Consider the following 143,464-nt stretch of genomic DNA (forward strand, 5'->3'; position numbering starts at 1 on the left):
GGAACTGGTCGTACCCCGAGTATAGATCACCGACCGAGTAAATCGACCTTCCGGCGAAGGTCTCCTCGAACTCGTCTATGGTCGGTCCGATTCCTGCGTTCTGAATGGTCACTCTGTTGACCGGCTGCAGGTCCTGAATGAAGCGCAATGTTCCGTTTTTCTTTGGTACGGTAAACCATCGGTTCGAGTATGGGGCACTCGACGGTTCGAGAATGCCCATATCTACTTTCTGCCTCAATAGCTCCATCAACTTCGGGATGTGAGCTCTCGGTACCGGAATCGGCTTGAGATTCCACGGCACATGCGGTACCGTGAATATCACCATCGGCTCCACGATCGTCGGGTCTACGCACCCGATCTCTTCCGGTGAGAATGCGAAGGCCTTTCCGTGCCTCCTGAGCATTCTCCGAAACCGGTCTTCCTCCGCCGGCAGTAGGAACCCGCCCCCACCGATCTTGAGCTCCCGGAGCGTCCCGTCGGTGAAGGTATGTCCTATGCAGTCCGGATCTCGTAAACTGGGGTCCGACGCAACCCCTCTGATCCGGGACTCACTGCCCTCCGGTAAGGGTGCCGCGACTGGCCTTACCTTCCGGTCCACAGTCTTGTACTTCGTGCTAACTCGGGCCATCCGATCCGACTCGAGCCCCTGACTGAAGTTCGCGATGACTTCGTACATCTCTTCGGAACATACCGGTATCGTCCGATCTTCGTTAAGGTCTTCTCCGGCTACCTTCCTCAGCATCCCCAGGGTATCGTCGAAGGAGACCGCCTCCACGGCTCCGCTGATTTCCTCGTCCGGGCCGAGAACTCCGCGCGATCGAAGTTGCACTTCCGCCGTTGCCTTTTCTCGGCCAACGATGCCGACTAGCATACACCCTCCGTTGTTGGAGAACCAAAATTTCCTACCTATCGTACAGGGTTTCTTCGGTTTCTGTTCTATCGTACAGCTGTGGGATCTTTCCCGAGTGTCTGGACTGTCTCGGCCCCACGCCTTGGCAGCCCTCTCTAAAAACCCTCCCGGTTCTCACCACCGAGGGATTCGCGGTTTCCCTCGTGGTTCGGTCGCACCGTCAGAAATTGGACCGAATGGCGCCCGTCCTGGCTTTTGACCCTCGCGTAGGCCGAACCGTTGTCTAGCACCTTGGTCTCCATTCGTGCCGCTGTGATGTATGGTTCCCCTAAAATGACCGGGTGCGAGGACGTCTCCTGTACGAAGAAGTGTTGGTCAATCTCGACGTCGCCGATCTTGACTCGCACATTCGAGCAGGCCCCGTGCAGTTCCTCGGTGGCGCGCGTCGCCGCCCGTATCTTCCACCCGTGCTTGGTGTTGATCAGCCACTTTCCCTTCTTATAGAAGTCCATGGACATCAGGTTTATTTCTGAACCGTGGTCCACCAATGCCACCACCGGTTCCTGAACATCTCCGATCTTCACCGGGGTCTCCGTGGTCGCTCGGGCCCAATGCGGCTTTGACTAGTGGCCCTCCGCCCACTCATCTTCCAGCGCCATGTCATCGATGTGCGTCGTCTGCACCTCCACCGATCTTTCCGGTTCCGTCTCCGTCGACAGCCTCTTCCGTTTCACCAGGTCCACAATGGAGTCGTGGAACTCCTTCTTGGCGATCCCTAGCATCTCCCGCAATGACAGCTCCACTTTGCTGTCGAGGATCCGTTCTTCTAGGACCTTTCGTAGGTCCGTAGTGTTGAGAAGCAAGCTCAACATGGTATGCGATGCTTATTGGGAAATAAGCTATAGTAGTTATTTAGCTACTTGTGAACATAAAGGAGAAACAGCTAATTAGCTACTGACAGCTAATTAGCTACTGACAGCTATTTAGCTACAGGCAGCTAATTAGCTGCATACGTAAGTAACTTATTACTTAGGTAGAAAGTAAGAGAGTAAGAAAATAGATGAAGATATACAGGAAGTAGAACTCTGAGAGAGAGATAGTGAGCATAGAGAGAAAGAACTCAGAGAGTGAGAGCAAGAGAGAGAAACAAAAAGAGAGCAAGTAGAGCTCCGCGTATAATGAAATAGAAGAAGTTTTTGGCTGCTACAGAGGTAAGTCTCCTTCCCCCTTCCCTTCTGTGTTTGAGCACTAAACGATCTAGCACACCACGATTCGCCGCGCACATAAGAAGAGCTCGAGTGCCTTCTTCACGTTTTCTTAACATGGTATCAGAGTGGAGTTGCTCATTAAGAAGAGTACAAAAGTGCATAGATCTGAGAAAGGTATTTCTCTGTTTGCTAATCTGCTACAGAGAGAAAGTTACTTGTTGAAGTAATCGTAGCAGAAACCCTTGTTTGGAAGAGATAATGGCTGCAGAGAATGCGGGCCAAATAGTTACAAAGAAACTAGATAAAAACAATTTCCCGGCGTGGAAATTTAGAATGACAAATTTCCTAATGGGGAAAGGATACTGGGATGACATTGAAGGAGACCTAGAAGAGGCTCCGGAGATCCCAGAAGAAAATGCCACAGCAGCACAGATTAAAGCATTCAAAGATTGGAATCAAGGGGCAAGGAAGGTAATGCATTGGCTCTCACTTAGCATCTCAGATTCGATGCTTGGGCACATACAGGATGCTATGCTCCCAAAAGAAGCTTGGGACAGTTTGGTAAAACTGTTTGCAGTAAACACAAAAGCTAGAAAGCTACAGTTGAAGACTGAGCTAAATACCTTAGAAAAAGGTAAGATGTCAATAAATGAGTATGCCTTGAAAATAAAGAGCATATGTGAATCACTTGCTTCTATCAATGTAAAGATAGAAGATGATGATAAGGTAGAAATATGCTTGAGAGGCTTGGGACCTCAATACAAAAGCTTTAAAACCTCTATGCTTACAAGGGATAGTATCCCAAGTTTCTCAGATCTGGTTTCAATGCTTGTAGTAGAAGAAAGGAATCAGATGGATGATGTAAATAAAGGAAATCTTGAGAATGAGGGGCAAGCCCTATATAATAGTGTTGGAAGAGGTCGAGGAAAAGGCCATGGAAGATTTGGCTCAGCAAGAACCCACAATAATGGTTATCAAGGAAGAGGACAACAAACCATTAGAGGAAGAAACAACAACAGAGGCAGGGGGAGCAACCAAGGTAGAGGTAAGCAAACATATGTAAATGATGATGGCTGTTGGTATTGTGGAAAACCAGGCCACACACAGGCTGAATGTTACAAGAAGCAAAATGATGAGCAAAGAGGAAAGAGACAGCAGAATAACTATGCCCAAACTAGTGAAGATTGTGAAAAAGATGGTGCATTTGTGGTACAACATGAGATAGCAGCAGTGGCTGAAAGCTCACAGAAATGTAATGAAGAGTTTACATGGTATGTAGACTCGGGGGCATCTAACCATATGACTGGACATGCAAACTGGTTTGAAAGGTTGAGAGAACCAGAGATTCCTGGCTATGTACAGACGGGTGATAATAGTACTCACCAAATAGAACATGTTGGAGATATTCCATTGTGGGAAGAAAAAGGAAAGACTAAGTATATGTTGAATGTAATGCATGTTCCAAATCTTGCTAAGAATCTGATTTCTGTTGGACAGATAGTAGAGCAAGGTATGCAAGTAAAGTTTAAGCAAAGTGGATGCTATATAGAAAAGAATGGGAAGCTCATTGCAAAAGGAAAACGACAAGGAAGAATGTTTATTTTGGATGTTGACATGCCTAGACAGATTTCAGCTATGTTTGCAAATGGAATGAGTGTAGTCTCAGATGTGGAAATGTGGCATAAAAGGATTGGCCACATAAGTATGCAAACCCTAAAGAATATGTTGAGAAAAGATGCAGTGGCTGGACTGCCAAAACTGAAAAATTGTGAAATGGGAAAGATATGTGAAGCATGTCAATATGGAAAGCAAAATAGGTTGCCATTCCCTCATGAAAGACATGTAAGTAAAAATTTGTTGGACTTGGTACATACGGATGTATGGGGACCAACTAAGAATGCATCTATCGGTGGTTGCAGATTTTATGTAACTTTTATTGATGATTTTTCCGTCCCCAGTCGATATCCGCCCTTCCTGGGGTTATCTTGCGAGCTGGACCCACCGGCATCGTTCCATCGCTGCCCGAATCGGGTCTCGTACCGTTGTGAGGGCCCGGCCGCTCCGGCTTTCCCCACTCGTTTGTCTTCTACCAGAGCCTCGTAGTTTCGGCAGGCGGCTTCTACGAAGCCCATCTTCTCCTCGACTGGGTCGCTCCACCCGGTTACTTCCCGGACCCGTCTCTCAGCGCGGTCCGTTTCATCTTTCCTCAGCCGTGCGCCGGCGAGGCCTTCCAGCATTGCCGACCAGAAACCGTCTTTGCTCTCCTTTCGGGCCTCGCTGCCCCCGACCCGAATACCGGCCGACGCCGAGTACTGGATGGCCTCCACGTGTCGGGCCGCTACCTCTTCCATGAGTCTCTTCATACCTCCTCGCCCGTCGTTTCGGTTCAGGGCCCTCCTGGTGTCGCCGGCGTGCATCCGGCCTTCCCACAGGTACACCACCCGGTTCCTCAACGCCTCTGCGAAATCGCCGTAGTCCTTCCGAATGTGGCCGACCTCGTCGCACCACATGCACCTGTTCCCCGCTGCCGGCCGTCGGTCACGAGCCGGTTCGCCGCCTTCCCTTCGAGTTTGGGCGATCTGGAGATCCTTTATGGCCCGCGTCAACTCCTCCAGCGTTGCTCCTCCGGACGAGCCATTGACCATGCCGGTCGAAGCCGGACCGGTTTCGAGCCATTCCCGGGTTTCTTCCCTTCGCACTTGCGGTGCCGGTTCAAGCCTCCTTGCTATGACAGAGCCCACACCGGCCGCCCCGTTGTCAGCCCATTCTCGCCGTTTGTCGAAACGGCCACAGACTCTCTTAACCGCAGCCCAGTCGGTTGTCAGCCCGTCTTCGGTTTCCAGCAAGGAGCCGACTTGATCCCTGTCCCGCTCGTCCACCGACTTGACGAACAGTAGGACCCGGCTCGTATCCAGAACGGTTCGGTCAAGCGCCGAAAGGCGCGCAAAGCGTTCTTCGAACTCCCGGAGGAGTGCCGACGCGTTTCTCCCCTTGCCGGGGGACTCCACCCATTCCATGAAGTCCAGTTTCGAAAAGCCGGAGCGCGTCGTCCAGCCCGTATTTCTCTAGGAGTCGGCCTTCGAACTCCTCCCAGGTACGGCTCTCCGCCCGTACCTCGAGCACCTCCGCATGGATGCTCGGCATCGCCACTCGAGGAAACCCGGCAAGACGCCTCTCATCCGGAATGTCCCGCATCAGCATTTCTGCCCCGTAGGACGCCAAATACTTCGTGGCATCCTTTCCGCTGAACCGGCCGATCGTACCGACGACCGCCTCAATGGCTCTGTTGAGGGCGTCGGTGCCCTCGCGTGCACTCAATATCCGATCCACGGCCGAAGCCATGGCCTCTGCAAGATCCGACCCTTTCATCTTCTGCTCTTCTACCGCCTCCTTCACGTCGGGTTCACCAAGATGTCGAGGTATTCCTCGCGGATGCGTGGAACGAGGCGGGACCTCGGGGGTTTTGTACCGAAGAGCAAGAGAGAAAGGAGAAGGGAAGAGACCCACTAGGTGCGACCGTAGATTCACAGGGACACGGCCCTTCGACACAAAGACGCGAGTGGGACAGCGACACACAGAGACACAAATGTATGTATCTATTAACAAAGACAAACAACAAGACACGAAGTCCGTTACAACCGAACAGGCCGGCGAACAGATGTCGACGCATGTTCGTAAACGCACAGAAAGAAAGGAGTAGGATGGAGGTGCTGCCGGAAGCACTCGGGCATTCCTCAGAGCAGCGCGAGCCTCCCGAAACCTGCATCGAAAGGAACTACAGAGTATGGAAGAGAGAGAAGCCTTCGGCCCGCAATCCGACAGCACTTCGTCCTCTCTGATTCCGCCATCCCATCCCCCTTCTCGTCTCCCTCCTTTTATAGGAAAGGAAGGAGCCGTTTCCCCTTTACTTCCTACCCACTAAATCTACCTGCCTAGGATCTTCTATGTACAACATTCGAGAAGAGCCGGTTCCTACGCTCCTGCGCACCGATTCCGCTTGTGGACAGTTTTCTTCACGACAACGTGGATGACTTATTTATCGGAGGAAAGGACCTCGCCGAGATCAACAAAGTTAAATCACTTCTCTCCGGCAAATTCAAAATGAAGGACCATCATGAACTTCATTACTTTTTAGGTATTGAAGTAATTCGGACACCAGTTGGGATCATGATCTCACAACGGCACTACATTCTCAACTTACTCTACAAGTTCGGAATGACAGAGTGCAAACCTGTGACTACCCCTCTTGAACGCAATCTCAAGATCAATGCCAGTTTTGGCACGACCACGAGTGACTCGACTTAGTATCGTCAACTGATCGGCAACCTAATCTACCTAACCATTACGCGACCCGACCTCAGTTATTCAATCGGTCTACTTACCAGTTTATGCTGAATCCGCGAAATCTTCATCTGGACTGCGCTAAGAGGATACTCTGATATGTCAGTACGACAATGGACTACGACATTATGTACAAGACAAATACGATCGTTCGACTCAAAGGGTACACAGACGCGGACTGGGCAGGATATAAAGTTGACAAGCGATCCACATCCGGATTCGTCTTCTCTCTTGGTAGTGGAGCAATCTCTTGGAATAGTAAGAAGCAGCTGACAGTCACACTGTCGAGCACGGAAGCCGAATACAGGGGCGCAACAGTCGCCGCATGCGAAGCCGTCTTGCTGTTCAACGCGTACTAAAGGATTTGGGCGTACCCATCAAGGATCCAATTCGTCTCTATTGCGACAACATGAGCAATATCTACCTGGCGTGGAATCCCGTATTCCACGCGTGGACTAAACATATCGAAGTGCATTACCACTTCATCTGCGAGCGCGTACAGGCCAGAGAGATCGATCTACAACATACCAGTACGCACCTCCAAGTTGCTAATATATTTACGAAGGCCTTAGGAGTCGACAAGCTCAGGCAATTTGCATCGGACCTTGGTCTCACGACATCTACATTGCCGAACTTGAGGGGGAATACAGGTACAGGTAACATGGAAGCAATACGCAACGATACGCAACACATACGCAATTGATCAAGTACGCGAGTACGCAACACAGCCAACTAGACAAGTCGAAGTACGAACCGAACAACCTTCTCGATAGATAGAAGTTGTGCTATGAGGGGCGTGTTGAGAGTCGAACACAACTTCTCTTAGATAGGTTTCACACTGGCTCATGGACATGTTGGGCTAGTTTTGTAAATAATAGAAAGGGCACTTGCCCTAGCTTAGTTGATATATAAACCAACGCATTGTAACTTAGTTGTTGTTGGATTTTTTATATTTTGATACAGTTTATCTATCTCTGTCGTAAGAGCTCTCACTCTCTCTCTCTCTCTCTCTATCTTGACACACACACACACACACTCATCGAAGGCAGCATACATGCCGGCCTGTGGCTTTTTCCACTTCGGCTTTGTAAATATATGTACAAATATATATTACTATATGTAAATATGTACATACATGCATTACATACTACATACATATTAGAATCGGCCATATATATTGACATACATATATACATAATAAATACATACATAACAATTACATATTAATATATACATACACATCCTTACAAACATATTTTATATATTACATATTACACACGTATATTATTATACACACAATTATATACAAATGCAAATATACAAACCAAACACACAAAAATAAATTATATATTATATATATACACATACATACACATATACACACATTCCATACAAACAATACAATACAATATGTACATACATACACACACAAACATAACACATGCATATCATATACATGCATATATACCTACATTCATATATCATACATGCATATATACCTATATCCATGAATATGTATATACATACATTACACCCGTTTATACTTGCATATTGACTAAACATAAATATATGTACAAATATATATTACCATATGTAAATATGTATGTATATACATGCATTACATATTGCATACAGATTAGAATCAACCATATATATTGACATACATATATACATAATACATACAATAAAATTACATATTACATATATACATACACAAATGCATATATACATACAAAACACACAAAAATAATTTATATATATATACACATACACATACATATTAATACCTAAGATTACATACTATATATATACAAATCTTCAAACTTACAAACAAGTTACATATATTACATATATATACACGTGCACACACATAAATAAATTAGATATTACATAGTATATAATCCATACCTCTTACACAATATACAAATTTACACATACATAAATTACATATATACATATGTACATACATATTCCACATATCACCATAGATTGAGCCATGCGTGATATTCTTGAGATTCGACATCCGTAATATTCGTGGTATTCGAGAATAGAAAATGGCCCTAAGAATATTATAAAACCATTCGTTTACATATACATATACACACATACATACATACACATACATATATACACACATACACAAACATATATATACATATACACACACATACATAGATACATATATACACATACATAGATACATATACACACACATACATAGATACATATACACACACATACATATATGTGTACACAGACATACATCAATAATTAATTAACTCATTAATATAATGATTAATTTACTATTAACTAATTAATTCACTTAAACATTAATTAATTTACAAATACATATCTTAATTCATTAACACATTAATTAATTCATTGGAAAATATTAGTTAATTAATTAATAATCAATTAATGCATTAATAATTAATTAATTAGGGCTTTGGCAAAACTTAGGGTTTCAGTGAAACTCTGAATTTGTAGTGGACAACAGGATGTAGGATTAGGTAGAGCATGAGAGGGAGTCGATGACGCAGGCCGAAAAGAAGAAATTTTGTCGAAATTAGGATTATGACAGAAATTAGGGTTTTCTGTCGAAACCCTAATTTCTGGCCGAGAACAGGATATAGAGGGAAGCGAGGGTGTAAGTAGCACGCAGAGGGAGTAGGGTGAGGCGTCTTTGCTTCCTGTTGGCCACTGTTCACTCGCTCGTAAATAAAACACAATTTTTTTATTTATTTTTTATTTTTATTTTCAAAAAAAAGAAGAAAACGAATATATTTACGTGTATTCGTATTCCTATTCGTATGGATTCGTGGGGCAGGCCCCACGAATGCGAATATTTCAATCTATGCATATCACCATATATATGTATAGATTATATTGAACCATACAAACCACAATACTTACATACACACACACATTAGATATGTATATGTATACTTACACATAAATAAATTAGATATTACATAGCATATAATCCATACCTATTACACAATATACAAATTTACACATACATACATTACATATATACATATATATGTAGATACATACATAGATATATTACATATGTACATACATATTCCACATATCACCATATATATAGATTATATCAGACCATACAAACCACAATACTTACATATACACACACACACACACACACACACACACACACATTAGATACATATATGTATACTTACACATACATTGGATATATACATGTATATTACGTACATATTACAAACATACATCCATATACAAGCCATATACATATGTACTAAACATGAAAATATCCCAAAAATATGCATCCATAAATACATTACATATATACACGTACATACATTCATACATTTATATACATATGACCATACACACACACACACACATACATATTATGCACATAGTACAAACACATTCATACTCATTGAATCATGTATAGTGACATATACATATATGCATACATATACATACATACATATTCCACATGTCACCATATATATACGTACATATGCCTACAATGTTATAAGTTTTACAAACATACATCCATACACATATATACATACATTACATACATTACATACATGCATACACATACATTACATATGTACATACATATCATCACAAACTACAATACATACAGATATACATACACATACATAAATATTATGAACAAACATCCACACACTCGTGTATGCATATATGCATACACTGTTACACATAAAAACATACGTACATTACATATTACATATATACACATATGTACATTCATACATGTACATACATACATTGCATATGCATATATTACCATCACACATTCATATACATTGAATCATGTACATTGTCATATATATGCACACACATACATACATTACATATGCATACACATATGTACATACATGGACATACCTATATTCATTTATATATTGCTACATATACATACATTAGAATCATGTACATTGTCATATGGATATATGCATACACATACATACATTACATATGGATATATGCATACACGACATACATTGCATATGGATATATGCATACACATATGTACATTCATACATGGACATACATATATTCATTTATACATTGATACACATACATACACATATATACGTCATATATATACATAGATATTATGCACATATTACAATCACACATCAATACACATTGAATCATGTACATTTGCATATGCATATATGCATACACATACATACATACATGACATATGCATATATGCATACACGTATGTACATTCGTACATGGACATACATATCGTCTTTTATACATTGCTACATGTACATACACGTATGCACATACATACATATATTAGATATATACACACATACACACATACACACATACATATATATACACACACACACACCTACATATAGTCTTTTATACATACACATACATTACATATGGATATATGCATATGCATATGTACATTTGTACATGGACATACATATATTCATTTATACATTGTTACATATACATACACATATATATTATGCACATATTACAATCACATCTCCATACACATTGAATCATGTACATTTGCATATGCATATATGCATACACATATGTACATGGACATACATATATAGTCTTTTATACATTGTTACATGTACATACACATACTTACATATTACAAACAAATATCCACTCACACATATAAATATACATACATTACATATTACATATGTACATTCATATATTCATTCATTCATGCAAGCATACATATTTTATGCATACATTACATATATATATAAATATATATATATATATTCATTCATTCATTTATACATGCATACATTCTGTGCACATACATACATAACATACATTCATACTAAACATAACATTCAAACATTTATCTTTTTTTAATTTAGATTTTTGCCGCCTCCTCCTTTGCTTCCTCCTCTTCTCTCCTCATTGCCACCGTCACCTCTTCTCCCCTTGTTGTTTCTGTCCTTGTTTTGCTGCCTTTGATCTCGTTTTGCCGCCTCCATTATTGTTTGGCCGCCGCCTCTATTCTCATTTTGCCGCCACCGCCGCCGCCACTCGCCTTGTCGTGCTGCTTTTGCTCACCATTATTCTCTGTCGGGGTTGCCACAACTACTCTACAAATATTTTACAGGTACACATAAGTACAAACATCATACATACATAAACCAACACATAAATTCTTAGACACACACACACACACGTGTACATACATACATACATACATAAACCAACACATAAATTCTTAGACACACACACACACACGTGTACATACATACATACATACATACATACATACATACATAAACACACACACACACATAACATATACAATCATACACACAAGCCATACATACATTACAATACAATATGTACATACATACACACATGCCCATATACACATATATACACTTACACACATACACATTTACACATACATACATACATACACACACACACACACACACACACATAACATATACAATCATACACACATGCCATACATACAATAAACAAAATTAATACATTACAATACAATATGTACATACATACACACACACACACACACACACACACACACACACACACACACACACACACACACACATAACATATACAATCATACACACATGCCATACATACAATAAACAAAATTAATACATTACAATACAATATGTACATACATACACACATACCTATATACACATATATACACTTACATACATACACATGGAATACAATACAATACATACACACACACGTGTAGAATATACATATACATATGGACACATATATATGTAGTATGGAACATACATACACACACACAAACATAACACACAACATACATGCTATACATACAATAAATGCAATTAAATACAATACAATATGTACATAATACACACATACCTATATACACATGCAATGCAATCCATACAATACCTATATACACATATAATGCATACATACATACACATATACACACATAACACGATATGTACATACACACACACACACACACACACACAAAATACAATAAAATAAAATAAAATACAATATGTACATACATACGCACATACCTATATACACATGCAATACAATCCATACAATACCTATATACACATATAACACATACATACATACATGATACACACATAACACAATATGTACACACACAAACATAACTCACAACACACATGCATACCACATACAAACATATATGATGTATGGAACATACATACACACGCACAAACATAACACACAACACACATGCATACCACATACAAACATATATGATGTATGGAACATACATACATACACACACACAAACATAACACACAACACACATGCATACCACATACAAACATATATGATGTATGGAACATACATACACACACACAAACATAACATACAACACACATGCATACCACATACAAACATACCACGTAACTTAATATTTATGCCTTTTATTTTAACAGGAAAAGGAGAAAAGAGTAGAAACCAAATATAAACCTACGGTATTGCAAATATATTTTTTGATTTCTTTAAGATATTATTTACTTCCATGTATATTGAGTTTTCTTGCCTTTGTTGTTACATGTTATAATACAGGTCCAACGTTGAAGATGGAAACGACATGAAATTTATAGCCTAAAATGAACTTCTTAGGGTTTTCTTTTTATATAGTTGGTCTTTATAAGGGCAACCTTTATTGTGATAAGTTTTTTAAGTAGACATTGCAATAACAAAATGATTTATTTTATTTCATTTTGATTTGGGTAAGAATGTGTGAATAGATGATGTCTTACATTTCAAATGGAAATATGAAGTAGGTTGCCATTTGTTTGATCAATGTGTTTGAGAAAAAATAATGTTATGGCTTCATATGAGTCTATCCATGAAACCAAACATAATGTTAATTTGTTAGTAATTTCATTATTGATATGCATTTTAGATTGTTCCATGTGTGCTTTTTGAGATATATATGTCAAGTTCAAGATTGTTTTATTGTAAATTACATTGTTTTTTATCACTCTATATTCTTCACACGTCTCAATAAACTAAAAACAAAAACTTATATGTGGCTTATATATGTTATACCTCTAGTGTTTTTGGGAAATGTTTCCTAATTGTGTGTGCATTACTTTATACTTTACACACTATGTTTTCAATCTATGTGGCACTTGATAAAGCATTTCTAAGAATTTGCATATGATGTCTAATGTTGATTCATAATTTTGCGAGTCATCAATTGTAAAGACGGTCATTGATCCTTTCTAAGAATAGAAACTATGTGTGCATGTATATTTTATATGTAAGGGTATTTAAAATGGGTGGTTATCAAAAAATATATTCGTAATAAGGGGTATTTTTATTAATCGTTTTTCTACACAAGGGTCACTAAAATAGTAAAAAACATACGTATAAGGGGTTTATAAATGATGTCATGAACGCACGTGATACAACCTTCTTATATATAGTGGACTCCCCGGGTGTTGATTATCCGGTTCTGTTGATCGTCGACGTACAACACAACACAATCGAATAGGTGTGATCAGACAAGCATACGCTCTGATACCATGTAAGGAAGAGTGGTTGTAATGCAGCGGAAGATGAGTGAGTGAGTGTGTGTGTGTCTCAAGATAGAGAGAGTGTGTGTGTGTGTGAGTGAGAGCTCTTACGACAGAGATAGATAAATTGTATCAAAGTATAAAACATCCAACAACAACTAAGTTACAATGTGTTGGTTTATATACGAACTAAGCTAGGGCAAGTGCCCTTTCTATTATTTACAAACCTAGCCCAACATGTCCATGAGCCAGTGGGAAACCTATCTAAGAGAAGTTGTGTTCGACTCTCAACAGTGAAAAGTATACCACATAGTTCTAGGGTTCTTCTTCTTCCCATTTCGGTTTAGGGTTAGGGTTTTGCTTAGGGTTTCCTTATTCATCTTCTTTACTTTACTTATCCGGTTAGGGTTTCTTGTAGTTGTTGGGTTTTGGCCTATGCCGCCATGGTTGTATTCGTTTGTGTTTTCTTAATATAACTTGTTAAGTATTTTGCCTCCATCTATTCTATTCTATATTTATGTGCTATTCTTCCTCTTCTCCTCTTGAGCTAAGCTTCCATTTCGTGTCTTATTCCTTCTCCTCTATTCCCTAGTCTAAGACCCACGTGGGCCCGCCTCGGATCCTACACATACTCGCGGAATACCGCAACACCGCCAAATTGTTTAAGTCGGGAGTTATAGATGTTATGAGAGGTGTGAGTCACAACAAACCTCTTATATTGAAATTTTGTGGTATTTGTCATTTTTTAACTCTTCACCCACCTTTGTAAGAGATACTCGTTTGAGCTATATCAAGATGATCTTCGTATTTACTACCCCTTAATGAGTGGTTACCTAAGTAAATGTTATAATTAGTGAGGTTAATTATCTATTATCATTGATGTATTTTTCATTAAGTATATGTTAAGTAGGTGTTAATTTATATTTCTTCTATATTCAATTGAGTCAAGATCTAATTGATACCTCTTAAACATATTTAACCACCCTAGTTCTTTCACCTAAATCACACTAGCCCTTCTTGTGATGCCGCATGTGCAGAGGGAGAAAAGCACAGAAAAGGGCAGAGATGTATACGTCTTGTATAAATTTATCATTTGCTTACTTGAGAGTTCACTTGCATACAAGATGGCTATATACCTCCAGTTGAGAGATCATATGCATACAAGATGGCTATATACCTCCAATTGAGAGCTTACTTGCATAATGATGGTTGTACATCCGATTGAGAGCTTACTTGACTAGTAAGCGCAACGGCCCTTTAATGTCAACCTTGTTGCTTCATTGAGACCATAGTACGTAAAATTCGTGTTCGTCTAGTATAACATTCGTTTCCTACGTTGGAAAACGAATGCCAATGTTATTCAAACATTCTTGTGTTTTGTTTTTGTTTTTCCCCCATTTTTTTAATGTTTTTTTTTCATTTTTAGGCTTATCTACCTCATAATAAATACTTAATCCAAAAGTATGGTATTTATCATTCTTTGAGGGTGTTTTTCTTTCACGAATGATTGAACCGTTCGCGAATGCGAATGCACGTATGGTTCATACTATGATTGAGACCACATGATTTGAATCCTTTTTCTTGAAATGATGATAGAGCGAAATGAAGAAGATATGTTGGCACAGAGATTAATTAAATTGTGGAATGAATTATACATAAAATAATGCTTTTAATGAAATCAATCATCATCCTAGGACAAGGCCTTTATAAACATTAAACCAAAAGCCTATGCACATGCACCTTTATAAATCGTTTGAATCAAATCATTATACATGGGACATTTGCGGAATGCCCCCTAGGTGACTAACTCAGAAACTCGAAATCCCAAACAATTATCACACACAAAGAGTGCCTTCTTCATCTAGCAGCAACACGATGTATAGCGCCACTTATTAGGCCACTTCCGTCGATGTCAGATGAAACGTAAGGGTTAACGTCACCAGAATACAGAGCATTTTGGTGGTTGTCCGGAGTGGGGGTTTCTTCCGACCTGACCATGTAATCTGGGCAATGTGTCATCCTCCATATGGCTTCGAGCGCCCAAACCACTTCGGATATTGACGGGCGAGAATCTGCGTTGTCTTTGCAACAAGAGAGCGCCAAGTCGATGAGTGGCTTCAGACACTCTGCTGGATAGGATCCCATCCTTTTGTCCACAATCGACAGTATCATGCCGGATTCATAAGCTACATTCACCTGCATTATTTATATATCCCAGTCTTAATACATGTTCATGTTTTGATGTGGTGCATTGCATCGTACAAGAATCATTTCAACAATGCCATCTGACAATATTGTTAGATTCCTTGCAGTATTTTTGAAATTACTTGGAGTGCATTGCATCTTAACAAGGATCTTAAGATCTTGTCAACCGTGCCACATAGATTTGTAGTGCATAGTATCTTTGGATGTCTTTGCATGCTAATAATCATCTCAACCATATTGTATATTTCATTACTTATTTGAGAATTGTATGTCACCTCTCTCACAAGATTTTTCCCCTGAGATATGGATTGCATGCCAGTTATGAGTTCAAGCAAAACAACACCGAAACTGTACACGTCACTCTTGTCTGTGAGCTTATGCGTTAAAAAGTACTCCGGATCAACGTATCCCTGGAAACAGACAACATAGCAAACAAACACAACATGTAATCATCATACGAAACAGGTTTTAAAATGCTGAGATCTTATTATGGCTTCTCATATTGAAAAACTCTTATGTAACTGTAAATTTACAACTAAATTTTAATGTGTGATTTAAGAGTAAAAAATTGTATGTACCGGGGTTCCCTTCACCACAGTTGAAACGTGACCACCGGCATCACCTTCTATATCAGATATTGGTGCAAGTTTTGAAAGCCCAAAATCAGCAACTTTGGCTCTCCACTTTGCATCAAGCAAGATGTTGGTTGCCTTGATGTCACGATGGAAAATTGGTGGGTTGGCTTCAGTATGAAGGTATAAAATGCCCCTTGCAGAACCTAATGCTATCTGCATTCGTGTCGCAAAGTCAAGGGGGCAGCTCAATCCAGCTGAAAATACAAGTTTAACAATCAACTATTAAGGCTGGGACCAAATGTATTAAAAATATCTGTAAAATCATCATTAAGAAGTGATACATTAATATGTATCACGAGAAAGTGTAACGTAACATCATCACACAAAGTAGTATATTGCATCATTATTAAAAGTAGCATGTCAACATTACATTCACTTGATTTGAGTACTCACAATTTAGATGTTCTCTCAGGGTTCCATTCGGCATGAACTCGTAAACTAACATTTGCTCCCCTGCATCATCACAATATCCAAGCAGTGATACAAGACTGCGGTGATGTACTCGGGATAACAACTCAATCTCAGTATAGAACTCCTTTTCTCCCTGAAGTGAACCCTCTTGAGCACGTTTTATTGCAACCTCTAAGCCATCAGGTAAAACACCTTTGTAGACTTTCCCGTATCCACCTTTCCCGATTTGCATCGAACTGTCAAAGTTTTTTGTGGCATTGGCCACTTCTTGAAAGGAGAAATACTTGACTCCTGCTATTTTAATGTGCTCATTGCGCCGCCGGACTGCACGAATGTCAGCAAAAACACGGATGGATTTGTATGCATCTAGATACTACTGATTTTTCTTTTGCAAATCAGTTATTGTAGCCAATGCTATGTGTTGCGTATCACTCAATACAATGCATGCATTTTCTTCCTTGTTTATAAACCACATACATAGTTAACTTCATGTGTTTATATGCTTCTTTCTTGCTTCACATATACACTTTAAGGGCATAATATATCTAGTTTGTGTTTTTATATGCATCTAATTGTAAAGGATGAAATACCTGCTAAGGGCCCAGCATATCGCCTCATACGTTTGTTGAAGAGAAGCATAAGGAAAAAAACAACAATGGCTGTGAAAACCGTTGCTCCGATGACAATTCCAGCTATCTTTCCACCATTCAGACCATTACGTGATGGATCTGGCAGAGCTGGCAGAGCTGGCGGAGGTGGCGGAGGTGGCGGAGGTGGCGAAGAGACTAGAATAGAACCACTAGAGTCAGATCACCCGATTCAATATATATATTGTACAATATTGTATGATAAGGTAAAAACTTGTGGTTAAAATTTTTTAGCTTACACATACAGTAGATGTGCCGACTTACTGTTATAAGGGCTCCCAATCACGAAAGAAATGACTTCATACGGGCCAAATGTATTGTTATCGGGGATGTTCCATCTTACAAATGTGCTGTACAGATGTTCAACTTCTGATTGATTAAACTTGCTTGTATTGATTGTTGGAAATAGTTTGATGTCCATCGTGAGACGTGGCCCTGTTTGCCAAGAATAGGAAGAAACATTTACTTGGTAGTCGGATAAATTCAAGCCCGATGACAAGTAATGTCGAAATCCTTCTGCATACGGAGAAAATGTTGCAAATCCAGGACTCTTTAATCGGTATGCTACTCGAAGTGGATAAGAACATTGACATGTGCCGAGGACATAGAGGCCATAAACAAGCTCCTGGTTATTCGCCGTGTCGCAAGTTTCACTTGTGCATGAGGGACGCGATGAAATATTTGGTGTTGGGAGAGTATCATTAGCATCTGTGCCATTGAATTCGTTACAGGGGGATTTTGCCGAAGGATCATTGCATACTGGGTTTCCATATAACCTGCAAACGTTTATTGTATGACTCATTTCTTCAAGACATTTTAACCGACCATGTCAGATAGAAGGCTTGACAAGTAAATAGATAAAAGCCTCATAAATGAACCTACACCCCATTATAGATGTGATACAAGATAGACCATTTGTACTTAGATATTTGCTATATATGTTTCAGAGGAAACTAACTACAAGGTATAAAATATGTGATTGAGAGAGAGAGAGAGAGAGAGAGAGAGAGAGATTCATATTATTAGAAAGCTAACCATAGGTCTCTGTTTCTCTGGTCTCACAAATATATACGCAAACACAAATTAATACACCAATATCCATACCTAGTGTGGGTAACGAATACATAAATCCTAAAAAAAATACTTATCTATCTATATTTTCATTAATGAATAAATGAATACAAAAATACATTGAAAAACGAAAAATATAAAGAAATGTTTGGCTTACTCAAATCAGAGTTTAACAAAGGAATGTGTTTCATATAAAACCCTAATTTAACAAATGAGGTATTGTCCTTACGGAATGATTCAGTATTATAAAATTGCAGAAGAAAAAACTGAAGAAAGTTTTATGTTATTCTTGTAAAGCACATTTCTGACTTTTTAGAAATCTCAACTTCCGAAGAAGTTCGTGCATTGGAGAGTTCTCCATTGATTCGATAAAAACGTTTTGTTAGCATTGCACCTTATGTTTCACACAAGAATATACAGACATTTTTTGCACTTCCATCTTAAGACAAGGGCTCCTTATTATTACCTTATTGTGATGTTGCTTACAAGAGCTCCTTCAGTGTATCCGGTGATGTTGTTGTTTATAATGTCTCTGCAATTCACATGATTTATAAGCTTACCCCTAAAATCCGTACCTTGGCGGTACAAAGGCAATGTTGGGACATTTGAAGGAATTATCTTTAAACAGATGGAGTTGTCTTACATTATTAACACTGAGTCTACTCTTTGAAATGCATTGTGGCTAATCTGATTCCCAGAGAAATTTCCATCAAGAGAATTGTCGCGCAAAATCCTTTTGACATTGATCACAAAAAAAACATTTGTTAAATTCGAAATCTGGATTCACCTTGATCTCTATATTACTGGGATAAGGGAATCGTGCCACTTACAGGAAATCCAAACTCGTTAGTTTATAATAAGATTCTGGTATCTCACCACTCAATTGGTTGTACGACAAATCACTATCACACACATTCAAGACGGTAAGAACATATACTTCATAAAACCATGCGTAGATATCTATATACATGTATGACTTGTATTCAACCGAAAATTGTGTTTGAATACATGTATGCATGCATGGACACATGGACGAAGGCATACATGTGTATATGTAGGAATGACTTATGCATGCATGTAGTTATGCAGGAATGACGGATGCATGGATGTACATAGGAATGCTCCCATGATGGATGGATGCATGTATGTAGATGTGTTGGCACGATGGATGGATGTATGTGCGTTGAAAGTTAGGACTTGGTTTAATCAATGAAGAATTATAGTCAGAATACTTATGCCGCTCACATTGTTGTGATAGTGTTCGACCCATCTGGAAGTGATGGAAGTTGGCCGGTCAGTTTATTGTGACTTAGATCCCTTGTGAACAAATTAGACAAAGAGCCACTGATCATTGATTCTTTTGAAATCTTGCTGAAAATGCATAATAGAATTTTATATTTTGGAATGTGAACTTACAAGTATCCCAATGAAGTCAGTTTTTCTAGGCTAGGGATGCTACCGGTTAGGTTACAATTCCTCAAACTCCTGATGATCACAAAATCAGAATTAAGATAAATACACTACAAAACAATATGCATACACATGTATAAGATATATGCTCAAACAACAATCAGGCATCAAACGTGATCATTGACTTCATGATTACTATTTAGTTTTTAAGACATTTTTCTTTTGTTACTCATATTGCCGAGAGTTAGCACATGAATCTTTCTATCAATATAGCATGTCGAGAAGAATGTGTGGCAGAACATGGTATACCATATCAATACCAAACTGTGACAGCACATCTTTATGATTGTAGTCATGATTATGAAATTGGAAAGGAGATTGGAGAGGAGTGCATTCGCACCTTCATCAAATGTGCATAAAAGCAGAACATGCATTGTATATGTGAAATACATGATGCTTACAATTTTGTAAAATTGCTTGAGAAGTTTGAAAAACTAGCTGGAATGCTGCCACTAAATTTATTGTTGTCAAGTTGCCTGTAATCATGGAAAACTTCATAGATTTAATATAAGAACTAACTAGCAGTCCCTTGAATTAACAGAAAATGAGTTATGCATTTCTTACACAATTAGTAGGGTAGAGATATTTGAGATGTCCGATGGAATTTCTCCAGTTAATGCATTGTTATCTAACAAGCTGACACATCAGAAAACAAAGAGAGTCGAAGACCCATCCAAACATAAGGAAGGGCTTGTTTAAGTGACAAAGAAAACAATTACTATTTGTCTACATTATAAAAGAGGCATTCTTCTTACAGATGGACTAGGTTTTGTAGCCTTCCTAGCTCACGGGGAATCGAGCCATTCAATGAGTTATTGTTCATATGGCTGCGACATGAATTCATCACCACATAGTCATTACATGCAAGTTCCAAAACATGATTAGCATATGATCAAATATCTAGGCAATGTACTTACAAATGCCAAACGTCGTCAAGGTATTGGAATGTAGTTGGTATAGTACCAGATATATTGTTCTGGTCTATCTGAAGTCGATATAGTTCTGATAAATTTCCCAATTCAGGGGGCAGGACTCCACTCAATTTGTTACCATTGAGAAGCCTGTATTTTTATTCATGCTTGCAACAATATTAATACCATATCATTTCTAGGGAAAAACTCCGAAATACCCCCCTGAATGTTTGAACATTATTTACTTTTGCTTCTAGGTGTTTGGTGAAAATCTTTCGCCTAAAACCAAGTTTGTTGTAAACTTGATAGGTCAGTGATTCCACTATCACGGTGAAGAAAGTTTTTTTGGATCTTAAAAATGGCGATCATTTTGTAAGACTGGTATGGCCAAAATGAAATAGCGTTTTATCGTATTTTAATTCCCATATCTAATCAATGGTACTTAAGGGAAAAAGAAAACGATTTCATATCATTGTGTATGTTCGTCAATCAGATTTTTGATGTGCTTTCTCCGAACAGTTAGATACTCACAGTGAATTAAGATTACTTAATAATCCTATTTCGGGAGGAATTGAACCGGTGATGTTGTTCCACATAACATTTCTGCATGGCACAAGGGTAAGTCGAAAATTAGTTACCCAAATTATGCTACCGTATAAAAGTTATTCTTACTGCCCCCAATGATTCATTCATTCTGTTGTTATGTAGAACAACTCATTAGCTTATAATGACACAAAATGATTCACTTCTTAGCATGTCATTACACAATATGATGTATTCTGCATGTCACTCTACAAAATGATTAACACATCACAAAATAATTGCACTTACAAAATGACCAATTGTGTCAAGTTCCCTAAATCCGGTGCCAGAGTTCCAGTAAAATTCATATTAAGCAAGCGGCTAAAATCATGAAACAAACAAACAAATCCATCATCAACTAGTGTTATTGACCAATCCATTCTTGCGAAATTATAATGAAATTTCTTGTAACCAAAGAAAATCTAGTGTTACCACTAATAGTCAATCACACTTTACAAATTATAGTTATGAATCAACAAAATCCATGTGAAATGGTCATGACTTACAGCTCTGTGACATGTTGTGTGCCATTGATGGTGATTTCACATTTAACCCCTATCCAAGCACCGTCTCCACATGGGTCATTCCCCACCCAGTTCTCTAATCTGTTGAAAGGGTCGATAAGCTCGCGTTTTATGGCACGAAGTGCTACAACTGTGCCATGAGTAACAAACAACACATACATATTATATATATCACTAACAAATCTTATGCAAATCCACTGCGCTGTGAGCTACTTAACAAATTAACAATCGCCATGGAATCATTTATTAGTGCCATGCATGTACGTTAGTTATACCTCGGAAATCTAGGATCATGTAGTAAACTTATTTACATATCAAATTTTCATTAGACATATAAGCTTGATCCATACAATCGTGGAATCATGTATAGCGATTTACTTGCATATAAACAGAACCATGTAGTGACTTACTAAGCAAGCATTAAACATAGCATATTACTAAAACTCATGATATAATCTATCAGTAATTATATATGCAATCCACTACATTTATTTGTATTGGGAACACATCATATAAAGAGAACAACTATTTATGACAATCCATCCACCTTAGATACAAAGTTTTTTAACATTTCATTTGTATTGTTTTGTAGCATATACTAATAATGCTTATAATTGAATTAAGAAGTGAAACAGATTCCAATTCTTAGATAGTATCTTATATATAAATAGGTCTTTGTTTTAACTTTAGAAAAATATCCTTTTTAGAGCAATGAGATTGGTGTCTCTCAGACTTGAAAATGCATCTTTCCTCACTGGTTTCATAGCATTATAGTAAAGTATGCTTATAAGCGCGTGAATGAATGGAACATACTGATGATCTTATACTCATTTCGTCTCTATATAATGGATTAAGAAAATGAAGAACAGGAATAGCGCAAGTTTGAATACGGAAATATGTTGTAGTTATATGTAGAGACCTTCTACTGGATCAGAGATGGCAGCAGATTTCTGTGGCAGGGAGCAGAGGACCATGAGAAGGAAGCAAAAGCAGGGGGCATGGGTTAGGTGCTTCCATGGATTCAGCAGTGTCGAGAAAGCCATGGCTAGTATGCTACCAATGCTGGCAAAAATCAAAGAGAGGGATGAGAAAGGGGCAGATTCAAATGGAAGTGCACTAAATAATGACAGGGGATGGTGTGGGCCACTAATTTAATTCAAAAACATTCAAACACCAATTCAAAAAACATTCCCCTCTAAACGTCTGAATCCTCTTCTTCTTCGATTATAATTATAATTATTCTGATGATGATGATAATGATGATGATGATGTAAAGGTGTCCGTCTTTGTCTTTGTGACATCCATGTCCGTCAAATACTCGTCTTTCTGTTTCAAGAGTGGTTTAATCCTGCAGTTGATTATGTGCAAAGAACAGCACAATAATGCATATATATATATATATATATATTTGGATTGATCCTTCGGCAACCAGGCATTGTCAACCATACAATAATCAGAATGAGAAAGAAATTTTATCAGTCTATGAGAAAGAGAAGATCCTCCAAAAGCATCATCAACAACATTACAAATATTAATTAGAGAGAGAGACAGAGAGCATGTTCTTAATAAATCATCTTTGACAAAATCTGATCTCCAGTTTTTCTGGAGACTTTTATGTAAAATGTATTCTATAGATTTTTGGTAATGTCTTTAATATAATCAGGAAGCATTAAGTCGCAATTACTTCTCATAGCATGAAATTTGCTATTTGTTTTGTTATGTTTTGTTGTGTTTAGGTCAATGATAATCCTCACATGAGCCTAGGCCCTACATACACACATCCACATTAATGGAGGTTAACGAACATGTGGGTGCTAGGACTTAACAGACTTTTCATTCTACATTTACTAAATTTCATTCTATATAAAATCTAAGCACACATGCTCTGCAAAAAGGTATGCTATATGTATTGATTAATCATGGTTTGCCAATATATAAAATCTAAGTACACCTCTTTTCCAAATCTTTTGCTTTCATTCAGTGACTACACCATGCATGAGACTGAGACTGACAGGTTTCCTTGGCCTTGGGCTCTGACTATATCATGGAAACCACTTCTGTTTTGTGGGCAGTAAAGTGTCATGTGGCCTAATAATCAATAGTAATATATACAACTCTTAAGAGACATAGATGTAAAACAAATCAGATTTTGCATTTCACTTCATATCAATAATTGTGAGCAAAAATGCAAGCTCCTCTTTAGAACTTAACCTATCTGTACATCTTTCATGTATAGCCCTAGGGTGTTTCTTAATACTAATGTAGTCTCTTTTCGTGGACAAAAGAGGTTGAAGGTTCTATGGACATGGCCATGGTATCTCAATCTTCAAGTAGTAGATGTTTTTTTTCCTTTCTTTTCTAATCTTTTCTTTTCTTCTCCCTTTGGACTAAGTAAGCCATGGTATCTCAATCTTCAAGTAGTAGTTGTTTTATTTCCTTTCTTTTCTAATCTTTTCTTTTCTTCTCCCTTTGGACTAAGTAAGCCATGGTATCTCAATCTTCAAGTAGTAGTTGTTTTTTTTCCTTTCTTTTCTTCTCCCTTTGGACTAACTAAGCTAAGTCATCGTGTTGTTTTCTAATCTTCTAAGTAGTTGTTTTCTCCCTTCGGTCTTTTTCTTTCTTTTGCTAAGTCAATCGTGCTCCAAGTTGACACCCATGGGCCATCATGCACACATTAGGATTAACTAAGCTATTTTGGTCAAGCACTTCACTCACAATAGCGTGCATGTGGCCCACAACTTCCCTAGTTCCAAGCCGAGATCGCCATAACAACCTCACGAATGTGGACTTTTTACAAGAGAACATAAAAGAGGCATTTTCATTATATTAATTCAAAATAATATTGTTGAATAATTTTACATGTTGAGATGATAGTGACGTACATGTTTCTTTTTTCAATACGTATACTACTAGGGAAAACCTCAATGCTATGTGAAAACACACAAAATTGACGGGAACTGCACGCTCCCTATACACAACGCTCGGCCACAACCGAGCTTAGAATCATACACAGAAAACGGGAAATAATGAACGACACGAAGAAGAGACGAGTACGCAGGATGTTTACGTGGAAAACCCAAACTAAGGGAAAAACCACGGCAGCCCACAGGCTGCAAACTATCACTATGTTAGTATGTACAACAGTGAGTTCACGGAGGCAACGACCTCGTGCTCACGATCCTCGCCACAGGCGGCGGTTACAACAGAGGCAACGACCTCTTTATCTCTCTCTCTCTCTCTGTACACAGTTACGCGCTCTCTCTCTCCTTGCACCAACAAGAATGACAACAACTACTAAAAGTTTTCCCTAAGTCATATTTATACTAATATGACTTTTCGGCTATTTACAAATATAGCCATGATGGACTCTCAGAAACATATTTACGAATATGTCTCTTCATCCGGTTCTCACTGGGTCTGTACCATCCGGCTCTCCGTAGCCGGGTACTCCTCATCGGTCTTCACCGGGTCTGTACCATTCAGCTCTCCGTAGCCGGGTACTCCTCATCTGGTCTTCACCCGGTATGTACCATCCAGCTCTCCGTAGCCGGGTACTCCTCATCCGGTCTTCACCGGGTCTGTACCATCCGGCTCTCCGTAGCCGGGTACTCCTCATCCGGTCTTCACCGGGTCTGTACCATCCGGCTCTCCGTAGTCGGGTACTCCTCATCCGGTTTCGGCCTCGACCTAGTTTGTTCATCGGCACTGTTCTTCTCCCTTCCCATCCGGAGGGACCTGTCTCCCAACAAACTCCCCCTTCACTCTGGCATGGGGTGTCTTACCAGTCCGATCCTCTTCCGGCATGCATCCAGCTTGTCGGGTATCAACACTTTGGTCAGCATATCTGACCCGTTCTTAGTCGTGTGGATCTTCGTCGGCGCGAACTCCTGGTCATCTACTCTTTCCCAGATCCACTGATACCTTCGCTGGATATGCTTTGTCCGGGAATGGTAGGCCGCATTCTTAGCAAGGTGGATGGCACTTTGACTGTCGCAATAGAGCCGGTATTCATCTTGCCGGATACCGAGCTCTCCGATGAAGTCCTTCATCCATAATATTTCCTTGCTGGCTTCCACAGCCGCCATGTACTCCGCCTCCGTAGTTGACAATGCAACCGTCTTCTGCAGCCTCAACTGCCACGAAACAGCTCCCCCTGCATATGTCATTACATACCCGGATGTAGACCGGTTGGTATCCACATCAACCGACATGTCTGAATCGGTGAAACCGTCAAGTTGAGGTTTTCCGGAGCCGAATCGGAGAGACATATTTGAAGTACCCTTCAAATAACGGAGTATCCATTTGACCGCGTTCCAGTGCTCCTTGCCGGGATTGCTCATAAACCGGCTCACCACTCCGACTGCGTATCCTATATCCGGTCGGGTACACACCATTACGTACATTAAGCTCCCGACGGCAGAGGCATATGGAATCTTCATCATATCCGCCTTCTCTGCTTTCGTCTTCGGGCTTTGCTTACCGGATAACATGCAGTTTGCCGGAAGTGTCGATCTGACCGGTTTCGTATCTGACATGTTGAACCGGTGAAGCACCTTTGTCACGTACTTCTCCTGTGACAGCCATAATTGCTTCGCTGACCGGTTCCGGATAATATGCATCCCTAGCATCTGTCTTGCCGGACCCAAGTCTTTCATTGAGAAGGTCCGGTTGAGGGCCTTCTTCAGCATCCGTATTTTGACTTGGTCCCGTCCGACGATCAACATATCATCCACGTACAGGAGTATCAGGAAGTCGCCTCCTTCGAACTTCTTCACAAACACGCAATGATTGGCTTGCGTCTTGTGGTACCCTTGATCAGTCATGAAGGAGTCAAACTTTCGGTACCATTGTCAGGGAGCCTACTTCAGTCCGTACAGGCTCTTCTTCAATCGGCAAACCAAGTGCTCCTTACCTTTCTCCACGAATCCTTCCGGTTGCTGCATGTAGATCTCCTCTTCGAGGTCACCGTGAAGGAATGTCGTCTTCACGTCTAGCTGCTCTACCTCGAGGTCCATGCTTGCCGCTATACTCAGCACCGTCCAAATGGAGGTCATCTTAACTACCGGGGAAAATATCTCGTCGAAGTCCACGCCCTTCTTCTGTTGGAACCCCTTCACCACGATCCTGGCTTTGTATCTCGGGGGGTTGCCAGCATCTCCCGGTTTCAACTTGTAGACCCACTTATTTCGGAGTGCCCGCTTTCCTTTCGGCAACTCCACCAATTCGTACGTATGGTTCTCATGCAGGGAATCCATCTTGTCCTACACGGCACTTAACCATTTTCGGCTGTGGGTGTCATCCTTTGCTTCTTCGAAGCTTTCTGGCTCCCCCTCATCGGTTAACAGCACATGCTCTGCATCCGGAAATCTCCGGGGGGGCCTTCCCTCTCTGAGAGGATATCTCTGTCTCTAGGCTTCGGTATCCGACTCCTCTATTTGCTCTTCATCCGAATCTGATTCGGGGTCTTGACCGGTTCCGATTTCAGCTTCCTCTACTTCTTCTTCTGCCGGTTCGATATCCTCACCGTAACCGGCTGGCTCCTCGAGTGCTAACCGGTCTCTTGCCGGTTGGGTTTGTTCATTGTAGAGTCTATCCTTACCGGTCGACTCAGAGTTCATTATCTTCTTCTCCGACTCCCAGTCGGCAAGCGTCTTGTCCTCCATGAAGATAATATCTCGGCTCCGAAATACCTTCTTGTAACCGAGGAATATGCATGGTCGGGTCTTTGGATCTAACTTTCCTCTCTGGTCCTTAGCTACATGCACGTACGCAAGACACCCGAACACCTTCAAATGCCGGTAGGATACTTCCTTACCGGTCCATACTCTCTGTGGCGTGTCTCCGTCCAAGGGTATTGAGGGTGATCTATTTATCACATATGTCGCCGTCGACAATGCCTCAGCCCAAAACTTCTTGGGTAGTTTTCCATGCGCTAGCATACTCCGGACCCTCTCCATTATGGTCTGGTTCATCCTCTCGGCTAGTCCGTTTAGTTCCGGCGTCTTCGGTACGGTAAATTTGAGACGGATTCGCTTCGAGCGGCAGTACTCCTCGAACTGCCCCCAGTATTCTCCTCCGTTATCTGCTCGAACCGCCTTCAGCTTCCGGCCGGTTTCTCTTTCCACTCTCGCGTGGAGCTCTTTGAAGACGGATAGCACCTGATCCTTCATCTTCAACGGTGTGGCCCACAGCTTCCGGCTGTGGTCATCTATGAATGTCACGAAGTACTGCGCTCCGGCATGTGACTTTGTGTCTACTTGACACACATCCGTATGCACCAACTCCAATGGTGCATTACGTCTCATCGGTGGCCTTGGTCGGAAGGAGGTCCGGTTTTGCTTACCAGCCAGACAATCAGTGCACTTCTCCAAGTGCACGTTCTTCACTGAAATGAGGTTGTCGTCTGCATGCCTCTTCATCCCCTTCTCGCTCATATGACACATCCTCTTGTGCCACAGCTCACCGGCAGTGTCAGATGCCACTTTCACTTTTTCCGGACATAATCGGGCATTCATCAGGTACAATGTGTTGACCTTTTGGGTCCGAGCCACAATCAGGCTCCCTTTGCTGAACTTCGTGACACCGTTCCGGATGTTACCCGTGTAGCCTTCATCATCTAGCCGACCGGCTGATATCAGGTTCAGACGAACCTCCGGCACGTGTCAGACATCCTTCAGCAGCAACTTGCATCCGGTTGGTGTTGTCAGCCACACGTCTCATATGCCGACAATTCGGCATGTACCTTCATTCCCCATTCGGACACAGCCGTGATCACCGGCTAAGTAGGATGAGAAGCATTTCCGGTCCGGGGTAAGGTGGAACGACGCTCCGGAGTCTACCACCCAGGTCATCTTGTCGCCGGCAAGGTTTATCTCACTCTCCTTAGTGATGAGCATCAACTCTTCTTCACTTGCCGCGATTGCCAGTCCGGCCCCTTCCGGTCTTTGTTGTTCCGGTCCGGGGTCCGCTTCGAATCGGTACCGTCGGTCTCCTTATCTTTTCGGAAATGCCAACAGTTCTTTTGGAAGTGTCCCGGCTTGCCGCAATAGAAGTAAGTAGGCCTCCCCCCTTCACTTTGACCGTGTCCCCGACTTCTCCCGGTTCTGGGGACTACAGTTTCTATGTCTTCCGCGTTCCGATTCGGTAAGGAGCGCTTTGGAGTCGGAGCTCGTATCTTTATCTTTCCGACGCGCCTCCTCATCTAGCAAGCTCGACTTTACTCTTGCTAGGGATAACCGCTTTCCTTCCGGCCCGGCGTTGCCCAAAGTGACAACCAACGTCTCCCAGCTATCCGGGAGGGAACCGAGCAGGAGTAGTGCTAGTACCTCGTCGGCGAGAGGTACTTCCAATGAAGTTGCCTGGTGGATCACCCCCTGGAAGGCATTCATGTGCTCCGCCATGCTGGAGCCATCTTGGCACCGGAGTCTTACTAGCTTCCGGAATACTGAAACCTGATTAACAGCATTTTTGTTCTCAAACATAATGTCGATCTTCTCCCAGAGCTCAAGAGCCTTGCTCTCTTCATTGAAGTTGTTGTATAGGCTCATGTCGATGAAGCACCATATGTACGCCGTTGTCTTCATGTGCATCACCTCCCATATTGTGGCGTCGATCTTGTCCGGTCTCTTGTCCCCGAACTGAACCGATAACCAAAGATCTTTAACCACGAGCATGTCCCTGATCTTCGACTTCCACACTGAATAGTTGGAGCCAGTGAGCTTGAACATGCCGCCAAACAATTCGTCCATTTTCTGTGTCGTCTCGCTCTGATACCACTTGACGGGAACTGCATGCTCCCTATACGCAACGCTCGGCCACAACCGAGCTTAGAATCATACACAAAAAACGGGAAATAATGAACGACACGAAGAAGAGACGAGTACGCAGGATGTTTACGTGGAATACCCAAACTAAGGGAAAAACCACGACAGCCCACAGGCTGCAAACTATCACTATGTTAGTATGTACAACAGTGAGTTCACAGAGGCAACCACCTCTTTCTCTCTCTCTCTCTCTCTCTCTGTACACAGTTACACGCTCTCTCTCTCTCCTTGCACCAACAAGAATGACAACAACTACTAAAAGTTTGCCCTAAGTCATATTTATACTAATATGACTTTTCGGCTATTTACAAATATAGCCATGATGGACTCTCAGAAACATATTTACGAATATGTCTCTTCATCCAGTTCTCACCGGGTCTGTACCATCCGGCTCTCCGTAGCCAGGTACTCCTCATCCGGTTCTCACCGGGTCTGTACCATCCGGCTCTCCGTAGTTGGGTACTCCTCATCCGGTCTTCACCGGGTCTGTACCATCCAGCTCTCCGTAGCCGGGTACTCCTCATACGTTCTTCACCGGGTATGTACCATCCGGCTCTCCGTAGCCGGGTACTCCTCATCCGGTCTTCACTGGGTCTGTACCATCCGGCTCTCCGTAGCCGGGTACTCATCATCCGGTTTCGGCCTCGGCCTAGTTTGTTCATCGGCACTGTTCTTCTCCCTTCCCATCCGGAGGGACCTGTCTCCCAACAATTTCCTTTCTTTTCTTCTCCCTTTGGACTAACTAAGCTAAGTCATCGTGTTGTTTTCTAACCTTCTAAGTAGTTGTTTTCTCCCTTCGGTCTTTTTCTTTCTTTTGCTAAGTCAATCGTGCTCCAAGTTGACACCCATGGGCCATCATGCACACATTAGGATTAACTAAGCTATTTTGGTCAAGCACTTCACTCACAACAGTGTGCATGTGGCCCACAACTTCCCTAGTTCCAAGCCGAGATTGCCATAACAACCTCAGGAATGTGGACTTTTTACAAGAGAACATAAAAGAGGCATTTTCATTATATTAATTCAAAATAATATTGTTGAATAATTTTACATGTTGAGATGATAGTGATGTACATGTTTCTTTTTTCAATACGTATAATACTAGGGAAAACCTCAATGCTATGTGAAAACACACAAAATAACAATAGACACTAATGTACTTTGAAGCACTCAAAAAGTTTGAAGTGGGATGTCCGGAAGTCGTAGATAATCTTGTAGAGATTGTTGAGGGATTGTTTGATGAAGTTAACCTTTTGTTGGTTGTTTTCATTGAAGATCTTACTGTTTACTATTGGACCATCCAAGTGGTCCAAAGTGACCAAATTTTGGCCCATCCATAATCTTCAAGTCTATAAAGCAACAATACTATCCCTTAATTCTTCAATTCAACAAAGCAACAATATAATCCTTTATCATTCGATCAATTTTCTTCCATTAGGATTCCAAAAGTGACAAGGTGATCAACGGTGCTTTGATGTTTTCATTCTCTTTAGTATGTGCACTTAAATTTACTTCCATTATACATCCACATAACTTTTCCATAAGAGCTCTAGACATGACATAAGATAGAGCTTTATTGGTGGTTATCACATACATGGCACTCACCCAATGTATGTGACGATGTTGTCTAGTGTTTGACACATAACAATGTCACCTTCCATTTCGTATGAAAGCTTTTCTCTAAAATTTCAATAGCTAATGGTGGGTAAATTATATTTGGTGGCAAATTTAAAACATCCACAAATTTCATTTGGAGCACATGTTTCTCCATCATTATTGAGGATCCCATGCACAAATTCCTTACATGGAATACCTTACCCGCCTTTATTTATTAACTAATTTTACAACAGCTTAGAGGGTTTTAGATTGCCATTAACTCTTCACTATTTGTTAGGACCATAAGGGCTTTTTGTAGTATCACCTTGTTTTAAAATATATTGATGCTTTACTTTTGGGGGGGAATATACAGCCATTATTGTTTGCCAGTTGCTTACATGATTTATATCCTCCCCTTTTATGTAAAGATCTTCTCCAATTTGTATTCCAATTGTTGCATTTTGTGCAATGAAAATGTTGATGGCATTGAAACCTCCTTGGGAGGACAAAAACATAATCCATCTCACCCAAAAGTATGGAGAATATGTATCTGCATGAGAGACAACGCTTGATGGGTCCAACTTGGAAAAGTTGTGTAAGATTGGTGGATGCAATGGGAAGCACTACCCAACAACTATGAAAGCTTGTATATTGACTGATCAATAAGAGAGCTAAAACAACAATCCACCTTCATTGACGGTTTGTGTAAAGGTGGCCGAGTTGAGGGAGGATACTCAAAAAGTGTAAGAAAGACACCAATTGGTGCCCAAAAGTCTTGAAAGTTTACCTTACACAAAGCATTATAAGTTTGTGCATTGCTCCCTTTTATCCTTCTTAACTTCTTGCTTTCATGTTCCTTGCCCGTCTCTACAGAAATTCATCTCAATGTCTTATAAACTTCACCCCCATTGTCTCATGACAACACCATTTTGAACCATCATGTTCACATTCAATACGTGTCTCTTTTTAAACAATGTGTGACAAACCATTGATATTGATTCTTGTTTGTTATCCTCTTGTTCTAATGCTCCTATTATCATCCGTCCATGTCCTTATATCCTCTCATATTTACAGCATCCTTTGTTGTACATTAATCACAACCATCTTTACCCTGATATTCTCTAATATTACCATACATCCATCATTGTCATTTGTAAAGAGTTGAATGGGAATCATATGAAGATTTTCTTCTGATGTCGATTCTGGGGCGAAATTCATAAGCAGATGAATTAATGATAACAAAATGCGCTACTTGTAAGCAGCAACAGTTAAATCAACTGATTGTCATGTGAAACCATATGAATGTTTCAACCGCTCAACCAATGGATCCGGATTGTCATGCATTGTTACTCTCATAGTTTCAATCTTTTTTACCTCATCTTGCATGCCAGCAGCTCTATAAATACTAGCCATAAGAACATAACTCGCTGCAAGATTAATATCCCCTTGCATTAGTATTTTCTCAAAAGCCAACCTCCCAAGCTTAACATTTCCCCATTTTCTACAAGCGTTCAGAAGTGCAAGCCAAACAACTGACCCGCCACCAGAAGAAGATGGCATCGCCTGAATCACTGACAATGCCTTGTCAAAGCAACCTGCATGTCCAAAAATAGTCACCATGCAAGAATGGTGCTCTAAATTTGGTGCAATTCCATATTTTTTGCTCATATTCTCATAATATATTTGGGCTTCCTCCAAATTTCCTGATTGATTACATGCATTCAGCACACATAGAAAGGTTACCTCATCAGGAGAAAGGCCCTCCTGCTGCATACGTGTAAACATATCACGCACTTGTCGAAAATCCCCCTCTCGAGCATACCCTGATATCAATGCACACCAAGAGACTACACCTCGAACAGGAAGTTCTTCGAGCACTTGTTGAGCTTTCACAAATGCACCACATTTAGCATACATATCTACTAAGATATTGTTGAGCACTATGTTTCTCTCCAATAATCCACCATTGATGATCTCCTCATGAATTTGTTTGCCCTTGTCAATAGCTCCTATGCTCCCACAAGCCTTCAAGATGCAAGCAAATGTGACCTCATCTGGTGGAAGGCCCTCCCTCTGCATCTGCAAAACACAGTTCAATGCTTCATGGCTTTGCCCCACCTGAATATACCCTGCAATTAGTGCATTCCAAGAGACTATGTCTCGGACATGGAGATCTTCTAGCACTTTTTGAGCTTTTGCAAGATCACAACATTTGGCATACATATCAACCAATGCGGTGCCGAGCACGATATTTTTCTTCAGCAGGTCCCGCTCAATGATCTCATCATGAATTTGTTTGCCTTTGTTAATAGATCCTGTATTCCCACAAGCCTTCAAAGCACAGCAAAATGTAACTTCATTTGGTGAAAGGCCCTCCCTTTGCATCTGCGCAAAACAATCGAGTGCTTCATGATCTTGCCCCTGTTGGGTATATCCAGTAATTAACACATTCCACGATACAGTATCTCTAACATGAAGTTCTTCAAGGACTTGTTGTGCTTTTGCAAGAACACCACATTTGGCATACATATCTACCAGCACAGTGGTAAGAGCAAGATCTTTCTCCAACAAGCCCTTATCAACAATCTCGGCATGGATTCGTTCTGCTTTGCCAAGAGCTTCTATGCTGCTACATGCCTTCAAACTGCAAATGAAGGTTACCCTGTTTGGAGAGAGCCCCTCCTTCTGCATATGCTCGAAGCAGTTGAGTGCTTCATGACCTCGGTCGTGTTGGACATACCCGGAAATCAACACATTCCATGATACCACATTTCTAACGGGAAGTTCATCAAGCACGTGCTGAGCCTTTGCAAACATACCACATTTGGCATACATATCCACCAAAGCATTGCCAAGCACAGCATTTGTGTTCAGCAAACCCCTTCTAGCAATCTCGTCATGGATTTGTTCACCCTTGTCAATAGCGCATATGCTTCCGCATGCCTTCAAGAGAGAAATAAACGTGACCTCATTCGGGGAGAGGCCCTCCTTTCGCATCTCTTGGAAACAATCAAGTGCTTCTTGGCCATGCTCATATTGCACATGCCTTGCAATCAAGGCATTCCAAGTGACCTCATTTCGCATGGGAAGCTCTTCAAGGACCTCTTTAGCTCTGGCGAGCAAGCCACATCTAGCATACATATCGACCAAAGCAGTGCCGAGCGCGATATTCTTAGCTAGCAAGCCTCGGTGAACAACCTGATTGTGGATTTGTTTGCCCTTAGTGATGGCACCAATGCTCCCACAAGCTTTGAGGGTGCAAATGAGGGTGACATGATTCGGAGAGATGCTCTCCGTTTGCATTCTCGCGAAGCAGTGGAGCGCCTCGTGGCCGTGCCCCAATTGTGCATATCCTGAGATAAGGGCCGACCACGGAACCACACCTCGGAAACTAAGGCTTTCCAGCACTCGATGGCCTCTCTCGACATCGCCACATTGGGCATAGGCACTGATGAGGGATGTGGCGACGTAGAGGCTCTTGTGGATCCATCCCTCCTTGAGGAGGACATCGTTGTGTAGTCTCGCAGCTTGGTACAAGTCCTTCTTCTTGGCACAGCCTCTAAGGAATTCCACGAGTGTGAATTCCTGCAGCTTCTGGTTCTGCATCGGCTCATGACACCGTGTCTGTGAGGATGAGCATGTGCTGCTGCGAGAACAAAAGAGTTTGTGTCTGCATCTCGGTAGGCGAAGAACAGAGGCAGAGACAGGGGAGTGGCCATGGCAGGCATATACATACATACATACATACATACATACATACATATTATGTACATACATACATACATAACCTCTTTGTCTTTCTTCAGAGTGTGTGTAAGGTTTTCAGAAATTTCATTTGGAATGCCCCTGAGTTTTCCTCTGTCTCCATCATTGCCCCTGACATTTTTCCTCTCATCTTCCTCCCGGACAACCCATGGGGCGGACAAAACCAAATAGACACTCCAACGACAAAGACATATATTAACCTATTTTAAGGAGGCCGAAACAATGGCCTATACAACCAAACAAGAAAAAGCACGGAAAACGAGTGGATTGGATACCTAGCCATGTAACAATTGCTCTAAGTAATAGTTCCTGCGTGTACTGGCGATGAATCCTCTGTATAATCATTGCTCAAGTAGCTCGATTCATGGCTCTATTCGGAGCTATCCAGAGGCATTCAAGGAATTCGGCAAAACCTCGGGGGCATATAGGAAAATAAAGAAATATTTGAGGTCATTCGAGGAAATATAGGAAAAGGACATTATGGATACCTCGGAAATTGTTTAAAGATGTTGATGATTGTATTACCTTATTAATTACCCTTTGATGACATCTCCAAACTCTATTTCATAAATTGAACCCTTCTTTCATCTCTATAATATCTCTAAACCAAAACCAAAAGTTTACAAGTTGTGATTGACAGTTATCCATATTCATCAAAATTGTATCAAAATGATTATTGTAATATGCATTTACCGAAAACTCACTCTCCCTATCATTTTGCAACGGGAAAAAGTCTAACTCGTCGAAAATTTGCTTTCATTGAGAGTTGAACTCAAGACCTCCCGCTTACTAAACGGGTGCTCTAACCAACTGAGCTATGAAAGCTGCTGTTTGTGTAATTTATAATCATTAATATATAGACTTTTTATATCATTAAATAAGGAGAAGGCATTATACATGTGTTCTTATTCAACCACCATGCTTGTTTTCATCTATATCTAGACATTATTAATAATATGATGCACCTAAAATTGGGTGCAATCTTGCTTATAAATTTGTTTTAGCACATGGATGGTCAATGTGAATATGGGAGATAATTATATCGATGTTGATGCAATATATCAATACATATGGGCATTTCAGAGACCGTTTTGCCAATGGCATTGGTTTATTCAAAAAGGGAACTTGAATGCCTTTGATTTATGGATAAGTTAACGTGTGGTAAAGGGACCACTTTGATTCTTTCTATTGATGGTTCCCAAGGGATAATCACACTCATTATTTATATCTTGCATGTATCATTTCAAAAAGGGTTTGGAATGTCATGGGAATTTTGTTGATCTATTAAAAGGAATATTGCTCACTCATTTCTAATTGGAAAACATATCCACATTTGCTTTGATCATGAGTGCCTTTTGATTTTGTCAAAAAGGTTTCCGTTATCATCTCGATTGAATCATCCCTCAGCCAAAACCCATACATATGTCCCAATCCCTTGGGTCCCTAATTTAGTACATTACTTACCAATATTGGATAAAGAATAAAATATACAACCAACTTAATTTCTTTTTACATTGGCATACTTTCTCTCCCCCCTTGTTAAGACACTTTCCAATTTCATTTTTACTTTGATCCAAACAATGACTGTAGTTGAGAGGTTTGTGATGTAGACCAAAACGAATAGATCAACTTCAGAAAAGAATCTAATCAATCCTTTAGGTTTAGAGAACTTTAGACATATATGAGGAATACTTAAGAGGAAAAGAGAGAGTGAAGTCTAACATAAGAAGTTCTCTCAACAAGAAATCTCAAGAGAACATAGTTGTGTGATGAATAGGCGACAAATTCACCCACGGAAAAATTGAGAGTTGGTTAGAGCTATGTTTAGATATAAAAACACATTGCACACTAAAGGACAATGTGAAGTGGCATTAGCTTTCTATATCTACTTGTGATAGCTTTCAAAGTTCATCCCCACATCTATCCTTTGCATTATGATTCCTTTGTCATGTTTTGATTGGAAAAAAGGAGTTCCTCTAATTGGGGTTACTATTATGTTGTAAAATGTAATCTCATATCCATATTGTAAATAATTTGTTAATTACTTAATTAGCATTACCCTTAGCTCTACTTCATCCAATATTAGCTTTATAATTCCTTTATTTAAAATGATGGATAAAAGAAACAACCTCACACTTTCTCAATTTGGTTGAGTGCATGAAGCTTGCCAAAACTATCAACTTTTAAGTTTGTAGCTATATTCGCACAATAAAGTTGATTGTGGAGAGGGTGACAATGTCAATAGTAATGTAATAAAGCAAAATTTGGTGGTGTTCCAAAGCTCTCTATAATTAAATTTTTATGTTGATTAATTGTATCACACTAGAGATTGTACAAATTTGTTTTCCTTAAAAGTAATTTTCCTTTGTCAATGTCTTTCGAACATTGGAATACCATACACGTTCATCATCGTGTTCTCCTTTTTCCTTTCTTTTCCGAGAAAAGAAAATAAGAACAGTAAAGGAACATCTTAATGAAAACAAAAAAATTTATCTTGTTTAATATTCATTGTCCTACATCAAAAAGCAAGAGATTATCAACATTGCATCCATTTGAGTAAAGCCCAAAATATCCACATTCCAGAATAAAAGGGTTGAAAAAGCCAATAGAGAGAATATTTGTGATTTGCTAGCTCTAGGAATTAGCACTACAAACATTGTGATTAGTAAAGCAATCAAAGTTATTTGCATTGAGATTAGGATGAATGAGAAATTTAGGATTAAATATCACGATATCAAGATGCTAATTAGCATGAGCTTTGTGGTAATTGCATTCATTCCCCCTAAAGAATACTTGGCTTTGACAAGGGATAATTTGCAAAACATGAAACTATGATTTTAAGCTGCTTCAATAAAAAGAGAAATAGGGGTTTTATGATGCAAGCTCAAACTTCTGGATTATCCCAATCTTATTGATCATCAAATGCGCGAACTCGGAATTACATCTGACAACTTGCAATGATATAGCTGTCATTGGATGGTAACACAATAGTTGAGAAGTCGAAAGTATTTAGTACATCGTTCAAGAGTAAATCGAGCTTTGGAGAGTAAAACGTTCTTTGGAGAAACTTCGCTGCTAAGTTGAGACTTTGGTTTTAAAATTTTGCAAAAAAGGAAAGAAAGAAAGAAAGAAACAGAAGCTAAATTTGCTACAACCATTAAAAAAGGGATTCCTGGATAGTATTTAGTAGCTAGTTATATCAAGTAAAGTGCACACACATCCTACACAAATCATGTGATGTAGGGATGTTAATAAGGAAGGTCTTTCATGTCTCAAGTGGCTTCTTCAACACATCCTAGTTATGGAAGGTCTTTCATGTCTCTTACACAAATGGCTTCTCCAACACCTTTCACTTCCAGTAGCTCTTGTTCTTGAGTGCTCACCTTGATGCCATCCTTCATCTCCTCCTCATCATCATCGGGCGAAGGATTGACGACGGCATTCTTGTACGTGTACCAGTTCGAAACAACCAAGAAATAGAGGAGATTGATGCCGATGAGTCCAGCCACAATGTAGTAGTATCGGTCGAGTCGAGCCTTGTTCAGGTTGTCATCCAACCAGCTCACTTTTCCATCTCTCGCGCTAAGCTTCTGCACACCGGTGAGTACGATAGCACTAACATACACACCTATTCCACTAATGGCAGAATTGATGGACCCAGCTGTGCTTCTCATGCCCTCCGGAACTTGATCGTAGAAAAACTCGGCTTGCCCCACGCCCGTAAAAGCTTCCCCGACACCCATCAAACACAATTGTGGAATCAACCAGAACACTGACATTGGCACTACGGCTCCCGGCTTCCCGATAAGACCATTTTTCACCGCGATCCTTCTCCTCTGAGCTTCCACTATCCCTGATAATACCATCGCGGCAATCCCCATGCTATACCCAAGTCCTAACCTTTGCAAGAATGTTATGCCCCTCTCTGTTCCAGTCACTTTCCTCGCATATGGAAGAACCACTTTGTCATAGAATGGAAGCACTATCATGATTGTGAGCATCGGGAACACTCCTGTTGAGGCGGCCGGAATTTTAAACGACCCAAACATGTGTCGGTCCATGGTGTTGGCTTGCAAAACTGAGAAGCCCGTTTGTTGTGAGACGGCCAGAGCATGTAGCATACAAGCTATCATAATAGGCAACACTCTTATTATGATCTTAAGTTGTTCCACTTGGTGTATTGTACAAAGCCTCCATGGCCTCAGCAGGTTCCCATCAGTTCCAAGATCACCATTCTTTACTATGGCTGCCTTGTCGAAGGCACTGAAATGTCAGAAAATAAAAATTAAAAAACAGAATTCAAGGAACACATTAGCGAGGGCATAGGATTGCTGAACTATGTTATCTAAAAGGTAATAATTTAGACGACTCACAGAAACTGATGAGTGTGAAGATACTTCTCTTCGCCGACATGTTTGTAAGGTTCGAGTTTAGGATCATACAAAGAGGTCGGTTGCTCAGGGAGTGACATCTTTCTTTTATAAAATGCAGCAGTGCATACCCTTGCTAATTCCTTCAGCGGACTTCCTAACGGGGTTTCGTATCGATACAAAGGAGTTCCTAGAACAAAGAAGACTATGGAGATGGCAGCCGCAATCGTGGGGATGCCGAATCCCATAGCCCAACTAACACTCTGTTGTACATACACAACAACGGTGGCAGCGAGGAGAACCGAGAGGTAAATCCCAAAGAAGTACCAGTTAGAGTAGCTTTGGAAGGATTTCTTTCCCTCCACAGTATCTTGCTTGAATTGATCTGCTCCGAAGGGGTATGCGGAGGGCCGTATGCCGCCAGAAGCTATAGCAATGAGTGCGAATGCAGAGTAGAGGAAAAGCAGCTGGTTCATAGTCGGGTGTGCACACTGTGATGCAGTCTTGGTTGAAGAACCAGGGGGGCATGCAGCTGGCCTCAAGGAAGAAACTGCTGCTGTTAGCACCAGAAATAACATGCCCTGCATGTGATGACACCAGGAATCAATCAATCACATTACATATTCTTTCAGTACATACATATGAGTGTATGTGCCATGTGTGTTAGTGCAAAAAGTGGTCAATGCCATAAAACTTGTGCCAGAATACAGTAAGAATAGTGGGAATTACCATCAAATTTATGAAGGAGGAGATAAGTAAGGTGACATAGCGTCCGAGATACGCATCTGCGATATAGCCTCCGATGATAGGGGTCAGGTAGCAAGTCCCACTGCTAATGGTGAGGATGTTAAGAGCTACAACCTGGTCTAGATGGAACTCCTCTGTGAGGTACAAGATCATACTGAAGAGGAGGCCAATGGCACCTAGCTTATCACATACCTCATTGCCTGTACTCAAGCCACCAAAAATCATGAATCTTTTTCCTTTGAAGCTAAACTGGAGCTTCTGTTATGACATTTACATACCTCCATATACAACCCAATATACATACAACAGGAGGACCAGAATGAATATATGCATATATGTACATGTATGGATGGTTTACCTAAAATGAATGGCATGGTTTTCCATCCTCCTGGATTCTTGGTCTTCCCTTTCAGCTGGCAAATTGCTGCTTTGAATCGAGCCCTCATTGCTGTTGTCGATAACTTGCTTTCTTTGATCATGGTGGTGTTTCTCTTGAAAAAACATTCACTCTTCCTACCTTCTGTGTCACCCATTGATGCTATGTTTCTAGATTTGCCTGTGGAATTGACACTGGCACAGAGTAGTGTAGAAGCAGAGTATTTCACTAACACTTTCAACAGATCGTTGAATACATACATACATGCATACATATACACATACACACATACAATACATACACACATACAATACATACATACATACATACATAAAAGGGTCAATGCGGTGGTAGGCTCGGCTCTCACTCATGTTTTAGTAGTAAGAATGAATTGTATGAACTAAAGGAAGTGTGATGCAATTCACGGTGGCCCCTAACCATCGGCAACAGTTCAATTTGAACCAAACCAAACCTCGGAATCGAGGCTTAATGGCTTAACGGTTTAATTGGGTCGGGTTTTTTTAAAACGGTTGTTCAGTTTCAACAGTTAGAAACCGCGGTTTAAATAATTTAATGGTTTTTATTTTTTATTTTTTATTTTATTTATTAAATTTTATTTTTAAACAATCTTTTCATTTGCAGGCCTTATCCTAAGATTTTAGGACAATCCTTAAATTTTTGAAAATTTAAAATAATGAAATATTTTAAATTTTAAATTTTGAATTTTGACCTAAGTTGAAACCGAAACTGCAGTTTTAACAGGTTCGTGTTCAGTTCAGGTCTCAAAAAATTTTTAACAATTCAGTTTTGACCCTCTCGAACTGAACTGATCCGTTGCCGATTGGTAATGGCCCCTTGAAAACAAAAGAAAACAAAAAATAGGCGAAGTTTGTCTCAAAAGACAATGATAGTGTTGAGCTTGAGGAGATCAAAGGCAAAACATATCCATAGGGGAAGAACCTCCAAAGAGGCTTGAAAGAGATTTCTAGCTAGAGATTTGCTTACTCTTGGGTAGGCCACTCCTTGGGTCTAGCATGTTATCAATTGCTACATTTTGATGTGGCATGGAAATTTGAATTGGGGTTTTGATCCCACCCAGTCCATAAGAAGTCTTGCTCTATGACATCATAACTTCCTAATTCAAAATTGTGCAATATGAAGTTCCTTTTGGGGAATCTAATCTGACATGGTGATTCGTGAATAACAGTAGTCAGTCCTTGCATTCTCAAGGGATATGGTTTACCTATCCTTGTCATTCGTATCAAAATTTCACTTTCTAACATAAAATTGTCGATGATGCTTCTAAACAATAGTGACAATAATAATGAATAGTCATCTCCAGCTCTTCATTTATAAGTCCACATTAAGTGGGGCACCCTCGACTAACCTCTTTGTATTGTCTATTGACTCTCAAAGATTACATGGAATGGGATAATATAATTTGGCATATACCTTATTTCTTGGAGCACCATCCACTATTTAGAATTTAATTTATATCTATATATATATATAGAGAGAGAGAGAGAGAGAGAGAGAGAGAAAGAGAGGATAATGAAACATGTGTTATAGTGTACTTGTGTTAATTAATTGTATATATCATTGTCTAATAGTCTATTTGTTTACACTTGGAATAATTATTGCTTCTCAACCCTTGAATGATTTACAACTCCCCAATAACAAGAAATGTCAAGTCTCCAAATTTCAGATCCAACATCATTGAAGTGTTTAGATGCCACAAGTGTCCAACACCAAGATCAAATATAAATTTGAGGTGTTATGGTAGTCTGAGGTTATAAATAGTTATATGCACACTCAATGTATTTAAATATATTAAATATATTTCATAGATAGAATTTCAGGGTTGTAATGAATCCATATGTTAAGGTTGGTATATTAGTATCCAAGAAAAGGGAAGTGAGGATTTCATATTCAATTATGGAGAAACTAGTGTTCATCCTCAAACAAGAGTCACCATGAATTTGTGGCTTTGTAAAATGCTTCGCCAATGCAACTTCTAGCTAAGTCCAATCAAAGCTTCACGGCCAACAAACATTTTGTGGTATTGCACTTTATTGTCTGCACATATGGGTAAAGTTGTAACATTCATTGTTGTTTCAAAGCGCGAAATACATGACAAAGTATTTGTACTTTAAAGAAAATTTTCTTCCAATCAATTAGATATGATTATGTACGAGTCCTACGTGACACATTGCAATGTTTATCTAGAAGTTTTTTCTTTTGTCTAGACATAGCTCCTTACATTGTTTTTTACATTCATTATGGGAACCTGGAACATGTCTCTACTTATATTTGTATACAATACACATGCAAAAAGTTGCATTCAGTTCACAACAAAATTTACGCAACTTGCCAAACTGCTATTTCACAACGTCGACAGTTCTTGACCTATTCAGAAAAGCAAAATCATGTGAGAACTTTTTTGCTCAAATAGATTATTTTTTGTCATGGAGTTTTTCTTTGCATCTACAAATGTTGAAGTTTATGTTTTCTTCTCAAGTGGCATTTGTCAATCCTTGTTTTCTATCATTTAACATAGCTCGTGAAGGTTGATATCTCACGTTGAAGATTGGGAAACTAAATCGACAATCTTTAACACATAGGTAGAAAGAATAAAAAGTTCTAAGATTACTTTTTACTTGGAGGAGAACCAACAACATATAATTCACAAAAAAAGTCTACTTTGGGGGTACATTCGGGCCACATTTATCTTGCAAAGACACATTGGGAACTTTAACTTTGTTCACACACACAACCCTTTCGATGGTAGAGTGACAATGCACACACATGAACAAATTCAAGGGCCATGCAACCATGTGATACAACTTATGGACCAAAAAATGTTTGGGATTCTTCCTTAGTAAATTTTAGGGGCATATATCAGCCATATTGGAGTATATGACATACAATATCAAGGGCCAAGGAACATTGGTAGCCCATGCAATTCAAGGACCAAACATGTTTATAGACTTTCTTTCATCTCCCCCATATATATATGTGTGTGTGTGTGTATATGTATGTATATGTATGTATGTATGTATACCCTAGGCCCCACAACTAGAAGAAAAGCTCAAATAGAGCAAGTACAACAAGGCAAACAAAACCTCATTGAAAAGGGATTGTACTTTGGAGAGAGGTGAAGAGCCAAGGCACAAATTGAGAAGAGTCGTGCTATCATTGGGATGCATACGAGGGTTGAGTTAGAACTCCTCGAGGGCACAATATGAATATAGTACATTCAAGGGATGAGGCGAGAGGCATATGGTGTTGGGATATTGGGTCAATATATCGGGGGCCCTCTCATTTGTCTTACCTTGGGTTTTGTTGGTCGGACAAACCCGGTAGAACTAGAGAGTGCCGGGCCTTCCTGAGATATAGCCATAGCCATAGCTATATGTATATAGCTCTCCATGTGGCTTCACATGGGGAAGGAGAAGGAGAAGGAGAAGGACAGGTCAGAGGAGATCACTTCAATTCTGGGATTACTCAAAGGTTTCACCAAAAGGAAGGATGTCCATGGAGGCTCAGCACTACATGCCCATGTCCTCAGAACAGGGTTGATTGAGAAGAGCCCTCACATTGCCTCTTCTTTGATAAGCTTCTATGCCAAATGTGGTGCCCTTGCCAAAGCTCAGCAAGTGCTCCAGGACCTTCCTGTTCGGGATGTCGTTTGTTGGTCCGTGCTGATCGCAGGATATGCCCAACACGGTCGAGGCCACGATGCATTGAGATGTTTTGAGCGCATGCAAACACAGGGCATTCCTCCTGATGCGATCACCTTTACATGCATCTTGAAAGCTTGTGCTAGCATAGGGGCCGTAGACAAGGGCAGACAAATCCATGATGAGATTGCCAATAAGGGTTTGTTGCAAAAGAATATTGTGCTTGGCACTGCATTGGTGGATATGTACGCCAAATGTGGGGTGCTGGAGAAAGCTCAGCAAGTTTTGGAAGCACTTCCTGCTAGAAATGTGGTCTCTTGGTCCGCACTTATTTCGGGCTATGTTCAACATGGACAATGTAATGAAGCACTCGATTGCTTCAGACAGATGCAAAAGGAGGGTGTCTCTCCTAATGAGTTCACCTTTGCTTGCATCTTGAAAGCTTGTGGTAGCGTAAGAGCTATTGGATTGGGTGAACAAATTCACGACAAGATTGTCAGCCGGGGCTTCCTTAAGAAAAATATTGTGCTTGGCACCGCTTTGGTTGACATGTATGCGAAATGTGGGGAGCTAGCAAAGGCACAACTTGTTCTCGAATATCTCCCAGTTCGTGATACAGTCTCTTGGAATGCACTCATTTCAGGATGTGCTCAACTGGAGCAAGGTGCTGAGATACTTGATTTCTTTTCACAAATGCAAAGGGAAGGCCTCTCTCCTGATGAGGTCACCTTTATTTGCATTCTCAAGGCATGTGGCATTGTAAAAGATATCGATAAGGGAAATCAAATTCATAATGAAATCATTAGTGGGTGTTTTTTGGATAAAAGTATTTTGCTTGCTAGTGCCTTGGTGGATATGTATGCCAAATGTGGTGTTCTGGAGAAAGCGCAACAGGTGCTTGAAGAGCTTCCTGTTCGAGATACAATAGTGTGGAATACATTAATTTCAGGTTATGTCCAGCATGATCTAGGCTGTGAAGCATTGAATTGTTATGTACATATGCAAAGAGAGAGTCTCTCTCCAGATGAAATTACCTTTGTATGCATTTTGAAGTCATGTGGCAGCATAGGAGCTATTGACAAGGGCAAACAAATTCACAATGAAATTGCTAGTGGGGGGTTCTTGCGAAACAATATTATGCTCGGAACTGCGTTGGTAGACATGTACGCTAAATGTGGAGTATTTGCAAAAGCAGCACAAGTGCTCAAAGAGCTTCCGATTCAAGATACAATCTCCTGGAATGCATTAATTACAGGGTATAGTCAAGAGGGGGAGTTTCAAGAAGTATTGGAATGCTTTCAACAGATGCAGCAGGATGGTGTCTCTCCTAATGAAGTAACCTTCTTGTGTGTTTTGAATGCATGTGCTCGCACTGGGAATTTGGATGAGGCCAAAATGTACTATGAGAGTATGAGCACAGAGTATGGTATTACACCGAAGTTGGAACACCATGCTTGCATGGTGGTGGTCTTTGGATGTTTGGGGCAGTTTGACAAGGCCATGTCTGTGATCAAGGCAATGCCATCTTCGGATGATCCCTCACTTTGGCTGGCATTATTGAATGCATGCAGAAAATGGGGAAATTTAGAGGTTGGAAAGCTGGCTTTTGATCAGACAATACAATTGGACAAAAATCTTGCTGCAGCGTATGTTCTTATGGCTAATATGTATGCAGTTACTGGTATGAAAAAGACGAAAAATGGTTGAAGGTGTTATGAGTTTTCTAATTATCGTGTCATGAGATATGAGCTGTTAGCATGATGCAGTGACTCAAAGCTAAGATCTATCCCAGAGCATGCAAAAAATGAGAAGGGAAGGATGATCATGTGAGGGCTGATGCTTAAAGTGAAGACAGGTTAATGTTGGTGATAATGTGGAAAATTATCCATACAGCTGATGCTCACATGGGAAGCACCACTCTTTTAGAAATTGGCCGTGAAACCAACAGCCTAACAATTAATTGATAAGCACCAAGTACAATACATGAGCCAATTGATGACCACAGTATAAATCCACCTGTCCAATTAACCAAAATTTGAGGAAAACGATGCACATCCTATGGTAACAAAAGATACTTTGTGAACCAAATCTTGATTGCACCGCGATCCTCCTCATTGTCCGACCTACCACTAAGGAAGAAGGATTCACCCAAATGTTCCATTGGGTCAATTTCCCCTTGGACCAATTGAACAACATCTAAGTATAGATGGCCATATCGATGATGCACCCAACAGAACTGAACCAAGAACTCAATATTCTGGGATATCAAGTGAAAGACACTCTCACTCATTTGGACCGTTTTGATAGGAAAACCAAATTGCAACACTCTTAGAAGGAATTTATAACCTCAAATATGTTTGTGGCATACATTATTTTTAAATATTTGAGGTTACAATTTGACGAGATTCATTTCAACATAGGTGTCACCATTGTTTTTGGGGTCTGACGTACTTTTTTCCCACCTAATTAATTTAAATATTTACTTTGATTAGGGGATGGGTTCAGGTAAAAGGTGAGGGAGGTGGCAGGCTAATTTAAGGGAGGATTCTATTTACTTTCAATGTACTCATGCTTTTAACCCATTTATAGCAGAATTATTTCTCCATTTTAATGGATCACATTGCACTATATAGAGTTTTGGCTTATAAGTATTTTATATGTCTAGTCGCTTCCCTTGGAGCTTGTCACAAGTAAAGTATTTGCCATACTCGTTAATAACTGCTCAATTAAACTGAAATTTTGCACACATATGCTTGTTTGGTCTTGTGATTTTCTTAACGTTCTTTGGTGAAAGACCAAAGAAGCATGATCATTGAGATAAAGATATTCCTCATCAATTACTCAAGTATACTCCGAGTTCTTTATAACATTGATCTTATGATTGATGAATGATAGGAATTCTAAATACTTTTCTTTTAGCTTTCTCCCTTATATTTCTTAATACTTTTCTCATAGTGTCTTAATTGCACTCATTAGTCATCAATGGTCTATATCATTAGTGCTGATTTGTTTTACAATCTCTGCCCTAGGTACATGTTAAGTTGCCTATTGCCCATTTACAATGTGTTAAATATTCAATGAGGTCTTAAAGCTGAAAAAGGTCATCGTAACTCAATGAACGCTTAAGATTGAAAAAGGTCATCATAAATAATTCATATATATGCTGCAGAGGGAATAATGCACACTGGCATCATATCATAACAAAGGAATGGGCAACAATGATGAATTAAAAGCTGGCATTGGGTACAAGTGAATATGCAAAAGAAGGTTCAAACCAAAGACCTCTCAAACACTTAAAAAGAACATCCCCTGTTTTTTTTTTTCCCTCCATGGCCAAATTTCAAGGGTTCGAGAAGTTGTGGATTTTTTCAGTGTTGTCCTTTCCTGTTTTTTTTCCTGCATGGCCAAAAGGGAAGGACAACACTGCAATTGAAAGAAGGAGATGGATATAAGCATATGTAAGTGGAAACAATGCTCACCCCTTTTGGAGTTACTCAAGGGTTGTGCCAAGAAGAAGGATCTCTGTAAAGGGTCTAAGCTACATGCCCACATTCTGAACAGGGGACTGCATAAAAAGAACCCTTATGTGGCCAGCAGTTTGATTAACATGTATGCTAAATGTGGTGTCCTGGAAAACGCTCAGCAAGTGCTCGAAGAACTTCCGACTCGGGATGTTGTCTCTTGGTCTGCGTTGATTGCAGGGTATGCCCATCACAGTCGAGGTCATGATGCATTGAATTGCTTTTCTCGGATGCAACGGGAAGGCATCTCTCCAAATGCAATCACATTCATTTCCATTCTTAAGGCCTGTGGTAGCATAGGGGATATTGAGAAGGGCAAGCAGATTCATGATGAGATTGTGAATAAGGGATTGCTGAACAAAAACATTGTGCTTGCCAATGCCTTAGTGGACATGTATGCCAAATGTGGTCTTGTTGCAAAAGCACAAGATGTGTTCGATGATCTTCCCACCCGAAATGTGGTCACTTGGAACACAGTTATTGCAGGGTATACTCAGCATGAGCAACCTCATAAGGCACTCGACTATTTTATTCGTATGCAGCGAGAGGGTTTCTCCCCAAGTGTGGCTACCTATGCTAGCGTCCTCAAGGTGTGTGGCAACATTGGAGCCATAGACAAGGGCATACAGATTCATGATGAGATTATTGGGAAGGGATTATTGAATCACAATATTGCTCTCGGGAATGCGTTGGTTAATATGTATGCCAAATGCGGGTTTCTTTCAAGAGCCCACAAAGTACATGAAGAACTTGCAAACCGAGATGTTGTCTCTTGGAATGCATTAATCACAGGGTACAATCAAGAGGGGAAAGGCCATGAAGCACTTGGCTGTTTTGAAGGGATGGAAAGAGAGGGTATCTCTCCAAATGATGTCACCTTCATTTGCATTCTTAAAGCTTGTGGCTGCATACAAGCGATTGAAAAGGGTGAACAAATTCATGATGAGATTGTCAACAGGGGTTTGCTGGAGAAAAATATTATGATTGGCAATGCCTTGACGGACATGTATGTGAAATGTGGTGCACTTGGAAAAGCACAACAAGTGCTTCACATGCTTCCTGTTCGAGACATAGTTACTTGGTCCACACTAATTTCAGGGTACACCCAAGAGGGTCGAGCTCATGAAGCACTTAACTGTTTTATACAAATGCAAAAGGATGGTCTCTCTCCCAATGAGGTCACCTTCATTAGTGTTCTCAAGGCTTGTGGCAGCATAGGAGCTATTGATAAAGGCAAACATATTCACAAGGAGATTGTTGGTAGGGGTTTGTTAAAGGAAAATATGATGCTCGGAAATGCATTGGTTGATATGTATGTGAAATGTGGTGAGCTTGCGAGAGCGCAACAAGTGGTAGAGGAGCTTGATGTCCGTAGTGTAGTCTCTTGGAACACATTGATTGCAGGGTATACCCAAGAGGAGCAAGGTCACAAAGCACTGGCATGTTTTGCATTGATGCAAAGGGAGGGCCTCGCTCCAAATGAGGTTACATTCACTTGCATCTTAAATGCATGTGGCAGCATAGGAGCTATTGATAAAGGAAAGCAAATCCACAATCTTATTGTGGGTGGGAAGTTGATGGACGATAACATTGTGCTTGGTACCGCTTTGATGGATATGTATGCAAAATGTGGTGTACTTGCCAAAGCACAACAAGTCCTTGAAGAGCTTCCCTTTCGGAATGTTGTCTCTTGGAGTGCACTTATTGCGGGGTACGCTCTAGAGGGGCGTTGTCACCAAGCAATAGATTGCTTCGAGCAGATGGAAAGAGAAGGTCTCTCTCCAAACGAGATAACCTTTCTATGTCTTCTGAATGCGTTTAGCCACTCCGGGAAATCGGATGAGGCTCAAATGTATTATGAGAATATGAAGAAAACATATGGGATCACACCTAAGTTAGAGCACGATACTTGCATGGTGCTCACTTTTGGATTCTCAGGGCAATTCGACAAGGCAATGTCTGTTATTTCGACAATGCAATCTTCTTCCGAGGACGCGTCCCTCTGGCTTGCTTTGCTAAGTACTTGTCGAAAATGGGGAAATGTGAAGCTTGGGAGGTTGGCATTTGATCAGGCAATCCAACTCAACAATCAACTTGCGGCATCATACACCCTTATGGCTGATATATATGGAGCTGCTGGATTATTAGAGGATGCACAAAAGGTTGAAGCCATGAGAGTAAAGAGTGTAGTGGCAAGAAATGCTTGCTGGGGTTAATAATGTAAGTCAAATCTTTGTTGGGTTTCTATGCTTGCCCATGCTTTGAGTGTAAATGTGAAGCGATTTCTTTGAAAGAAGAATTGTCTCGATGATGGATGTGCAAGGGTACAAACATCTCATCATCAGGTGCCAAGATATACGGGAAACACACAAAACATACTCCCTACTGTTTTCCGACTATTTCTGTCGGAAAAAATGAAAAAAATGCCAGAACACATCAGGGGTATTTGGCTAATGTCACTGCCTGGGAAATATATACGGGTGAAACAAAAACGAAATGTATTGAAATATAAGGACGTTGGGAATGGGATTTTAACTTATTAATATAGCAATTTCATATACCTTCAAGCATGTCTGGATGGTGTAGTTGGTTATCACGCTAGTCTCACACACTAGAGGTCTCCGGTTCGAGTCCGGGTTCAGACATACAATTGTACTTTTAGTTTTTAGATGTGTTGTTTTGTTTATCTAATAAATAAATAGCATTGTCGATTCTAATAACCCTCATTTTTTTAAAAGAAGAATCTGAACTAAGTCAATCAAGCTACATAATATGTAATGGTTCTAATCCTTTCCTCTCAAGTAAGCCAACTTACCCCAAATTATTTATTTATTTTCCCTAACATGTATGCATGTACAACTTGCCAAAATTTGCTTAGATTGTTTGTCACAAAATTTAATATGTGCATCAACATCATATCATAGATTCCATTCTATAATACATATATGTACGCCGCCCACCTTCACACCATAATGCTCTTGAACATGAAATAATCACTTTGTTATTCGTCGTCCCCTTCCATCTTTATCACATTAAATCATGGAATCAAGCATCATTCCAATATGGTAGCATTTGCAATCAGTATTATGGCGTGTTACAATGTTCCATGAACTATATATCTAGCTTTCTTGAAACATCTTGGAATTATGCATGTTATTATAATATATCGATGTGCCAAAGCACTAGTTGTTGGTCATACCGATTTTAATTATTACTTACATGTTGGTGTTATCTTTGTTACGTTGTAGAACGGTGCATACATAAACATAGTGGGTTCAATAGCTCACGTATGTGTCGATCCTTATCTTTTATTCAACGTGGGAATGAAATTTGGATGTAATTAGCATGCAAATCACCTTTTTTGAGGCTCCATCCTATGTTATAGCTCATTATGAAGTGGGTAAGATTGATATAGCTAGAAATGTGCTTAAGATTGAGATCCTCTAGGTATATGACTCAAAGTTTAGATCACCAACAAAACCAGACCCTTGAGGAAACTTGGGACGAACATCTAAAATATTTAGGAAGAACGTAAACATTATAATGTATTGAACAAAGTTACTTCATGAGATTCAAGGTTTTCGAAACGTTTGTCTCGTTATATTCGCATTGTACATTATTGCGAACGAAAATTTAGTGAATCATCCAAATCAACAAATGTTGTTGAATTAAGTTTATGGAATTGATTAATTTGGAGTACACTTTTTATTGCTTTGATTGAAATACCTCGGGAGTATGTAATTAACTTGACTTGTAACAAATTTTTGTTTTTGATGGTCTATACCTAAAGTCATAGTTAAAATTTTGAGTTTTAGCACATAAATTAGTTCGACTAATCAAAGATGTTTATGGTGCAAAAGAAAACGATCAGAATAAAGTAGAAATTTGAAAGATAGATGGTCTTCGAATGTGACCGAAACAAGAAAATTTCATCATTTGATCCCGTAAGTTAGGAAAAACTTAAAAAGGGGGTTAGCTAAATTAAGTTGCACTTTACGATTGGTTTGAACAGCAGCTATCAAGCACATACAAGATTTTCAAAGGGCCAAGATCGTGTTGGTTAAAGCTCAGTAGATGGTGCTGATGCTGATGATTTGTACATAAGGACGGTAGCAATAATGATTATAACAATTCTGTTTTACAGATGTTGATCATTAAAAGTCTGTAAATATTATATTGCCATCGTTAATCAATCGAACGTAACCTGAAATCTTTTGACAAGAAATCTTAAGTGAACTTACCTAACATGATTGATTGTGGGGCTATCTAATTTTTTGTGATTTCTATCATTGATTGATTTGTTTATTTTGCATCTTCGGTTGCTTGTTCTGAGGCTCCCTGCAGGCGAGCCTCATTATGAGGGTTACCCCTGTTATAAATAAGTACATCAAAAGCCAATGAAATAAAGCCCAGTGCATCTATTCGAATAATTTTAAATGGGGAAGTTAGGGGATGGAAAGAGCCTATATCAGCACTGATTATGGCCACATCTCAACACTTGGATATTTAAAAGCCTGATGTAATTGTATGGACGATGTTGCTGCCTTGGTTGAGCTACTCAAAGCTTGTGCCAAGAAGAAGGACCTCTGTCATGGGTCCAGGCTACATGCCCACATTCTCAATAGAGGATTGCATCACAACAACCCATATGTGTCCAGCAGTTTGATTAACATGTATGCCAAATGCGGTGCCCTCACAAAAGCTCAGCAAGTGCTTGAATGTCTTCCCACTCGAGATGTCTTCTCTTGGTCTGCGATGATCACGGGGTATGCCCAGCACGGTCGTGATCTTGATGCATTGAATTGCTTCTCTAGGATGCAAAGAGAAGGCATCTCTCCAAACAGAGTTACTTTCATGTCCATCTTGAAGGCTTGTGGCAGCGTAGGGGCTATTGACAAGGGCAAACAAATTCATGATGAGATCGTCAAATGCGGCTTGCTTGACAAAAGCATCATGCTTGGCACTGCTTTGGTGGATATGTATGCCAAATGTGGCTTGCTCACAAAGGCACAGCATGTGCTTCAAGATCTTCCTGTCAGGAACACTTTCGTTTGGTCGGCATTACTTACAGGTTATACTCAAGAGGGACGAGGTCATGAGGCACTGATCTGTTTTGACGAGATGCAAAAGGAGGGTCATTCCCCCGATTGGGTCACATTCACTTCTGTTGTGAAAGCTTGTGGTAGCATAGGAGCCATTGATAAGGGCAAACACATTCATGATGAGATTGTCAGAAGAGGTTTGTTGACGAAAAATACTGTGCTTGGCAATGCTTTGGTGGATATGTATGCCAAATGTGGTGTGATTGCAAAGGCACAACAAGTGCTTGAAGACCTTCCTATCCGGAATGTCATCTCCTGGTCTACACTTATTGCAGGGTACACCCAAGTGGGGCAAGCTGAAAAAGCACTTGATTGTTTAGACAGGATGCAGAGGGAGGGCCTCTCTCCAAATAATGTTACCTTTATTTGCATTCTAAAGGCCTGTGGTGGCATAGGATCTATTGAGAAGGGAGAACAAATTCACAATCAGATTGTCAGCATGGGTTTGCTGGATAAGAATATTATGCTCGGAAATGCCTTGATAAATATGTATGCCAAATGTGGTGCTCTAGAAAAAGCTGAGGAAGTTCTTGAGAAACTTCCAGTTCGAGATGTAGTCTCTTGGAATGCACTAATTGCAGGATATGTGCAACAGAAACAAGGCCAGAAAGCACTCAATTGTTTTTTGTGGATGCAAAGGGAGGGCCTCTCACCAACAGAGATCACATTCGTTTGCATCTTGAAGACCTGTGGTAGCCTTGAGGCTGTTGATAAAGGACAGCAAGTTCACAATGATGTTATTAATAGGGGTATGTTAGAGAAGAATGCCGTACTTGGTAATGCTTTGGTGGATATGTATGTGAAATGTGGTTTTCTTGAAAAAGCCCAAGGAGTGCTTGATAACCTCCAAGTTCGGAATGTGGTGACTTGGAATGCACTAATTGTCGGGTATGCCCAACATGAGCAAGGTGAACAAGCATTAAACTGTTTTGCGGAGATGCAAAGGGAAGGCCTCATTCCCGATGAAATCACCTTCACCAGCATCTTGAAGTCTTGTGGCAGCCTAGGAGCCATTGACAAGGGGAAACTAATTCATGATGAGATTTTGCGTAGGGGCTTGATTAAGGAAAATATTGTGCTTAGCACTGCTTTGGTGGATATGTATGCAAAATGTGGTCTGTTTGAACAAGCACAACAAATGCTTGAAGACCTTCATGTTCAAGACATGGTCTCTTGGAGTGCATTACTTGCAGGGTATGCCCAAGAGGGGCAAGGCCACGAAGCACTAAACTGTTTTGTGCAGATGCAAAAGGAGGGATTTGCTCCAAATGAGGTCACCTTTTCTAGCATCTTGAAGGCATGTGGAAGCATTGGAGCCATTGATAAAGGCAAACAAATTCACAATGACATCATTAATCAGGGATTATTGGACAAGAACACCCTGCTTAGTGTTTCCTTGGTGGATATGTACGTGAAATGTGGTGCGATTGCAATGGCGAGGGATGTGCTTGACAAGCTTCCTGTGCGTGATACAATATCTTGGTCGGCACTTATAGCTGGATATGCTCAAAAGGGGAATTTTAGTGAAGCGCTTAATTGTTTTGAACAAATGGAGCAAGAGGGTCTCTCTCCGAATGAAATAACCTTTCTCTGTGTGCTAACTGCATGTCTTCACTCCGGGAAATTAAATGAGGCACAAATGTATTATGAGAATATAGTTACAAAATATGGAATGACACCAACATTAGAGCACCATACCTGCATGGTGGTAGTATTTGGATTATCAGGACATTTTGACAAGGTAATTTCTGTGATTAAGACAGTACCATCTACTGATGTTCCATCAGCTTGGCTTACATTATTGTCTTTCTGTAGAAAATGGGGAAATGTAGAACTGGCCAGATTAGCTTTTGATCAGATAATACAAATGGATAGTAAAACTTCAGCAGCTTATGTCCTTATGGCAAATGTTTTCGCAGATATAGGCATACAAGAGGATGCAGAAAAGGTGCGAGCTATGGGGAATGAACTCTCTCTTCTTTGTGAGGAACCATTTAAGTTGATGCAGGAAGAAGGATGAACCATTATCCTGAATGTGTGAAACACATGTCTCAAATGTTGGAAGGCATCATGCGAAATTGACCATTGCATGTGATCTCATTAAGTACATCATTGTGAGTAATATTTGAGTCTACAAGAAATAGATGAATGCCATTGCAGTTGAACATTTTTGAAGATGAAAGATACAGTTGGTACTACATGACTGAACTTCTGGAAGCTTTTTTATTCACAAAAATGAGATACAAAATGCTACTATCAAATTCACATCCCCAATCTTGAGAGATAATTGTTGCAGTTGCCAACAATTAATTACAAAACACTGAATGCAGTCCTAATATGGAAAATTGAACAACGAATAGTTGTTTCTTGCTTTTGCCATTCAAACATAAGAAATGGTTTAGGAAAGCAGAGGGATAGAGTTTTGAAACAGAGGGAACAATGCCCTGTTTTTGAGATATCACTGAAAGTCCATCTTTTCAGGTAAATCTTTCTGTGGAAAAAAATAATCTACTTAATGCCTGAATGTGCCTGCCTGCCTACAAGTTTCCATATGGTCATGGAATGGAAATGGCCAAAATTTCTCAAATTCACTTGCATAACATCTCAGCTCGGTTTTACTAAGGGATTCTTCAGTCACTAATACATTACAGAATATGTTCTGGATGCAACCAAAATGGCTCAGAATCCATTTCTTAAATGGTGAATGCATCTTAAAGATCAAGATATTGGAAGTGATTGATCCAATGAAAATTAAGCGAGACACAAGATCATGACGTGGGTTAGTGGGATGTGGGTCCAACGTCCTCTTGTTTTCTGTGGACGATCATGTCCTCCCTTGATTCCAACTTTATTACCCATCATTCAGATATTCTAAGGGCAGTGTTTACACATGGCTCAGAGATTTCTGCAGGCATCTCTAACGTGTGGACAAGCATTTTGCGGACAGATATTCCTGCAGATTTCTCTTCGGTCTGGTGGGGTTTTTAATGAGATGGAGTCATATCAGATTTATGGTTGTTCATGGTGACAAATTTTGACTTCACTTTTCACATCATGTGGATGCCACAGGAAGAAGATGTTTCTGTGGACTCATGTTTGGATGGTTGATCTGGATGTTACTGATCAAAACATTTTAATGGCATGCTACTGTGGATTTGGGAGGGTAGACTACTTTTTGCCATTTGGAATAGGATTCATGACAGTGGGTATGGCCATCTGATCCACATCAAGGTGCTCTTGTTTCTTACTTTGCCTGGATTGTAATACGCTTTGGTTACATGCTGAAACTACAGCATTAGTTACATGCTGGAATTTTTTCAAGTTTTCTTAAGTCATTTTTGGTCGTATATTTAGTGTCTAACCTGAGTGTACTCTCTGATTGCAAAAGCAGGACTGCCCGTGTGTACGTACTTGGACATGACCTCGTTTGTGGTTGATGTGATAAACATGCACCAAATTGTCAGGTTCACTGCTTGTGAGTTTCCGTGCATGCCACATGGTCAGCCTTTTACTATGCCATGCTGAGTTTTACACCAGTTATCTCCCTTGGAAACAGTACTTTGGTTTCTGTTCAAGCTGGGGATCCATTTACTCTATGAGGACATTTCTCGGATCCCATTTTTATACTGAGGTTTCTGGGATTTTAGGGATAACACTGGGATACAATCATCTGGACATTGGATGTTTCACATGATGTACACTTGAAATGATGCAGAGGATCAACTATATGGTTTAGGGCTTTAACAATCTGCCTCTTCTTCTTTCACCCATTGGAAAGTTATGACAATATTTATACGAAAGCCAATTTTTGTGACCTTAATAATTCTGGAACTTCTGGAAACTTCAAGAGGATTCAGACATCTCTCATGTCCGTGACACTGTTGATCCATATGCCCATGATGACGAATGGGAAATATCTCCTTTGCAAATTATTTCAATTTAACGAGCAATTTAAAGTCATGTGGCTTCCCTCATATACACTTGTGACTTAACTTTTAGAAACAAATATTGTTTTTACAAACACATGGCTAGCCGTTTTCAAGGGAAGAATACCCTCAAGCTTCAAGCAATTATATCGCTCAGTGGATACTGACTGCAGCTTGCTTCTCAAATTTATATGACCAATTATACCCAAAGCAGCTCATGCATTAGGAGCAAGCAGAAAACCCTAGATTTGAACTTGTTGCCATTTGAGTTTCACAAACGGCTCTTGGAATGGGCCTTAGATTGGAATAAAATACATGAGCTTTCAAAGACTGAATATTGCTTAGATAAGCCTTCGATGCTCTAACATTAGGAATGAAATATTTAGGTTACAAACACACTTTTTCTCCATGGAATGATCAAATAATCAGGGTACATATGCGTGGATCCTGGGCATATAAACCTGTTGAAAACTGTTAACCTTATGATGAGTAAATGTTGCATGCACAGTAAATCACTTGACAATGTCCTGCATCATCCCCCCAGGTTCACTTATGTTTCACTGCTATGCATTTAAAGAAAGTAGCTAAAACAAGGAAGATATACCGGATGTATGGTACAGGTTCCCTCATGTTCACTGCTATGCATTTCAAGGCAGTAGCTAAAACAAGGAACACATAACGGATGTATGCTATTCACAATACATGACATGAACTCTCCATCGAAATTTGCAATATCATCTCATCAAAAGGAGAATTTCCCCTTTGCACATTTCAACATATATTCCTGTTGGGATGATACAAGTGAATACTTCTGCTTGCATTGGTTTTCACTCTTTCTTTCCAACTTTCTTCTGGTTTTGGTTTTCACTCTCATGGCTTCAATATTTTCTGCGTCTTCTTGCATACCAGCAGCTGCATAGATATTAGACATCAGCATATAAGCTGCAGCGAGATTATTATTGATCCGCATTGCCTCATCAAAAGCTAACCTCCCAAGCTTCACATTTGCCCATTTTCTACAAGCACCCAATAGTGCAAGCCAAAGTTTTGGATCATTAGACAATGGTATTGTCCTAATCAGTGACATTGCCTTGTCAAAGTTACCTGTGCATCCAAAACCAACGACCATGCAAGTTTGGTGCTCTAACTTTGGAGTGATCCCATATTGTGTGCTCATAATATCATAATATGATTGCACTTCATTTAACTTACCTGAATGAGTACATGCATTCAGTGCTGATAGGAAAGATATTGCATCTGGAGAGAAACCCTCACTTTGCATGCCTTCAAAGCAGTTAAGAGCTTCATGAACTTGCCCCTCCTGAGCATATCCTGTAATTAGTGCAGACCAAGAGACTATGTCTCTAACAGAAAGTTCCTTGAGTACTTGTTGAGCTTCTGTAAGCGCACCACATTTGGCATACATATCCACCAAAGTAGTGCCAAGTATAATATTCTTCTGTAAGAAGCCTCCATTGAAAATGACATCATGAATTTCTTTGCCTTTGTGGATAGCTCCAACACTACTGCACGCCTTAAGGATGCAAATGAAGGTAACCTCGTTTGGAGAGAGACCCTCCCTTTGCATCTGCTCAAAACAGGTGAGTGCATCTTGTCCTTGCTCATGTTGGGCATACCCAGCAATTAACGAGTTCCAGGAGACAACATCTCGAAGTGGAAGTTCTTCAAGTACTTGTCGTGCTACTGCAAGAACACCCCGTTTGGCATACATATCTACTAAGACGTTACCCAGCATTACGTTTTTCTCCAAAAATCCTCTATTCACAATTTCTTCATGAATTTGTTTTCCCATCCTAATAGTTCCTCCAGACGCACAAGCTTTCAAAACACACATTAAGGTGACCCAATCAGGATAAAATCCTTCCCTCTTCATCCGTTTGAAGCAATGTAATGCTTCATGGCCTTGTGCTTCTTGGACATATCCTGCAATCAATGCTGACCAAGATACCTTATCTCGAATATGCAGTTCTTCAAGTACTTCCTGAGCTTTTGCAAGGGCACCAGATTTGGCATACATGTCTATTAAAGCATTGCCAAGAATTACACTTTTCTCCAGTAAGCCCCTATTCACAATCTCATCATGAATATGTTTGCCCTTGTCAAGGTCTCTTGCCTTAGCAAAGAGTTTTACAATGCAAGTGAATGTCACCTCATTTGGACATATACCCTCACTTTGCATTTGTGCAAAGCAGCTCAGTGCTTCATGACCTTGCCCATCTTGGGTGTATCCTGAAATTAGAGCATTCCAAGTCACTACATTTCGGTTATGAAGTTGTTTGAGGACTTGGTCAGCTTTTTTAAATTCACCACATTTTGCATACATATCCACCAAAGTATTGCCAAGCACAATATTCCTGTCCAACAATCCCCTTTGGACAATCTCTTCATGAATTCGTATACCCTGATCAATAGCTTTGATGCTACCACAAGCTTTTAGAACCAAAATGAACGTGACATCATTTGGAGAGAAACCATCCCTTTGCATACGTAGAAAACAATTGAGAGCTTCATCACCTTGACCCTCTTGGACATATGCTGCAATTAGCGTAGACCAAGAGACCACATCCCGAACATGAAGATTCTCAAACACTTGACGTGATTGTGTAAGCATGCCGAATTTGGCATACATATCTACCAAAGCATTCCCAAGCACAACATTTTTCTTCAAAAATCCACTATTAACAATTTCATCGTGAAGTTTTTTGCCCTGATTGATGGCCTTCACGTTGCCACATGCCTTTAGCATGCAAGTAAAGGTGACCTCATCTGGAGAGAACCCATCTCTTTGCATATTTTTGAAAACATTCAGAGCTTCATAGCCATGTCCTTGTTTGGCATAGCCAGAAATGAGAGCATTCCAAGATACCAAATCTCGGGCAGGAAGCTCTTCAAGCACTTGCTGAGCTTTTACTAATAATCCACATTTGGCATACATATCCACCAAAGCATTGCCAAGCACAATATTTTTCTTCAACAAGCTCCTATCGATGATTTCCTCATGAATTTGTTTGCCCTTATCTATGGCACCAGTGGTGCCACATGCCTTCAAGATGCATACAAAGGTGACCTCATTTGGAGAGACGTCTTCCCTTCGCATTTGTTCAAAACAATTCAATGCTTCACGACCCCCCTCATGTTGGGTATATCGCATAATTAATGCATTCCAACACGCAACATTCCGAAAGGGAAGCTCTTGGAGCACTTTATGTGCTTTTCCAATGAAACCACATTTTGCATACATTTTCACCAATGCAGTGCCAAGCATGACATTTCTCTCTAACAAACCCATATGGATAACCTCATTGTGAATCTGTTTTCCCTTGTTCAAAGCTGCCATGTTACCACAAGACTTGAGGACACAAGAGAATGTGACTTCATTTGGAGAGATGCCTTCTCTTTGCATGTGTTCAAAACAGTTCAATGCTTCGTTGTCTTGACCTTCCTGGACATATCCTGCAATCAATGTGGACCAAGAGACCACATCTCGAACTGAAAGGTCTTGAAGCACTTGCTCAGCTTCCTTAATTGCACCGCATTTGGCATACATGTTGATCAAACTGCTGGCAACATAAGAGTTCTTTTGATGCAATCCCCTGTTCAGAATATGGGCGTGTAGCCTAGACCCTTTACAGAGATCCTTCTTCTTGGCACAAGTCTTGAGTAGCTCAACCAAGGCAACAGCATCCTGCTCACAACTTCCAATGCTAATCACATTGTTATGTCTTCCATTTCTTCTTTGCTCTTGTGTTGCCATGGTTCCTTGTGAATTGACACAAATTTCTATTGAAGTTGCTACTAGCTAGACACTTCACGGTGCTCGGGGTCTTGTTTTCAGGGTGTGTTACGAAGTAACGGCATTCCATCTTTCTAACAATAAGCTTCATACCCTCCGATGAAAAAAAGTAGGGCCTTCACACTATATTTGGTAGAAAAAGTTAGCCTCAATGACCGAAGCATATTGCTTCACATGGTTTGGGAGAATTCAACATTTGCAGATTCTTGAAGGTGGCAAATTGTTCCTAGTAAAATCGATTGGTATGTATTCTGGAATTGGTCCATGCACTTTAGAGTCGATGGTTGTACTTTGTACATACCGTGGTTTGGCACAACTTTGTATGATGAAAAAGGGAAGGGGCAATTAGTATTTGTGTTGTCTTGCAAAAGAGAGAACGGTACATTTAGTAGAAGGGGTATGCTTGTGTGGGTTGGGGCGAGGATTTCTCAAATGCTATTAGATGGATATTGCAATGCTAACCATAATATTACCTCCATATATTTTTTCAGGGAGCAATTATATATATGCATGCTGCTCAAGACATTTGTCGTAATGCACTACTCGTGCAACAAAGGGAAGTTTGTTTGTTTCATCTTTGTACTATTGCTAAACAAAGGGTAGCTTGGGCAATATCTTGTATTTCTTATGATTTTAGAATACTAGGGCGTATCTTTGGGGAAAAAAGGTAAAAAACAAAGGGTAGCTTGGATATAGTTTCTCATGCGCATGAAAGAAATTATTTGTCTTTTGTAACCTCAACAAGTATATGTGTTCAAACTAAAATAAATCAACGTCAAGATTTATAGAGGGGCAAACACGATAGATTGGTGTGTGATGTAATAGTTTATTAGGAAATCCCATTGAGAAATTCAACAACTTAAGTAGAGGTATAAACATTTATAACCTTGTATCAAGACTTATAAAAGGGCAAACACAATATGGAGATAGATGGTGCATGATGTAATAGTTGGGAAGTCCCTTTGACAAATCCACAACTAACGCTAAATTTGGTCATGATTAACCTTGAATAGCAAAAACGAAGAGAAATGGAACTATGAATTCCCCTTTAATTATTTTAGGAGCTTAAATGTTTATCAAAATACGATCCTTTTTTTCACCAACATTTCAAACTAAGTTGTCTAAACAATACCAATGAATAAAACCATCAATTCATTGATTAGATGAATCTTATTACAATTTCCAATAACTACAAAAAATGAAATAAGACTCTTTCTACATGTAATTCTGGTCCAACCAAGAACATCATCCTTCTGCCAAGTATGCATATTTCTATGTACATATCAATGTTAACAAGACAAACTAACTTTTACCGTTGAAGAGGAGTAAGCTATGGCTACTTGGTCATAGCCAACAAATATTGTTGAGTAAGCGCAACTACAACCACTCGACGGCCAAGTATCCCCGGATATGAGATAAAGTCTAATAATGTGCATGTACTCGTGCTAGGAATTAGGGACATTTAGGATTGGGAAAGAGAGGAGGAAACACTTGGGTTTCTTCCACTTATAAGTTTTGGGCAAAGACAATGACTATTAAAGTGGGCTATCATTATGTATGAAGTATAATAGACTCATCAACGCACGAGGCTTCTTAAGAGTCGTACCAATGACTCACTTGTGTATCTTCTCATTTACCCAAGCCCATAAAAGACAAGAATATTGTCAACATTATGATCAATTCCTAAATCCATCCTCTTCATATGGCAAAAAGTCTCAATATTTCTAGAAACAAAATCTACTAAATCAAAACCAAAACAAATTCATGACATGTTCTCTTATTTTTAACCATCAGCCCTAAAGTGTTTAGGTCGGCCATTTGCATTCAGGCGATCACATGAATGTTCATTTAGCTTGAAGAGAGAATCATGTGCTTGCGTAGGTTTCAAGAGCCTAATCTCTTTTCATCATTTATGGGATAGAGACATCATGTTCCTATGTTTGTAAGCTAACAACGCCTTTTGAATGAACTTGAGTGTTTGCTCCAACATCTAATTTCTCATAAGTATGGACTCATGTTTATAAGACAATCACATAGGGTAGCTCAAGATGTTATTATATTGTAAGAAACTCAGATCAACATTGTCAAACACACGTCTCTATAGCCTTCTTCCAAATCCTCCAACTCACCACGATCTTACCACATTGCTAGTCACACCCAAGTTTCTATGGACATATGCAGGCCCATAATTATGCAAATCGCAAGAGATTCAATCCAAAGGTCCACATTCTTACATTGGACATTATCAACAACTTGCTTCCATACGAGCTTCTTCGATTACACGACGATTGTGCTGGAACCTGTGTATAGTGAAGGGGGCAGGGGATTTTGGACGGATCGAAGTGTCCGGTCGCAGTGCGGTGGGACAACGGGAGGCTATCGGAATTGCGTGTAGATATGAAGGTGTTGGGCAGAGCCGATGTTTGGAGACAATGGTCCATAGCTGGGCTTGGGGTTGGGTTTGCTAGACAATACAGAGAGAGATTGATTAATGACTCATGACTCAGGGATTTGTGAATTAATTGTGTAGAGAGAAAGAAAGAGGAGAACTATGGGAGGGGGGGCAGAGGTAGAGACAGAGACAGAGACAGAGACAGAGACAGAGGATGAGAGAGACAGAGAGGGACCTGGCCATGGCCATGGCTATGGCTTTCGGCCTCGCCTCCTCTTCCAGGACCAGGTGCAGGAGTACTTCTGCTCAGTGTTTGGACCTCAGCATTTCAACCATATCTCTCAAGCTCTTACGTTAGTGCTCTGCTCTGTTCTCTTACTGTTTTTATTTTTTATTTTGCGGCTTCTTCTTGACTTCAAGAAACTTTAAATAGCGCATGTCATCAGAAGGATATAATGAATGCGTATGCATTTTAGAGTTTACCGCCCCTGATGACGGTCTGTTTATAACTTGTCGTTTTCAGACGCCCATCCAGATATGCATGCATCAGGGTGAACACTCTTCAGACATCAAGGAAAGAGATCGTCAATAAGCTTTCTCGCATATTGGACAAGCATTACATTGGTAAATTGACAAGAATCTGTCTGTGTTTATGAATATTTGTGGTATATATATTTATATTGTCTCTTTAATAAGGCTAGCTAGCTGAATCCATTCTTGATTATGTATCGGTAGGTTGTAGGGATCAACCAATTAACGGTTCTGGTTCTGTCCAGCTAGACAACGATAATGAAACGGATTTATGCCTTGAGCATCCTCTTTTGAAGAGTGCCATCCTAGTCAGAGGTGATGGCCCGCATGAAATATGTTATTCTGGATCCTTGAAGGAAGTGGTAGTGAGTCGCAAGTGTGCAGAAGCCGTTCTACGTGGAGCCAATGTATGTTAAAACGCTTCAGTTCTCTCATGGTTGCTTTTATAAGATCTCCTGGTTCGTTTCAACAAATGTACTTTAAGTGAGTTGTAAGAACAGAAAAATAGCAGACTTGATTGGTCATAGCAATACGTGGAGATGTTACATGATGCTATGAATCTTGTAGCTACACCCAGCCCAAGGGAATTGCCCCTAGGTTTCCAGCGAAGTGGACTTCCTAGGTATGATTATCTATGCTATGGATGTTTGTAATCAGTGACAAGTAGGATGAGCCGTAAATTGGTTTTAGGTGCATAGATACACAAGCAGGGATCAATGTTAGCACATGTCCCCTGCTCGGGTTTTATTCTACTAGCACCTTGGATCCACTGTAATGAGAACTCTCATTCTGGGCCCTGTCCGTATATGTTGTTCTCTACGTCTAACTAATTGCAGAGTGTGGATTGTAATAATACCACAATCTACATAGTTATGACACAGGAATAATATTGAACTCCAGTACATGAACGTTACTTCTCAAATCACGCATATCTACAGTACAAATCACAAAAGAAGTGGGAACCTCGTAGCTGACCCTTTGCATTAAATTGTTTTCTGTAATGAAGGTCAGAACTTTTATAGGTGAAGCGTTGTCCATCACAAAAGAGAAGAGTACATATTGCTAGATTGACTGAAATCTGCCAGATTCTGTTCAGTTTTTTTTACTGATTTTGTCCACTTGTCAAACCTGGCAGCTATTTTGGTAGGGGCTGTTCTGGAGGTCTTTGCCAGTATTAGTTGTAACCTTATCGTGATTTTGAGAGCAAATTTTCTGATTTTGTGCGTGGTCACATCCCTTCTGAAACTAACCCCAACAAATCTCTAGCTCCGATGCAACCATGAACGTAAGTCGGGCAAACCTCCCGACTAGTCACCATTGAACACTCTCCTGTCCTAGGGCCAATGTCCAAGGACAAGGTATAACATCTGTAAGGCCGTGTCCTATATCACCTAACCTCAGCCCCCTTATCATAAACTTACGAATTCTCTTCGACACCTCTAGCTAGTGGTGGCATTCATACCCCAAAAGGAGGCTTGAGCTTCCTTTTTCTAGTTATGGCCACAAGTGCCAGGTCAACCCTGGTCAACGTGAACACTGAAGACCCATCCTGATTATGTTCATAGGTCAGGTTGCCCACTTCTCTACGACGTGGCATAATATTGTGGCACAGTGGTTTCTTATGCATGACTCGTCTCAGGCCAGCTTGAAACTTAATGTGCTGTTAAGAGGAGGCTTAGATGAAAAAGAAAAAGGGAGGATTCAGCAGTGAGGGGGTTACTTGGTTGACACAGTCAAACATGAGAAGAGATTATAGAATTTTGTGATTTTTTTGTTTGCATAGGTTTTTGTACCTGGTGTGCTAGCATGTAGTAGCCATGTGGAGCAAGGGGATATTGTTGCAGTCTCTGTGGCTATGGAACATTTGGATGCAAACAATGATTGGGTGGTTGGTGTTACGCGCGGCACTGTACTGCATTCTGAACATGGAAGGGCACGTAAGGCTGATCTTGTATTTTTTATTTCATCACTTCCAATAAATTGTTGTATAAGTTCTTGCCAACTTGACTGGCTGAAGACCGCCTGTCTGTGATCTATAAGAGAGTACATGATTCTATTTAGAGCTGAATCTGGCTGAGAAACCCTTGTCAAAATTACCATGTTATTTTGATTTCCACAGACATATTGAAGCCTATCTTATGATAGTACCATAGTGTTATTATATTCATGAGCTATTCATTACATCTGTCAATCCTGCTACCTCATGATTATATCATCTAACAATATTCTTGTAAATGCATTGCACAGAAATGAATGATGTAGATAGAAGAAATTGCTATATTGGTAAAGGAAAAGCAATGCTCTCTCGAACCAGCATATTCAGAGACATTCAAGGTGTGGCAGTGGAAATGGTTGATCGTGTATACAGGCTACCTCCCTTGCATGGTATGTTTTGTGCTGTTATCCAACATTTCCTCTGGGAAAATAAAAGATTTATAGCAGTACATGCTATGCCCAGTGTTTTCTCCGGGAAAGTGTCATTGAAGTAATGTAGTCAAAATAATAGAACCCATAAAAAGATACAGCGATGTGACTGATCAAGGTCTAGGAGCCAAAACTCACAACTCTAGAGGAAATGCAGACCAAGAGATATGAAGATTTATTATAAACATTTAGCTAGGTACATAGCAAGCCACCACGAGTCTTGAAAACAATGGATCCCTGGAACATGTTGGATGTGGTTCCTGCATTCACTTTCTGTAGTTCACATAGGGTATTACTTGATGCTTCTTCAATAAACATGGCAATACATTAGAAAAGTGAACATTGACCATTATAGGCTACTGCAAATCTTGTATCTAGAATATAAGTTTCACATAGTAGAATGATTTTTGTTAAATTGATGTGAGCTACATTGTGCTCTGCTTCATGGGCTATTTGTTTTACAAGGAATTGACCTCTCTTCGTTTGCTTACTGCAACCTTCTGTGTTCAGATAGGTCAATGTTTGCCTTGGGTCAACTGAGAAATATGGCGTGTCTTAATATTTTATATTTGTGGAAGCTTAATGGGCACTTTTTTGGATGAAAAATAAACAATGAATGCATATAGAAGTGTTCCCATATTTTATATTTGTGGAAATTTAAAGGGCATTCATGTGTGATGGACAGTCAAAAAAGCATGTGTACGTACATTGCAGAATATTGAAATTGTCTAGATGTGATTTGGCTGTTCACAAAATTCTAATTTCTTTAGAATAAATTATCAGACACTACATCTCAACTGATACTGATTTTGCTTCTTGGAGATGGAATTACAGGGGTCTTGAAGGGTGACATATTTTTACAGAACCTTCCCAGTATAGTTGCAGCTACAGTTCTTGGTAATGAATTTCATTTAGCTGTTTGTTGATTATTTTCTTTGTTGTAAGGTTCTGTCTTTAGTGCACAAATTGTCTTTCAGCAGAGGGAACTAATCTAAAAACAGCAATAGATAGTGGGTTGTGGGACATCAATCTTGGCTGCAGCTCTGAAAAGAATGTAGATGATGCAATTACAAAATGAAAATCTTGTTGTCTGTCATGCAGAATATACTAATGTAATGCACATATTTAGGAAAGTTTGTCTTGTAGCTCACAACTTCTCAGAAGATTCTTTGTATCTCCATATCCTTTCTCCTTAATTTATAAAATTCACCAGTTCTGATTCTTTTTAAATGAAGAGAAATTGTCAACTGTGGTATTATACCCACAGGCGATAGTAATGTTTGAACTGTAAAATCCTCAGTGCCTGCATTCTGAGCTTATGTTTTCTCTGTCACTTGAATTGTACCTTTTCTTTTGCATACAAAAGTGAAATTGTCCGGTCCTGCCCATAAATCTCTTGAGATAGGTGATTAGTGGTTTTTCAAATGTTAATACAGATGCAAGACCAGGAGAGCATATTCTTGATATGTGTGCTGCACCAGGAGGCAAAACTACGGCAATTGCGATTCTTATGGAGGATAAGGGGACGATAATTGCAACTGACAGATCACATAACAAGGTAACATGATTCAGTGTCTAAATTTCCTTGTAGTATTCTGTTTGTTTGTATAACGTTTTATCTGCTATTTCTTATTATGTGTCTTTTGCTTCTTGGAAATACAGGTTATGGATATAGTAAGGTTAGCAGAAGAGATGAAATTGACATCAATTAAGGCATTCAAACTGGATGCTTTAAAGGCTGTGCAGAAAGGAACTGATAACTTCTCAACAACGAAATCTAGTTCAAGTGACGTGATGTTGAAGCTTAGGCCAGATGCAAATGCACAGGAAAATTCTGTAGTGGATCCTATTTCTCGTGAACAACGTGATCCTAAACAGCAGGTTTCAATTTTCAGATGCAGTGGGTGAAGATACCACTGTTTTTTTTATTGCAGCAGTTACCGCCAGTAATCCAACCCATGCATGGGACAAAAGTTTTTTATACAGTGTTTTTTCTTCACAGAATAATGAAAATAAAGTACTGCACTATGAAAGTAAGGTAAAAGTGAGGAAAGAGGCAAGAAGATTAAGGAATGGAGTAGAAAAGGTACAAGATTCAAGCCATGGACAAATAAAAGGGTTTTCTCCACACAGCTTTGACAGAGTGCTGTTAGATCCCCCATGTTCTGCATTAGGTCTACGGCCTCGTCTTTTTGCTGGAGAGGTCTTAATACATATAAACAATTTGCAGATTACTTTCTATCTCGGTGCTATTTACTTTATGATGAAGTGGACAGTGCTGTTTGTGTAGGAAACAATAGAAAATTTGAGACGGCATTCAGTTTATCAGAAACGATTGCTTGACCAAGCTGTGCAACTTTGTCGACCGGGGGGAGTCATTGTGTACTCAACGTGAGTAACTTTTTTATCTTTCAAACTGGATATATTCTTAATTATTTTTTAAAATAATTGACATTACATTAGGGACACATGATATGAAGCAAATAGCTATTTGATGTCTTCTATGAAGTTGTTAATCATTTTCATTTTGGCATGACGTCCATCACAGTTAATTTTTCGAGGTAATGCTGTAAGGTTACTGAGCCCCCCATATGCGTATTGTGCACAATAGCATTATCTTTTATCTAGCATGACCGTTGATGATGCTGATTCTCGCTGTGTAGTTCATCTACATATTTTGAGCTGGAGATGAGTATTTGTTTCAGGATAAATTGTGCTGATAATCTGTTTTAAAAAGTAAGTTGCTATAACATCTGTTAAGAATGTTACTTAGTGGAGCCAGATGTATTTGTTGTCATTATACTTTTTACACCCTCTAATTGTCTATAGAGCGTGGTTGTTTTCTGTTCCAGCTTCACCCTAAGACCATAGTTTAATGATGTGTATTTTGATAAAATAATGTGTTTTAAAGTCATGAAAGACTTGCACGTATCACATGTCTTCATGATAAGGATGGTCCATCAGGCCATTGCATCATACATGATATGCCACTATTTCAATGCTTAATTAAGGAAAAGTTAGGCTTCTTCTCTTAGCAGATTCTGCACACAACACATTTGTTGATATTCATGAAGGCTCCTTATAAAGGCCAAGATATGGTCGTTGGGCTAACTAGCTGTTGGGCTGACAATCTCAAATGATGTATTCAAGTATGTAGGGCCTCTCTGTGTCATTGATGAAGAAACAAAGTACATGGTTATGAGTGAATTTCTAGGACTGTCCCTTGGGTTATGGCATCCCATTCCGTGACCCATATGAACCTTGCTTGTACAGGGAGTCCAAAGAAAAAGAAATCATGGTTCTTGACAATTATCCTAATGTGTATGCTGGTTGCGAATAGCATATGACTTGAAAAAGACGTTGCAAATAACTATGATTGAGTTTTGTTGTTGCCACTTGGAAGTCCATTACAGCTGAAATATCAATGCATATTGTATTTATTTAGGTGCACAATCAACCCTGGAGAAAATGAAGCTGTTGTTCGATATGCTTTGGATACATACAGTTGTCTGTCGCTCATAGATCAGGTATGGTGACATTTATCTAATCTATTCTTGTGCGGCTTGTGCAGCATTGGAGGTTGTCATATATATATGAGTAAATATACAGATATATAAGTTTATCTATCTTAACTTTTGAAAGCTGGATATTTTCAAGTGGTTTTCTGTTTTAACTATCATTACTTTGACTTTTGAAATGCAGAACCCCAAGCTAGGTGGGCCTGGTCTTACTGGTGGTCTAGATGATGGAGTATCATACAAGTAATGTTATGAACCGTGACATTTTATGTTACTTATTTAACAAGTCTTGTGTTGATGCTGTACAATACATTGTTTCTCTCCCATACATCAATGGTCACTTTTAACATTCATTCTTGCAATGCACACTAAACTTTTAGCCCACTAAAAGTTGCTTTCTAATGATACATCATGGTATACCTCTATTAAACTATGTACTGCAGGGAATGGCTTCGGGAAGAAGAAAAATACTTTGTACAGAGGTTTGATCCGTCAGGACCTCTGGATACAATTGGTTTCTTTATTGCCAAGTTCAAAGTGGCAGAAAGCAAACCTGAGCTGATCTAATTACAGCTTTCTTACACATGTAACAAGTGTTTTGCTGAAACAATCTCATGAGCTTGGGAACTAAAATTTGGTGACAAACCCTAGTGTTTGCCTGTATTTGATGCGAAGACCATAAAAGAATCAAAGAACTTCAGGGGCTTCTGAAATCTATTCCTGCTGACTGCCTATTTAATTTCATCGTGGGACAAATGCCAAGATGAATAACAATAAAGTCAATGACGTAACTTCTAAAATGAAGAAAGCATTAGATTTTGCCTGAATTCCTCATGTGTCGGCAGATGTAACAAGGGTTTCTCATCTTATATCATGTGCCTAACCACCAAATTTTGGTGCATTAATGACTTTACGGAGTACATGTAAACTTTGCACAAAAGTGTGTTGTATGTGTTGGATATGATCTGGAGTAGCAATTGGCGAAACTCGGCTTAATGGATTAATGCCTTAAACGGTTCGTTTCATTTTTGTTCAGGTTCAAGATTTTCCAACGGTTCAAACGGTTTGAAACCGTGGAGTTCCTAATAGAACATGTTGGAATGTCTTCACAATTTTTCACTACTTGTCATCTCAAATAAGTTATTGCCAACTTTATCATCATTCTGAATGCATCCTTTCCCTTTTCTGAGTCCATATCATCAAATGTGATATATGCAAGCATAGCCTCAATGTATTAAAAAAAGAGATGGTGTCAAAGGATAACCATAATGGGAGCAAAAATGAAGCTCAAATGAAGGGTGATGAAGGGTGTTTTTGAAAGCTAATGCAGTTAATTCTATATCTGAAATACTGCAATGTATACTTTATCTTTTATTATCTTACAAGGTTGATGCTCTTTGATTTGAGTAGGGTGTTTTTGAAAGCTAATGCAGTTAATTCTATATCTGAAATACTGCAATGTATACTTTATCTTTTATTATCTTACAAGGTTGATGCTCTTTGATTTGAGTAGGGTGTTTTTGAAAGCTAATGCAGTTAATTCTATATCTGAAATACTGCAATGTATACTTCATCTTTTATTATATTATAAGGTTGATGCTCTTTGATTTGAGTCAATTGCAGTGCATAAGTTCCCATTCCAGTAAATTATAATAAAACATTAAATTGTTCATGTATCTCACATGGTTGAGCCAGGCTTGTTTGTGTTCACCATTTTGCTTGCTTGGTCTTGATCCAAACCAAATCATAGAGAGTTTGTTTTTCCAATCCCTTGGCCATCCTCTTTGCTAGGTGAAGAGCTAGATTCATCAGTTCCAAGATGTCATAGTTGCTCCATCCAAGTTTGGATGTCTCAGTTTCTTAAGAAAATTGTCATAGATTTTTCCCACTTTGATTCGTCGTTATTGCCTCCATTTTCTTGGAGCTTGCACCATGCAGGGGTTTTGACTTCACCCCTATCTCTAGTTCCGAGATTGATTGTTCACCATAGGATTAAAAGTAGTGTGCATACCCTTATTGCGACCCTTTCATCAGGACGATGGATGTACCTCCCTCACCAAGTCTTATTGTAAAGCCCAATTCTAGGTTTTTGATAAATTGGAGAGAGAAATTAATGGCAAATATTTTACAAACTCTTTAAACTATTACCTAAAAACGTTTCTAAATTGAATCTATGTTACAAATTTTTCTAAAAGATCAACCAATTCACCACAATATATACATTTAGAGAGCTTGCATTTTTCATTGCGAGTTCATTGGAAGTTAGTTTACTTCATTGGAATTTGGCAATACTAGCTAATTACATGATCGATAATGGAGCAATAATGGGATTTCCGTTTGTAATGATCGTAGTGAGTTTTGCTAGAATTATGCTTATTTTAATTCATGTTGTGATTAGAACTGATTTTATTAGCACTTCAAGGCAAAAGAAAATCAATCTTGGCTACTTCTATAAGTATCATAACATATCCAAAAAAGTGTCAAGTTCTTATTTTCACTAGTTTTGTTTTACCAAGTGTATAAGGTAATAGTTTAAGGTCAAAAACCTAAAAACCAATCTAAACCCCTATTGCAAGGGGGGCATGAGGTTTGCCTTTTATTCTTTGTAATGTTGCAACTACAAGTATCACATGTCTCCTACATCAAAATAGATAACCAATGAATGCCATTTTAACACTCTTCTTTTCATTTCTTATAAAGTTTTATCATTATTGCATTCACACTGGCTTGGAGGAATTGTCTTCTTTTCCCCCTACATCCTACTTCTGTATGTAGAAAAAAAGAGGAAAGACATTAAGGAGGCCACTCCCAATTATTGAAATGGAGACACAAATTTTACATCAAACCCACCGTAGCAAAATAGTCGAAGATTTGATGTTTTGTTTTTTTACATACATGGGTTATCTTGCTATACTAGGATCTTCCCATGACTCCATGTGGGTTCATTAAATGTGCTCCTAAACCAATAACACTCATTGCAGTTTTTTGACACCTTCATAAATTATGTACCTGCATTCTTTCAAGTCGAAGTTTTCTTTATAGTTGTCACAATCCATTGTTAATTGGGATTACAATTTTTATGATGTCAAATATTTATTTTGAAATTGAAAGAAGAGGGCTAATAAAGTCTCACTCACATAGGAAAATGAACTATCATAATTTATCTATATGCCTTGGCACATACAAACGCTTGCATGGTTTCAAATGGTGAATTAAGGTACCACAGAGTGGACATAATTGGTGTGAAGTTACACATAGTGATAGGTGGAGCATCAAAGCTTGTGAAACCGATGCTCGCCTTTTGCTCAATCTTTGCTTTTTGTGAATGGCAAGCAAAATAAACATGAAACCCTATCATTTGTCTCGTTTTGTTTAAATTGTCTTCCCTTTTTCAATACACATAAAGTCTAAGAATTAAACCACTAAAAAAAGTAGTTGATGCTTTCATTCTCACAAACAAATAATGTTCTTGAACCCATTTACAATTGGGTGATAAAAAATGGGTCTACTCTAGATATTATATGAAATATTACATATGATTTCAAGACTACCTTGGTTGACAAACAATTACACTTCGTTTATTTAAATGATTCAATGAAGTGTCGTGAAGCTTGAAATCTGTCTTCCCATGATGACCTATTGTAACACATCACATGCTCATAATGCTTCCATTCCTTTATTGGCCATTGGATATCATGACGTTGTGTACTCCCACCCTAAAAAAGGATTAGGGGTAATAACTTATAAGATTAGTAACATTTTCCAACACGCATCAACACCATGCCAAAAGTTGTCATATATTACATCAACATGCTATCTTGGCATAATACATCGATATTTCCTTTGACTCGTGTGGTATTGCATGAAGCTTAAACATGACATCTACAAAAATATTCAATCACAATATCATTCTCAAGACCTCTTAAAGCGTTTGTTTTTAGATTTTTACTCTCATGAAATATACAGTATGGTTACGTTGTCAATGACTAGATGAGTTTGATGATTAGCGTCTAATGTGATTTGAAGATGCAAGCCAACTCTAGCTCCATTATTTTCCATGAGCTTATCTAGACATTCAACCTTCATGGTCAGCCCATATAAGCACCATGTGACAAGACCTTGGATTGTGCTAACGAAGTGGTGCCATTTATGAGTATCATTGACGAAACATCTTTTACAAATCAGGCTTGGGTATTAAGTTTGATAGGTTGAAGATCAACATTAAGCTTTGTATTCTCCTTGGGAAGTGGCACGATCTCCTCGAGTAGCAAAAAGTAGCTAAGTATGGCTTTATCTAGCATGGACGAAGAGTATAGTGCTAACAATCGCCAATATGAAGTTGTATGGCCCAACTAGATCCTCAAAAGTTTCAATATTGTCATTGATGACCCAACACAAATTTCACCTTGCAAAAGTTTTATAATTTCATCTTTATACTTCCTTTCTTATTAACCAAATTATCTATGTTCACACTTTGGAGGGTATAAAAGTTTATAGATATTACCTTTATACCCATTACGATGTTAAGCTCCCTCTCCCTCTCCCTCTCCCTCTCCCTCTCTCTCTCTACACACACACACACACACATTGCCCTACTTCCATAAAGAATCTTGAGTGTATCCCCAAGTCTTGTCCAAGCAATTAGAGTGAGTTTATAGTTTTCTTTAGTAGTTAGTTTACGTAAGTAGATTAACACTCACCTTTGTCCATCTTGCAAACAAATGGGTAGACGATGGTAAAATATTGAAAGATGTTACATTTTGTGTAACATTCGACACTCAAAAGGCATATTGGTATAGTAGTTCTCCTTGTTGGTGACTTTCGGAAGGGTGACTGAAGATCAACCAGATATTTAGAAGGCTTGGTGACAAGGGATATGCTTGGAAGAAAATGGGATTCACTTGATATTGCACATGTATCTATTGTACTCAATGCTCATACATTCTATATTTAATATAATTACTATTAGCAAACAAGGATGGCTAGTGTTTGACAACCTATTATTACACTTACAACATACCTTCTAAAATTTCTCGTCTTGTACATAGAGACACTCACATCACATCCAATAAGTGACTGTTGGGATCCAATTTGACATTGTTGTTAGATATGTGGGACATTCAAAAGATGAAGGATACAATCATGCATCTCAAAACATTTGATGGACAGACCATCCCCTAAAAAACCATAAAATAAATCTTAGAAGCATGTCAAAAGACCAAAGGGAGAGACAAAAAGGTTCCCTCTATCGAATAAACATAGGACCACCAAATGGAATCGCCAATATCTCACGTCCTCTCCATGATTTACGGAGAATACTATTGAGCAAGTAGTAGGTACAATGAGCTTGCTACAATACAATGCCATTTTACTTTATATCATCATATTAAGTGGGACGAAATTGAATATATCAACAATGTGGATAATCATACCATCACTACACACACACATAAGAGATACAACATTTATGTTATGGCCAATATTAGTTGGAAAATGTAGACAATGGGGTGTACCAAACTACCCAAAGTTACTTAAAATGTCTCACTTTGGTCTAGAGCATAGGTCAAGGATGAGTAACATATGTATCCTTTACTTCTTAAACACATATATATGCTCTCTGTATAGAATATGAGCGACCATAAGAAAATATGTGAGCCTCATGTAGCTCACTCTCTACACCAACAAAGGAGATCTTTTGGACACTCTTGGGGTTATAGAATCATGGGGACCTATCCTATGGTTTTTCCGTTTGAGGACATCAAAATAGCCATTGTCATCATTATCTCCATAGCTACTTGGATGTGTTTTGGAATGACTGAGATGATCAAACTTTACCGCAAGAGTGGATTCGTCAGGAAATTTCCAATAATTCCTAGCTTGGATATTGTTTGCTAAATTCCGCAAATTGATTTCAAACTAAATTTCAAATTTGTTGCACGTAAATTCTAATAAGAAAATTCTCGAATTCAATTCTAATTTTTTTAATGTAAATGTCAAAGATATATGCATGACACTACTCTGGCGCCTTCACTATCGACGTATCAATCATTCAATGTTCCACCATAAAAAAATAAAAAATCATCCAACGGTCTAGATCTCATTTATCTAAGGCATAATGACATGTGTTTGAATATGTAGCATGCAATGCGTTTTAAATGGTTTTCCTTCCGCATAAAAAGTGTTTACCATGATGAATAGAGTTGAGGAAAATCCCATTTTTCTAAGAAGTAGAAGGATTTGGGGCTAGGAAGATTTTTGTTAGCTGACGCAACGTCTTTTCCATATTTTACATGAACAAAGCTTTATGTAAATGCTTCCATACTAAAAGAATTGGTGAGGCTAATGCCAACTTACTTTCTAGACATTTGGTCGAAAGAAGCCTTGCCAACTTACTCCCTAGACACTCATGGTGCATGAATGATATAGGGACATTTCAAAGACCAAAGATATCAACATTGTCACTCCAACTCGATAACAGAAAGACCAAAGAAAAGTTCTAGGGGTTGTTAAATGCTTGTCAGCGTATCATGAAGATTGACATAGATTGTTTTACTATTGTACTTGAGTGCATTGAATAGTTTAATTGAACTTAATAAAACAAAGAAGTGAATCATCAATGCAAGTGTTGTACTCTGTTAAAGACAATAATAATGCACGGTCAATTGGATTGTCCAATGTCAACGGTGCGATTCATGCAACCGCAAGGGAAGTGGGAGTCTGGGAGGGGAGGGGAGGGGGCCCACAATACACGCTTTCTTGTGAGCTATAAGATTTGTGTGTCACGATTCTAGAGAGTGGAATGTGTAACCGAAAAAATGGGCGAACGAGCACGTGGTTAGGATTGGAATTGAGTTGCTATCAATGAGGATTGTGAAGGCAAGGACAAAAGGATGGTACTAGAAAAAGATCGCTCGCAATGGCAAGAGGACAGGGTCTAAGTGACTCTACTAGAAAAAAGATCGTTCGCCATGCCATGGGGGGCAAGAGGACAAGGTCGGAGTTACTCTACTAGAAGAAGAAAAGAAGATCGTAGCAAAACCGACAAGAATCGAGAGAGTGGCTGCTAGTAAAGAAAAAAGAAAGAAGATTTGTCGGTCACGGCCCCGACCGGGAACCGGAAACCGAAGATTGTCACCGTCCGGTCCCGGTCCCGGTCCCGGAAGCCAGAAAGAGAGAGAGAGAGAGAGAGAAAGAGAGAGAGAAGCAGCCCTTAACTGTTGAGTAGCAGGGGTTAGGTAGGAGGGTACAGTGCTGCTTTTGCTGCTTCTGTTGAAAAGGTTATTATGGTTATGGTGATGGTGATGGTGGTCAATGTCTAGTAAACATACACACACACATATGTACATATATATATATACCCTCTTCTTCTTCTTCTTCTTCTTCACTGAGAATTGATTGATCTTCTTCTTCTTCACTGAATATGGATTGATCTTCTTCTTCTTCTTCAGTGAATGGATTGATCTTCTTCTTCTTCTTCACTGAGAATTGATTGATATTCTTCTTCTTCTTCAGTGAATGGATTGATCTTCTTCTTCTTCTTCACTGAGAATTGATTGATCTTTTTATTCTTGAATCTTCTTCTTCTTCTTCTTCTTCTTCTTCACTGAGAATTGATTGATCTTTTTATTCTTGAATCTTCTTCTTCTTCACTGAGAATTGATTGACCTTTCTATTCTTGAATCTTCTTCTTCTTCTTCTTTTTCACTGAATTGTTTGATCTTCTTCTTCACTGAGAATTGAGTAATCTTCTTCTTCTTCTTCTTCTTCTTCACTGGATTGATTCATCTTCTCCCACACAGTCCAGAGGAAAGCTCCCTGTCTCTCCTCTCCCCCCCTTCCCCACCATTACCATCTTCAGAAACTCAATCAATCATGCGAGTCCACCAATCCTCCTTCCATGACTTCTTCCTCAACCTCAAACCTGCCCTGCTCGCCCACGCCCACGCCTTCCCAAGCCATGGCACTGTGGATCTCCATTCCCTCTCATTCATGCAGCTCCTTGCGATCTCTGCTACCTCCTTCCTGGCCATGTATTTGGCGTGGCTCTTGATCACAAGGGGGCGGCTATGGCGGGGGGGGCGTCATCTGCAGGTTTACTTGGTGGACCACGCATGCTTCAGGCCCCCAACGCGATGGCGGATCTCGTATGGAGCTTTCCTGGAGCATTCTGCTCTCAATGGAATGAGCGAGAAGACGCGAGAGTTCCAGAAGAAGATCATCCAGCACTCTGGACTGTCGGAGCTCACATCCCTGCCGCCGTCCTACCACTTCATACCCTGCAGGAAAGGCATGGCCTACTCGCGAGACGAGTCGCGCACAGTCTTCTTCTCCATGCTGGACGACCTCTTCCGCAGGACCTCTGTGTCCCCCTCCCAGATCGGAATCCTCGTCGTTAACTGCTGCCTCTTCTACCCTTCTCCATCCCTCTCCGCCATGGTCGTCAATCGCTACCGGATGCGAGCAGGCATCAAGTCCTTCAATCTCTCAGGCATGGGCTGCGCTGCGTCGCTCCTGGCGCTGGACATGGCGAAGCACCTCTTGTCTGTGAGCAAGGAGACGTACGCCCTGATCGTGAGCTCTGAGAACATGTCGGGCAGGGATTACCTGGGCAGCAAGAGGTCCATGCTCATCGCCAACTGCCTCTTCCGCACAGGCGGCGCAGCCATCCTCCTGTCCAACAGATCCGCCGACAGGCGGCGTGCAAAGTACAGGCTCCTGCACACCGTGCGTGCCAATACGGCCGCCGATGACAGGTCCTTCTTCTGCATAACGCATGGGGAAGACGAATCGGGGCAGATCGGGGTGTCTCTGTCCAAGGAGCTCATGTCAGTGGCGGCTGATGCCTTGACCAGGAACATGACTGCCATGGCGCCCATGGTGCTGCCCATGTCTGAGATGGCCAAGTATGCCTTCAATTACGTGGCCCGGAATGCTTTCAAGGCACAGTGGAAGCCATACACCCCTGATTTCAAGAAGGCGTTCCATCACTTCTGCATCCATGCAGGGGGCAAAGCTGTGATCCAAGAGCTGGAGAAGAATCTCATGCTGTCCAAGCAGATGACAGAAGCCTCCACCATGACACTGTACAGGTTCGGGAACACATCCTCCACCTCCGTGTGGTATGAGATGGCCTACCTGGAAGCAATGCAGAGGGTGAAGAAGGGGGATAGGCTATGGCAGGTGGGGCTGGGCTCAGGGTTCAAGTGTTTCAGTGCTGTGTGGGAGTCCGCATGGGACAGCAAATGCACAGCCTCTAACCCGTGGCGAGATGAAGATGGCCATCTAGCAGCCTTCTATCCTGCACAGGGTTTTCCTGACTGTGTGGAGATTGACTAAGAAAGCTTTCACCATCACCCTCACCATCATCATCTGATTAGAGATACTGTTGATGATGCCTTAACTGTGTGGAGATCGACTAAGAAGTCTTTCACCATCACCATTATCATCTGATTAGAGATACTGATGATGATGCCTTAACTGTGTGGAGATTGACTAAGAAGTCTTTCACCATCACCATCATCATCTGATTAGAGATACTGATGATGATGATGATGATGATGATGCCCTGACTGTGTGGAGATTGACTAAGAAGTCTTTCACCAACATCATCTGATTAGAGATACTGATGGTGATCAATCTTTTAACCCATTAATTGTGTAGGCAAGTACTGAATTGGTTTATTATCAATGTTTACTCTCTTCCTAGCATATCATGCAATCCAGACAATTTGATGTATTCATTGAGGTCTAGACAGGACAATATGCCCTCAAGCTATGTATGCCAATGTCGAGTATTACATGTACCATGAAAGCACATAGTCTAAAGCATGTCTATCAACTTCATAAAATATTCTTCGAAAAATTATGCCACAGAATTCTTTGGAGTGGAGTCTCTAACTTGATACTCGAATTTGTGTGATAAAATATTATTTTGCATGGTTACCAAGCCAAGATTCCATTCCGCTCCCAATTAACAATCTCCAACGGTTCGGTTTGAGAGTGTCAAAACCAAACCGTTTAAAAATTTTGAAACTTGAACCAAACAAGACCGGACCACGAAACCATTAAAACCATGGTTTCATGGTTTAGTTTTGGTTTTCAACTTCGGTCAAAATTCAATTTTTTAATTTTCATTATTTTAAAATTTTAAAGATTTTCTTAATATGTGAGAATAAGGCTTGAAAATGAAAAGATTGTTTTAAAACAATTTTTAAAAAGTTTTAAAAAATAAAAAGCCACTAAACCGTTTAAAAAAACCTAGACCAAACCTCGCTTACATAAGAACAAGAAATATTGAATCAAGCTACTATGTTGAATATGAGACCATTTCTATGCTACAATAATTGGCAAAAAAGTGCCAAAAGAGAGGTACCAAATGTATCCCATGTATAGTGCAATTACATGAAATTAACAATTATCTGAGATATAAAATAACCTACATATCATCAACGTTTGATGCATTATCTATATAACAGGCTCAGCAATGCTCTTTGAGTACTGCCTCACGCAATATATCCTCCCTCCATCGAGTTTCATTCAATGTGAAATTTCAAACACATGTTGAAATGTTGTAGAACTATCTATAACAGTGCTTTGACCTTGGAACGGGCAAAATATAGCATGTGGACTGTTGTTGCATTACCACAGGAACCATCTTCACAACACAATTTTGATCTTGTCAGAATACAATTGTTGATATCCATATATTTCTCATTTGTAGCGTTTGAAGATTTTCCATGAGGTGCAAATTTGCCAAACCTCTACAATATCAATCTATACAAGCTGAATGATATCAGGAAGATAAGGCTATAAGTAATGCAGCTTTTGAAAAGATTAATCAAAATACAGCCATGTCTTTTTCCAATACACCACTATTAGGCCATTTAGAAGCATCCTGTTCACCATACATGCAAAGTCCCTATCTATGTCCCACTAGATATGACTTTCGGTATACCAAAGCCTGAGGAAAACAGCCTGTTCTTCCATACGTTGACTGTAGCTGAGAGAGAGGTTCCATCTCCGGATGCTTGGCGATCTTGACTGTATTTGTTTTCGTCACGATAATTAATTTCAAAATTTTGACATCCAGACAGAATTTTCTGTGATGGAAAAAAAGTAATCAAAAAGGGATTAAGTGAATTAAATAAAAGAGTCTATGATATATTATCTCTTTTTTATGTTCCAACTGGTGGTTTATCTAAATAATATCTCAATAAATGATTGATCTACAGCATGATTCTTAAATAGTACCGGAGAAGATTCATTGAGCAGTGTAGGCTTTTCTCGTTTTCTAACTGTCTTATTTATAGCAGATCGTGAAATGAGTTGTTTTCTCTTAAGATCAGTGTGACGTCTTATTGCATCCCCACCCTTTCGATGTGGACGCGAGCCAGAGTTCTGTGTAAACATTATAATATAAAATGGAAAGCTGTAAATCAAATGCATACTTGTTGGATTATAAATATAGGCCGTCCTCTGTGTGTGTGTGTGTGTGTGTGTGTGTGTGTAATCCAGCATACTTAATGTATAGATGCAAAGTAGCAGTTTACCCTCACCATCACACATTTAGCTTCAGCTGGGGGGATATTTGTCTTGTCTGAAAGAACTCTACTCTTTTGAGTCTTCATGGCATTGGATACCTGAGAAACTGATTTGTTACAGCCCAACCAATTGAGAGATAAATGTTTCTTGAAAGGATAGTTAAACATCACAGTTTCAAGACTATTTTCGACAACTTACATGCTCAGACACTTCTTGGACTTCCATGGTTTTGGATTTTGCATGTTCTGTTAGATCTACATTAGCAATATTTCTTTGGGAAACAGTGCTTTTACCGTGCCGAACCTGTTCAAATAAAAGGACTTCTTTATATTAAAGATTTTGGTGATCCAGATGGATTGTTTTATTTTTTCAATACTCTCGCCATTCAAAGAACTCGTGCCTTGGGAGACATTGCATTTGTGGTAGTTGCAACAGCTTCCAGCTCAGCAGTCAGGTTGCGAGTTGCTGCATCTTTGGGTTTTTCTGGTTTCTGCTTCCACGAGTGTTTCATGTCAATAGTACGGCAAAGAGTTGAGAACAGACACTCTTCTAATTCATAAGATTTTGGCATCAAATCGTCAACCAAACATACCCTTGCTTTTTTCTTACCTGTTTGTCTTTGAGTTGCCCTTCCAAATCAGCATACAGCATCTTTAGGTTTTCATTTTCACGACGAAGCTCATCCATTAGTTTCCTTGATTTTTTCAATTCTTCTTCCTTCTCCACCAAAGCATTTGTCATCTCAGAAGTGCTTAGCTTCACTCCTTGAATTTCCTGTGAAACTTCAGGCTAAAAAATAAACTATTCATCAGATATCTTACCACAGAGGAATTAACACATTAATTAAACATTCACATAGATAAGATACAGACCATATTTAGCTCAAATCTACAACCTTAGTTTCACATACATTCATAGAGGAATTAACACATAAATTAAACATTCACATACATTTTCTAGCACACATGGCAATCACATAAAGGTATCAAAAAAACAGATTGATGATGGTATTGCATGATGCATGTACCTACCTTTTCATTAAGCATTCCATTTTCGTTAATCTTTCTTGAATCAAACCTGGGTTCATCAATCTCAACATTTCCTCCCTGGTTAAGTTGAAGCAATTCTTTTCGAAGTTTGCACAGCTCTTCCTCTGCAGTTTGGACATTGATACGCAAAACAGTAGCTTCAACTGTCTTCTCATCATGTGCTCTCTGCAATTCCTCAACTCTCAACTGAAGTCTTTGCAAATTTGCTTCAGCAGCATTCAAGTCTCGTTTTGACAAAGAAATGCGAGTGCTATAATCATCCTCCATCCGCTTGAATTGATCCCAAACAAAATTCTTTTCTCTCATAAGAGCAGAAACTTCTTGCTTCCACATCAAGCAAATATTGGATTGTTCACTTCTCAAAGATTGAACTTCTATCTCATGCTTTTTTTGTTGTTCATCACAAAGCCATTGATTATAATATGATGATCTTTTCTTTTGAACAGCCTCTGTCTGTGCTTTCATGTTATGATTTGTATAAGACTCATATAATTGTATCTGTATTATTCATATCAATTGTATTGAAGAAAGAATTGCAACATGAGATGGATATTTCCAGCGTACCTCCCCCTCTGTGAGTTGGGAAGTAAGGATTTGCAATCTTGAGGACAATATGTCTACTTCATCCACCGCTCCATCTAAATTAGAAAAACACCAAAGATCAAGTTACCAATAAATTGGCATCTTTAATTATATGAATAATTTAGTGGAGTCACGAGAAGTAGTGCTTTACAAATCAAGAAAGCTTTAAAATGACTTGACAGATATAATAGTAAAGAAACAGAAAGCTCTTTTTCCAGAAATTCCAGAAATAATTGATGCTATCAAAGCCAATATCTATATCAGAATGCAAAAAATATATAGTAAATTAAGAGAGAATGGCTTCTGACCATTTTTGTGTTCATTATATTCTTGCATAGCCTATCATGTTTCTTCTTATGTATGAATCAACACATATGGAAGGAATTCTCAAAGGCATGACTGTATCATATGATACAACTATCTCTGACAATATATTTAATGAGATTAATGTAATTGTGATAGTGACATATCTGTTCTAGTGATGCATCCTCTTAGAAACATATGAACTTGATCATTCCTCTGTTATATAACCTGAGTATTAAGTGTTGACAGCATACTAAATGAACGCTAATTTGTTGTCATGATTACATTATGAGGTCACCATGTATTATAGTTTATCATTCATGTTGTAGCATGATGTTTGGATCTATGGACCACGGCCAGGTTTAGTTTGAAATCCTACCATGATCCTTTACATCTGTCTTGACAACATCAACATTAACATACTCACATTACAGATATATATCATTAACATTGAAACCATGGAGAATGAACAATAATTAGCACTGATGCCTGAGAACCACTAACCAAGTCTGAGCTTGAAGCACAGCGATTTCTGTTGTTCAGAAGTGGTGGCGAATTTGAGGTGTGCAATCTCATACTCTTGAGCACTGCTTTTGCCTTCATAGTCTCTTTTCATCTACAGAAAGAAGAAAGCAAGGAAGGGAAATGATCCTTTTTTTCCCAAGGGAGAGAAATTTAATAACAGAGCTCGCAAGAGGTGTTTACCTGAGTCAGGGCGTCTTGGAGTTTCTCTTTCTCAATTCGCCACAACTCCTGCTGTATGGAAAGCTTCTCTTTCAATATCTCTTTCTCTTCCAGCAGAATATCTACCTTCTCCAATGCTGCAGCCTCGCTCTTCTTTGACTCTAACAGATCTATGACTGCCATCTCCAACCATTTCTGCACACATATTCCAGCATCATCAACACAAGAAAGAATGTGGGGAATTCCCGCATGATGACTCTCTGCTATTGTAACAGTAGATTGTTTCTTTGTATTGAAGGCATTGGCGTGGATTCATCCATCCAAATGCATTGAAAAATGTCAGTACTGATACAGAGAAAGGCATGAAAGAAATGTATGGTAGTGGTTGTAATAACATGATATGTGCACGATGTATGTATGTCTATGTATCCATGGGCAGATGACCAAAATTTTCAGAAAAAGAGAAATCAGTTTGAAAGTAAGGAGAAGGGGAGAGAGATGTGTGTGTTACCTGAGGATGTTCTCTGTGAAGCTGATCACCATCGCCCATAGCCTTCTCTTTCAGAAGAACAAAATTACTCTGTTCTTTCTCCCTCTTTATTTCTGATATTTGATTTTGAATGGTATAGTTTTATAAGCAAAAGGAAGAAGAAAAATACTCTGTATAGTGCTTTCTCCCTCTTGATTTCTGATATTTGATTTTGAATGCTATATTTTTTATAAGCTGAAGGAAGGGCATGCTAAAATAAATACCATTCATTCATTAGAGCCTTTGCTTTGGCATGGGGATTCAAAGAACCCACCCATGGCCCATGGCCTGGCTGGCCCATCATCATACGGTCACTCTAAGCATCTTGAAAACTTGTGTTTTTTATCACGTGTCCCGCTATTTTGCTTGGTTCGAGAAATTCACAAACAAATACAAAACGTCTTCTATCTGGATCCGTTCAAGGGATAGCGGCACCACACAATAACATGTCCATAGCAACATCTCTCAATCTTTCTTGAAACTTCCACACATGCTAACATTGGTCTGATTTCATATAGCACTTCTATATCGCCACTATCGTGGTCATTATTATCCTATGACACATCCTAGCCTCAAGCAAGCGTATTCGTATACTACCTATGCAACATGTCCTAACAACTAACTTAGCGCATTTAGATAGTTACATATGTAAGGGCTATATTCTCAACATGTGTGGCTATTTCATGTGCAAAAGAAAATTCTACAATCAATTGGGAGAGTGAGAAATGTTGAGGTGATAGTTCCCAGTGTGAAACCTCTTTAACCTAGCAAGCATGACAACCTTGGGTGATACCATGCGCATCCTTATGAAGCAAATAACATAGGGCAAACGATTGTGGCTTTGTCATGAACCTTTTAGAGCTGATTTTCACCTTCATTGAGTTGAGTTTACATTTTTTTTAAACCCTACACTTCTTATAATAGTTGTACACTTGCTCAGAATTCAAATGCATAGTTATCAAATTTCATAATATGGTTTACCTTTTCATCAGTCAACTTGTCATAAAGAATTAAGTGGTGATATTTATTAACAAGCAATGTTACGATCTCATAATAGAGATTTAATTTGTCAATGTATAAATAGAATTAGCAACTAGAATTTTGTTGATCTGACGAATCGCACGTAGAGAAGCTAAGAAGATCCAACAATTGTAATGTACTAGAACAGCAGTTTAGTTGGAATACTATGTACACAATCCATAAGCGATGATTTTAATTTTGGTACATAGGTTAGTTTGGTATTCCAAACAAACCATGAGATAGGAACAGCTGCAGGTATAGGGTTTAGGGTTGAGATTTAATTATTACTACAATCTTTTATAATTTTATATTCCTTTGCAAACTTGGAGCCGTTCAAAAAAATAAAGAGTCCTTTTGAAGAGCTTGGTGATGCAAATACATTGTCACTGTGATTACTGGAGAAGGAGATGACAACCGATACAAACTAGTGCTCATTAATAATGGAAACAAAAGGACAAGTAAATTAGAGGACATGGAGCTGCTTCCAAAATTAAACCATACCCACACATTTAACAATGAAACGTCCACAAATTTCTGTATGAAGCTATTAATTTAGCTTAAATTCCCCTCTTCGGACTTCAATTATTTCTTCTATTTCAGTAATTGGATTGAGGATTGAATAGCATTGAGTTGATCAATTCTGCATCTTTTGTATGCCCCATCCAGTAGAACCAGTCCTGAAAGTATAGACTTTTTTTCTTGTTGAGCAGAAGAACCATTTGAATGAATTCTGGCATCGTTGTGGTTATATTCAAAACCAACTCTCTCCTTAATCCTTCTGAGTGCAGTTTCCTCTTCAGAATCATCTTCAACATGCCTCTTCCCTTTAGATTTTGTGATTTCAGCTGCTGGAACTAATGTAACCGCATCATCGCTTCTCACCGTATTATCATCTACTACTATCACATTGGTGGCGGCAGTCTCTGTAATGGCATCACTCAATACCTCACCTCCACACGTGGTTTGGCATGTTTCCCCTTCCAACTCAGTCGTCGGCAGTGTAGTCCCAAATGAAGGTAACACACCAGAAGTTTCAATACTGTCAGGAAGCTTACCAATCGCACACGGCCTCCAGTTTTCGTCAGCAACAGTCCATGCTGCCTTGCTGATGGTGGTGACCTCGACCTCAAGAGAGTTACTGCCACCAAGCATGCCATGTCTGTGTTTGCAAAGCACATGAACATTCTTTACAGCTTCTAGAATTGATTTTTCGTTATCCTTCAGGTTACCATCAACTGTCTCATCAGCGCCACTGCTGCCTGCCACCCCTCCAAGATTGCCATTACTACAGTTTCCATACCTGTCTTCTGCATCAGAAGCATCCAATTCCACTTGTAACTGCAGCACCGCATCACTCATCTCAACAAGCCTACTGGCATGACGAGACCGATATTTCCAAGGAGAATGGTCAAGCAAAAAACTCAGTAATCGCATGCTTGACGCATCTCTCTTGCTACCCTTAATACACAAAGATATCAGTTCTCTTGATAGGCGAGGAACATTCGAAGATAACTCTCCGATTACAGATTGCCACATTTTATCTCCAGAAACACATCGTTCCAAAAGGCCTTCATTCACTAAAATGGTAGCCACCTCAGGGACAGCCGATGAAACTAACTTTATGAGATTTTCAAGATCTTTTTTCACTCTTGATCCTGATAAAAAATAAAGGATTATTGCAAATATATAATGATTAATGTTAACTTTGCGTGGATCAAGGCAGGAAGATGTTCAAACCTTTTGATCTGTCTTTGGATGAATAATCATATAATTCACGTTTTATATGTTCAGATGAATCATGAAGAACCTGTTTTTGAGCTTCCCAATAGTGAACTTTCAGCCATTCAAGTGCCTGCAAAGATAGTTGGTTTCTCTTAGTATAGTATAAGGTGCAATTACAGGAAAGTTAAACAATACAAATCCGATAGCTTAATACACATCTAAACATATACACCATGCATTCCTTTGTTTTTCTTAAATTTGGACTCCCAATCTTCACTAAAGAGAAGTTATTGTACCTTCTTGCTTGCAAGCTGCAGGAATGGAAGAGATGGAAGTTCCTTATGAGCCACTTCTGAAAATGATCATCAACCAGTTTCTATGATTTTTCAGTCTCTACTCATTAGTATTTTCAGCAAACTACATGTGTACAGTTGACTAATTCATAGATTAAACCTGGACATATGCACACAACTTATGTCATGTAGAATTGTTTACCATGACGAATATCAACTAACATTCTAGGAAGCCCAGCAGCTTCTGCTCGCTCTGCAACAGACGTTGAATTCTGCCATTTAGATTGGTCAACAACTCCATTGACGAGCCTGATCATGAAGGACATGTCAGTCCTGGATCTAAAGTGAACTCATCCTAGATGTACTCCAGTAAGTCATAAATTGAACGTTTTTACTTATAAATGAGAAAGTAAAGCAAGAACCATAACATTTTGATATTCGCATTTTCATTAGTTCTAACAAAGAATTAATAATTACTTACCCTATGTACATTCTATACAAATACTATTGTTTTAAGGTTAATAAGTAATCAAAGGATCCAAAAAAACAGCAAAATATAATCAATGTTAAGGAGGTTAATGATCCACCACAGGAGGCAAAGAAGCTGTGTGTATGTGTGTGATGGCACTTCGAACTCGACATGTGTCACATCCTCAAGAAATGGTAACTGTGTTTGGGCCACAGCTCCTAAGAGCACCCCCAAACCTGTGGAATACATGTGGACCCTCCATCCAGCAAAAAAGAAATACAACATCCAGCGTCTTGTTAAGCACAAATGTAAGGGCCTATAAAGGAACCCAATCAATCAAACAGCTGCAATTAAACCTCAAAGTAGTGAACATGTCATTTGTTTGATTAAATTGCGTTGAAACACAAGAGAAACGCAGGAAGTAACTACCGACAATGGAGTGCTTAGCAAATAACACCATCTACACAATATAAGGAAACAACTATCATCAAAGATCTGACATGGGAAGGTTTCGGGTCTGCAATTCAATAAGCTAAGTTCTTCCATTGTACAATCATTTTTCAAGTATTGTCCTTTGATGCCATAACAAGCTCAGGAGGCAGAGAGACAGAGATGGAAATGTACATAAAGAGGGAGGAGATTTCAACACTTTAGACCTAAATCCCATGGCCCACTGGTGGACCTAATAACAAAGGATCAGCAGCCTTCTAACATTAGCTCATTCAGTAGCGTGAGTTGGAGAGAAGAGTAAGCTGAATCGGTCGACAGCAATTCGGCTGAGACCGAAAAATCGACCGATTCCCAATTCGGTCAAGGCCGAAAGTCGAATAATAATCGATTAGGCTAATAGCCGAATTGGTCGAAGCTGACTCAGGGTTATATTTGAAAAAGCCCATATTGTGTACGAGTATAAATACACTAAGGGCAAAACATTATTAAAAGTCAGATAATGTTGTTGTTGCCTCTGTAGCTAAGTGTGTAAGAGAAAGAGAGAGTGCATGAGAGTGACTCCTCCGTAACCATCGGTCTGATGAAGTAGAACTCAAGGTTGTTGCCTTGTAGTTTCTTGTTTTATTCCTTTCTCCCATAGTGATATAGTTCAGATTCTGTGGACTCCCATGGTTTTTTCCCTTCAAGGGTTTTCCACTTTTACTTTTACTTTCTGTCTTCCACTTTCTGTCATTTTGATCTTTGCACCAACATACGCACGTGTATTAACCAGTTGTGGCTGATAGTATCCTCATCAAATTGGTATCAGAGCGAGATGGACGAACATTTTGGTGGAATGTTCAAGTTAACTGGCTCCAACTACTCTGTGTGGAAGTCGAAGATGTTAACATAGTGCAACCTATGTGCACGAACATATTGTCACACTCTTGAGGTATTACTACACCCGTAGTTCCAAGAACTACAATACAAAAGGATATGGTCATTCACAAGAAGGAATATAGAAAACCATCTTGCCTTTTTCTATATACTACATTACTCCTAGTTCTATATGAATGACTGTTAGAATACATACCTCATGATAGCCATAGAATACATCAACCGAAGCATATCACCAGTGACAATGTTCTCTGGACTGCATATTCCCCTGCAAAATGAGAAATGGAATCTTCATAAATGAAACTAAAGGTAGAATACACACAAAAAATCGCACTGCATAAGCGTCTGCACAAGTCCAGATGTTAAAACGGAAACTGGTGTAGTGATCCATTTGTATAATGGTCAACTGCAGAACAAATTACATAAAATGTTAGTACTAATAGGTTCACAGGATTTGATCTTCTTCATCATTCATCATTAGCCAAAACTGGCCTCGTGAAATTGACAATCTTCACTTTCTTCCTGATCATTCCTATGGATCACATTGTGCACATTACATCTCTTTCATGGAAGATTCTAAGATTTGAAGAGTTCTCAAAACTAATCCTCAATATACACTAATGTGATCACCCTACTGCGCCACTTTTAGTAAAAACATAAAAAATGAAACTTCTGCCATTTCAGAAAACGAATTGTGTCTACAACATCCCCATGTGTAGGCATAATAAAACTTGTCCAATTTTCTTATTATATTCTTCTTGATCTTGATAATTTCCCTCATCCAGTTTCAAAGCTGCCACAGAACAGGAAAATTTGTTGAAGTTGAATCCTTAAACAAGGTGTTCAAACTTGCATCAATAATGTGATCCAGCACTGCAATGCATTACCCATCAAGAAGGTGGCCACCTTACACACTTTAGAAGATTCAATAAAGTTGCCTCATATTTTCTGTATAAAAGTTAGTGCCTTCATCATATCTTGCACGTCACTCAAAGATGCAAGCTTCACAGTTGCACCCCCTTCTTCATTATCAATTGCCTTTCCTAAAGGTGTCAAACGGTCACAAATAGGCGCACATAGAAATAATCCTCTATCCTTTGTCATATTGGAGATCCCATTATATGGTCTGCTAACCAAATCAGAGGTTGGTCTATTCAATGCTTTCAAAAGAACATAGGATATCCGGCTAGGTACAAATATGTTGTACCTAGGATTAGCAACACTGGTTCTCATCAGTGCTCTCACATCTTCCCAGAGGAAGAAGAGTGAAATGACCTTGTGAAAACCCAAGTATAAAATGGCCTTAGAGCAAATTATTTTTGTAAAGAAAAGTATGAACGTAACTTTTGGACTCTTCCCATGCGCTTTTCACGTTCTATACTCTAAAGTTAAAGTATCTCTCTTTTCTTAAGCTTAAGCTTAAAGTCAACTATTGATTAAGTACTTAATTGAAAGTTGCTAATGGTTCCTTATTAAGACTTTTGCATTCCCTAGATAATGTAACAGTAATCATTATGTTTTTTTTTTTTTTTTTCCAAAAAAAGATACTACATTAGTATTAGAAAACCGCCATAAGGCTAAACATACAAGCTATACCGATCCCCTATATTTTTCTAAAGTCTAACCATTGGCTTGAATAAACACTTTGGTGTTGAGTAATCATTATGTTTTTGTCCTTGAGTGAGCACATTCTTAACCAATTCTTTGTTAAAGCCTGTAACCATAGATTGACACATGCGTGATATTCTCCATGCGCAATATTCTCTATATTCGAGAATATGAAATGGCCCTAAGAATATTAAAAAACCATTCGTTTTGTAAAATAGATATAAAATATTTATTTATTTATTTTACCAAAAAAATAACAATTATTCATTAATAAATTATAGTGTCAAGACAGTTTATGAAACTTATTTTAATTAATCAATTTTTAAAAAACGAATATTTTTATATTTACTATACAAATACAATTAGTATAAACTTTGAATATATGATTAGTTTGAAGTACTATTTTTAATGTCAAAATAAAAATATCCATAAATTTTGAGGGAATAAAAAGTGAGAAATTAATGAGCTTTTATTTTATTTATTAAAAATAAAATAAATACTTATAATTTCTAAGTTATACATTTATTATAAAAATTTAATAATGACAAATCCCCAAGTCTCTCTTTTATTATCCCTATTTATTGTTTAAGCTCCTTTTTTTTTATCCTAGAAAATTAAAAAAGACAAAGTTTTTTTTGTTTTTTTTAAAGTTAAACGAATACTTGACCGCCCATTCGTATTCGTATTCGTTTGCATTCGAATGGGAAACCCGACGAATGCGAATATGTCAATCTATGCCTGTAACCATTACGAAAACTCTAAAGACAATACAGAACACTTTGAAACTTCAGCAATGTCAGTCACTCCAGGCTGCAGAAGCTATTTGTTTTCAGAAACCTCCATAAAAACATGTAAGCCCTAAATGAAGCCCCACTTGCAATTTATTATATACCATATGTACTGGTGTACATTGCTCTAGTTAAAAAAAACATTTCTCATTTTTCTTGAGACAATATGTACAAAAGACTTATTGTGCCTCTGCAGCCAAAGACCAAGACAGAGAGAGCATCACTATAACAAACATCGCGACTATTGCACCAGCAACAAAGTCACAGAGAGCACCCCCATAACTCACGAGAGATGACTACAATGAACTTGATATACATAAACTGAGCAGAGAATGGTAGACCCAGACATGCTTTTAATAATTGTCAAACTACTTCTTTTCAACAATGTGTGAGTGCTAGTTATACAGAGATAATGTACAAATAAGGGCTTACAGAAGAAGATATTTAGAAAACTAAATGACTAGTGAAGAAAGGCACTCACGAGAAATGAGGATCTTTCCTCTGAATATTGATAAGGTCAGCAGTGATTTCTACAGAGATGGGCAAAGAGCTTCTTGATCTCCATGCGGCCACCTGAATTTTGGGGGAAAGAGAGTGAACGAGAAAATCAGAAAAGGTATGCATGAATGGATACGAACCGACACACACGCACGCACAGATGTTTGGTAACATATAGTTAAGCGTCAAAAAGACTTGCCTTGTTGAGGGCTGTTTCGGGTGAGGAAGAGAAGAGGGCATCGCACACCCGGCTCCATAGCTGCCAGCTCTCCCAAGGCACGAGCTTCAGGTGGTGCGCCATCTTTTCCGCTCTGCTCTGCTCTGCTCTGTTCTGTTCTGTTCTGCTCTGTTCTGCTCTGTTCTCACATTTACTGAAGAAGGGTCATATTCATAATATTTTGGTCTGTTTCTTCTGTTTGTTTGGTTCTCCACTGTGTGATATATATGTACATATGTAGAAGAGTTTCCTAGACCCATACAATTTGCCCAATCTACATGCAAAATGAGAGATCAAAGGAAGATAGTAGTGTATCCTGAACTTACACTTACAGAAGAGAAGGATTTGGACCCCTCCACGCGTGATAGAGTACACTATCCAAAGATGCTTAGCATTCTTCCGAGGTTCACAACGATGTTGCATGTGTTTCTCTTGCATGAATACTACTATCGATCACACTCCTCATGAATACTACTATCGATCACACTCCTCTTGTCTAAAGTGGAGTCATGACTCGGTTGATGATATCTAGAATCATTGTTATTTTTCACGAATGTTGCCCACACCAACGTGGGCTAGGCCCAGCACCTTGATGTGCATATCCTCGCAAAGACAAAGGACAAGCAAACTTCATAGGGTTCGTACGCCCAAAGTACATTTCTTTCTATTCTCTTGGATAACACCACAATTCTCCTTATGCTAAGTTTGTGCGCAAAGAAATATGTGTCAATCATGGGCACGAGCAATATTTAGAGGTGTCCATAAACTTCGAGATTTTAAGGTAGAGACAAACGAAGAGGGTTTGATGTTGATTTTGTGGACTTCATGCTTTATACACGTCAATGCCATGTATAGCCTTTGCTCTTAAATCTCACTCGCGTGTACTAGAAACACTATCAAGTGAGGCAACAGTTCTGGTGCAAAATTATTTCGATTGGTGCCAAATAACTCTTATGACATTGTTCTATAAACTCATTACATGTAGTTTTCCTACTATAAATAAAGATGGGTCGTTGGCAAATATATATATATATATATGCATGCCAATAGGGGGCTCATTTCATTAAGGCAATTCACAATTGACATTGCTAACCTCTATTTTCAAACGGGTGTATATTGCATATGTCGTAGAATATGTATCCATCATGCAATTTATCAATGAAAAAGCCTTCGCTAAGATAGTCGGCTTATGATTGGTCTTGGAAGGTTGATATGTTTGATCATCACTTCACCGATTTAGAAATAGAAAATTTCTTAAAGCATTAGATTCACTCGTGACTACAATGAGAAATTTCACAAACCAACATACATAATATAATTGAAGGATCGGGTTCAAAAAAAAAACTAAGTGATGTTATCATTGTTGACCTTAATGTAGATTCAATAGACATGGTTAATGTGCTACAACCACATTGATTGTAAGTCGAGGGTAGGATACCACTCACTAATTTACATTTGAAGCATAATGATGGGGTTGTAGACACAAATATTCATATACATCTTGTTTTCAAAGCCGCACACATCGTTACAATCATATTCTTCATTCAAAGCCCATGTATAGCCAAACTCATTTCCAACTTAACCACTAGCATTTGTAAATATGCCATTTTTTGGGCATTTGAATCACATCTCATTATTTGGTAATATCAATACTACATGGTAACACATATGAATGCCACGCAAGAAACATGACAATTGGGGAATAAGAATTTATGCAAAATGTTAGATCCTATTTTGACGTTCTCGCTTTATTTGGCTAACCAAGGCACATTCCTTAAAATACAAACGTAAATTGGGCTCCTAAAGTTGCCAAGTAATCATTGCTCAAAAGAATCTCATTAATGATAATAGCATTTCCAGTAGATCTAATGCGCGTCCATATTTAGTCTGATCTATTGGATCTCCACTTTTGGCAATGCTCTTGACTCTTGAGGTGTACTATGTGTGTTATAAGGGTTTTTTAATATGCTTATTATTAGTACATAAATTCCCAATTTTGAGTGTGCCCCTTCCACACTTCCACGAGTATATAAAATTACCTTTGCATGGAGTATATTTCCAATACCACTAGAAACACTTCATAGAGAAAACTTAAGTCATGGTCCAACTACTAAACGTGCTCAAGATCTTAAGATTAAGATATACTTGCATCATGATATACAAGGAGCTAGTTGCATACAAAATCATCCCTTTGTTAGAATGCACGTGGATTTAACACTACATCGAATTTATTCAAAACAAATTGGCTATCCAAGTGATGAAATACCTAGTATGTAAGTAGTAAAGAGAGAAAAGTGTCGGTGGATGGGAGATTGATTTGGAACTTGACTACTAACCCCTAAACCACTACCACTAGTAAAGAGAGAAAAGTGTCAGTGGATGGGAGATTGATTTGGGACTTGACTGCTAACCTCTAACCTCTAACCCCCTAAACCACTACTAGTGGCCACATGCCCAAACCCCTAAACCTAAACCCAACCCATAAACCCCTAAACCCCTAAACCACTACTAGTGGCGACATGTCCAAACCCCTAAACCTAAACCAAGCCCTTAAACCCCTAAACCGCTACTAGGGGGCGGCATGTCCAAACCCCTAAACCTAAACCAAACCCTTAAAAACCTCTAAACCCCCTAAACCTAAACCAAATCCTTAAACCCATAAACTCCACTACTACTAATTTAGTACTACTAGAACTACTACTGGCGACATGTCCACTTGAGTGTGCCCCTCTTATTGGTGATGTAAGGGTTGAGATTGAGCTGGTTGGCCATGAAGCGGCCATCGGGGCCTGGGCAGTCTGCGTAGAGGTAGGCGGTGGCCCTGGACCTCATCTCAGTGCCGTTGGGGGCGAGCTCCGACGGGTGGAGCACGTCGAGGCGGGCGTTACGGCAATGGCGCGAGAAGTCGCAGGCGACGTCGTAGATGGGGAGCGCCGTGTTGGGCGCGCAGTCCAGGACCACCAGCAGCCGCCCATCGAAGTTGCCGATGTGTCGGTCCAGGTTGAAGCCGTTGTTGGCCCTGAACCGGCTCATGGAGCCGTCCGTGGCGCACGTCGCGCTCATGCTCCTGCCGTCCGGGAGCAGCCGGATGCCGTAGCACGTGTCGGCGAAGAGGCCTCTGCCCTGCGTGTCGCATGGGATGTACGTCAGAGCCGACGGAGCCGATGCCTGCCATGCCAGCGTCACAAGCAGCACCAGCAGAGCCACCGGCTCCAGCTTCGGCTCCAGCTTCATCCTCATCCTCTCTGACTGACGGCGCTGTTATGTATGACGCCTCCGTTAACCCCCCTTGGACACTCTCTCTCTCTCACCGTCTCCATATATATATATATACATATATGTATAGCCATCTCTTCCGGCCGGACCTTTTTAAGAGAAAGGTGTTCTTTCTTGGGGAGTGCTATTTTAATGTCTGTATTTTAGCTCAGATCACCTTTTCCACGCGCCAATTTTAGAGAAAACCCCCAAAATTGCTACCTTGTTCCTCCTCGAAAACGAAAATTGTCCTCGCTAGTTCCCACTGTTTCGATTCATCTGTAGAGCGTGCATTTGGTCCTCCGATAAATAAGCCACCGGTTTTCTTCGAACCATTTCTGATACGTAACATATTGATGAATAACATGCGGATACTCCTATTCATGAGCCTTGTTACGAGAGCTAGATGACCTTGAGTAAGAAAATGACTTCATTTCTTAGGAGCATTAGAAAACCAACAAACTTGTGTGACGCTATAAGTCGTCGAGAAGTATCGGTGAGTAATATTGTGTGAAGAGTCAAACATAATTACGAATCAATTCCACGTCCAATGCCATAAATTTGAAACCGCACGCTTGAATGCTTTATTGTACTAAAGGATAACCTTTATGTCTCTCTCTCTCTCTCTCTAAAGACTCTTTATGTTGAGACTCGAAAATGCCCTCCCTTGTTTCAATATGGAAGGAGGAATGCATCTAATAGAATAAATATTTCATCTCTATGTGGAACTTGGAAATGAACAATACCTCTTATACAACAACATATGCATGGAAGGAGATGAAAGGCCAAGACCAACCAATATCTCTTATAAGTAAGCAATTAGGAAAACTTCGAATGTATCCCTCGATTCAAGACAGGCGCAAGTATCACACGTTCCCCTTGCATTTCAAGGACACGGTTACGTAAAACGCCAAAATCTTCAACATTCATTGGCAATCAAACCAATGAGCGGCACGGATGAACCGAGAGAGCAAGGTAACTTAAAGGAAACATGTGTTCATTTGTTTTTGTGAAAAACACATGGTGGTGTTATGTGAGTATGAACAAAATGGGAGAGCTCAAAATGAGTGAATAATGAATGGATAGTAGTTCCAAGAGGAAGAATTTCACATGACACACCAACACCATGTTTCTTCTTCTTCTTCTGTTGGTGGTTTCATAAACAGGGGAAGCATCATTTCTCTCCTGCAGACATCATCATCATCATCATCCTGTAAGGACCTCAGGTCTGCCAGGGCTTTGCACCTCCTCCTCATCAACCATGGCTTGGAAGCCGATGGCTTCCTCTGTGACCACCTCATCCGCGCCATTGCGGCTTCCTCCTCCCCCTCGTGTGGATTGCAGGGCCGGAGTCGGCTCCTCGAATGCTGCCGGCAGGTCTTCTACAAGATCCCCAACCCCACCATCTATTCTTGGAATGCAGTTACTCAAGCACATGCTAAGCTGGGGGAAGAGGACACCGCCATCTCATTCTATCGGCTGATGCATGAGAAGGGTTTGGAGACCGACAGGTGCACTTATTGCTGTGTCTTACAGGCATGCCGCCACACATTTCACCGGCACCATTGGGGTGTATTGATACATGGCCAGATTGCAATCGTCGGGATGGAATCGGATCTTCGCGTCGCAAGCGCAATCGTGGATATGTATGCCAAAAATGGGAGCTTAGACTCCGCGCTGAATGTGTTCAGTACATTGAAAAACCCTGATCTGGTTGCATGGGGTGCATTAATGCATGGGTACTTGGATAATGGGTACTTCCTCACAGTGTTTGAGGTTTATGGAAGAATGCAAAAGCAGGGTAAGACACCAAATCATGTTATCTTATCTTACATGTTAAGAGCTTGTAGCCATATGGGAGGAGCAACAGAAGATGGTAGATTGTTACACCAGCTGATCGTTTGGAATGATCTTGAATCAGATAGTTTGGTTATGAATGGTCTTGTAGATATGTATTGTAAGTGTGGCTCCCTTGACGAAGCACATCATTCATTTCTTCGTTTGAAGCGTAAGGATGCTGTGTCCTGGAGTGTGATGATTTCTGGTTACGTTGAGCATGGATGCATGTCCTATGCATTTCAACTATTTGAAGAAATGCGGCAATTGGGCGTACAGCCTTCCACACCTGTTGTTGTGTGTGTCTTGAAAGCATGTAATTGCTTAGGAGCAATAGACGAAGGCAGGTTAATGCATGATGAGATTATTAAGAGCAATCTGGAGGTTGATATGGCTGTTGGGAGTAGTCTCATTGCTATGTATGCTAAGTATGGTCATCTGATGGAGGCACATAATGTGTTTGAGCATCTGCAAGAACGTGATGTTGTGGCATGGGGAACGCTAATAGATGCTCACGCGGACTGCGGGCGGGGTCATGATGCGCTACATCTCTATAAGGAAATGGATCACAAAGGTGTTCTTCCAGACCCACAAATTTTCTTGGCGATGATAAAAGCATGTGCTAGCATAAGGGACATACAACAAGGCATGTCAATACATGGCCTTGTTGTTAGATATGGATTCATATCAGCTGTTTTATTTGGAAGCTCCCTCATCAGTATGTATGGGAAGTGTGGGGTCGTTCAAGACGCAGAAAAGGTGTTCTATGATATGGGGGATCCAGATGAAGCATCATGGTGTGCTATGATTGCAGGATACACTCACCTTGGCCATGGCATTCTCGCCCTTGAATTATATTTGAAAATGCAGGTTGCAGGTGTAAAACCTGATGCTGTTATATATACATGTCTGTTGAAGGCATGCAGCAGCATAGGAGCATTGAAAGAAGGGAAACTAATTCACTGTGAGATATTTTGTGATGGTTATGGATTAGATAAGGACGTCTGTGATTCTCTCATTGATATGTATGCTAGCTGTGGAGGCTTAGAGGAGGCTTTCAAGATGTTCAATGGGCTACCAGTTCGCAACATATTTTCTTGGACAGCAATCATTCTAGGATGTGTGCTTCATAACAATGGACTTTTGGCGCTGGAATTATTTGAAAAGATGCAAGAACAAGAGATTAGAGCAGATAAACCAATCTATCTATGTGTTGCAAGGGCATGTGCAATCAGTGGAAGCATCATGGAAGGACGATTAATTCATGATCAGATTCTGAGAAGTGGTTTGGATGATCTTGATCTAATGATAAAAAATATGCTAGTTCACATGTATGCTAAGTGTGGGAATCTGGTGGAAGCCTGTAAAGTGTTTAGTAGTATACATTGCCCTGATGTTGTTTCATGGGGTATATTGATTTCAGGATATGCTTTCCATGGCGACAAAGTTGGAGCTATAAACTGTCTTGAAAAAATCCAGAATTATGATATAAAGCCAGATGCCTCTTTATGCGCCAATATATTTTCAGCTTATAGTCATTCTGGCCTGCTAGAGGAAGGCTGTGTGTACTTCAATGATCTGAGATATGACCATGGAATGTCGCCATCTGGTTTACATTATAATTCAATGATTGACCTTCTTAGCCGGATTGGATACCTCAATGAAGCAGAAAACATGCTTCACACTATGCCGGTATCACCTCTTATAGCAGGTTGGACATCATTGATTTCTAGCTGCAGGGTATATGGTAATGCTAACATGGGACACGTGTGTTTTAATAAGGGTGTGTAGCAACTGGCTTGCAATTGCTCTAGGGACTCACAAATCTGGTCTGAATCACAAAAGATAAATCACCTGTGTCTTCAACATGGAGTTGATCTAGTTTGGACTCTCAGTACAACACATTCTCAGAGCAGTTGTAACAAGGGAAAATGAAAGGAATGCCTGAAATCAGAGAGAAAATTTGCCAGAGAAGATCTGTGTGTTATTCACATCAAATCTACACTAACATACAACATCTTTGAATGATTTCGATTTTAAATGAAAATCATTTTCTGCACTGTTTACTTTTTTTCTGCAAACGAATGATTTTATTATCTCCAAAAGAAAAGCTGGTGTTCTTAGCTCTGCCCTATTGGGCATAGCCAGAAATGATCTGGTTCTGGAGCAGATTGGAATGGGAGGTTGATAACAGTGAAAAAGTGTGGTTTCTATTGTTGGGTGCCGCTATTGATCCATAAGTCACTGCAATATTTGAGTGATGGAGGCGGCAGCAGCGTAAGTATCAGCACAAGAAGAAATGGGAATAATTTAATGCATTGGTTGAAATTACAATAGAATTGGTGAAGTGCTTGTGGGGTGCAATGCCACTATTGGGATGCTTTGGATTCACAAAGAGTCTCAATGAGGCAGTCAAACACATGTCGGACATTAGGTTTTCACCCAGGGAATCTTTACATATCAATGGGCAAATTCAGAAATGGTCTGGTTATGAAGCAGATTGTAATGGGAGGTTGATGACAGTAAAAAAACTTGCTTTCAATTGTTGGGTGCCGTTATTGATCCGTTAGTCATTTGAAGGAACAACAATCCATCATGAAGTGGATGTGTGGTGCAATGAACTACTGTGATGCTTCAGGTTCACAAAGAGTCTCTCAATGAGGCAATCAAACACATGTCAAACTTTTTGGCTTTTACCCGGGTTATATATATATATATGCCCTCATCTTTGAATATTTCTATGTGGAAGACAGATAGAGTCACTTATTGGTCATCTCCTTATCATTTTTTTGTGGGTTTCACCTGACTTTGAGGTTTCCAAATAGTAATATGTCCTGAACCCAAAATAAATAAAACAGTCTTAATGAGGCATGCATGTATCAACTCTATTGCTTGCCACCCATATATAGGTGATTGCGGAATACTTGTAATAGACATTCAGATATCAAAGTTTACATTCATATGTTGTGCATGTGACTAAATATACATGAGGGGCAATCCATTAGAATGTGTGGAAGACATGTTCTTGCATCAAATTACTAGCCGGAAAAGTCAAACAAACAAAAAATTCTAACTAGTTATTATGTTTGTCCTTGTTTTAACTATTGTTGATCCTTCAAAACTGTGTGATGTAATAATATATGAAAGCTAATGACTTCTTGAATGCTGCAATATCATAGTATGTTTGTAATATTTGTTCATTGTATGGGTTTACCATATAATCAAGCAAGGGAGCAAATGCAGATTTACCTACACTCAATTTCAACACGAGTGACCTGACATGTTGAGAGACCCGACACTTAGAAACACTATCACACACACCTACATTTATGTATGTAGTATCTGTGGACATATATGCGTGTTTGTATATATGCGACATGTCTAACTACTACCAAATCATAAAGAGGCTTGATGAGGGAATCGAAGCCATGAACAATGGAAAGCGTGAATGCGATCTGCACCGTTCGATGTGGATAAAAAAAACGCTCCATCAAAATTGTACTTTATGGGTAGCTCGGGGAGCCCGACACACTTTATTTGGAGCTCAACTCAATTGATGGAAGGAGCCCTACTCACTTTATTGCAAGCTAGAGGAGCCCCACTCACCTATGGCGGGAGCCCTACTCATTATTTCTCTTGACTAAAACCTTGATCCCTGTCATTTTGATCTATTTTTCAAAGAAATGACCAAGGTCTTAGGAGGGAAGAATCTGCCTCAAGCACTACCTACCGTCAACGGGGCTTGATGGCTTGCTGTTGACGTCAAGGGGCTCGAATGTTATATGTTGCAAAAATTGTGGCTGCATTTTGCCATCAAATCCACATGAGCCATAATCTCTGCTTACATGGATTTCATTTTAGGTTTTTCGACTTGGATTTTGGACATTTGAAGTTTTAAACTTGAATGTAATTGTAATGTGAAGCTTTAAGTTTTCCATTGATTTGTTATTTGCAACTTGAAGAGATAAGTTTGTGTCATTTTTTGAGTTTTAAGTTGTGTAATTGGAAGTTTAAGGTTTTTTAGCGTAATCTTTATGTAACATTTTGATGGCAAATTCCTGTTTTACATTTTGATATTGTGAAATGCACATAAATGGAATCCAAACCAGCTTGCTTAGCTTCTTACTTCCTATTCAATTTATAGTCGTACAAAGGTACCCATTTGGGTTGGCTTTACTTAGCTACATGCGTCCTAACAAGGGTATGCTAAAAGGGTGGCTCAACAGAACACATGTACACCATAACATGAAGGCATGCATACTAAACAAGGGTATGCTAAAAGGGGCACAAAGGAACACATGCACACCCAACATGAAGGCATGCACTTGCATCCAAGGGACACCACATTCCCCCCCTGAGAGAAACAAGGAGTTTTATGACATGGGGAAAGGACGAGCGCTAGAAGATGGGCTTGGGGTAGCATAGGGCTTGATGCAGGCAACATGGGCGGAGGTGAATTGACCATTGGAATCGCGTTGGAGCAAGTAAGTCGTGGATTTGATTGCACGAACCACGGTGAATGGGCCGATCCATCGGTCCATGAGTGATTCGTTGAGACTGTGCCGCCGGACCGGGAAGTAAACAAGGACTTTGGTTCCATCATCATAAGTCGGGGTAATTCGACCCACGTCGTAATGTCACTTTTGGCGTTGTTGTGTGACTTGTAGGTTTCGAGAGCTTGCTTGTTGAAGGAGAGGTAGCAGTTGTTGGAGATAGAGCCCCCAAGTGGCACCATCCATGTTGGTAGGTTTGGAATGGACGTCAATGGACGATTTTGGTGGGAGCCGAGGGTCACGCCCATAGAGTGCTCGAAAAGGGCTGATCTGTGTTGACGCCTGAACGGATGTATTGTAGGCATGGGTGATGAAAGGCAAGATTTGATCCCAGGTTTTGTGGCATGGATCGATGTAAGTGACAATCTCTTGCTTGAGGATCTTGTTGAGGTGTTCGGTGAGGCCGTTTGTTTGCGGATGGTAGGAGGATGTAAACACCTGCTGGACACCTAGTTGAGTTGCAACCGCGTTGAGGACGTCCCCATGGAACTGGCGGCCTTGATCATATAAGAGTTAGACAGGGCAACCATGCTGAAAAATTACCTTGTGCAAAAGTTGGGATGCGATTGTTGGCGTAGTGACGTCAGGGATGGCAACAGTTTTAGCTCACCTGGTGAGGTATTCTGTTATGACCAGGATATACTTGTTGCCATTGGGGGTTTTGGGAAAGGTCCCATGAAATCCCATCCAACGAGCTCGAAAGGCGATGTGACGGTGATGGGTTGGAGCGTTCTAGTGAGCTTTCTCGCAGGTTTGATGTGTTGACACAAAGCACATTGGTTGATGTAGGTAGAGACAAAGTGTCGCATGTTGGGCCAATAATACTTGAGACGTAATTTTTCAAGAACCTTGTGGAAACCCATCTGACCCGACAATGGGTGGTCGTGATAAAATTGGAGATACGTCTGTTGTAGGGCATGAGGGATGTAGAGACGCGGCTTGTGATGCGCCTGAATGAAGAACGCCAAGTTATCACGGAGCATGAACTATCGTTGTGAGGGAAATGGTTGGAGGGAGCGCAACTGATGGGTTATCTCTCGGATGGTAGGGTCGTGTTGCTAAAGTATAGCGAGTTGTGGTAGTGGCAGTGGAAGATCAGACGTCGTGGGTAGAAATTGGACAGCTTGGAAATTGGCGCGAGAGAGACTATTGACGACCAAATTGGTTACACCTTTTCGATAGGAGAGGGTCAACTGATAATCTTGAAGTACCAACGTCTATCGCAACAAGCGGCCCGGGGGGTGAGGTCGATGAATAAGAGAAAGTAAGGGCTGGTGGTCAGTCTCAACTGTAACTTGCCCGCCATGAAGGTATGGGTGAAGGTGCTGGAAAGACCAGACGATCGCAAGTAGTTCCTTCTCAATGGTTGAGTAGTTCCGTTCAGCTGGCGTGAGAGTTCGGCTAATGAAGGCGACCGCCTTCTCTTGCCCATGGCAATCGGTTTGTAGGAGGACGGCTCCTAACCCATGGTTAGAGGCATCTGTTTGCAACGTAAACGGTTGGTCAAAGTTAGGATGGGCGAGCAACCTTGATTCCTGGATCATTGTTTTGAGGTGACGAAAGCTGTCTTCGCAAGCAAGATCCCAAATGAATGACCCACCTTTCTTCAGGAGATGACGGAGGGGGAAAGTGACCAAGGCGAGGTTCGGGATGAAGCAAAGGGAAAAGGTGATCATGCCCAAAAAACGTTGCAATGTTTTTATTGAGGTGGGGTGGGGGTAGTCGGTGATGGCAACTACCTTTGTAGGGTCCATATGGATTCCATCTCCAGAGATGATGAAGCCGAGAAAACGGAGGTTGGTGCTTCCCCATCGACACTTCTTCCATTGGAGTTGCAAGTTATGCTTAGTTATGCAAGCGTGGACTTTAGCGAGAGTTTGTAGATGATCCTCCCAAGTGGCAGTGTGGATAAGGATGTCATCGAGATAAACGAGGAGGACACCTTTACTGATAAGGACGACAAAGATGGAGTTTGCCATGCGTTGGAATATGCTGCCAGCATCAGACAGGCCAAACGACATGCGGGTGAACTGGAACAACCCGCGTCGTATGTGAAATGCGGTCTTGTGGGCGTCAGACGACTTTAAGGGGATCTGCCAATATCCCGAGGCCAAGTCAAGGGAGGTGAAATAACAGGAGCCCCCGAGCTAGTCCAAGAGGTCGTCCATGCGAGGGAGTGGGTAGAGGTCATGGATCGTCACTTTGTTGAGAGGCCTAAAGTCGATGCAGAAGCGAAAGGTGCCATCATCCTTCTTGACGAGGTGGGGTTCCGAAACCCAATCGCTGGTGGAAAGAATGATAATACCTTTGGTGAGCATATTGGTGATGACAACATTGATGCGATCGTGGTCGAGGGGGGAATGTCGGAATGTAGCCATGTGGATGGGAGCGGCGTCCCCGGTACGAATGACATGTTGTACCAAGAAAGAAACAGTAGCGTCATGCGTGGGTTGGGGGGCTAGTGACGGAAAACGAGCTAACAATTGGTGGACGAAGATTAACCGCTCCTTGGGACTGAGGGCCACCTGGACTTGGCTGAGGTGGGGGACATGGGGGCTATCGTGTAGGAGGGGGATAGGGGGAGCTTGTGGGATAATCAGTTTGTGAGCATCGAAATCAATCATAGCGCGATCCTTGAGGAGCCAATCGCAACCTAAGGTGAGGGGGAAGAGTTGGCGGGGCAAGACATAAAAGTGGTGTGAGAATGTGAGAGAGCCTAAGGTAACGGTGTAGTGGGCTTGCGTGCAAGAGTGGTATAGATGTTGGTGATTGCCAAAAAGGACTTGGATGGAAGGAGCGGTGGTTGTGGGGAGGCCTAATTGGTGAACTAAGGCGGTGCTAATTGAAGATATACTACTACTAGAGTTTAATACGATGGTGTGTGTGGACTGATTAATGGTGGCGAGAGTGGTGCATACCTATGAACTAGAAGAGGCAGACGCTTGGATGTGGGGGGCTGGCTCTTCCATCAGTACCCCAGAAGTTAGTTTCTTGGAAGCTCAACCAACGATGCGGCGTTAGCCATGGTTATCTAGGTTTGCTGCTTGTGAGATTGTTGTTGCAATTTCCAGCAATAACGTCAGACGTGTCCATAATTGTGTGAGATTGTTGTTGCAATTTCCAGCAATAACGTCAGACGTGTCCATAATTGTGGCAGTAGAAACACTTCGGGCATCCTTGGGTATCGCGATTAGGAAGGTTTCGGCGAGTCTGCATCGGCACGTTTTGGACGTCAATGTCCATGGGGGTCGCTCCTTGGTACTGCGCGCGCAAGTCGGTCGTTGGTGGAGGGGGCTATCGTGGTTGGTGTCATGAAGACATACATCTTGGCTTATCATGACATTCATCTTGGCGAACCAGGAATCGAACCCATAACCTCTTGGTTTACATATTGTACTTTAACCATTGTAATAACATATGTGAGATGTAATCATAATAATTATATGTTTAGTTATTACGAGATATTTAGAACATTCTAGATTATTCTAGAATGTTCTTGAATATTTCATGATTATATTTATTATTATTATTATTCATAAATATCTAAAATATTCTAGAACATTCTAGAATACTCCATAAGGGCCTATAAATAAGAGTCCATACACTCATCACAACTCATTCGGTTCAACACCAGTCTTTAGCCCTTAGCCTACTCCTTGTAATCTTCTTTCTCATAATATAATCGCATTCCCATTTCTTATCTCTCACTTATACTTTTCTCTCTCTCGCACTCTCTCCCTCTTTCACTCTCTTTCTATCACTATCGCTATCTCTACCGCTCTCGCCATCTCTATCGTTATCGTTATCTCTATCGCCATCGCTCTCTCTCTCTGCTTCCTACTCAAGAGTCACGACAGTTTGAACCGAATATTTCTTTTCCCTTTTTCCAATAACTCTAGCAAGCTTTCTTCTTTATCCTTCTTTCTTTTTCCCCCGCGGTTATGGAGTCGGTCAGCAAGCAAGAGTATATGCGTGTCCTTTCGGAGCTCGATATGCTCACCACTAAGTTTGTGGCATTAGAGCAAGAAAATCAAAGGCTACTCGGGGATCTTCAACAAGTCAGTACTGAGAAAGCTCATCAATATGAGGAGTTATCACAACGGGTTCATCAACTTGAGGCTACTGGGTGAAAGCATGCGAATGGAAACACTATTATAGCTATTTAGCTGGTAAATTGACCACAGCTAAATAGTTTTTTTTATAGCTAATTTTTAGTAGGAAGATCTTAAAGATACGTATCATTTATGATGGGAATGGAAATATTACCATTTATGGTCCACCGTTTAGCTAGTCTTTATTTGAGATCAAATTCTAATCATCCCTAAAATTGCCAAAATATACAGATTACATGTAGCTTTTTAGATAGCTAATTAGCTATGTCAAGGACATAGCTAATTGTTCCCATTCCCATGCTTTCACCCTACTATATTAACATTACGAGAACAAGCAGCGGGGGTTCAAAACTCCCCAAGGGAACCAAAGATTAGCCTCCCTGCCAAGTTTGATGGTACCAGATCTCTCTTTCGAGGTTTCCTGAATCAAGTTCGTTTGGTGATTCAGTTACATCCCAATCGGTATCCAACTGATGCTGCCCGTGTGGGATTAATAGGAACCTTGCTAAGCGGTACAGCGTTAGCATGGTTTGCACCACTTCTTGAGAAGAAATCACCATTACTGGAGGATTTCGAGGCATTCGTTAAGGAGTTTCAAGCTAGTTTTGGAGATACGGATAGCACTAGGACTGCAATAAACAAGATTCGAAGACTCCGACAAGGAGATCGTCCCGCTTCAGCTTATGCCGCAGATTTCCGTCTCTTGGCATGCGACATCCCTTGGGATGAGGCAGCCTTAATGGATCAATTCCGTCAGGGTTTGCGTAACGATGTCAAAGATCTTCTTCTTACTTTCCATGAAGATCCAAAGTCTCTTACTGAAGCTATTAGCCGAGCTGTGCGATGTGATAATCGCCTATTTGAGCGACGTTCTGAACATCAACAAATGTTACGCCGCCAACCGGAACAGACATACGCTTCTATAGTCGCCACACCGCCACAAGGTTCTAGACCCGTTACGAGGGATGGTCCCACTCCGATGGAAATAGAGTCGACACAACGTCGAGGGCCCTTATCAGATGCTGAGAAACAACGACGTCGGGCGCATCGCCTATGCCTCTACTGTGGTGGTCCAGGACATATAGCTGTGAATTGTCCACATAAACCCAGGCGTCAAGTTTACCAAGTAAGTGCACATGACAACCCTACATCAAGTTCTACTATCACTTCTAATAACTTAAGTACTAAGCCTACTAGCCCATGCCATGAGAATAGATTTGATGTCTTGAGCCAATTAGAGGATGTGTTAAACGAATAAGTCCGGCCAAAATAGGAGCCATTTGGTTGGACCATCCTAGTTATGTAGAGTCAGTACCTAGTTGTGGTTCCATTTCATCAAATCAAGTTAGTAGAGTTTTTTCTGCACAAGTCGAGCTTAGCACATCTACAGGTCATCGCGCCCTAGCCTCTGCCCTCCTAGATTCCGGAGCCAATTCTTGTTTCATGGATCGCGAGTTTGCATTGACTCAAAACATCATCTTGAAAAAACTCCCAAACCCAGTAGCTGTAGGAGTCATCGATGGTCGCCCTATAGCATCAGGAGATATAGTCGAAGAGTCTGAACCAATTCGTGTAGTCCTAGGTAATTTGGCTAGTGTCATCTCATTTAACATCATTAGTAGTCCGGAGCACTCTCTAGTTCTTGGTCTTCCTTGGTTTGAGTTACATAACCCAACCATTGATTGGAGAAAAAGAACTATTGAAGAGGTCACCGTACAATCCAAGTCTCTTGAAGCTCCAACTAAGGATCTAGGATCCCCCACAATTTCAACAATCTCTATACATCAATTACGAGAGGATGGAAGAAAGGAAGACATGATGGTATTTGCGGTTTTAGCAACTCCCTCATCTAGCTCACAAGAATTGGGGGTCCAACTACCAAAGAAGCACATAGAATTCTCCGATGTGTTCGATAAGGTGAAGGCTAATAGACTACCAGAGCATCGACCATATGATTGCCCAATTGATTTGCAGCCAGGAAAAGAGCCTCCATGGGGACCAATTTATAATCTTTCGCCCACGGAGTTAGAGGTTCTTCGAGAATATATCAATGAGAACTTGGCAAATGGTTTTATCCAACATTCAAAATCTCCTGCTGGTGCACCCATCTTTTTCGTTAAGAAGAAAGATGGTACGCTTCGTATGGTCGTGGATTATCGAGGCTTGAATAAAGTGACCGTTAGAAACCGATATGCTCTCCCATTGATCTCAAGCCTTCTAGAACGCCTCAGTGAAGCAAAGTATTTCACGAAGTTAGATCTTCGAGGTGCCTACAACCTTGTTCGAATTCGTCCTGGGGATGAATGGAAGACGGCGTTCCGCACTCGCTATGGTCATTTTGAGTACACAGTGATGCCTTTTGGCCTCACGAATGCACCAACAGTCTTCCAACATATGGCGAATGATATTTTTCGAGACTTCCTCGATATCTTCATCATTGTTTACCTGGATGATATCTTGATCTACTCAAAAACTCAAGAAGAACATGATATACATGTTCGCCAAGTTTTGCAACGGCTACGAGAGTATGGTCTCTATGCAAAATTGGAGAAGTGTAGTTTCGACCAACGTCAAGTGGAGTTTTTGGGGTACATAGTCTCTTCAAATGGCATCTCTATGGATCCATCAAAGGTTCAAACAATTTTGGATTGGCAAACACCACAGTCCGTGCGAGATGTGCAATGTTTTTTGGGGTTCGCAAACTTTTATCGCAAGTTCATCAAAGACTATTCAAAAATTGTGTTGCCCCTCACTCAACTGACGCACAAGAATCGATCATTTGTATGGAGTATAGATGCGAACTCTGCATTTGAGGGTTTAAAGCAAGCATTTACATCCGCACCAATCTTAATCCATGTCGATCCAATGAGGCGCTTTATACTTGAAGCTGATGCATCGGATTTCGCACTCGGAAGTGTACTATCCCAAATTGGTGATGATGGTGAACTGCACCCGGTGGCTTTTCACTCACGAAAATTTGAAGCCGCAGAAATCAACTATGAGATTCACGACAAAGAGCTTCTTGCCATTGTGGATTCTTTTCAACAATGGCGTCATTTTCTGGAGGGTTCTTCTCAGCAGATTATTGTCTACAATGATCATAAAAATCTAACATACTTTCAAAGTGCTCGAGTCTTGAATCGACGACAAGCTCGTTGGGCGCAGTTCTTAACTCGTTTCGATTTTGTAATTCTATATCGCCCTGGGATGCAACAAGGAAAAGCAGATGCTTTATCTAGACGTTCGTATATGGAACTTCAACCTGGAGAGGCCGCATTTGAAAGCCAAAAGCAAATCCTCTTAGGTCCTGATCGTCTACGAATAATGGCAATGCATACCATCAACACACCGGGAGATTCAAGGCTTCTTGATTCCATTCGTGAGCAGATTGCGACTGATGCATTCGCCCAAGAGGTTTTGAGCCATATTATCCCAAATCGTGCATCTAGCTCCCAAACTCAAAATCCTCGTCTAGACTACACCCAGTTTAGTTGGCATGATGGGTTACTTTTTCGACAAACTCTCTTGTATGTGCCTGACGGTCCTTCTCGACTCAAAGTCATGCAACAATGTCATGACACACCAATGGCGGGACACGTCGGCATCCACAAGACTTTTGAGTTGATTTCTCGCCGATATTGGTGGCCACGGCTTCGCCATTTTGTTACGGATTATGTTCGTAGCTGTGATACATGTTGCCGATCAAAAAAGCCTCGACATCATCCATATGGCTTATTACAGCCAATGCCTATTCCGGAGAGCCCATGGAAATCTATTTCCTTGGACTTTATTACGGATCTTCCACCTTCCAAGGGATTTGATTCGATTCTCACTGTTGTCGATCGTTTTACGAAGATGGCACATTTCCTTCCATGCACAAAGACCATTACTAGTCAAGAGACAGCTGATTTACTCATGCGGGAGGTGTTTCGCCATCATGGTCTTCCGGATGATATTATCAGTGATCGGGGTCCCCAATTCATCTCGAAATTTTGGCGGCACATGTTCAGACTCTTACATACTTCTTGTAAACTCTCTTCCGGCTACCATCCAGAGACTAATGGGCAGAGTGAGCGCACCAACCAAACAGTCGAGCAATATCTACGTTGTTTTGTCAACTATCAACAAGATGATTGGGTGGATTTACTACCTTTGGCAGAATTTGCTTATAACAACTCCGAGCATTCTTCTACTGGATATTCCCCATTTTTTGCAAACATTGGGTACCATCCTCGTTGGACGATGCTTGAACATCCTGAACTCCCAAAAAACCCAGCTGCTGAAGATCGGCTCACTCGACTCCAAGAAGTTCAGGATATGCTTTTGCATCATTTATGTGAAGCCCAAAACACTCAAAAGAAGATTGCTGACCGTCATCGGCGTGATTCATCGACTACATTTCAAGTAGGCGATCGTGTATGGCTCTTACAAGGTAGCATTAAAACGACCCGACCTTGCTACAAATTGGATTATCAACGTTTTGGCCCATATGTCATAAGTGGTAAGATCAATGATGTGACATTTCGTCTTGATCTTCCTCCTCATATGCGTCTTCACCCGGTCTTCCATGTTTCACTTTTGGAGCCTTACACAACGAGCTCTATTCCGGGTCGTGTTACACCTCCCCCACCTCCAATTGACGTTTCCAATGGCTCTGAATATGAGGTTGCCGCTATCCTCGACTCCAAGATCATTCGCAACAAACTATACTACTTGGTTGATTGGTTAGGCTATACACCTAATGATCGAACATGGGAGCCTGCCAAACATCTTGCCAATGCCTCCGACATGGTTGTTGCATTTCACAACCAATATCCTCATAAACCAAGTCTGAACTCTTTTCTTCCGACTCGTGCAACTCGTCATCGAAAAGGGGGGATAATGTCATGAAGACATACATCTTGGCTTATCATGACATTCATCTTGGCGAACCAGGAATCGAACCCATAACCTCTTGGTTTACATATTGTACTTTAACCATTGTAATAACATATGTGAGATGTAATCATAATAATTATATGTTTAGTTATTACGAGATATTTAGAACATTCTAGATTATTCTAGAATGTTCTTGAATATTTCATGATTATATTTATTATTATTATTATTCATAAATATCTAAAATATTCTAGAACATTCTAGAATACTCCATAAGGGCCTATAAATAAGAGTCCATACACTCATCACAACTCATTCGGTTCAACACCAGTCTTTAGCCCTTAGCCTACTCCTTGTAATCTTCTTTCTCATAATATAATCGCATTCCCATTTCTTATCTCTCACTTATACTTTTCTCTCTCTCGCACTCTCTCCCTCTTTCACTCTCTTTCTATCACTATCGCTATCTCTACCGCTCTCGCCATCTCTATCGTTATCGTTATCTCTATCGCCATCGCTCTCTCTCTCTGCTTCCTACTCAAGAGTCACGACAGTTGGGAGTCAGATAGCGTACAAGCTTCGATGCATTGGGCAATGAGGATCGCATCGTTGAAGGTCTTGGGACCTTGGTCCTGGGCACGACGAGTGATGTTAGGGTGCAGACGGGGCCATAAGAAGAAAAGCTTGACATGCTGGGGCATGGTTGGATCGGCACGGACGAGGAGCTGATTTAGGCGAACACCAAATTGGCCTACTGGTTCATGCGCTTGCTGGTGCAACGTCTCGAGTTGTTGCAATGCCATCTGGGCTGAATTTTGATGGGCGAAGTTTTGCACCAGGAGATCCTAGAGGATCACCCAGTTCTCCGTCACTTCGTTGGCTTGTTGTATGTACCAAGTGGCGGCGACATTTTCGAGCAAGGTGTGAACTTCCAAAGCCTTGCGCTCGTCAGACCATTTGTGGTAACTTGAGATCATCTCAAAGTGATCCAACCATGCTAAGACGTCCTCATAGGGTATACCGGAGAAGGACTTTGGGGGAACCTTGGAATCTGGCCGATCTGGAGACTGATCGTTGGTAGCAGAGAGGAAGGAGAGCATAGCTTGGTTCGTGTGGCTGATTTGAAGCATGGCGTTGGAGAGGACTTGCAGGAATTGCTCCATTTGGAAGGGGGTGGCCGCTCAGGAGGTTGTGGGAACTCAGATTGCATAGGGGTATCGACTTCGACGACGACGAGAGGGAATTGGGACACCATGAACGAGGTGATAGTGGCTAAAAATTTACCCCGCTTCTCCACCAATTATGTGAAATGCACATAAATGGAATCCAAACCAGCTTGCTTAGCTTCTTACTTCCTATTCAATTTATAGTTGTACAAAGGTACCCATTTGGGCTGGCTTTACTTAGCTACATGCATCCTAACAAGGGTATGCTAAAAGGGTGGCTCAACGGAACACATGTACACCATAGCATGAAGGCATGCATGCTAAACAAGGGTATGCTAAAAGGGGCAGAAAGGAACACATGCACACCCAACATGAAGGCATGCACTTGCATCCAAGGGACACCACAATACGTATACATAATACATAGTATGTATGTATGTAACTATGCATAGCATATTTGTATGTATGTATAGTATGTGTAGTATATTTGTATATACGTATCCGTATGTATGTATGTATGTATAATGTATGTATGTATATGTACGTATCCGAGCTTTAGAATCGAATTGCTACCTTAAAGTCGCTGCGCGAGCGATGGGTTCCGATCCTGCAGAGTAAGTCACAGGCCGTCTCCCCCCTGCAAGAGTCTGTTTTTGTAATGCTGAGGATCAAATTCTAAGACCCCTCTTGTTTCTGGCCTTCGGCAGGAATAGCCGCAGGAGAGAACCCAAGAAGCCCCCTTTCAAGTTCTTGGTGCCCTTGATCTATGCTCCAGTTCTGCCCCTCAGTGAGTGCCACAAACTATACCACAATAGATCATTTTTCCATGTCTTATATCTGTCCGTATGTCTATTTTTCGATTTTGTTGGTTTGCCTTCTCTCTTTTTCTTTTCGAATAATGGGAAGCTCTATTTATCTCGAAGAGTAAGGTTATGGCTGTTACGAGAATATGTGTACCCGACATCACAAGACAAAACTGAACTATGAAACTGAATAAGTTGCAACTTGCATCTAACAGATGTGCTGTAATATTTAATAACAGGAAAATAAAGGAAAATATACCCATGCATTGGGTAGATAGACTAATCATGAGACTGTTGCCGCATATATTGGTGAGAGGCTGATGTTATTAATAATGTGCATTGAGATGTATAGGAGTATGGGGCACAAGGCAAATGATTTCACAAGTCCCACATGGTTCTCTCGGGAATTACATGAATATCTTCCTAGAGCCTAACCTACCACAAATGTTGGCACATGATAGTGCTACTGATGCAATTGACGCATATAATGTGAAAGCCGTGCATCCAAGGGTATCGAGAGCAACCCGATTGGATGATTGCAAGTTCTGTTGATCCACTTACTCTGTTCTGGAATCAGGTTTTGTCCTTGATCATTGGAATTGAAATTTCTGCCCCCTGGAATTATCCATCATTGGGTGATTCATTACCAATGCTGCATGATGATGGCTTTGATCTTGTGAAGATATGCATGTCAAAGTCGTGGTCTGTTTGGTGTTGATGGCATCCATGGAAGAGAGTAATGGACCTAGTTGTTGTGACTTCTATGAGTGATGAATCCACTTTCGTCGGGAGGTTTTGCTTGTACACCATGGGAGAGTGTCCCTCGCGGTATCCGTGCAGAATAAATCTGTCAAAGTTTTCTCTGCCTTGCTAGATCAGTGAGTATCAACTTTTCCCACCAGAAGCTCCTTGTCTTCCTCCCTCTCTTTATATCACTTTACATTGGTTAAAGATTGATATTACCAGACATGCATGCAAAGCTATGGAATACTGGATTTTCTAATTGTGCCATCAGGATGTGGAATAACAGTAACACTATGTTTGCCATCTCATTTCTTTTTTTATGACATAAGGGGGAGATATCACGACCTTTATGAACAAGGTTTTTTTCCACTCTGCAAGGTAATTTAACACAATGAGCAACAATGTTTGGACCTGTGCTTGGAACCCATCTGAGCTAGGTTGTGATACTATGTCATAGGGATGTAGACTTTGGGTCATCTTACATTCTTTTCTCTGTTATCAAATAATAAAAATGTAATAATTGCTCACTGCTGATTATAGCATCTAAACAAATTCAATTTTTTCTCTTAACAGTTAGAATTGGACTGAGGCACAAACCAGTTCTCAGGGACCGTGCTTTCACAATTGTACTAGGTGCAGCTTTGGCACATGGAGTTTACTTGGTGTATCCACTTATGTTTGTGGGTTTTTTAACATTTAAATGTTTGACTGATTGATCTTTTGTGAATAAATGGGCAATAATGTAGAAGTTTTATCTTAATATCTATGCCGCAGAACCGATCTCTATGATGTAGAGAGCAAATAGAAAGGTGCGAAGTCAGGTCACAGAATCTATTCATAATTCAAATTCAATGGATCTCATGGACAACCTCTTGAGAAACAAAATTTTCTATTTAGCATTCATACAGAGGCTCTTTTATTAGGTCTTCAGCGTCTAGTCATATTATGGTTAAGAGATATCCCGCAAATAGAATGCCTTGTATTCAAGATAATAAGAAGGGCAATTGGTGTCATCACAAATGTGTCTAAAAACAATCAAGTTTCAATCCGTTCATTTTGACTGATTGGTGTCTTTAATCAACTGTTTGCGTAGCTTGATATGTGTTTTGTACATCTACTTTTAATATCGTTTTATTTATATACACACTGTACATGAAAGACAATGTATCTATGATCTCATTACAGGGGTAGATATATAGATATGTTTTTAATGTCCATAGGCGACTGATTTCGATCTATGGGATAAGACGGAGCACATGGTAGGGATCAAAATTGGTTTCCCCCATCATTATGCTACTGTGTAAGAAGATTAAAAAGAACAAAGTGATTGTGTAAGAGAGGTGATAACAATATCCTTAACACTAACAAGAAAAATTTAATCATTTCCATAATTTGCTGTCAAGACAAAGTGGAACCTTGATAGTTTCAGCATATAATTTGGGATAAGTTTCATTACCATTGAAAATAGCTTTCAAATTCTCATGTGAATCTCAAATCACATTTATCTCACTTTCATTTTTCATGCATGGACATTTGAATTCACACTTAATAGCACAATTGTCAAGGTAAGCACAAATGTAGTGATATAAACATTCCCTACAACTTGTTTCATAGATGCCTATAAAAATGGTGGGCACATACAAGTGAACTTCCATAGGTTCCACGCATTGTTTATATGCCTAATAGGTTACATTCTTGGCTAGACACCTAATCATCAATGGTGATTTATAGTTTAATGAGGAAATTTGTCAATGTTTTCACTATAATTATGGGAATTTACCACAAAGTGGCAAAAAATTGATATTGAGCAAATCATCATTCCTTTCTTGCCAAAGGAATTCATTACCCTTTTGCATATTCAAGAATAAGGAGCCTGTAGTAAACTTGGTAACCTATGTCAATGTTTTCCATGAAGAAAGATAGCTAACCCACAACTCATTACAAAATCAACTGGTAGCCACTATTAATTAGCTTGTGATGAAACAATAATTTCTTCTTGGCAAAAACTCAGAACCCTCCATAAATTACAATGTGGTAATCTTGTTAGTGTTTTTTTGTTTGTTGTGGCATTGAAATACCCCGAAGGGCTCATGTAAGAACTAGATGATGTTTTGCCGAAGAAAAATCGTGTCTCTTAAGGACCCACACGCACACGCTCATGCTCATGCTCATGCTTTTGATGTGGCCAATGTCTTTAATTCAATGATGTGATCATATGTGTGAACACACAGACACACATAATCATCATCATCATCATCATCATCACATTCGTCGCAGAGTCCATTGTGAGAGGGAAACAGAGCACAGCACAACTCAGGCCAGGCCAGGCCAATCAAGACAAGGCACGGCACGGCGCACCACAGCCAGGAATGGCAGAAAATTCTGCAGACGCGGACTTCGATCCGGACTCCTTTGTAATTTCTCTCTCTCTCTCTCTCTCTCATGCATCGCTGACCTAAGCATTTTCTCAGAATTTCAGTTTATATTAGATGCGTTTGGCTTGGATCACAACATGGGTTTTTGCAGATTGATTGATTGAATTTGAATCTGTAAAATCGAAAGTGGATATATCTTTCATAATAATCTTTTGAGCTACATCTAGGCTTTTCCTTATCCGTGGATTTTTATATCTTGGATTCATTGCTCATGTATTTTTCATGTTGAATAACATATTTCCCCCATATAAAGTCGCTGTCTTAGCATGCAATTACATGTGTTTCTCGTCCTCCTCCTCCCACCTACTTACTGCGTTCCCTTGAGCCTTGAGTCTTGGCCATGGCAGCGACCTTCATGGCATCGTTCATCCTCATGTTTTGTTTAGTGAGTGAGCGGTTCTTATGCATTCACATTTTTGTAATACATTTCGTTATATGTGGGGATACTTGATGCAAGGTGTAAACACAAAAAAACTGAATTCAAAAAGAGAGATTCAACGCTTGAGGTGAGATTCTTGAAGGAAAAGAGGCACAGGAACCAAGTGTGTTTAAGAGCCTTAAGGATGGTTAACCATTATCCATGTAGGCCAGGCCTAAAATGCATGCCCAATCCTCCATGTTTTATTTATTTAATTTTGGTTTTCAGGAGATTTCAAAACGCCTCCATGTCAATGTTGATCTTAACTTTCTCAGTTGTACATCTTCATTCTGGGCAATAGGACATCTGCTATGTATGTGGTTGTAATTTAGGTAGAGCCATCGACATAGTTGCACTCTGATGAATACGTTCAAGCCCTGTGGAATTTACTTGATAAGCATTTCTCCCTTGCCCCTTGCCATTGATGTGACAAATACACATCTCATGTGAAGATGGAGAATTCTCAACATCTAGCCTTTAATAAAGGATGCTTTCCACAATAACCTGTTGATGTCATGGACAACCAAAAATTTCTCCAGTCATATGTTTAGAGAGAGTTTTATTTGGTGTACGCAAACCATACCCTTAAATCTTTTTGATTTAATTTTTCAGATCATGCAGTTCAAGATCTGTCTTTCCTTTAGAATCGTAATTCCTTAAAAGAAGACAATTTTTTGATCTTTTCAACTAAATTATTAATTTGATCCATGGACAGGAGTTCGTAAATGGGAAGGAAATGATAGCTAGTAGTGGCTTCAATCCTGCTCTTATTGTACTTCTGGTGGTAATCACTGTAGTATTGGTATTCATTGTGGGCAACTATGCACTCTACATGTATGCAAAGAAAACACTGCCCCCTAAAAAGAAGAAGCCGATCTCAAAGAAAAAGATCAAAAGGGAGAGATTGAAGCGTGGAGTTGCGCCAGCAGGAGAATAGAGTTTTACACTATCCAGGACTTTAATTTCCTTTTTGTTGTTCTCCTTTATCAAGCTTTAGAACATGAACTTTTGTGTACAAGGAATATATTGTAGAGATTGAAGTTGTATCTCACGAAAATACAGAACATAGTATGATTTTCAAAGAGAAGTCAAGAATTTTATTACACCTGATTCTGACTTTTATGTTGGTTTGTTTCATTCTCATTTCATCACATGCTAGTAATTTTATTTATAGAGATCTCGACGTCATGGTTTATTTGCCTTATATCAGGACCATGACAGACAAATGTAAGATTTTGAAACCGGCTAACAAGCCAGATGAATGTGAGAATTTGAAACTAATTTTTTATCTGTTGAATCAACAGATAGGAAAGTGGAAACTGTAGTTACATTTAACTGACTACTAGGTCTTCCACGCTGATGATATTAATTACTACACATATCAATTGAAATAAGGGAGGTCAGAAGTTGCCAAGAAAATATGGGAGAAATCCCTGAGTTTCAGCCTTTTGGCAAGACCAGTACACATTGACCATAACAATGAATTCTGTATTATATGAATGTTTGTATCTTTCTTGTTTGTTTAAGAATTGATTCCTTGGCATTAGAAAGGAAAACCTTACACGATTAATTTTGTTAGAGAAAGATTATCTATGCTTAGATAGAAGCATGGATTGAAACATGCATAAGTTGAAGTCAACCTTTTCAATTAAGTACCTTGTCTGTTAGGCCGGCATTCCATCTTTTTAGAATATTTTGCATTGGTAGAATTTTGAGTCCAGCTCCTTCGTATCTTTATATGATCATGCAAATACATTTTTGCACCTGTTTGTTCTTGTCTGATCATTACGATCTGCCATTCTGTTAGTCTGTTAGACTGAATATGCACTTCCTCTAATTCCTTTACTTGGTTTAATTTGGAGCTTCTCATTCTAGAACTAGCGTGGTAAGGTTCAATGACATGGCCAACAATAAATGGAACATATTTCCATGGATTATGTTAGTGGTGTACTAAAGATTCAATGGGACAACATTGACATATGATGGCTTTAAAACAAGGAAATGTGTAGGACAATGACTGAACATAGAGAAATTGATTATATTTACTTTCTCTAGTTCTTAAAAAATCCCTGAACTAGTGAGTCCATATTTTTCCAGGCCCCACATAGCTCATGGAAAGATGGGGTGCATCATCTCAATCTCAACTACTTTGTGAAGAAGCTTGTTAAATAGGCATATAGCAAACTGTCCCCACAACACAATTGGCTAATCAATTGGTTCATCAATGATCTCTATCAATCTTAAATTACACATGAAATTGAGACACAAAGTTCCTTGGTCAAATTTGATCTAAAACTAGGTTTTCAGGCTCAATTCTTTTGATTGTCCATAGTTCAACGGAAAATTGGATGTTAATCAAGTATTAGAATTACTTATTTCAGTAAGGCTCCCTCAAATGAGCATACTTGCCAACTCCAGCGAAAGAATTGCTTTTGTGATCTGATTTCTATCTAACGCAATGATCTTGGATATGTTCTTCATATTGTGATTGCATGACATTTTCATGCACACAGAACTAGAAAGATTTGCATAACTAAAGACCAATTCTTGACTTTTGAAATTTTAAAGTAATAGTTTATGGATGCCAAAGATAGCCCAGTGAATGGACATTTCTCTCATTCCATTAACCACATGTTGATCTCCCTTTACTGCATAGGCCCCTCATTATCATTGCTTATTGACCATTATCTCTTGTACCATTAAGAACACATGTTGATCTCGCTTTACTGCTTAGGCCCCTCACTATAATTGCTTATTGACCATTATCTCTTGTACCATTAAGATGTTGATCTCACTTTACTGCATAGGACCCTCATCATCATTGCTTATTGATGATCTTGCAGGTTCCTTTAGCCTGGATTAAAAACTCATAAAAGATGGCGTAACAATACTGGACAATAATCATCATATAATCGTTGAATCACATGTGGAGAAAACTTAAACCGACTATGGTTGGGCTGGAATTTGAAGACCACATGTTACCATAGCCATTATGTCACAGTTAATTTCAATATCACAATGCAAGAACTTTTACAAATGTAAGGACTTCTTTAAAAATTAGCAATAAAAGCAGCCTATAACAATTACATATATTAAAGATCTAGACAATATAATTATTTGGCATAAAATATCGCATTTATTTGATCACATAAATTAAAGACTGCTTTTTCATTAGGAATGAACAAGGAAAATCTATTACCTTAGGGCTAAGACAGGTATATATAAGCAACATTTATATATGTGATGTATGACAAAGACCAGCGTATAAACGCCCAAAACATAATTCATACACAATCCCAATTTTAGTGAGCGAAATAAAATTCTGATTCTCGTAATTTTAGTAATGCTACTTATTGCACAGTCTAATGTCTTTGATCAACCAGCTCTATGAACAAAGAATCACTCGTGTAAACTAGCATAAAACTAAAGAATGGCAGACTTCATGACAAAAACAATAATCTTTATTCTTCAATCCTTGATGACTTTCCAACGGCAGCTTCCATTCGTGCATACCATGGCCCAATATCAGTATTTGCTACCATATCCTTTCCTGATGTTAGGTATCGAATAGGCCTAAGCACGCCAAAAACTGCCAAGTCTGCTAAGTTAGGCTTTAGTCCACCTGGAAATAAATGTCAAAATAGTTAGATGTGTGAGATACTTCGAATCATATTAATGTGAAACAGTCTTCTATTACATTCAGGAGCAAACATAATGAACAAATCTTGTAGAGAAACGAATAAAATAATAGACGGTCTTCAACTAAAAATGTTCCAAGATAAATTCCATTCCCAAGAAAAAGTGCTAATTGACCATATGTTTCCATCTTGATTAAAACCCACGAGAAGAGAACCACAAATCACATAAAAGGTTATCTGTCCACTGCCTTACCCAAGAACGGATCACATTGGTGGAACACTATTCATAGAAATCAGTTGGGTCGGTCTCAACACCCATATATGCACTGGTCTCACATTATAGGTGACGACTGTGTCAGCACATCCACAGGCACTATCATGATCTACTAAGCATACTACACTCGGCACCATCTCATGGAATATTCATGTCATTTAGAGCAAGATCGACGCAGGCCTTCTTCAGATCATTTATGGGCACAGGTTTTTATTACCCTTGGAGGAACAGATGAAAGCAACAAGAAAACCTAACAAGCCACAGAACATTGACAGAAAACTAGTTGCCGGAATGGAACCTTATAGTTATAAACAAGCTACAGAAGAAGTAGAAAGAACAAGGCAATACACAAGAATTTCATCAAAAGAGCAAAACGAAGGAGTTATATTTTTAACAGTTCTTACTACAGAATAAAGCAATTCAAACTTTTGGTCGATAGGAATGAATTTAATGGCAATATGATCATTTAAAATGGCAGGTTTTTACATTCAAAATCAGAATAGCGACTGGAATCAAGTTTGTAGGAATAAAAAGGAATTCTACTGCAAGGAACTTAATAGCAAGTTTGGCGTACACGCACACCATGCCTCAAGACAGATTACTTTTCACAAATGACAATAGCCCATCAAAATACATTTAATTAGAAGAATAAGTTCCAAGAAATTCGAATTAACATTTTACTCAATTAGTGAAAGCTTATCAAAATTCTGAAAAATCACAACAAATGAAGGCTGGTCAGCCATTCTTGGCCATTTTTTCTAGTTGCAGGAAAATCCTTTCTTCTGATGTCTTGGTTCTAATCCTTTTTAGTGGCTTAGGTAGAGGAAAATCAGCTTACTTCGTGTTCAAGTTTTCAGAATTGAGGATTCAAAACATAGGGCCGAAAAGAACAACTTGAATAAGTTGTGTGAAAAAATGTTTTTATAATCTAGGTTTCTAACTCTGTGCTCTCTAGCTCATTCTCTCGCAAAAGCCACTCTCCTTTCCTTTCCCATGGAAAAAAGAACAAAGAAAATTTCCAGGATCCACCCAAAATAAAGAAATTTCAAATGGAATATAGACAAGTATTTTTCGATGATGATGATCTAAGATTAAGATTTTATGTCTAAGATATAGAAGCTAAAAACCTAAGATAGAATATGGCGTGTGTCTTCATCACCAAACTGAAAGACGTCAATCTGAAGTTTGAGAGCCAGTGATATGAAAGCAGTTTTCAACTAAGGGTAGGAGGATGCAAGAAACATGGAAGACGAGTCAATAAGAAAGCACTAAAGACTTAACCTGCAACCATGTGCACTCATTTTGCTTCGTCATAGAAGGTAAAACTGCAAGTCTAAATATGCAGCCAGCAGCAAAAATTTAGTCAGGCGTGAAACTCTGAAATTTTTTGAGGCTGAAGCCTTCCAAAAAATGGTTTTAACTACGATCTTGTCATTCCATTCCTGTTCCCAATTCATGGGAACATCATCCGTGAAAGGTGCTATATTATATATAAGTGACAAGATCTACAATCATAATCGTGTGGAACCATAAGAAACACCAAGAGGAAACAGCCACCACATACCCATAAAAGATCGGCCATTGAGGGCTTTAACCCAGTGTTCAGCTGCATCATATAAGGCAGCACGTTCATCGGTAATATTGTGACGCTTCTTAAGACGCTTTGATATCATGTACATGGCTGCTGCTCCTCCATACTTAGCTGCAAACCTCTCCATAGATGAGAAATTTCCTACATATTGCAAAGAACGTGTTTTATTATTAAGCATATCCTGGAATATATTTTTAGTTACACATTCTTCTTATAAATTTGACTGTTGTCAGCTTTACATTTCGCATTTATCAAGCACTCCACATGATTGTAACATACATAGCATTCCATATGTGTACAATACATATGCTAAGTATTTATTAAGTTTTTCTACATTTTTTTTCAGCACTTAGAATGCATACTCTAAAGATAGAATATGTTAAATACATAGAGTAAAAAGAATACGTTGAATATTTCAAATATCAATAGCAACAAGTTGTATCTTGACATGTGCTCACACACTTTTATCGGATCTTAGTGATAATATAGACGTTTGATTGAGAGGCCTAACAAATAAAATTGCTGAAATAATTTTATCAGACTTTGGTGGTGGAGACAGATCGCAACGGAAGTTTCAACTTTCAATAAATCGATGAAAAATAAACTCGAATAAAATTACATATTTTTGTGTTACAAAAGTGGCAGTTCTAAAACACAAAAAATGTGTTTAGAATATGACAACTACAGCACTACATTCTGCAACTCACCATGGGTTGTAATATATTCAAATGATTCTAATGCTTCTGATGGACTCCGGTAAATATTTGGTGAAAGCACATGGACCAGATGTTCATCAACCCACCTGCATTTGATATATTGACAGGCATTAGGGTCATGTTAATAGAAGTTCAAAACAGAGAAACATGAAGTAAGTTTAAGGATAGCTTCGGGATGAATGCTCAAACATTAAAGAGACTTAATATTTTCAGTGCATACTATCAGATCCCAATAGAAAAGCTCAGCCATGAGTGAAGTTAATAGTATAAGCACTAAGAATTAGGGCCTCAGCACATACATAGATCAGCAATTGCATTTCATAAGTTCAAAACCGTTTAACAACATGGTGTTTGCATGGACACATCGGATGCATTCTAGGGAAGGGGAATAAAGGACAGGGCAGGCAATGGGGATGGGAACAAAATTTTATTTCCTATTATCCATCATGAGAGGGGAATCAGGCAAGGGTGCAGGTTTAGAATCATCATAAGCTAACAGGACAAGAGACAGATAGCTCAAAATGGCCACCCAAAGCATAGATGATGGCAACACATAAGTAACATGAGTCAAAGGCAAGGAAGTAAAGGGGCATGATCAGGCAGAATTCATATTTAAAGATGTTTAGACGATATTGTGTTTATCAAATAGATGGCTTCCACATTGCAAAAAAGATGAGTGTCAATCCAGTTTTCCCACCTCCTCCATGTTTCTTGCTCTTCTATTGCTTGGGTTTCTGTAGCATTAGAATTAGCTTGTAGGTTCACCCTTTCATTCAGTGCTGAAATTATAGCTGTAGCGATAAAAGAATGAATTTAATTGCCAGATATATGAATATATTCACACACAAAAATGGTATCGCGTGATTTCAGCCATCTCCTCATACAGGATATAAGACTAACATAATCTCAAACCAGTATCAGCATGACAAATGGGAAGAGGGTGACAAGCATGCCCGTAGAATCGTTTAATTGTTGGCCGTCGACCATCAAGACAGGAACCTTTTTGTATTCAGACCATTTCAGCTCCTTCTTGCTCCATGGGTTGACTTCGACAACTCGATATGGAATATCATGGTAATCCAAAAATGCTGTACACAGGAAAAAAATAGGTTAGTGCATATCAATCCAAATAAACAGTTGGTGGTTTGAATCTTTATGAGTTTAGATAAGCTTTGAGTAAACTTCTTACTACTGATATTAATGCTAGAAGTGTCCTCATTATATCATAGAAGGCTTCAGCTAATGTACAGAATGGTTTTTAAACAGGGATTGAGGTTTTCAATAGAGAACATGGAAATTGTGAAACTTTTCAAACCACCAACAATAAGCAGTTTAAGCATGGTGGAATGACTGAAGAAAGAAGTTTCCAAATTGGCCAAGAAAATTCAGGAGAAATGCTAAATATTGCAAGGAAAGAGACCAACTGTAATTGAGAAAGAGCTTGCACTATAGAAGACAGAAGCAGGATCAAACCAATGTAAAATTCTAAACAAAATATAAGTTTATAGAGAAAGAGAGAAACCAAGCATTAGAAGGATAGGGATGCTGCACTAGATGAGATGGAGGCAATAAGAGCCACTGTAACTGCGAACAAAACTCAAAAACAAGGAAAATCAAGTTCTGTGTGGCAGCATTGGGAAATTGCCATACCATTTCTCTGCACTATTGATACATATGCACCAACCAAACTCATACACAAAACCATTGGACTTTCAAATTTCGAAATGCAAAATTCCCCACTTAATGCAGTCTAAAATGCAAGTGCTTTGGATGTCTAAAATTTAGGTTGTAATAATGATCCAAAAATTTGTAACAAACACTTTCAGCCTCGAGTATCTCAGAAAACTCATTGACACAGACCTTAGCCCTATGAACTATGCATTGACTGGTTCAAAAATTCTACACAGAAATACTGGAATTCTATACTGCTGGGGTGAACAGTGTCTACCTCTCACATCAGTCAAGGAAAAGAGTGGTGCATTAAATATGTTTATAAGTGTTTGTATGTAGGCAGTCAGTGATGCAGACGGCTTCAGCAAGTAGTGTTAGAAGTAGGGAAGCTTGATGGAATGAACTACACATTGTTGAAAATCAAGATGTCCACCATGTTGAACTCCTGTGAGCTCCTTATTGTGCTATGCATTGAATATTTGATTGCACAAACCTTGTTCCGACACAATATTCAGCACGTTCATAGAGCTATCGTGGTTATGCACTTGTTATTTGATATGTGTTTTGTAGGAGAAGTTTTGAGCAGAGGCAGCAGCAATCAATCAAGGTTATTGTGTGCTCAGTCAAGAGTGGAAGTTTGATGGAAAGACCTGCACGTTGTCAAAAATCAAGATGTCCACAGTACTGGATTGCTATGTACTCCAGAATACCCTACCACCGGATGTTGAACTAGTGGGAACAACAGATCCAAAGAACCTGATGGTCATGATTGCTCAAACCGAACCAAAATTGATAAATGTAAAAGGCATGTGCGCACAGGGAATGCAATTGTCATGGGGACAACTAATTCAGTGTTGGCATTCCATTGACTTAGCACGCAATGGAGGTGAAAGCTAACTGGAAATTTTTGCAAGATCAATATGAGAACAGAATAAAAAACATGGAGAAGTAGTTGGCCTATGAGGAATGGTGGAAAGAGTAAAACTGGATGTGCTTGTCAGGTGGATAAATATTCTTCAGAACCCAATGGCATCTATAAGTGGAGGAGCCAATTCAAATCCTTCAGGTAAAATAAGGACAGCATCTACATTCAACCCACCCTTTTTCCCATTAGCAAGGACTTATTTTATCTGATTTCTGCTAGAATTGTAGTCTTGTTTACAGAACTGTACTCCTAAAATAATAACTTGTGCCCTGGATGGGATCCACTCAGCATGTAATAGGAATTTATGCAGCCATATCTTGGCTGTCCCATCAGCATTTAAAGCTCTTCTTCAAAGAACATATTCTGTGTATCTTAAATAGCACATATATGTGTGTTTGCAGCCCTATATTAAAGGTATATCAACTAGATGGGCTTTTGTTTTGCAGAACTGCTTCTGCTTTCTAAATCTCTCCTATGTGTTACCCAATAATATTTTTCTAGTTTCTATATCTCTGCCTTTAGATATTTCAGAAAACTGTCATTCTACCTTTACTTCTCCACATATAGATAAGGGAAAAAAGCCACCCCATAAGTTCGACAAAGGATGTCAGACAAGAAGACTCACTTTCCTGGTCATAGTCTCGGATTCGCATGCCTCGATGACTTAAGCTCAAGTGCAGATGCGTTGAGAGGTTCATGGCTCTTCGAGAGCGGAACAGGCTAACACATGATGAGTCCTAGCTACTGGTTCCAGAACTTCAGGAGTCAAAGCTGAGTTTGTCATTATGAGGAACCAAATATAGAACCTCCTCTCCAATGCTTTTGCATGTTTACCGTTACTAGTATGAATAGGACCTATATTATGAAGTATGTAACTCCGATCGTAAGAATCAATTTCTAAGCGCATAGCTTGGTAATAGTTTTATAAAGCTTCTGCATATTCTCCTCTTTCCTACGTAATACATGTGGGGTAATTAGGCACGACGAGACATGACCATATGTGTGTGATATTCAAATGGTTATCATATATCTCTTTATATCAGTTATAGATTAAGATGATGGGTATCCATTCCTCCCTTAAAATAGTAGGTATCTTGTCATCCAGCTGGCGAAATTATTTTTGTCTCACTTTTCACTATGGAAGCAATTACGCATTTGAATATTCATTTTGGGCAATGTTTTAGCATATTATTGCTCTTTTCACAATGATGGTTATCTTTCCCTTTTAAGCAATATTTGCAGCTATCTGACTGAGTGGTGCTATTTATTCCTTACTGAACTTCCTTCATGGCAAATGCGACGACCTCAACCTTTAAAACATTGCTTTCAGTGCACCCCAAACATTGGTGGGCCTCCTCCACTCAGAAATAAACAAGCAATCTGTGAGACTCATTACAAGACCACACAGAAATTCTAATTCAAACACGCATCAACAGCACACCAGTTGCACAATCACTTCTGTTGTAGCAGCACACAAGCAGAAAGACAAACAATGACAGTGCTTAATCATGTGACGAACTTGGACAAGTTATGCCTAGGACCTTGTTACAAATGCAACAGAGAAAGTTACAAAGGTGTTAGTTTGCAGAGAATGGGTGCATCAGGCCTTAGCGAGAGGACTACTTCAACTGGCCACAAAACACTAAGCTCGATAAATAAGAGTGGGTTGAACCATAAAGATTCCTCTAGTTTACATACACTGTTCTCCGTGTCCTGAACAGAGAATACTGACAATCAGTCATGATCAAATGAGAGGAATAGAAGTCAACCTTTGCTGCATCTAATGCAGTTGTTAATGGATTACACTATAGAATATATCTACAAACAATTCCTACAGACTATCATGCACTAATCGCAAAAAGTGGATTGGTATCGCACATTTCATGAGTACATCCACATACAAGTTGTGATTGAGCTTGACTTGTGTGTGTCTAGGAGTGACAATCATAAATATTTTAACAATTTTAACATATTTCTCTTCGAGCTCAAGCACAACACGTCATTAAAACCTCGTAAATAATTTCCCTTGGTAGGAGCCAATCACACCATGCTTTGATCTTAAGCTTAAAACATCTCATTCCCTCTCTCTGTGAGAAGCAAACACGCACATACTGTATATAATGCATAGAAGTAATTGCATTGATAGGATCAAATGGACGTTGCGTTGACTTTCATCTAGTAAAACGGAAATCTCTCTCTCTCTCTTCCCTCGCTCTTTGGTGTCATCTGAACTTGGAGGCTAGACAAGAGACTCACCTTTAACCTTATTGCAGAACGGGCAAGCCTCGTACTGGTACAGTACGACTTCTTTAGGTATCAAGTCGGCCCGGGGCATCTCCTTGGCAGCGGCAACAGAAGAGTAAGTGGAAGCGGCAAAAGAGATGGAGATGGCGCCCGCGGCAATGAGGGAGCCGATGGATGAATCGGTGGGAGGTCTGACACCGTCACGGCTAGCACCGCCGCCACCACGGCAACCATGCGAAGAGGAAGAGGAAGAGGGGAGCTGCTGCAGCAAGTGTCCGATGGAGCTGCTGCTGCTGCAGCGCGGAATGGCGGTGGGGGGGAGAGCGCGCAGGATCCGTGGCCGGCGCAGGAGCAGGAAGGAGGAACTCATCGCCTGTGGCGTCTGATTTTCTGTCTGTGTCGGCGACGAAACCCTAAGACGCAGGGCAGGGCAGAAGAGAAACAGAACAGAGCAGGGCAGGGCAGGGCTTCAAATTCCTTCAATTATATGTACATTGTACATTCTAAAATGACACAATTCTGCATAAGCTTTTCATTGTTTGTTACTTACTCATAGAGTCATAGGATTGATTAATGAATATGTACTTCTAATAGACTTCATCAACAATTGCATACATACAATTACAGGAGTGATACACACTATAGAGAAGTGTGAATCAACTTTAGATCGAACATTTTTGCTCGTTCGAATCGCGTATGAAAGAAAGGAGACGAGTTAGGATTGGATTTGATCGACATGTGATGTGTTCCTATTAGAACTTGGAAAATGATCAATTTGGCTATCAAATATATTGACTAGCACACTTACGTATAATCAAGTGATTCTCACTATAACATGTTGTGGAAGGGGAGTTTCTTCCATTTGACCAACGATAGTTATTGAATGTGTTACTTTGCCTTTACTATTGTCTTGCCTTGATTTTGGCTTACCCTAGATTTTCACCTACGTCTACTCCGCTACCTTGCTAGTGCTTATTCTAACTACCTTGCCCTTTGTCTATTTGTTACAAAAGCCAGAAAGTAGGAATAAATCATGCAAGACATCTACAAATACTTGTAATAGTTGTTAACAGAAGATGAATTTTGTGCGAGGAATGAACGATGGTGGCCAAAGGACAATGCAATAATATTTTAGAAAAGCAACCATCTAAGACCTTTCGAGACATGTGATTCAGTTGATATATAGAAACACTCAATGGAGATGAAAATATGAAATGAGATGCTCAACAACGAATAACGAGTGCCATGACACAACTAGTCAATGCAACTATGATCCTGCACGAGAGTGTGACAAAGATAGAGATGAAGATGAAACGAGCCATGTAATCAATTGGAAGCATTTAACTAATTATGGTGTGATTATTAGGTGCTTGTGGTCGAAAGAGTGCTTCATTGCTTAATTCACACGGATATAAGCGTGTGAGAAGATGATCCACTTAACATTCATTCAATAAAAAATGATTGAAACGAACCTAACAACCTCCTGCATCCGGTCATTGAGAATAGGGAAACATGCATTATATGTTGTAACTTGTTTTCATGCTCAATGTCACATGCATTATACCACTGTGCATATAAAGCTTTTGAACATATTGTTCAATTTCTTGATCGATGATTTTGTTTGTGATATCTTCATCTTTGCCATTGAGTTGTCTCCATGTTGGCTTTGGTTAGGGTTAAAACACTTGGATTCTTTCCCTTCATTAGATTTCATAATATTACCTCTTCTTTCTCTCCACCATTATTCCATTAGAGGTTTTTGATTTTATGATCCGCAAGCTTGAACATTCAGTGATGAACCTTGCATTCTTCATCAAACCATGCATTCGATATCTACATGTTCATAGCTTGCCTTGAAAACGACATCCTTCAATTGTTGTCACTTTGTTTTCATGTGTTTAATAAAGAAGAGGCTCATTGCATAACTCTTACCGACATTTGTATCTACATTAACGTTGTCATAGCAAGGTCACATAATGCACGTATGTCCCTTATGTACTTTAATGCATCCATTAATCTTAGAGTATTTGATTGCAAAAAACAATTAAGGTGTTTGACCCCATGACATCTAATTTGTTAGAGTAGCATGACAACCAACCACACCATCCAAATGACATTTAATAATTATTGTAATATTTAGATCCCTAGATTTCTAAAGTTTGGTGAACCTTAATGGTGGTGGCATTTCATTTCGCAATGAAAGGCATTTTTTGTGGAAAAAGATAAAAGGAGAGACAACCATATGCTATGGTATTCTTTGTTATATTGACTAGTGTCTACCTCTCGACTTGGAAGGAAGTAAAAGAAGAAAGCAACAATTAAGTGGTCAAACCCACATTTGTCCTGTAATAATAGAATGTTAATTTGGGGACTATGGCCAAAGTATGTTAGAGATTTATTTTATAATAAAACAATGTAGAAACTTGAAAGTATCCAATGATTTTTATATCCTAAGCTTAAACATATTTGGCACCAAGATCCTCTTACAATTTTTCTTAGTATAACTTTACTTGTTATTTCATTGCTTATTGATGAATGAACATACTTAGTGTCAATCAAATATTAAGCAATGAGAACTAAACATCATTTTTATTACATATGAATGTAAATACAAATAAAAAATGCACGAGACACGATGAATCAATCATGCGATGAATTAATTACAGAGATTCTGTGATATGTTAAGAAAAACGCCACAATTTATACATGTTGTTCACATGATGAAACTAATGAAGGGGATGAAAGCAAAGACATGGTTTGGAAAAGAAAAAAGAAAAAAGAAAAAAAGAAAGCAAAAACATGGTTTGAATTTCGAACACCTTAAAATAAATAGACTTTGATTTTTTTTCCATAAAAAATATCCTCCATTGGTATTAAATTTAAAGTCTCTAGAGACAATATACAAGATAGTCCAATATTACAATGAATATTGTGTAGACGTGCCGAACGATCGTAGCCAAGCTTTCTAGGAAGCTAAATCATCTTTCTAGCCAATCTTGTTCATGTTTAGCATATCCAAGAATAATGTTTTCATCAAACATACCCTTTCTTTCAATCTGAACATGCATCTCACGTCTAGGGATCGGCAACGGCTCGGCTCAAGCCTAAACTGTTTGGCTTAACCGGCTTAAAGTGGCTTGGTTCGGCTCGATTTAGGCTTGAGCTTGCCTTAACAATTTGAGCTCGGCTCGGCTCGGCTTGAGCCTCGCCAAACCGGCTCAAGCCGTCTAAGCCATTTAAGTGATTTAACTAGTAATTACTATAGTTTATTACTAAAGTCTACGTATTTCCTCCACCAACATGAGGCATGTGTCAATGTATAACTATTAATTCTTATGCTCAGGGACAAACATATGTCTATAGCAGTTTAAGAGTAGTTGAAAGGAACTACGCGAATTTTTGTGACCTATATTTTTACTTTGAAGCCATGCATAAGCCTAAAAGCTATGAGAAGAGGGCAAGAAATCCATAAAGAGATCATTAAAAGGGAGTTTGATTAGGATATGTGTCTTGTGGCTATTCTAGTTTATGCATATGCTAAATGTGGTAGTTTTGAAGATGTTACTGCAGTAATTAGACTACTTCCAATTGCAAACACCCTTGTAAGTTTGCTAAAGGATTGTGGCAGTGTAGTGATAGTTGATAAGGGCATAGAAATTCACAATGAAATCGTGAGACTGTTGGAAGACAATATCGAGCTTGGGAATGCTTTGGTGGACATGTATGCTAAATGTGGCCAGCTTGGAAAAAACCCAAAAAACATTCAATGATCTTTCAGATCGGGTGTTGTGGGATAGAGCGGCTTCAATAGTTGCACAATCTCTACGGAAACATAGCATTGTAGCTTATGTGCTTTTTTAAAACTAATGGAATGATATTTTGTTTTAAAAAAGTAAAAAAAGTCTAAGTTCTAAGTTCTAACTAGTCACGAGTCTAAGTTCTAACTCAAGTCTAAGTAGTGGTGACTCAACTCTAAGTTTTAACTTCTAACTAGTCACGAGTCACGAGTCAATGTCTCTACACATAGACTCCAGAGTGACGACTTAGGTAACAGGACTCTCGACATAGATAGTGACCAATCCATCGACACAGACAATGCATTTCTCATTTTATGTTTTCTTGTTGTTTTTCTCTAAGCCTTGTAACCATTCTACATTTGGAGCATATTGGAGGGGGATTGTTCAATGATAAATTGTAACGGAATTGTGTTATGAAGTTCAATGATAAATTGTAATAGAATTGTGTTATGAAGTTCAATATTCAATGTAAGAGTATTGTTGTTTTCTCCCAAACCGGTTCACAAATCGGTTTCCAAGCCAGTTCATAAATCGGTTAAGCCTAAGCCGGTTTAGGGATCGGTTTGGTTTGGTTTGGTTCAAGTTTGAAAACCCCTAAACGGTTTAGGCTTAGCCGGTTTGGCTCGGGTAAGGCCAAACCAGCTAAGCCTAAACCAAACAGTTGCTGATCCCTACTCATGTCCCCCCTTTTGAATTGCTCTTGTGCTGCTAACTAAAGCTTTCAAGATGCCCACAAAATTGAAAGCATTTTGGTTGGATGCCTCTATGTTGCATATTTGCAAAGCTCTTACATGTTTCATCACCATAACCACGTTTTGCATGTCTTGTTATTAGTGATGTCCATGAGACAACATCTTTAATTGAAAGACTCTTGAACACTCACGTAGCTTTAGCAACCAAGCCACATTTAGCATACCTATGAATAACAATCGGCAACGGTTTGGTTCGCGATATAAATGGTTTATCGGTTTTTTATTGTTTATTTATTTATTAAAAAATACAAAATTTATAGAAAAAATAAAAAATTATTTTTAAACAATCTTTTTATTTTTAGACCTTATTCTCACATTTTAGGAACATCTTAAAAATTTTAAAATTTAAAAAAAAGAAATATTATAAATTAAAAATTAAAAAGAAGAAGAAATATTATAAATTTAAAAATTAAAAATTGAGCTATGTTGAAAACCAAAACCAAACCATGAAACCACGGTTTTTACGGTTTGAAATAATTGAACGGTTCGAATTAACAGTTTCGTGGTTTGGTTCAAGTTTTTTTAATGCTAATCGGTTCGTTTTGGACCCTCTCAAACCGAACCATTGCCGATTGTTACCTATGAAGCAAGGAATTGCCAACAACAACGTTGGTTTTTTAAATAAACATAAATTATAACCGTAGAGCCACCTGCAAAATTATAACTGTGGAGTGTATTCATAGAGGGCAGGTAGACAAAATCACACTAGCTTATTCTCGAGTCATTTTGAAAAAGAACAAAATCAAGGGTGTCCCATGGGGAAGCATGAGATTGAAACTTACGCCCACATGCATGAAAACACATCACCCACACGCATCATGATCACAACAACTACCACCCCCATGGAGAACAAGGCAAGAATAGCCAAGATGATCATGGAGAGGAACACGACACTTCTTCATATGCATGACAGTTGTAGTTACGGTCACGCATGGGGGTTGGGCACTCTCGTAGGAACAACATGAGAAGATCTGTACGTAGTAACGGGCGTGGGGTGTGATTCGAAGGTTTCTTTGATGCGAAAGAGAATCGAGCGTCAAATAAATGCATGCCTTCCTTCCTTCTGGAAACATATACATAAATGCATACATACATACGCGTGCGCGCGCACACACACATACATACATACATGAATACATACACACACACACACACACACACACACATACATCATATGTATATGCATGTATGTAGTAATATTATTGAGTAAGACAAAAAAAAAGGACATGGAAGGAAAGAAAGAGACAAAAAATGGGGGGAAATTAAAAAGTTTAAAAATTCAAAAATAAATTTGCTTGAATTTCTCTCTCCCCTAAACACCCCCTCTTTTACTCTGTTCCTCTCTGTTCTTTTTTTCTGTTCCTCTGATTCTCTCTCAGAGAAGATGAACTTCCACTGAATTTTCAATTCCCCTTCCCTGAGATTCTCATCTATCGATCTTTAAATCAGAATTCCACCACCAACAGCCTCTGCAAATTCCTCGAAGGTAAACATAACCCCATCTCTGTGCCTCCCAAAATTTAAGCATTTTAAGCAGACATTCGGTACATTCAGATCAAATCAGAACGTGTACTTGTGCGTGTTTCTTCTTCTTATTTTCTCAATAATGTCTTTCTCTGCTCCTCAATGTTCGTGGTAAGAAATTAATGGCAATAACATATAACATGCTGCTTTGGAATCCTATTCCAGAACGATCAGATCAATCAGGCTTCAAGAATGAAAGAATCAGGGTCCTCTAGAATGGATCAATACGAGGTGATGGGGCAAATTGGAAGAGGGGCATTTGGGTCTGCCATCCTTGTGTACCACAAGCTCGAGAAGAAGAAGTAAGAGAAGAAAACCCTTCATTTTTTTCTGTTTTTTCGGCTTCACGGGCCATCATTTCATGCTTCCAGAATTCCCACTCTCCATATGAAGGAACTCTTTATGCTGTTTTAGGTATGTCCTGAAGAAGATACGCCTTGCTCGACAGACTGATAGATGCCGCAGATCAGCTCATCAAGAGGTATAAGAGAAGAAACAGAAACTATTTCAAATCTTCATCTGCACTTCCTGATTTCTATTTCAATGTAATTGCAGATGGCCTTAATATCAAAAGTTGTCCATCCTTATATTGTGGAATACAAAGAATCGTGGGTAGAGAAGGTGAGGCAGCTTTACTGTTTGTTTCTGTTAAACAAATAAATTCATGACCCTTAAAGCATGTGGAGACTCAGCCAAAGAATTAGGTTTCCATGTATTTGAAATATTGATTTTGTTGTTGTCTTTAAGTTGATGAAGGAGCGGATATGTCTCTAAAGGATCAGCTGATGAGTGTTTCTGTTGCTTCTCTGTGCAGGGCTGTTATGTGTGCATTGTGCTTGCATGTTGTGATGGCGGAGACATGTATGTTGTATAGGCTTTTTGACTTTTGTGTTACACATACTGATGGACCTCTGTTCAATAAAATCCGTTTCATGAGTGGATTGCAGGGCCAATTTAATCAAGAAGTCTAACGGAGTTTATTTCTCAGAAGAGGTGTCACAAAATAATATATTTTGTTGTTTCTAAGTATGTTTTATTGCTTGCAATGGTTAAATCTCCATCTGTTTTCTTTGCAGAGATTGTGCAAATGGTTAACGCAAATCCTCCTTGCTGTGGATCACCTTCATTCTAATCACATCCTCCATCGTGATCTTAAGGTGTGTATATCTCATTTTTTGCATTTCTAGAGAGTGATTGCTCATTTATTCTAACGATTTCCTTCATGTCTTATCAGTGTTCAAACATCTTTTTGACAAAAGAGCATGATATCAGGCTTGGTATGATGACATAACTGGACTCACAGCTGCATTTTGGCTAGTGAACCTTATAGAATAGTAAACTTATCAGTTACGAGGGCTTCGGGGTTGTGTGTGCGCTAAATTCTTAAACATTGTGTTACAGGAGACTTTGGATTAGCGAAAATGTTGAATGCAGATGGTCTTACTTCGTCGGTACGTGATAGATCTATGTAGAAATATGCTATGATGAGGAGTGTTTACGAAGCTGTACATTTATTTATTCTTATGTGCTGACAGGTTGTAGGGACTCCAAATTACATGTGCCCAGAGCTTCTCGCAGATACTCCTTATGGATATAAGTCAGACATTTGGTCCCTAGGTAGGGTTTATGTCGTTTAAAGTTTGTATTTGTTTTATATCAATATTCTTTATTAAACCTTCATTCTTCAACCCTGTCTCTTATAGGGTGTTGCATGTATGAAATGACTGCACACAAGCCAGCTTTCAAAGCATTTGTAAGTAAATGGTGATTGTTTTTTGTTGCTGTTCTCATGGACATATTTCTTGAATACTTACATGTAAGGGTAGAATTTGATGAGGCATGAGTTTGGGTGAGTATCTTTGCAGGATATGCAGGGTTTGGTAAGCAAGATAAGCAATTCATCACTTGGGCCTTTACCTTCCATGTATTCTGCACCTTTGTAAGTGTAACACTTATTATAACTCATCTAGAAGATTCATACATTTATAGGTAGTACTTACATTGCTATTCTTTGCAACTGCAATAGGAAAGGAATAATCAAGAGTATGCTCCGAAAGAATCCTGATAGTAGACCGAGTGTAAGTGTTAATTATGCCAAATATTGTCATGCTTGCCTGCCTGCTTTGTTCTTTGTTTTTTCCCTTATGAACATCACCATAGCTTGTGAAATACATTTCACTCTGCATGCATGCTTTTGAAATGGCTGAAGCACACTCATCAACAATCATTTCCTACATTTGCAGGCTTCTGAACTACTCAAGCATCCTCATTTACAAGCTTACGCCAAGCAGTTCCAAACCCAATCATATTTTTGTCTCAGAGATCCATTGAGACAAATTCATCTGAATGACAATATCAGTGGTGATGATAATATCTACAATAACCACATGCATGAAACGACTAGACTTTATGATTCCAGAGATCCTCTCATGGATTCCAATCAACATATTGATATCAATAAAATCGAGCCTTGCGATTGGCCATTATTCTATGATGAGAATGATACATCTGGAACAATGAGTGAAAGCCATTCTTCCATGGCAACTGCTACAGGCATGCTCAATAGCATGGAGTGGATGGGAGAGATATGTACTCCTGGAGATAATCTTAAAGGAAAAGGTGAGGGGCTAGGCAAAGTAACACCCAAGGTTCCTCCTAGTTTTTCCAAGTGTAGAGGAAGAGGTGGAGAGACTCCTCGTGTGGTGTTGAATGGAACCACTCGGATTCATAGCCCTCGGATAAAACCCAGTCCTGCCACCAGCGTTCAGAAAGGGAGGCAATCGGTAACCCACCTTTACAGAAACTGTTTCATTTTCATTTTAACAGCTCACAGTTCACAAGCACTATGCATTTCACAAAGCACATTTGTTACTGTTTAAATGCTCTGGTTATTGTGCAGTGAAGATGCATGAGAATGAATGTAGTTTTCTTCTGACTGACGTTATATCAGCTGATAAAATTAAACTACAAACTTTGTTATGCTTATGCCAGCTCCCTGGAGAGGCCCTTTTTAGGGTGAAGGCTTCAAGAGATGATCAAGATGAGAGGGTACATGTGGCAAAGCAGAGAGGTGTTGAGATAGGTTCAACCAGAAGGGCCTCCTTGCCACTTCCTGCCAAAGGAGGAACCTCCCCCACCATCAACACATCTAAACCTAAGTGTGGCACTCCCAAGATTAGACGGACCCCTCTTAACGACAACTTGCGAACTCTATCAAATGTTACACCGAAAGCAGGAAGGCTAGGTGCCCTTAGCCTCAAATGCACCACCAAAAAGGATGAGCGTACACTTAAGCAGGTTGTGAGTGTCGTTCAGAAAAGAGGAGCTGAAAATATATCCCCCCATGTTTCTGTCAATGCTCCTCGACTTGATTCAATACCGCCGTTCTCTCTTACTACAGAGGATACACCTCCTGTAAGAATGAGTTCTAGCAAGCACAAAAAGCAGGTCTCTGATATACCAAATTCTTCTGCTCCATATAACGATGTGATACATGTGATAAGGCACAGAACACTGAGGTTTGGATCAGAAGAGGTAAAAGATGAAGACCTTCCTTGCATTAAAAGTGCCACCGAAATGGGCTTAGATCATAGGTATGAGCTGAGTAAGTTGTCCACAAGCAATGGCTTGTGCTATTCAGATGATCCACCACATTCGAAGTTATGTGAGAACGATAGGAGTAAAGAGGTGTTCGATCGAAGCTCCTTCCGTGCACGGGCTGAAGCTCTGGAGGGCTTACTGGAGCTCAGTGCAGAGCTGCTTCAGCAGCAAAGAGTAGATGAACTGGCTGTTGTGTTGAAGCCTTTTGGGAGAGGTAAAGTGTCACCCAGAGAGACAGCCATCTGGCTCACCAAGAGCTTGAAAGATCTGAAGCTTATAAAAAACTGAAGCCTTGGAGACAGATCAGTTTACAACAAAAAGAATTACTCATGTAATATTATTAATAAAGATTCATTTGGACATGCATGGTGCTGTTGTGCTGCTTCAGGAGCTACGATCAATCCGTCAAGCTTCCTTTGCTGAAGTGAGTTGTGCAAAGTGGCATACATCCTGACAATTCCATTTTTCTCAGTGATGGAGAAGGGCTGTTTGTCTCATCCCCAAAGAGAAATGATCCTTTTAGGCAGGCATTGGTTATGGGACATGGTTGGACTCCTCTGTTTATTTTTTTTTGGGGGGGGGTATGTTTGATTTTGCTGCTTGTGCTCTTTATGTAGGAGACCAGTTGATAACCATGATTGTAACATGAGAATTAGTTGATCAATATGCATTGAAGCGTTGTCACAATTTTAGTTAAAACACTATCAAGTAAGCACCTTTCGATTTCTGGGCTTTGCTGATAGAAAACTCCCACCTCTCTGTTTGTAACCTGCTCATACTTGACTTTGTGTTGTCATGCTACATGATCTACATTGTTTGATTCCAATCATTGTCTGATGGAAACTCTAGAACAAGCAATAGTCAAAATTCCATGAACAATGAATCATAGCAGTCTTCTAATGATCTGGTGCAGTGCCCTGTCTAGAGATATCATTGGTGGATATTTGGCATTCTAAGAGCTCATTTCCAGACTTTTTCACACTAAAGATTGTGTTCAATGATTTGGTTTTAGTGATTGAAGGGTTTGGTTCAACTGAAATTCATAGTTTTCTTGCATATTGACGTTTGAAAGGGTTTTAACCATCACCTTGGATCTGCCTCACCTATACCCACTCTTATCCCCACCATGGGCATACAAATTACTGAGTTTAAACTCTAGAAGAGGATGTGCATTGGTGCAAGTTATAATGGACAAATTAAAGTTAGAATATGCAAGTTATAATGCAAGTTATAATGGACAAATTAAAGTTATAATGCAAGTTATAATTCTCTATGTGCATTGCTGAAATTATAATTCCCAATGCAAGTTAGAAGAGGATATGCAATGTGGAAAGCCAACAAAATCACAAGAGATGTGTGAGACTAAAACAATGGTGCATGACAACTCGATTGTGCAGACCTTACGCCGGGCTGACGCTAACATGTCGGAAGACATGAAGTTGTTTTTCTTCTGGCCGCCGCGTATCCGACATGACCTCCGCCGTCGTGTACGCGATCAAGGCCCGACGACACTACACGAAGCCATCCTCACCGCCCAACGCATCGAAGCTGTAGATGCGCACGACATGCACACACCAGGTAATCTCAGTCACAATCATACAACACTATGCCAGCTGCCACTCCCATGGACATCGACGTCCAGAACTCGCAATTACGCGCCAAGCGTGCATTGCCCGAACGAGACAACCAGGGACGCCCCAAATGTTTCTACTGCAACAACTATGGCCACATTCGGCGTCATTGCCGAAAGTGGCAAAATCACCAACAGAAGCAGAACGTCCAATTAGCCGACCTTGCCTCCCTCTCTAAGCTCCTGGAAAACTAATGCACGGTGTCGTGAAGTACGAAAGCTTCACATTAAAAGTCTACAATAAGATAAATACGTAACTAAAATAACATTTGATAATGTTTTATATATAAAGATAATATTAACAACACATATGATAATATTATATATATGTAAAGAAAAATAATATATATATATATATAGATAAATATATTATATTACACGAACAAGAGAGGACTTGAACCAATAACCCCACCCTATGACTCTCAAATCTTACCATTTACTCTATACTAGTAATATACATAAAATAAATCATACTTTATATATACTTTATATTACATAAAGGATTTGCTTCATGATATAAAAATAAAGTTGTATGTTGTATTCAATAGTATTTTGAGACTCAAACCCACAACCTCTTACACCAAAGTCAACACACCTACCATTATGCTAGGCCCTTTCTCTTTATCATTATTCTTATTGCATATATTGTTTCATATATAAAAGCTCAAATGAGTGAGATGTTTATCATGCATCACATGTAATGCATGAACGCCAAATGGCGATCATGTATCACATGCATTTCATGCACTACATGCATGGCTTGTACCCTCCAATGCATCATATGCATGGGGGCACCTATTTAAATGGTGAAAGAGAAGATCAAAGGGAGATATGTATGAGATATCAATCAAATTATGTATTACATAAGAGATACCATAAAAATAGATAAAGAAGGGAAAAAGTTTAACATAAAGGGAGCTCTAGCTTGGCGGTCGTGGTGGTCAACTCTCAACAAGAGGGAGGCGGTTCGAGCCTTATCTTCATCAAAATATTGAAGTGAAGATTGTAGTGGTCTACGATCAAGAAAGAGAAGAGCGATTACCTTGCAAGACAAAGTTCGGAGGTTCAACGACGTGTACAACCACTTTTGCAACTCTTTCATCAAATAATTATAAATCTCTTTTATTGCTTCAAATATCATTCTATATCTTATCTTGTCATATCTTGTTGATCACTATTTATCTATCTCTACTCTTTCGTCTCTTCCGTCCATAATCCCAGTGATTCCTTCCTCACTTTCACGATATCTTTTGTCTACGCAACGCTACGCTTCTAGGCGAGCCACGCCACGACAACGGGGTGCCGCAAGGAGAGCTACCCCCGCACGTCCACGCCTCCACGTCATCAACTTCTCTCGTTTCTCCCACGATCGAGCTGCCCCCGCACGTCCACGCCTCCACGTCATCAACTTCTCCCGTTTATACCACGATCGAGCCGATCCCGCATGTCCACGCCTCCACGTCATCAACTTCGCTCGTTTGTACCACAATTGCCCGCCTCTAGCACACGACCCAAGAAGTTCTCCTCAACTCCGACAACAACATCTCTTCCATCAACGCAGATGTAGTCACCCAATTACAACTTCCCACGAGCCACGCACCGCCCATTAAAATCCTCTTCGGCGACCAACAACGTTTGTACCACTCACATACGCAAGTCATGTGCATACTCACCATCAGTTCCGCCCAGATCCAACATCGTTTCTACGTCCTCCAGCGCCAGTTGTTCCCAATCACCCAGGGCTGTGATTGGTTCCTCCATAGTCGAGCCTGTCTCGATTTCTCCTCACAACAGCTCATCCTCCCCAATCACCTTCCGATCGCGCTCTTCACTACTCCGCGAGATACCACCCACATCAGCAACACACAGTACTTGGTATCACCGACAAAGCGCATCCACGACATCCGACGGCTCCTAGCGACCTTTCCCTCGCTATCTACACCATCTACAAAACCTCCCTCGGTTCGTTTTCCGATCCACCACACGATTCCTACAGGCAATGCCCGCCCCATCAACGTAGCTCCCTGACGTCGCTCGCCTCTCGACCACGAGCGCATCGACAACGCCGTCAAAACTATGCTACAACAGGGGATTATCACACCTTCCAAGAGCGAGTGGATCTCGGAGCCACACATGGTAAAGAAAGGGGATGACTCTTACCGTTTTTGTGTCGACTTCCGACAACTAAACAATGTCACCACCCATGACCGATATCCTCTCCCTCGTATCAACGACCTCCTCGACTAGCTCGACAAATCAAAATACTTCACCTCCCTCGATCTGGCCTCGGGATATTGGCAAATCCCTATGAATCATAAAGATGCCCACAAAACTGCATTCCGCACTGGGAAAGGCATTTTTCAGTTCACGCAGATGCCCTTCGGCCTATCCGATGTTGGCAACACATTCTAGCGAATGGCTAACGCCATCTTCAATGATCTCATCACCCGCCGCGACGTCATCGTCTATCTAGACGATATTCTGATACATGCGAGCACTTGGGCGGAACACCTTCAAGCCCTTCGGGAGGTTCTCACTTGTGTTCAACGCTATCAATTGCAGCTGCAATGGAAGAAGTGTCGATGGGGTAGTATGTGTCATGAACACATGACCATTATGGCGTCACCCGGACTTGAACCTCGAACCTTGTAATTCATACTTGAAAACCTCAACCATTAAGATAGTTTATTGTTATATGAAACAATAAAAGCTACTTCTTGTATTACATTGATTATTGTAAAAACTCTAGATTATTCTAGAATGTTCTAGAATGTCCTAGAGCATTCTAGGTCTAGAACATTCTAGAACATTCTAGAAATCTCTAAGCTATTCTATAGGAACCTATAAATAAGCGCATACATGTATTCTCAAATCAATTCGAATCAACACCAGTCTTTAGCTCTCATTACATATCTCAATGTATCCATTCTCTTTCTTTCTCTATCTTATACATCCATTCTTCTCTATCCTTCTTCCATCACTCTATCTTTTATCCTTGGTTCTGACAGTTTGATTCGAATTCTCTCTCTCTCTCTCTCTCTCTCTCTCTCTCTCTTATCCTCCTTTGTAACCATCCTGAAACCATGGCTGCCATTAACTTAGAAGAATATCTCACCCTTGTTGCAGAAATGGAGAACCTTAAATCCAAGTTCGCATCTCTTGAAGTAGAGAATCAACGTCTACTTGGGGATCTACAAAAGGTTACTATAGAGAAGCAACAACAACAAGAGGAGTTCACGCGGCGAGTGCAACAGTTAGAGTCGACAATCGTCGTGTTACAACAACAAAGGGTTGAAGGTCAGGGACTTATCAAGGAGCCAAAAATTAGCCTCCCAGCTAAATTTGATGGGTTGAGGGCGCATTTCTGAGGTTTTTTGAATCAAGTACGGTTGGTGATTCAAATGCATCCCGCACGTTATCCAACAGATGCATCACGAGTCAGGCTAGTGGGCACTTTATTGACTGGCATAGCGTTGTCGTGGTTTGCTCCATTGCTAGAGACCAATTCTCCTCTACTAAATAATTTCGAGGAATTTATCAAGGAATTTAAGGCTTGTTTCGGAGATACTGATGGGGCGAGAACAGTTATCAACAAGATTCGTACACTTCGTCAAGGTGATCAACCAGCTTCAACATATGCTGCCAATTTCCGTCTCATCGCAAGCGATATTCCTTGGGATGAACAAGCCCTAATGGAGCAATTCCGTTCAGGCCTTCGTAGTGATGTCAAAGACTTACTTCTTACCTTCCCCGAGGATCCAAGGTCACTTACAGAAGCTATTAGTCGAGCAATACGGTGTGATAATCGCCTTTTTGAGCGTCGATGTGAGCGACAACAACAAATAACAAGATCTAGATTCACACCAACTTATGCATTAGTAACGGCGCAATCATCCCCAAGGCAAATGTATAGCCCTGCTCCAACTCCAAGGCAAACACGTAGTCCAGTCCCAATGGATAGTCCTACACCCATGGAGATTGATATGACTCAACGACGAGGACCGTTGTCAGACGAAGAGAAGCAACGTCGTCGAGCAAACCATCTGTGCTTATATTGTGGAGGTCCAGGACATATAGCCATTCATTGCTCCCGTAGGCCGAGACGTCAGGTAAATCAAATTCACTATGACAATAAAAATGAGTCCAACATTTTAGAAGTAGTTAGTGAATCTAATATTATGAATAATCCACCCTTGTCCAATAAATTTGAAGTCCTAAGCCAATTAGAAGAGGAGTCAAACGAATAAGTCCGGCCAA

At 39.9% G+C, this 143,464-nt stretch overlaps 14 protein-coding genes, 2 non-coding genes and 2 pseudogenes across 19 annotated transcripts; 9 read left to right on the top strand and 9 right to left on the bottom strand.

Moving 5' to 3' along the window:
* Positions 1–15,767: 15,767 nt before the first annotated feature.
* LOC147864644 (putative LRR receptor-like serine/threonine-protein kinase At1g06840) lies at positions 15,768–23,430 on the bottom strand. Its single transcript, XM_087318757.1, has 19 exons — positions 23,352–23,430; positions 22,415–22,562; positions 22,158–22,229; positions 21,858–21,929; positions 21,333–21,476; positions 21,171–21,242; positions 20,980–21,051; positions 20,817–20,891; positions 20,362–20,430; positions 20,191–20,262; positions 19,776–19,847; positions 19,589–19,678; positions 19,412–19,477; positions 18,139–18,650; positions 17,818–17,973; positions 17,210–17,551; positions 16,760–17,010; positions 16,457–16,591; positions 15,768–16,172 (listed from the first exon to the last, which is right to left on the bottom strand). Exons 1-19 carry the CDS (start codon positions 23,404–23,406, stop codon positions 15,834–15,836), a joined length of 2,814 nt encoding a protein of 937 aa, XP_087174883.1. The 5' UTR covers positions 23,407–23,430; the 3' UTR covers positions 15,768–15,833.
* An 8,682-nt stretch (positions 23,431–32,112) lies between these two features.
* Positions 32,113–35,568, bottom strand: LOC147864645 (pentatricopeptide repeat-containing protein At5g27110-like). Its single transcript, XM_087318762.1, has one exon. It carries the CDS (start codon positions 35,455–35,457, stop codon positions 33,136–33,138), a length of 2,322 nt encoding a protein of 773 aa, XP_087174888.1. The 5' UTR covers positions 35,458–35,568; the 3' UTR covers positions 32,113–33,135.
* Positions 35,569–36,367: 799 nt separating this feature from the next.
* On the bottom strand, positions 36,368–36,441 carry TRNAT-AGU (transfer RNA threonine (anticodon AGU)). The gene has a single exon. It is a non-coding gene; the product is annotated as a tRNA-Thr (tRNA).
* Positions 36,442–38,745: 2,304 nt separating this feature from the next.
* On the bottom strand, positions 38,746–41,351 carry LOC147864647 (protein NRT1/ PTR FAMILY 3.1-like). Its single transcript, XM_087318763.1, has 5 exons — positions 41,092–41,351; positions 40,716–40,933; positions 39,990–40,567; positions 38,943–39,879; positions 38,746–38,896 (listed from the first exon to the last, which is right to left on the bottom strand). Exons 1-5 carry the CDS (start codon positions 41,264–41,266, stop codon positions 38,882–38,884), a joined length of 1,923 nt encoding a protein of 640 aa, XP_087174889.1. The 5' UTR covers positions 41,267–41,351; the 3' UTR covers positions 38,746–38,881.
* A 3,194-nt stretch (positions 41,352–44,545) lies between these two features.
* LOC147864648 (pentatricopeptide repeat-containing protein At2g40720-like) lies at positions 44,546–50,796 on the top strand. The gene is made up of 3 exons (XM_087318567.1): positions 44,546–46,495; positions 47,282–47,294; positions 48,226–50,796. Exons 1-3 carry the CDS (start codon positions 44,550–44,552, stop codon positions 50,524–50,526), a joined length of 4,260 nt encoding a protein of 1,419 aa, XP_087174693.1. The 5' UTR covers positions 44,546–44,549; the 3' UTR covers positions 50,527–50,796.
* An 85-nt stretch (positions 50,797–50,881) lies between these two features.
* TRNAV-CAC (transfer RNA valine (anticodon CAC)) lies at positions 50,882–50,955 on the top strand. The gene has a single exon. It is a non-coding gene; the product is annotated as a tRNA-Val (tRNA).
* Positions 50,956–52,301: 1,346 nt separating this feature from the next.
* On the top strand, positions 52,302–57,350 carry LOC147864650 (pentatricopeptide repeat-containing protein At4g13650-like). 2 transcript variants are annotated; one of them, XM_087318759.1, is made up of 2 exons: positions 52,302–56,643; positions 56,804–57,350. In XM_087318759.1, the coding sequence occupies exon 1, from the start codon at positions 52,838–52,840 to the stop codon at positions 55,430–55,432; it is 2,595 nt and encodes an 864-aa protein (XP_087174885.1). In that variant the 5' UTR covers positions 52,302–52,837; the 3' UTR covers positions 55,433–56,643; positions 56,804–57,350. The 2 variants fall into 2 exon arrangements, with proteins under 2 accessions (XP_087174885.1, XP_087174887.1); XM_087318761.1 differs by lacking the exon at positions 56,804–57,350 and having other exon boundaries at positions 52,302–55,153; positions 55,332–55,434.
* A 533-nt stretch (positions 57,351–57,883) lies between these two features.
* On the bottom strand, positions 57,884–61,215 carry LOC147864651 (pentatricopeptide repeat-containing protein At2g03380, mitochondrial-like). The gene has a single exon (XM_087318758.1). The coding sequence runs from the start codon at positions 61,111–61,113 to the stop codon at positions 58,081–58,083; it is 3,033 nt and encodes a 1,010-aa protein (XP_087174884.1). The 5' UTR covers positions 61,114–61,215; the 3' UTR covers positions 57,884–58,080.
* Positions 61,216–63,693: 2,478 nt separating this feature from the next.
* On the top strand, positions 63,694–71,042 carry LOC147864652 (NOL1/NOP2/sun family protein). 3 transcript variants are annotated; one of them, XM_087318764.1, is made up of 13 exons: positions 63,694–63,897; positions 64,068–64,168; positions 64,280–64,482; positions 65,859–66,012; positions 66,323–66,460; positions 67,334–67,396; positions 67,936–68,057; positions 68,162–68,380; positions 68,502–68,702; positions 68,790–68,890; positions 69,945–70,026; positions 70,202–70,260; positions 70,461–71,042. In XM_087318764.1, the coding sequence occupies exons 1-13, from the start codon at positions 63,704–63,706 to the stop codon at positions 70,582–70,584; spliced, it is 1,761 nt and encodes a 586-aa protein (XP_087174890.1). In that variant the 5' UTR covers positions 63,694–63,703; the 3' UTR covers positions 70,585–71,042. The 3 variants fall into 3 exon arrangements, with proteins under 3 accessions (XP_087174890.1, XP_087174892.1, XP_087174891.1); XM_087318766.1 differs by lacking the exon at positions 69,945–70,026; XM_087318765.1 differs by lacking the exons at positions 69,945–70,026; positions 70,202–70,260; positions 70,461–71,042 and adding an exon at positions 69,538–69,594.
* Positions 71,043–77,874: 6,832 nt separating this feature from the next.
* LOC147864653 (3-ketoacyl-CoA synthase 4 pseudogene) lies at positions 77,875–79,789 on the top strand (annotated as a pseudogene).
* Positions 79,790–80,683: 894 nt separating this feature from the next.
* LOC147864654 (cytomatrix protein-like protein) lies at positions 80,684–84,837 on the bottom strand. Its single transcript, XM_087318568.1, has 11 exons — positions 84,687–84,837; positions 84,197–84,370; positions 83,996–84,107; positions 83,171–83,244; positions 82,589–83,059; positions 82,167–82,346; positions 81,952–82,047; positions 81,756–81,887; positions 81,566–81,655; positions 81,267–81,413; positions 80,684–81,115 (listed from the first exon to the last, which is right to left on the bottom strand). The coding sequence occupies exons 1-11, from the start codon at positions 84,723–84,725 to the stop codon at positions 80,939–80,941; spliced, it is 1,692 nt and encodes a 563-aa protein (XP_087174694.1). The 5' UTR covers positions 84,726–84,837; the 3' UTR covers positions 80,684–80,938.
* Positions 84,838–86,056: 1,219 nt separating this feature from the next.
* Positions 86,057–92,778, bottom strand: LOC147864655 (las1-like family protein). The gene is made up of 7 exons (XM_087318767.1): positions 92,628–92,778; positions 92,412–92,503; positions 89,731–89,802; positions 87,942–88,048; positions 87,743–87,798; positions 87,462–87,576; positions 86,057–87,379 (listed from the first exon to the last, which is right to left on the bottom strand). Exons 1-7 carry the CDS (start codon positions 92,727–92,729, stop codon positions 86,316–86,318), a joined length of 1,608 nt encoding a protein of 535 aa, XP_087174893.1. The 5' UTR covers positions 92,730–92,778; the 3' UTR covers positions 86,057–86,315.
* Positions 92,779–96,998: 4,220 nt separating this feature from the next.
* On the top strand, positions 96,999–100,724 carry LOC147864656 (putative pentatricopeptide repeat-containing protein At3g15130). The gene has a single exon (XM_087318769.1). The coding sequence runs from the start codon at positions 97,011–97,013 to the stop codon at positions 99,525–99,527; it is 2,517 nt and encodes an 838-aa protein (XP_087174895.1). The 5' UTR covers positions 96,999–97,010; the 3' UTR covers positions 99,528–100,724.
* An 11,100-nt stretch (positions 100,725–111,824) lies between these two features.
* On the bottom strand, positions 111,825–112,442 carry LOC147864657 (uncharacterized; annotated as a pseudogene).
* A 558-nt stretch (positions 112,443–113,000) lies between these two features.
* On the top strand, positions 113,001–115,050 carry LOC147864658 (SH3/FCH domain protein). The gene is made up of 4 exons (XM_087317794.1): positions 113,001–113,059; positions 113,153–113,232; positions 114,566–114,656; positions 114,767–115,050. Exons 1-4 carry the CDS (start codon positions 113,040–113,042, stop codon positions 114,795–114,797), a joined length of 222 nt encoding a protein of 73 aa, XP_087173920.1. The 5' UTR covers positions 113,001–113,039; the 3' UTR covers positions 114,798–115,050.
* Positions 115,051–116,220: 1,170 nt separating this feature from the next.
* On the top strand, positions 116,221–117,955 carry LOC147864659 (DNA-binding protein S1FA-like). Its single transcript, XM_087318810.1, has 2 exons — positions 116,221–116,406; positions 117,561–117,955. Exons 1-2 carry the CDS (start codon positions 116,362–116,364, stop codon positions 117,780–117,782), a joined length of 267 nt encoding a protein of 88 aa, XP_087174936.1. The 5' UTR covers positions 116,221–116,361; the 3' UTR covers positions 117,783–117,955.
* A 2,068-nt stretch (positions 117,956–120,023) lies between these two features.
* Positions 120,024–128,341, bottom strand: LOC147864660 (Glutathione S-transferase family protein). Its single transcript, XM_087318770.1, has 6 exons — positions 127,917–128,341; positions 124,018–124,152; positions 123,762–123,855; positions 123,056–123,150; positions 122,322–122,489; positions 120,024–120,467 (listed from the first exon to the last, which is right to left on the bottom strand). Exons 1-6 carry the CDS (start codon positions 128,272–128,274, stop codon positions 120,307–120,309), a joined length of 1,011 nt encoding a protein of 336 aa, XP_087174896.1. The 5' UTR covers positions 128,275–128,341; the 3' UTR covers positions 120,024–120,306.
* Positions 128,342–133,824: 5,483 nt separating this feature from the next.
* Positions 133,825–138,309, top strand: NEK4 (NIMA-related kinase 4). Its single transcript, XM_087318771.1, has 15 exons — positions 133,825–133,939; positions 134,143–134,279; positions 134,392–134,458; positions 134,533–134,598; positions 134,792–134,838; positions 134,925–134,970; positions 135,054–135,134; positions 135,212–135,254; positions 135,379–135,428; positions 135,513–135,594; positions 135,681–135,730; positions 135,843–135,916; positions 136,004–136,055; positions 136,221–136,760; positions 136,969–138,309. Exons 2-15 carry the CDS (start codon positions 134,170–134,172, stop codon positions 137,863–137,865), a joined length of 2,205 nt encoding a protein of 734 aa, XP_087174897.1. The 5' UTR covers positions 133,825–133,939; positions 134,143–134,169; the 3' UTR covers positions 137,866–138,309.
* The last annotated feature ends 5,155 nt before the right edge of the window (positions 138,310–143,464 follow it).

The sequence above is a fragment of the Azolla caroliniana genome, unplaced genomic scaffold, assembly GCF_043228905.1.
Source record: "Azolla caroliniana isolate FFs.n. ecotype wild unplaced genomic scaffold, voAzoCaro1.0.p SCAF_4, whole genome shotgun sequence".
In the NCBI taxonomy this organism is placed as follows: Eukaryota; Viridiplantae; Streptophyta; class Polypodiopsida; order Salviniales; family Salviniaceae; genus Azolla; species Azolla caroliniana.

Bases quoted from the DNA above. Each gene is read 5' to 3' on its own strand.
- LOC147864644 (XM_087318757.1), bottom strand. From the start codon at position 23,406: ATGGTCCTCTGCTCCCTGCCACAGAAATCTGCTGCCATCTCTGATCCA. The intron at 20,263-20,361 runs GTAAGTTCACAT...TTTGTTCACAAG, and splicing joins CTGACTTCATTGGGATACTT to GGATCTAAGTCACAATAAAC. The intron at 18,651-19,411 runs GTAATAATAAGG...AAACGTTTGCAG, and splicing joins GTAAGCAACATCACAATAAG to GTTATATGGAAACCCAGTAT.
- LOC147864648 (XM_087318567.1), top strand. From the start codon at position 44,550: ATGGGGAAGGAGAAGGAGAAGGAGAAGGACAGGTCAGAGGAGATCACT.
- LOC147864656 (XM_087318769.1), top strand. From the start codon at position 97,011: ATGACACACCAACACCATGTTTCTTCTTCTTCTTCTGTTGGTGGTTTC.
- NEK4 (XM_087318771.1), top strand. From the start codon at position 134,170: ATGAAAGAATCAGGGTCCTCTAGAATGGATCAATACGAGGTGATGGGG. The intron at 134,599-134,791 runs GTGAGGCAGCTT...TTCTCTGTGCAG, and splicing joins AAGAATCGTGGGTAGAGAAG to GGCTGTTATGTGTGCATTGT. The intron at 136,761-136,968 runs GTAACCCACCTT...TGCTTATGCCAG, and splicing joins TTCAGAAAGGGAGGCAATCG to CTCCCTGGAGAGGCCCTTTT.
- LOC147864650 (XM_087318759.1), top strand. From the start codon at position 52,838: ATGGACGATGTTGCTGCCTTGGTTGAGCTACTCAAAGCTTGTGCCAAG.
- LOC147864658 (XM_087317794.1), top strand. From the start codon at position 113,040: ATGGGTTCCGATCCTGCAGA. The intron at 113,233-114,565 runs GTGAGTGCCACA...TTCTCTTAACAG, and splicing joins TGCTCCAGTTCTGCCCCTCA to TTAGAATTGGACTGAGGCAC. The intron at 114,657-114,766 runs GTATCCACTTAT...TCTATGCCGCAG, and splicing joins GCACATGGAGTTTACTTGGT to AACCGATCTCTATGATGTAG.
- LOC147864651 (XM_087318758.1), bottom strand. From the start codon at position 61,113: ATGGCAACACAAGAGCAAAGAAGAAATGGAAGACATAACAATGTGATT.
- LOC147864647 (XM_087318763.1), bottom strand. From the start codon at position 41,266: ATGGGTGACACAGAAGGTAGGAAGAGTGAATGTTTTTTCAAGAGAAAC. The intron at 40,934-41,091 runs GTAAACCATCCA...GCTTGAGTACAG, and splicing joins AACCATGCCATTCATTTTAG to GCAATGAGGTATGTGATAAG. The intron at 39,880-39,989 runs GTGAGTCGTCTA...CTGACATTTCAG, and splicing joins CTTCACACTCATCAGTTTCT to TGCCTTCGACAAGGCAGCCA.
- LOC147864645 (XM_087318762.1), bottom strand. From the start codon at position 35,457: ATGCAGAACCAGAAGCTGCAGGAATTCACACTCGTGGAATTCCTTAGA.
- LOC147864660 (XM_087318770.1), bottom strand. From the start codon at position 128,274: ATGAGTTCCTCCTTCCTGCTCCTGCGCCGGCCACGGATCCTGCGCGCT. The intron at 122,490-123,055 runs GTGAGTTGCAGA...TGCAATATGTAG, and splicing joins TGAATATATTACAACCCATG to GAAATTTCTCATCTATGGAG. The intron at 120,468-122,321 runs GTATGTGGTGGC...ATTTATTTCCAG, and splicing joins CAATGGCCGATCTTTTATGG to GTGGACTAAAGCCTAACTTA.
- LOC147864654 (XM_087318568.1), bottom strand. From the start codon at position 84,725: ATGGGCGATGGTGATCAGCTTCACAGAGAACATCCTCAG. The intron at 83,245-83,995 runs GTTAGTGGTTCT...TTTCTAATTTAG, and splicing joins GTGCTTCAAGCTCAGACTTG to ATGGAGCGGTGGATGAAGTA. The intron at 81,888-81,951 runs GTTCTTTGAATG...CAAAATCTTTAA, and splicing joins CAATGTCTCCCAAGGCACGA to TATAAAGAAGTCCTTTTATT.
- LOC147864655 (XM_087318767.1), bottom strand. From the start codon at position 92,729: ATGGCGCACCACCTGAAGCTCGTGCCTTGGGAGAGCTGGCAGCTATGG. The intron at 89,803-92,411 runs GTGAGTGCCTTT...CTCATTTTGCAG, and splicing joins AGGAAAGATCCTCATTTCTC to GGGAATATGCAGTCCAGAGA. The intron at 87,577-87,742 runs GTACAATAACTT...CTATCTTTGCAG, and splicing joins TGCAGCTTGCAAGCAAGAAG to GCACTTGAATGGCTGAAAGT.
- LOC147864659 (XM_087318810.1), top strand. From the start codon at position 116,362: ATGGCAGAAAATTCTGCAGACGCGGACTTCGATCCGGACTCCTTT. The intron at 116,407-117,560 runs GTAATTTCTCTC...ATCCATGGACAG, and splicing joins ACTTCGATCCGGACTCCTTT to GAGTTCGTAAATGGGAAGGA.
- LOC147864652 (XM_087318764.1), top strand. From the start codon at position 63,704: ATGGGAGGGGGGGCAGAGGTAGAGACAGAGACAGAGACAGAGACAGAG. The intron at 70,027-70,201 runs GTATGGTGACAT...TTTGAAATGCAG, and splicing joins GTCTGTCGCTCATAGATCAG to AACCCCAAGCTAGGTGGGCC. The intron at 70,261-70,460 runs GTAATGTTATGA...TATGTACTGCAG, and splicing joins GATGATGGAGTATCATACAA to GGAATGGCTTCGGGAAGAAG.